The following is a 109,668-nucleotide window of genomic DNA, read 5'->3' on the forward strand; positions in this document are numbered from 1 at the left end:
TCCACAGACCCGCTAATGCTAACGACACAGAAGCACTCACACAAACAGTGTGAGAGTGAAGCGCTGTTCTGGTTCGGGGCAAGAAATGATAACAACAACAACAATAATAATAATAATAATAATAATAACTTGAGTTGATGATAAAAGAAAGTTTTTTTGGGTTTTTTAGAGCCACACTAAAATGTCATTTAAAGGGAAAAGGAAACAAGGGATCCAAAATGTGATTTTTAAATATATATTTTAATGTAATGAATTTCTAAAGGTTAAAAGTACGTTAAAAGGTTATTTATAGTAAATTGTCTTTTCGTACTCTAAAACTACACATTGCGCCTTAATGATGCAATACTTTGATTGGATTTGCGTATTCACAAAACGATTATTTTATCACCGATTGCGTGTCAAGTGGCACCGTATCATTAAATATGTATTTATCATTTTAAAACATATTTATTATTTAGTTGAGAACAATATCGGTTTAGGTGGTCTAGGACAATAAACCTTCACAACAAACACATACTACCAAATATTTCTGAGGGGAGCTTGACAAGTTTTTAGGGGGCTGAAGCCCGCCTCAAATAGCCCTAGCGACGCCACTGCCTGTACCAATTATCACGGTATCAAATATGGCTGTGCTGCAAGATTACTATTACTGAAAATGTTAAATAAATGGACAAGACGGGCATCAAACCTTTAAATGAATGTCAATGGCGGCCACTGTTAGCATTTTAGCTTAGAACCAAGAAGCCAAAAGAAAATCATGTTGAACTTGTCTTTTGACTCCAGAATGCTGCTGTTTTTTAAAGAAAACAAAGATGCATTAAAAAAAAAAAAAAAAAAAAGAAGCTAACACATTATAGTGGCTGCGAATCAAGACGGTTAGCACTTTTAGCATTGCTAGCGAGAGAACAGACTGGCCATAAACTCAACGTTTCAGCTGAAGGATGTTTAATTAAGTGGACAAGAGAGGAATAAAACTGTCAAATAAATGTAACAAGCAGCTGCTGTTAGCATTTTAGCTTAGAACCAAGAAGCCCAAAGAAAATCATATTGAACTTGTCTCTTGACACCAGAATGCTGCTGTTTTTAAAAGAAAAGCTACACATTATAGGGGCTGCGAATCAAGACGGTAAGCACTTTTTTTTTTAGCACCCCCTACTGTTCTGGAGTGTCTGCAAAATGTCAAAACTGATCAGTCAGAAATCTTGCGCGAATTTTTGATACAACATGAATACAAAGAAGACCACACGCAAAGTTGTCTCAATTCATTTTTATTATTATTGCTTTTTTATTTTTTGGCCTTCGCCAACGGATATCCTTACACCCGCAACTACGCAACTTCAATCCATCACGGCTCTCGCGCTCACACCAGAATAAATCCGTCCAATTAGTCGCAATGTTGTCATTTTTTCCCAGGGAAAAAAAAGTCTGAATATTACGTGAAAAGTCTCAAGCTTACAATAAAAAGGTCAAGTATATTCGAGAAAAAGTCGCAAAGTGGGAATTTTGTCATTCAAAAATATTATGGCTACCTCAAGATTACAATTTTTTATTAAAAAAAAAAAAAAAAACATTTGACATTTTGAGTTTATTCTAACTTTAAAAATTTCCTTGAAATCTAAACATCATTCTTACATTACAAATTTCTTCATACAACAGTACGATGCGAGTATTCTTGTAATAGTACAATTTTATGCTCATAAACTTGCTTAAATTTGTTCATAACATTTACCATGTAGAATGAGTTCTTGCTTGTTTAATTATTGCTGCAATATTTTGACTTTATCAACTAAGACTTTTTGCATTTGAAATTATTGGCGTAATAATTTCACTTTATCCTTTAACTTGATAATTAAAAATATATATATTTCCGTAACACAGCTCTTTTCCCCGATTTTATTTTCATAGCATTTGCTTTTTCTCGTAACATCATAACTGTATTCCTTTTCGGGACGTTACGACTTTACTCCTACAACTTCCCATTTTTTCCCCCTCACGATTTTACGACTATTCTCGTAACTTTCCGACCTTTTTCACCTGCAATTACGCTGTCAAATTTCGACTTTGTTGTTTTATCTTTATGACTGTTCTGGTAATCTTGCAACTTTATTCTAACACAACAACCTTTTCCCACGTAACATTGACTTTTTTTCTCATAATAGTACGATTTTATGCTAACAGTACGTCACTAATAGTTCGACTTTATTCTCATACCTTTACATATACAGTATTTTCGTAATTTTATTGTTTCCCCGATAACGCTACAACCGTATTCTTCTTGTAACATTACATTTTTTGTAGCATTACTTTTTCCCCGTAGCATCACGACTTTTTTTCTCATAACATTTTGACTTTATGCTTGAAAAATGTGACTTTTTCTTGTACCAAATGTTAATATTCTTAAACTTACATTTTTCTTTTTCTCTTTTCAGTTTTTACAATTGAACGTTGAACTGTTTTTTTTTTTTGTAGTCCCCCCCCCACCCCCCTTTGTCTGACTTCCTTAGTCCTTCTATCCCATCATCCAATCAGGTGCTTGGCAGGCGTTGAGGCTCTTCCCAAATTTGAACGATCGCTAAATGAGAGATTTAATGTTGACTATCTATATTAAAAAAAAAAAAACGTTTGTGATGTTTCGGAATACAGTCAACTGTCGCCGATTTTGGAACGGGCGAATTGTAGTGCAAAACATCTGCTAGGTGTGTTTCTCCTAATCACTAAAAAGTACACTGAACGGTGATGATTTCCCTTATAAAAATACTAAATCTGTCCACGGCTAATGGTTTGTCCGATAGACGGCTGTCTGGGTTGCGGAACAAACAAGAGGAATAAGTAAGAAATGCGTAAAAGCAGTTCCCTTAACTCCGCTGCGGGACGGCGAGGTCTTCCTGGCAGTTTTCCAGAAGCTCGTCCTCGGAGAAGCTGATGTGAAGGCAGGTTTCGTTCACGGGGGACGAGGCGGGCGGGCGGCGGTCGTCCGAGCCCGGACTCTCCTCGCGCCCGCCGAGGGCCCGAGTCCGAAAAGTCCCGCGCTCCCCGAACACGTCCCCGCCCTCGTCGTTGTCCCCCCCCCCCCGCAGAGGCGACAGCAGCGACTTGGTCTCGGAACGCACGCCCGAGTCGTCGCTGGCCGAGCACGAGCTGCTGAGCGAGTGGAAGTCGGCCGACGACAGCGAGCCGGGCGTGGCGTCCGGGAAGGAGAAGAGGAGGAGGCCGGCGGCGACGGAGCCCGGAGACAAGGTCCGGCTGGCTCGCTTGCGGTTCGTGGAGGGAGGGGGAGGGTCCAGCTTCGGGATGGGCGCTTGAAACCTGCCAAAGAGAGATTACGTTACCTTTCATAATCCCTCTTTAAAACAATGGAAATTCGCAACTTTATCTGTCCTGACATGACTTTCTCCTTTATGACTAACAAAAGCCCCTTTACTACCGCAGGAACTATTTCAGGACCTTTCCTCGTTACGCTGCTAAATTCAAAACAAAATCAAACCTAAACACAGGAAAAGCATTGTTTTGGAATAAGAACAACTTGGAAGTCAAGAGATTGTGTTTTTGCGCCGCTACTGGACTGCAGTTGCCTCTTTCCCTTCCAGATCTTAAGTCTTAACATAAACTTGCGTCAGCACTCTCGTTCCCTTAACAGCGCCTCGTGGTCAAAGCCTCTTCATCATCTCCTGCGCTTTTGTATCCCTCCAACCTCTTGATTTCAAAAGGGCCGACCGCTTGCCACGCGTCCGCAGTGCGCTCCTTGTATTTTATCACCAGCTTGCAATTGTACGCTATTTTGTTTTCGTTCGTCACGGAAATACAGTTATGAGTAGGGATGTTATTACCGGCCGGCCAGGATATGAAATGAGTATAAATGAGTATTTTAATATCTTGGCCGCCGGTTCAACGCGTGACTGTGTGCGCGCGAGGGTCTCTGATACGCCGAGGCTGCAAAGTGTGCCTATTATGACTTCTTATGTCGGGGAAAAGTGGAAAAGCTGAACATGCAGATGACAAAAGGAAAACAAAACACTTACACTATTATTGTACAGTGAACCCCGACTATGTTGCAGATTTGTAAGCGATTCGATGGGTTTTTACAGTATCCAATTTTCGAGTTGCGCACCTTTAGTGTAGTACCACTTTTTGCCACAACGTGCCAGGCAGCACTGAACTCTACCGGAAATGATGCAGCGTAATTAACGGCAAGAAGAAGAGGCGGCGCTGGATGCTCTGTTTGTGTGTGTTGCTGCTCTGTGTAGCATCTATGCTAATGTTTCACATTCTACTGTATGTTAGCATTACGCTAGCGGACTTTGGTTCGACTAAATGATATTTTTGGATGGAACATTTAGGCCTTGAAATATACATTTAATTCTCCTCTGTTGTGTGTGCAAAGTTGCAGTTGTTTGAAGGTTTAGAATAACCGTTAAATCCATGCTATTTCCTTTTGTTCATCTATCTTGATAATGCGTTTCGCATTATAAAGTGGCTATAAAAAGTCTGCACACCCCTGTTTAAATGCCATTTTTTTATATAGAAAAATGACACCAGGATAAATTATTTTAGCACTTTGTCAACCATTAATGGGATCTATAACCTGTACAAGTCAATTCAATTCTAGAGGGGCAGTAAAAATAAACAACTGAAACAATGTGGTTTCATATTTTCCCACGTCTTTGGGAGATTTTGTTACAAAACTGCTCATCACCAAAAGAATGCCATACCGACAGTGCCGAACGGTGGCGGCAGTATCGTACTTTGGGGCCTCAAGATGAAGCGAATTATGAACAGTTCCAAATAGCAGTCATTGTTAGCTAAAAAAAAAAAAAAAAAAGAAAACCCTTCAGTCTTCTGCTGGAAAGCAAAAAAGTCAGGAAAAAAAACCCTACCATTTAGTTTGAAGGCGATTGGTTCATTGTGAACACAGCCACATCCCCAATTATAAGAGGGTGTGCACACTTGTGCAAGCACATTATTCAATTTTTTGTCCCTTCTCTATATCCCGGGTGGGTCTGGAAACTGGTAGACAGGGGTTCACTCTACTACGCGGTCTAACTATTTCCTGCTCGGTGAACACGCCGCCGCGCGATTGGCCGATTGGCTCCGTCTGAAACGCGATTGTGACTTTGCATGCTGCACGTGCTCATGATACTCACATAAACGAGGAGGAGGAGGGAGGAGGAGGAGGAGGAAAAGAGGAAGAGGAGCAAGGCTCTCCAGGCTTTTCTGGGATGAAGCAAATGAAAAAAAGCAAAAGGAGGGCAGGTGCAGTTTTTGGGTGTTTTTTTTTTTTTTGGTTGTTTTTCTTTTGTTTTGAGTGTTTTGGATTTGATTAGAGGAGCAAAAGGACCAGCAGGACGGGATCCTCACACCTGACAAAAAGAGGCGACAGTTAGACCACAGCCAGCGATCAACTTCAACCTCCTGGCCGACAACAACAATAAATAAAATATGAGCAACCCAATCAAAAAAACCAGGAAGATACATGTTAAAGTTGGCCTGGACTGAGTCTTCTCCGCATTGGTTTCAATAAAGGTAACCGCCACCAAACCTTATTGAAAGGTCAATGTCGCTAAATATAAAAGCTCGAAGACCTTTGGAAAAGAACCTGAAAAGATGATGTACTATTGAAGTATTTAAAGGTCGTGTGCTGTCATTTATAATCAATGACAGCATCATAAATGATCCATTTTTTTAGCGTATTAAATTAGCGATTGAACATGATTTTTGCGGGTGGTGTTGTTTTGAAGTTGATCTGCAACGGAGTATGAAAGCAATACAAGTTCAATAATGCGCTGTTTGGTAACTCAAGCAAGAGGATGTTTTTATTGTTTGTTTTTTAATGAAAAGTAGTCATTTTGGAAACGCGAGGATTCTGCCCAAGAGCGATGATGTGTCCTTTTTTTTAATGTTCTGTACACCCTTAATGTACACTATTTACATTGTTTTTAAATGTCCGTATACTGCCAACGTTCCCTATCTACATCGTTTTTACTGTCCATGTGTACGCCGCATACACGTAACGTAGAATATTTGCATGATTTTGGAGGTTGTACACCCCTTTAAAGCAAAGCAAAGCAAATGTTTGCAACGCGTCCCGAGAGCTCCCCTTGTGAAGTGGTCACGTCACTCTCCGATTTGAGTCCCAATTGCAAGTTGGGAACGCCACAAAGTTAGATCCTCCTTTCATTTATTTTTGGACATATTTTGTGTGTGTTTTTGATCAAGGTGTGCATCTAAGGCGGGGCTGTCATCCGTGAACCCAGAAGTGAAGAATTTCATCCTTTTCCCCCTTTTGCTCGCTGCGTCAAAGTCAAACAAACTCCACTCGCCGGACACTTCATTAGCTACACGATCGGATGCGATCCAATACAAGTCGCATCGCAAAAGAGGACAGTAATGCTCCCTTCTGATTGGCTCTTGCAATACGTGAATAAGTGTGGTATGTCGCACGCACAGCTGCTTCTAATATTGCGCTTTCCTTATTTAGCCGTATGAGGAGGAGGAGAGTTGTCACATAACCACGAACGAAACGAAAAAGAGGATGTTTCAGTTTGGCTTTAAAGGGTGGTATACAAAATATCCACATCAGTATCATCTTTTATGATACAATGTCAGTACAAAAGCACACGAGTCATATTTTATGGACACGTTTTTACAGCATTTGAATTTCGAGTTGTGCGCCTTCAGTGTAGTACCACGTTCTGCCACAACATGTCAGGCAGCACTGAGCACGACAGGAAGAGACGGAAGGAGTGGCAAAGAAGGCCCCAAGTAGTTACAGGCGTCGCTCCCACACAGCAGAGAGACAAAAAATACCTGTGAGTGTTGTTGTATACTCTCTTTGTATGGGTTGCTGCTCCATATGTGGAAAGTAGCAAAAATTAAAGAGACAATAATTCATCATAATCATCATTTTATATTCAATGACCTCAAAGTGCTACAGAGAATAATTTTAAAAAGTAAATAAATGAAATTGGATACAATTATAAAATGAACAGAAACGATGAGTGATATGCTGATTTCCGTTAACCCATTTGTATTATTTGTTTCTATGACGGTCCTTCGAAATAGGTCTTTACGTGGGACCGCTCCGTGGCCCAAAAAAAGGTTGGGGACCGCTATACAGCGCTGCAAAAAATTAAAAAAAACATCAACAATCGACTGCGACTGGACTTTCATCGCATTACAGTCGACCAGACAAAAATTTGGACTGACAACACAAAGGGAAAAAGCGACGAAGTCTAGGGACCGCTGTAAGTTCCTGTTGCACTTCTCACCACCGCCTCGCGTATGAAATTAATGCCAGGCGAGAAAGACGAGGACAAAAGTTCCCGAATAGAGGGACACTTTTTTTCTTGCTTTTCATGTGTGCCTTTGTTTTTGTGATGGCAGCCGAGAGGAAACCGCAACGTTTTGAGTGGAAGCAGACGCTTCAGTAGACACAATCGCATTGGCTTCTCCTGGTGTTGCAATCTGCTTTATCGTGCTGGGATTTCACACTTGTGAGGGGAAAAACTAAATATTAGGCAAGGGAAAAAGGCAGGCTTGTAGTGAGGGAACGTTTTCCCTCATTGGTGCTTTCGGCTTTAAGGGGATTAAAAGCTCATTAAAAAGTAATTACCTACTTTATGTTTGTGTCGCGGCGGAAAAAAACAGTCTAACGTCGAGGGGCAATTTATGGAGATTAAATGTCGACTCAAAGCTTTTTTTAATGGAAACATTTATGTTTGCATCCGTCCATTTATTTCCCACGGACCATTTCAGAATGTTTGTAAACAAAACGATACTGCCAACCATTAGTGCTGACCCTGCATTTTCAACTTTTTGTTTTAACAAAAACAAAAAAACAAACATCTGAATTCAAGGAATTAACAGGCCCATCAAACTTCCACACATCAAGACCAACGGAGATTCGAACCCGGAACTTGTTTTATGTGTATCAATATGTGGGGACTTTAAATGTGAAATTAACGGCCGTAGTGGATCCAGAAGTTGGGCGTCGCCGGCGAGACGTGCGCGCCGCTCATCTAACAGGCTACTTTGAAGCAGCATGTTTTTGGGTGCCCTATTAAGTAAATACTGTACAAGAGATGTAATTGAATCAGAATACAGCGCTAATGAGTGAACGCATGTTTGGACGACCAGCAATAAGAAAGCGAGCGAGCCAGCTGCTGAAAGCGGACGGCAGAATGGGCGCAGACGGGAGGCCGTTAGCCTAGCAGTTAGCGCGCCCAACCGCTGAGAACGGTGGTGTCGAGGTTGGCTGCACCGTGCGCAGAGCAACATCGTTACACGGACGCTTTTATTAAATTGTCACAAACCAAGGATGTTGAAGCGAGCAGGTGAAGACCTTGTGGATAATGTTGCACCCTTATTGTTTCTCTCAGGTTTGTGTGCTTATTTTGGAAATGTGTCAGCAAGGGTAAATTAAAAGGGGAGAAATGCTTTTCATAATTTGACGGTCATGAAATAACTATTTTTCTGTTTTTAAATAAGGTCTCTCTCTCTGGATGTCCAGTCCAACTATCACAGTTGGGTCTGCTGGAACGTATCCCCGGCGATCAACGGGTTCACTGGAAGTGGCTTTTAGTCCTCTTACTTTTCCTCGACGCCGGACGCTCTCCTCGACGTGACGGGGACCACCTCGACGGACGTCGCGCCCTCCCCGCCGTCGAGGAAGGGCTCGCGGCCGTCCTCCGGGCCGAGCGGGAAGGACTCGGAGTCGCCCACGCGCGAGAGGGCGGAGGCGGGGGCGGTGTGCGGACGCCGTCCGGGTGTGGACGCGACGAGCTGCTCCGAGGTGTCGTCGCTGTGCTCCTTCAGATTGAGAGGCAGCGACAGAGGCCTCGTCGCTGCAGGACCACATTTTACAGTCCAACAGTTAGCGTTTGGCAAAGACAAAGCAAATTCCCAATTTCCCTGGAAATTATTTCATTTCACATAACTGGTCCAAATTTCTTGATTTATTTCCTACAAATAATGCAACTATTTATGCCCGCGACATATAGTGGCAGGCAGAACAATTAAAAGCACTTCCACTCACTAGAAGAGATGCATAACTAACATGTGGATCCGCTTTTTGTGGGATTTTTTATTTTATTGTTTTAATATTGTAAAATGTGCCTTGGCTCAACTGGTCGGGACCCAAAAGTGGGTCACGGACCCAATTTGGATGGGTCCCGGACAGTTACAAAACAATTCTGTGTATTTTTATTCCGATTTTTCCGCTACAGTACGTAGGTGTACAAAGTTCCCAGCAAGTGTAGCTTCCTTGCACTTTAGCCACGAGTTGTGACACTGTAAACAAATACAGCGCAGCTCAGCCTCTGGCTAGCGGACATCATGACGACTCATATGCTTTTGAAGGTACATCAAACTCATTTGAGACAGCTTTTGAAAAGCTAATATTTCATACGTGCCTTGTTAGAGGCTATTTTTTGAACAAAACGTTCTTTAGTGTTCTTAACTGCTATAAAAGTGGGTCGCGACTTTGCAACAAAAGGAAAATGCTGGTTTAAAGATTATCCTTCTGTTATGTTGTGGGGCAAATTGATCCATTTTAAAGTTTTACCACCCCCATACAAGTTTGAATAAATTTACCAACTCAAATTCTCATTTTATCATCAAAATCCTCCTCTTATGTTGTGAGTCAAATTGAACCCGTATTTTTGTTCTTTTTACTATAGATTTGATTTGAATATACATTTTAAAATGATCACTCACATACATCTTGAATCAAATATATTGACTCAAATTTTCATTTTAATCTAAAAATCGTCCAGTTCTGTTGCGGGTGAAATTGTCTCCTTATAAACTTTTGAAAAGGTATTTAAACATTTTTATTTTACTCTTAAACTGACCCACAAAACAAAAGAGAATTAAATCGGCAATTATAACCCTTCTTGGAGGGGCTTGAATTACTCGCAAATATTTTATTTCGATATTATTATATTTCATTTATTGACGACATATAAATTTAATCGAAGAGACACTTTACGTGTTTCAGTCAGTGCTGCTGCTTTGGTTAGCAAATGGGCTGGGAATTTAACCACATAACAGTTATTGCCATTTTTACCTCAACGGGAAAAGGGAGACATTTGCTCACCGCATCCGTTGAGCGGCGCCTCCCGGGGCTGAAGCTCCGCCTCCCGGCCGTCGGGTCCGGCCTCCAGCTGCCGGAGCTGCTGCACCAGCAGGCCCAGGTGCTGCAGCAGGTCGCGGTTCTGCATGAGCAGCTGGTGCGAGCGCGCTTGCGCCTCCATGCGGGCGGCGCTCTCGGCCGCCATCTGATCCTTCAGCAGCTGCACCTGCCGCGCGCACAAACAAAATCATCATAAACAATAAGAAGAAGAATGAAAATGAATAACCCATTTTTGTGTTATCTTTGTAGTAAGTAATTTAGACTAATAATTCCCAACAAAGAGATCATCATCCTGTTATTTGCTGAAAAAGTTGCAGCTTTTTTTTTTTTTTTTTTTCGGTGCTCAGGCCAAAGCCCTGTCTAAGATAAAAGTAGTGGTTTGGTGCCATCTTGGTGTCAAGGAACGATATTGACGTGAGGGGAGGAGCTTCATTTCGACACGACACAGTGTATATATTTGCTGATATTTTTGTCGGGTGGCGTGCCTCGGCTCAATAAAGGCTGGGAATAACGGATTTCAAGTCGACGACGACTGTCTTCGATTCAGGCCTCTAGCTCGTTTACAACGTGCCGCTTTCCAAACTGAGCGAGTGCTGCCCCCTACTGCTACAACACAGGCCTGTCAGCAACAATGTCAAAAGTACAGTGAACCCCCGTTTTCCCTCGGAGACAAGTTCCTGACCCACCTGCCATAGGTGAAAATCTGTGATATAGAGAGACCATATAAAATAGAAATAAAACATTTCTTAAATACACCTCACATGTGCGTCAAACACATTTACCGTAATTTCTCGTGTATAATGTACATTTTTGTCCCCCCAAAAATTGTCAAAAGTCAATAGTGCGCATTACACATAGGTATGGAAAAAACTTTCACGTCATATAAATGTATGCCGCCATCTAGTGGTTATGAAAAAGCGGTACACTTTCATTCCAAAATGCCACCGCCACCTAGTGGTTATAAAAAAAAGTGTAACCTACACTTTCATTCCGATACGACGGGGTAAGTATAACTGCGTATATGTACAGTTGTGCTCATAAGTTTACATACCCTGGCAGAATTTGTAAAATATAGTTGTTGTTTTTTAATATGATTGATGAATGAACAACAACCATCATTAATTTCTTTATGGTTATGTTTTGTTTTATGATAATGCTTTTCTGAACCGACTTGACCGTTTAATTTGAATCCCATTAAAATAAAATTAAATGTGTTTCGCCTGGTCCTTTATCTTTTCTTTAAAGAATTGTACCCATCTTACAAATTCTGCCTGGGTAATCAAACATATGAGCACGACTGTGTGTTTTCTCACTTACTAAATAAAAGTAGGGCTGTGAATTTCAAAATAAGAGCAAGTAAATTAAAAAAAAGGATTACATGTTCCAATAAAGTGCTTAACTTTAGAGTAATTCTTTAAAAAAAAACGAACAAAATACAGATAATACTTCATGTTTTGATCATATGGGTAGAAGCAAAATCATGCATTGTAAAAATGCACTATACATAGGGAGAAGGGTTTTCCAGAATTTTGAGGTCAACTTTGGGGGTGCGTATTTTACATGGGTGCGCATTACACACGAGAAATTGCAGTAAGCTCTACATTTGTCCACATGAAGTTCCTCAACTCACTTCAACATAGGTTCTTTGTATCAAGATGTCACAAGGAGGCACCGAAGCACTACTTTTGTCTTAATGAAGCTCTGACCTCACTTCAACATAGGTCCTGGGTACCAAGATGCCACAAAATTGTTGCCAAATGAATAATTTCATTGCTTAATTATTCCGCTGCATGTCTTCCAGTGGCGCTCAGTGCTGCCTAGCATGTCGTGGCACAACATGGTACTACACTGAAGGTGTTTAACTTTGAAAGTCGGACTTGCCTCTGTACTGCAAAAAAAACCAAAACAAACAAACAACAAAAAAGACAGATGGCTTCAACATCAGCGATCGACTCACCTGAGCGACGGCCACCTGCGTGTGCTGCTCCTGCTGCTGCAGCTGCTGCTGAAGGAGCTGCAAGTAGTGGCGTGACGCCAGCGAGCCAGCGGCCGAGCTCGGGCTGCAGGGAGCCACGCCCTGGCAAGTCACCGTGAACAAGGACCTTCCGGAAAAGTCCTGACCACAAAAACACACACGCACACAAACCCCCCCCCCCCTCCACATATTATTGTTTCATTTTCATGTTCTGTTTACATCCACGATTACATGTAAATAAATGACGACATTAAACAAGCTTGTGTCATGTGAAATGGCCTTCGTTGCTGCAACTCCATTGGCTTGCCTCAAGAGGGCAGCAGAAGGCACATGATCATTTTTGGGGAACATTCCTGTTGCAACTTTTGCCTCTGTACACTTAATGACAAATGTAGTAGCACAACGTACAAAATGAAACATTTTAAATCAAGATAGAAATTAAAAAAAAGTTTGTAAAACATGTCCATGTAAAAAACATTTTAAAGTACAAAAATGCAAAATAACAAAAACAAAAGGAAAATATAATAGTTGAAAAGCACTTTTTAAAGTAAAACATAGATAGATAAATAAGTAAAATAAGTACATGGAAAAAAATAATAAATAAACATGTAAAACATGCACATTGAAAATTGTTTTAAGAATACAGTCAAAAATGTAAAAATTCTAAACATATAAACAATTTACGTGTAGAAAAAGACATAAGTACCCCCAAAAATGTTTTTGGAACATGTAAATGTAAACAAGAACATGGAAAAAACTAAAGAAAAAAAATCCTCCAAAAAAAGTAAAACATTTAAAATTAAATTGTAGACCAAAACAAAGACAGGAAAATAAATGTACATGGAAAACAAGTCAATTGTAAACTAAATGAATAATGTAGTAAAACAAAAATGAACATGCAGAAAAAGAAAGTTTAAATAGTAAAACAATGCTCCAAAAAATGTAATTTAAAAATGCACAAAATTAAATAACATTTTTAAAACAAAATGAATGAAAAGAAACAAAAAAGTGAAACATGTCAAGAGATTTATGTAATGTGTTATGGCTTCAATACAAAACAATCCACAGACGACGCCCAAACCGAGTCAAAATATTAGACACGCCTCTTGGTTTGATGAACTACAACCGCTGCAGGTGCAGCTAATAACGTGTCCAGTAAGCGTGTGGCCCACTGGGCTCATATAGAATGTTTAACAGTAACCGTGAAGCTGCTTAGCGTAACACATGCATCATTCATATGGCAAGCTGCTATATATAGATACCATATATTTGTGTGTGTGTGCATCTCACCATGATGGTGTGCCCCGGTTTAACCACGCGAAGCTCAGCCAGACTGTGTAGGATGTCATCGACCGTCTTTTCGCATAGCGACGTGCCGGCTGCAGCATCCTCCTCCTCCTCGTCCTCGTCCTCCACTCGTCCTCCTTTACCGTCCTCCTCCCCTCGCTTGGCCCCCGTCGAAGTCTGGCCTGGGGTGGGCGCAAAGCGCCAAAGTGGAAATGAAACCACTAAATGTGCGCTACTCACATGAGCAATAAAGTTGATTACAGCGACGCGCTATACGGTGCAGTCTAGACGTCGGACGATTTTTTTGCTTTGACTTGCGATCAAAAATTTAACATACATGCGCGATATGGCACCAGTGACTCCCACTTGAAGTTTACTGTCAAACTATACATAAAACAAAGACAATTACACCTTGTCTATTTAAAACAACCACATGGCTTTGCTTTAATAAAGTCTGATCAGATTCATGCTAACAAACAATGCAAAACGCCATAGACGGGCTAACGAATAACATCGGTAGTCAGGGTGTTATAACCCTTTAAGAAACGGATATGTGAACACGAACGGTGGCACAACACATGCGGACAGATAATATAATAATACTCAAAAGCATATATGCTTTATCCTGTGTGAAGAACAACTAATATGACTGGAAGTTACTGAGGAGCTGAGACCAGTTCCATGTAGTTCTGTCTTGTACTGCCCCCAGGTGGCCAAGAAGCACACACCAGAAGCAGCACAATGCCCACTGAATTGGAAGTGAAAAGTGCCACAAAAACAGTTTAATTCTTTGCATTCTATTTAATTATGTCATTACTGTATGTATTATAGTGTTATTTTTCCATACGCAATAAATGTCCGTGTGAAACATTGGTTCTTTTTTTTCTGAAATTCTTTAATTGAATTCTGCGTCAACATATTTTGGAAGTCGACTTAGCCGAATTATTTGATCCCCCCCCACCCCCTCGGCCCTAAATTAAGCTATGCAGCTGTCAACTTGAAACGCACACCGGCCCACATAGTGTACGTCAGATCGGCCCGCCTCACCGGCACGTCCGGACTCCTCGGCCGACTTGTCGCTCTGCCCGTCGGCGTCCTGCTCGGCGTGCTGCAGACTCAGCTTGTGGCAAACCTCGAAAGCCTGACCGACGGTTCTCACAATGCGGATGGCCTGCGTCTGGACGGAAAGGAAGACGGCTTTCGATCCGGACCCAGCCACGTTCACCGAAGGTTCGTTTCGGGGCTTCGACTGTACCTTCTTCTTGGATTTGAAGACGTTGCAGCGGAAGGAATTGCCGGAGCCGTCTCTGGCGATGTAACTGAAGATCTTCAAGTCTTGCGAGTCGTGCGACACGTAGAAAATCCTGGAAAAGAAAAGGGGATCGGTAAACTTTCAACGGCCAATAACCGCAGTACGAACTTGAAAATGTGTATAAAAAAAAATAATAAATACAGAAAATAAATAAATAAATAATTTTAAACTGAATGAAAAAGTAGTAAAAGTAAAAAGTACAAAAAATATCTAACAAAAATAAATGTACAACCTTTTAAATGGAAATATGAAAAATAAATAACAGCAATAAATAAAACAAAGTGCAAAAAATGATAAGCTACATTTAAGAAAAAAAAAAAATGGAGAAACTTAAGAATTTAAGTTGAAAATGTGAATGGAAATGTGTAAATAAATAAATAAATAAATAAATACAAATAAAAAGGACATTTCAAAGCAGTTGTACACGTACAGAACAGACTGTAGCGCTTACAGCTTGTTAATCGTGCCGCCTATCGAGGGCACCGACTGTATGCGTCTAATATAGAATACATGCCCGTTAAGCTTCGCTCGCCGGGTGACATGACAACGAATGACATGACATGAACGACATCCATCAATTAACGGCGGGGGACGAACCTGTAAATGGGGTCGTGCATGATGAGCATCTTGCTCTCGTCCCACGTCCACTCTTTCCTCTGCGGGCGGAAACGGCGTTAGCACGTTAGCATTAGCCATCTGAATGAGCGCGGGCGCCTCACCTTCTGTTTCTTGCGCAGCAGCACCTTGACGCCGTCCACGGAGACCACCATGCTGACCTTCTTCTTCTTGATGTTCTTGGCCTTGAACTCGTACTGGTTGAGCAGACGGGGCACAAACGCTTCAGTTAAAAAAGCTAATGACGCTTTGTAGCATTTATACGAAATATATGGAAATTGCCTACAGATGGCGGCAAAGCACTACGTTTATGGAGAAGCAACATACATGTTTTTGGGGTGTGGGAGGAAACCAGAGTACCCGGAGAAAACCCACGCAGGCACAGGGAGAACATGCAAACTCCACACAGGCGGGGCCGGGATTTGAACCCCGGTCCTCAGAACTGTGAGGCAGATGTGCTCGGCCGCCGTGCCGGTCCGATCATACAACAAAAGATAATTAAATACAATATAGTTAAACACCAAAATGTTCAACCTACCATATTATTTTATCTTTGCGGAAGTCCGCTATCTTAATGCTAACATATAACGCGACCCACCATAGACTAAAATAAATTCGCTTTCTCAAAATATTATCACTTTGTCTTAATAAAAATGAAACGTTTTCTTCCGTCAATGAACTTTATTTTCATAATATTTTTTTTTCTAATATGGATTGTTCTTGACCACATTATGACTCCATTCTCAAAAAATATATTTTTTTCTTGTAACACTATGACAATAGTTTGGAATTACTATATTATTTTTCTCATATTTCATTTTAATCAAAGTACTTATTTTTTATCGTGACACGAAGGTGTTATTATTCTGATATTATTAGGATGTTTTTCTCATAAAATTCCAATTTTTTATCGTAAGCTTAAACTGAGGTTATTCTAAAAAAATGCACTTTTTCTCAGTAAAGTAGCAAAATTTTTCTCATAATATTTTAACTTTATTTTCATAAAATTATTTTTTTCCTGCATACTACTATCCCACGATTCTGGTATTATGTTTTTCTCATAAAGTTGCACATTTTTTCCCCTCACAAAATTATGACAATTTTGACAAAAAAAGAGAGCTTTTTTTCCCTGTAAATTTTAAAACTCTTTTTTCTACAATATTTTTAACTTTAACACTCTTGTACCTCGAGACAACTTCAGAAATGAAAGATGACACATCGCCCTCCACCTCAAGTAACGACAAAAACAGCCACACTGCTGAATTTAAAAACAACAACGCCGGAAGCTTCCAGGTCGTATTTGGCGCCAGCACATCTGTCTGGCGCTCCGAGGGACTCGAACACGAACGTCAGCCTGTCGAGGTTCTTGGCTGAAAAGCTCGACTCGGGTGAGGGCCACTTTTTTTTTTTTTTTTTTTTTCTCTCGGTGCAACGTTCTGCTCTGGAAACTTCATCATCAAAAGTTGATACTCTTGACTCACGCATGAACTTAGTGGTGCATTTTTTTGCGCTTTGAGAGAACATCAAGTGAAACAAGGGAGCAATTAATTGACAATTACGACCTTTCCCAGCAAACAAAAGAAAGAAAAAAACTTCAGGATCTCAAAATCTCTCGCTGAATACTAACGTCTATGATCGATTCCCGTGCCCCTCCCCCCCCAAAAAAAATCCCACTGTACCACCTGATTTAGAGTGTCAGCAGGGTTTGTTAAATTCTCAATTTCTCGCATGCGTCGACACAAAGTGACCCGCTTTGCCAGCACCCCGGATCCGCAGCGATTAAAGTTTCAGCCCTCTAATTATTCGGAAGCCAGTCCCCGGGAGAGCTGATTAAATAGAGAACGGATTTGCAGAGGGACGACAGGAAATACATGAGCCCGTATCGCACACACACACACACACACACACACGTTAATACACTGGAACCTCCAATTTGTACAATACGGAAATTTGACCCTGATTTTTGAGACTGTGAAACCCGGCTACTGTATATCGGTTCATCTTTTGCAAACCAAATATTCGTTTTGATGGGTTTTTACAATACAGAGGCAAGTCCCAATTTATAGTTGCACGCTTTCTGTGTCGTACCGGGTTGCGCAAGAACATGCCGGCCAGCAATGAACTCTTCTGGAAGGGATGCAGTGAAAAGAATGAAAAATAAGTGACAACTTTATGGAGAAAAAGTGCTATTTTTGTTTTAGTATAAACTTGGAATTTTGCGAAGAAGTCATTTTTTTTTTAATGTGGAAGAAAATGGCCTTTTATGAGAAACAGTCATGATAATATCTGAATAAGTCATAGTATTATAAGGAAACATTTTTACATTTTATGAAAATAAAATTATAAAAGAATATAATTTTTTTTTTTTTTTTAAATCAAGTGACGATTTTGCGAGGAAAAAAACCTTAATTTTCCTACATTTTTTTGAATAAAACATCACAACAATACCAGATCATTCAATGTCATTAACATAAAACAGTCACATTTAATTTCATGAAAAAAGTTTTTTTTTTTATAAAGTAGTAATTTTGTGAGTAAAAAGTCAGAATTCTGTTAGTTAAAAAAAAAATAAAAATGTTTTTTTAAATAAATAAAGTTGCCCAAGTACACGCCGTGACGACGGCCACACCGAGCTCCTTTATAATTCACACTCCATGGCAGCAAAGTGGGATTTTGCAACTTCACATCCAAAGTATGAAATATTCATCTCTGCTTTCTTTCTCCCCCCCCCCCCCCCTCGCCCCACACCGCTCAGTGAGTGCTTTGAAATATTGAAGCTTTTCACGCATCGCCGTCAAGGACGCCGCAACAAACAATTGGGAGCTTGAGACGTTAGCGTGTCAAGCTGGAACGGCGGCGAAGATGATGAGGCACTTCCTTTCCTTGGCTCTGATGCCCCGTTCGGGGAGAAGTAAGCGAGTAGTAAACCCGTGTGAGACGATTGATGCCGAGTGAGCCGGCGTGCGAAGGATGCGCCGTCGTGCGAGATTTGCAGCGTCCTATTTCTGATTGCAGTAAATGTCGTCGTTCCCACAGAGCAGAGAGAATGTTTTGCCTGAGAGTGTCGTTGAACGTGAGTGTTAAAGTAGCAGTTGCTCGAATGTTTACAATTAGCGTAACATCTCTGCTAATTAATGTTAGCCCGTCAATGGGGTTTCACATTACATGTGAAAAATGTGGAATTTGATGAGAAAAATGTCAATAAAATCAGAATAAAGTCATGTTATTGTGAGGAAAAAATGGTTTCATGAAAATGAAGTCAAAATAATAAAGTAGCAAAATATGCCACTTCATAAAGAAAAAAAATATTTTGTGAGGAAAAAGTTCATTTCTATGAGCAAAAAACACGCAGTTTTATGAGAAAAACATTGTAATGAAAAGTATTACAAGAAAATATTGCAACTTTTGCTCCATGTGTGTTAAAGTAGCAACAGCTTCAATGATTATAATTAGTGTAACATCTATGCTAATTTGTATTAGCCCATCAATAGGTTTATGCATTACATGTTAGCATTTAGCTAGCAGACTTTTGTTGGAAGAAATGACAAGGTTTGGTTGGACATTTTGCTGTTTAAATGTACTGTACAATGTTGAATTATTTCTTGTTTTACAGTAAACTTCAACTGGGAGTGAAAAATAAATGCGCGGCGCCTCTTATTTGGACTTCTTTCCTTTCCTCAAAGGGATGTTATATACTCGTCTCCCCTTTCTGTCTTTAAGATGTTTAAATCTCTTTAACGCGAGTGGGTTCACTGTACAGACATTCCGGGGTTCCCAACGTGGGCGGAGTAATGTGGCGCAACCCCCGTTCTGCTTCCTTGGTAAATCTACGAGAGGCAGAGTGCATTGCGGGTCCTTCCACGCTCCCGCTGGCGCCATTGACACCGTACTGGAGCCCACAATAGGCCCTATAGATTGCGGCAACCTAGCAACTGATTCATTACAACTCTCAGGATTTGGGGACATCCCTGGAATTTCTCTCCTATTTTTTTGGGGGGGGGGTGTTAACAAAGAAAGGACTGTTGGGAGACGGAATGAGCCAAGACACCTGCTCCCCCCCCCCAAAGACAGGCTTCTTGGAATAAACAGCCCCCAAATTTGTGTCTATTTTTTTTCTTATAAAATCAGCCGCTGAAGCTAGTTTCACTGAACAACATGAAATGTGGTGGGCATGTCTATTAGGAGTAGACCCACAAAAAAGTCTCAAGAAGCCAGGCCCAAAAGACAGAAAGTTCGCCATTTTGCTTTGAAGCGGACATTTCGGACTGATTTTGGCCAAAACTGAACTAATCTTAGATTTTGACCAATTTCTACCAAATTTGAGATACAAATGCTAGACAGACGGACGACGGTAAATTGCAAGACGTTTTTTGTTGGTGGAGCATGGCAGCAAAGTTTGCCGACTCACCATCGTTGGAACATAAAACTCAAGGGTGCTCATTGGCGACCAACCTTTTTTTAATTCAGCCCTTGAAGCTGGTTTCACTTAGCAACATGGCATTGGGTGGGCATGTCTATCAGGAGTAGACCCACAAAAGAGTCGCAAGAAGCCACGCCAAAAAGACCATTTTGTTTTGACGAGGAGATTTTAGTTTCATTTTGAATATTTCCAATAACCCTTCAAAAGTGAACATATTTTGTCCAATTTCTGACTAATTTGCACCATGTAATTACACAGATAGTTGTAGTTTTGGTCATTTTGTGTGGGCGGCGCAAGGTGGTGAAATTTCATAGCTCGCCAAAAGCATTTTTATTTATTTATTTTTTTCCATCAAGTCCACCCCAGTTCCGAGATCGAGCAAACGTCTCCCGATTTTAATTTGATCCCGAGTGCCAACATAAAAAGCTTTGCCTTGTCTTTTCAAAGTATTTTCTATTTTCTTTTCAAAGGCTACATCCATTTTTTGGCCTCACATCCGCCCGCACAACCAGAAATTTCCGGGATAATCCTCTTCAGACAAGCGCAGCAGGCAACGACTCCACGCGGGCTGCGCCGCCGTGACAGGGCGAGATAAACGACTTTCATTAGCCTGCAACGTGGCTTCAAAGCCGGCCAGACGAAAGAAAAAAATTCTTCACCTCTACTCCAGGATGTGATTTAATGTGATTTATATTTTGATATATAAAAAGGGGGTGGTCGGTTTATGTCGAGACCGTTATAAACAGAGGACCCTTTTTATCAATATTGTTGTATCAATATTGCGGTGTAGCGCTCTATTGTGGGGCATCGTTTGCGCGCCTGCTATACCACCGATTTTTTTTTTTTTTTTTTTTTTTGGTGGTATCTTTTAATAGGTTTAGTCCGAATTTAGAGTTGCGCGCCTTCAGCGTAGTTCAGTGTTGCGCTGCACGATGCCGGGCACGACTGTGCTCTACTGGAAGAGATGCAGCAAGTCATTTTATGAAAATGAAGCTTAAAAATTCAGACAGAAAAAAAAATTATTCAATTCTGGGTCAATAAAGTCATCATTTTATGAGGAAAAAGGCATATCTATGAGGGAGAGAGTGCAATTTTATGAGAACAACAAATACCAGAATAAAGCCATAGCATTATGAGAAAAAATATAGTTTTATGAAAGTAAAGTTAAAATATCACAAGGAACAAAATTGAAACTTTTTAGGGAGTCAGTTTTTTAGAATAAAGATGTATTGTAATGTGAGTAAAAAGTCATAATCTATGGGGAAGAAAGTGAAATTTTATGAGAAAAATGCCAATGAAAATAAAGTTACACTATTCCAAGAAAAACTTTTGTTGCTGCTCCGTGTGTATTAAAGAAGCAGCTGTTTTAAGTTTTATAATTACCATAACACCCATGCTAATTTCCTTCAGCCTGTCTATGGCGTTACCCATTACTTGTTAGCATGAGGCTAGCATACTTTCATTAACCGAAAACCGAAATGGTTTGGTTGAACATGTTAGTGTTTAAACGTACAATGTTTATTCCCCGTGTTTCATGCGTCAGTATTACAGTAAAGTCCAACCGAGTGACAAACAAACAGCTTGAAGCAAGCACGCGTTACCTCTTATTTGGAGAACTTTACAAGCAAGTCTTATTTTCGTTTCCTTAAAGTCACGTTATACGAAAGTGTCCCATTTCTTGACTACAGGCACTAAGAAATACGTTAGAAAGTGTCTTTTAATAAGTTCAATTTTAATAGTTTTTTTCTCCACTGTAATGTGCTTATTTTACTCCGGCTGGCCCACCTGCATACTGTCTGCACAAATCCCAAAGATATTGCATTTAGAATGACGTCAATAACCAAAAGGGTGCGTACACACAAGCGCAGGGATTCGTAGGGAGGCACGGCTTTTAGTTTTGGGGGCTGCTGAGGGATTTGGGGGCTTGTGACGTGCCCAGGTTACTGCCAGTAATCCGATTATCGCGTCTCCAGTTGGCGGGTCCTCCACGTTCTTTACCCTCCAGCTCGCCGCAGACAGTTTGACCTGTCATTGATCCGTCGGGATAAATGTACCGGAAACTAAACGACGGTCAACAATGTCACGCTGGTACACAGACAAGGGACAACATCAGTGACGGCAAAATTAGCAATTCAACTAAACAACGCTACGTACAAAACAGTAGGGTTCTGAATGGCCACACTCACAGCAGATGTTAGTACATTTCCTGCTTCTATTAGAAAATCAGTCCCCGGAGCTAGTTTCACTTGCAAGCTTTTTTTTTGGGAGGGGAATTAGCCACTTTAAAATACTCTAAAACAGCTGGCAACTCTGCTCTGAAAACTACTTCGAGTGATTGAGTTTAATAATACAACTAATGGCGCAAATGTTAGCATGCTAACAGTTGCTGTGGTAACATATAGCAAGATAGCAACCAGAGTAACGAAAGGAAATTCATTTCACATTCAAGATTGCAAGCAGAAAATTGATGCTGCCCCGAAGCGTTTATGCATTATTAACCATGCTGGTATTTAGCAACAAATGCATGCAAATAGGAAAGCTTTCATTGCAGCGGAAGGCTTCCCAATTTGACACATTTTGTCGCATGGTGGGCGCGCCCGCGGCTACGAAGCGTCCATTCTGGGCCACTAAATCTGCGCTTCCGAGAGTGCACTTTAAATCCTCCGTGTGCAGAGGCTGCACTGAGATTAAGTGTTTGGGATGCTAAGGTTGCTCCTTTGTTTTGCCCCCGTACCCCCACCCGCCTTCACCGTCTCCCCCTCCCGGTGCCCGAGGGACGGCCTGTCCTTTCACGGCGCCTGTCGGGGAGCCGCTGAGGCGTGCGGCCATTCTCCGTGCAAAAAGTCCTGTGTTGAGACGGCGCCGGTCCAGAGTGGACACAGTGCCCAGTATTTAGTTTACAGGGGCGCCGGCCCACTTATTTGGCCCGCCCCATTCTGCAGTAGCAAAGTCGATGTAAATGGAAAATGAATATGTCTTGTAAATTTCACACATGGCACTCGTGCGCTCACTGGGCACCGTTTTTGCTACGACCCCCAAAAACAGTTTGGGGGGGGCGTGAAAAACAGTTTAATGGTACTACAAAGTTCTCAGTCTTAACACGTTTTCAGCATTTATCATTCCAATATGTAAAATGTGTTTAGAAACAATTCTCTGATTTCAAGTTACAGGGTCCTAAAAGATGATTGCTACGTAGTACATTTTTTAATTTGCGTTGCAAACCAGGAGGAGACAATCAAGCAAGGAGTTAGAAGGTTTAACATTACTGTGACATCTATGCTAACTTCCGTTAGCCCATCTGTGGTGTTTTGCATTATTAGCATTAAGCTAGCAGACTTGGTTGAGGAAATGATATGGTTTGGTGAAACATTTTGGTGTTTAAATATAAAATGTTTATTTCTGTTTTGTTTTATGCGTCAGTTTTACAGTAAACTGGGAGCTTGAAGCAAGCACACCGTGCCTCTTATTTGGTAAACTGTGACCAAGCGTCTTCTTTTTGTTTCTTCAAAGTGATGTTATACAAAAGTTTCCCATCTCTTGACAGTCAGAGAGTGACAACAGGCGCCAAGGAATACTTTAAAAAGGGTATTTTAATACATGTGAGTGTGTTTTAATAAGTTAACGTATAAGAGAGGGGTAAAAATTGTTTTCATGGTCACATAAGTTCAGGCTTGCTGCGCAAACACGGACTAAATGATTGATTGTGCTGATCTCGTCGAAAATGTCCACGCCGATCAGTTGCTCTGACCGCGACCGTTCTGTCAAAAGCAGCTGAGTCACGCTAACTTGAGTTAGATGAAAGAGATTTAAGACTGGGTGGAAAAGTGTTTTTGGGCCAGAAATGTCTGGCATGTGCTGGCTGTGTCTTCGCCATAACAACAATCTCTCATAATGTTCATACATACGTCTGGGCTGTGCGGTAGCATGTATAACTTTCAAGGCCGGCTACATTTTGCAAACCAATCGGAAACCTGGCAGAAAATATTTCTGGCAAATTATTGGTTGTGTCCTACATGTGACAACAATCTCCCGTATTCCACATATGTCCGGGCTGTTGGGGTAGGGAGAAAAACATTCTCTTTGGCTAAATTGAGCAAAAACATCAGTGAACTTGTACCAGCAGTATTTTCTTGCAAGTAATGGCTGTATCCTACATGTGATAACAATCTCCCATATTCTACATATGTCTAGGTTGTTTGGGTAGGCTGAAAAACATCACAGATGGCAACATTTTGCAAAAACATTCCAAGAGTTGTGGCTGCAGTAGTTTCTCACAAGTACTGGCCGTGTCCGACACGTTACTACAGTCTCCAATATTCTACACGTTCGGGCTGTGAGGGAAGAGTGAAAAACATCACAGCTAAATTTATGAATGACTGAGAAGATGTAGCTGCGGGAAATTCTGGCTGCGTCTGACCATCTTTCATATTCTAAACATGTCTGGGCTGGGGAGAAGAGGGTGAAAAACATCCAGCCAGTAAATTTGACCAAAACATCCGTGACCTCATACTTGGGCAAATTTCCGGCAAGTACTGGCTGTTTCCTATATGTGACAACAATCTCCCGTAGAGGGAGGTGACAATGTGTCCTAATGGGATGCCGTTAATGCTAATATTTCTTTACAGTTACATTGCCAACTACTGGCCTGGCATGCACATTACATTACTCAACCCGAGGCTGCGGCGAGCAACAGTGCAAGAATGTCGTGATGATGAAACTCTGACTTGAGGCTCTTGCGGCTCAGCACTTTTGAGGAAAATCTTTGGTTTTGGCTGGCGCATGTGCGTCGACTAACGGTGGCACGGCACGGCCTCGGGGGCGGATGATGCGAGCGTGTTTGTGTATGCGTGTGACATGATGCTGCGAGCGTTTGGCACCTGCTTGTCCATCCATGTGAGAGAGGACCAGCTGTCTGCGCGCTGCATTTAAGGCCACGGATTTATTTTTCACATTTCCGTCACCCACCGCGATGTGTTATTAGTTATGTAAACGTCACTTTGTCAGGTATAAATGAGCTTTTTCGGACCTTGGAGCTGGAGGAATTACTGGGCAGTACTGGCTCTGTACTACACGACAACAATCTCACTTATTTTTCATATGTATGTGTGGGCTGCGAGGGATAGTGGGGTTACTCCAAGGCAGGTCTTATTTTGCACAAAAAACAAAAACAAAACAAACATTGGAGACCACAGGGGCGATAATTAGTGCATGCTAGTACTGGGTATGTCCTACAACTGACAACAATCTTCTGTATTGTTCATATGTCTGGGCTGTGGGGTTAGGGTGGAAAAACATCTGAGCTGACAAAACGTAGCAAAAATATCAGAAACCTCATGGCTGGGAGAATTTTAGGCGAATTACTGGCGGTTTCCTACATACGACAAGCAATCTCCCATATTCGACATATGTCTGGGCTGTGAAGGATGGCATGAAAAAGAACCAAGCTGGCTACATACAAGACGTGTAGGAATTTCAGGTAATTATTAGCTGTGTCCTACACATGACAACAATCTCCCGTATTCTTCTCCCGTATCCTGCGCCTGGGTGGAAATGGTAGAAAAAAACAAACATCCAAACTGGCTACATTTTGCAAAATAATGGGAAAGCTTCGAGCTGCAGACATTTCTGGCAAGTATTGGCTATGTCCTACACGTGACAACAATCTCCCTTACTCTTTGTTTGGCGTGCGATGGAAGGGTGTAAAACATCCAAGCCGCATACATGAAGTGACACATTTATGCATTTATGTAGGGCTCCATTCCGCATGTGTGGCACAGACAAAAGGGTTCTCAACAATTTGAGGTGATCCACGACAAATATAGGTCAGCCACTATGCTCATGTACATCTGCCATTAAAGCCAGCACCAGTGAAAACAATGACCCCCATTATGGAAAGCCCCCCCCCCCAAAAAAAAACATGCATATCCGGTGTGCGCAATGTTTGAGTGCACATAGAACAAAAGTGGCGAGCCGCATGCCCCCACCCCTCCTTGTTGTCGCGGACATACTGCATGCTGGGCTATCATGTGGTGGCTTGTTGATAGGATTGTCCTACATTTTGTCAATGACACCCCCGACCCGCGTTGTTGCTGTTCAGCCCCGACACACAATGGGGTGGATGAAGTCGATCAGTCTTCTAAGGAACTATATTTTATCCTATGGTATTTCCGCTCCTGTGTGTTGCCGGGGGGAAAGAATATCAAAAGGAAAAGCAATACTGTGTTCCACCACTGCATTGCCATTCATTGTTCAAGCTCACGACGTATCGCTGATTTTTTTTTTTTTTTTTGGGAGCGACAGATTTTATGGCTATTACAGAACTTAAGAGTTGCGCACCTTCAGTGTAATACCACAACATACCGGGCGACACTGTGGTCTACTGGCGTAGATGCAGCGCAATGAAGAGGAAGAGCAAATATATGCCTGTGACTGTGGTTGTATGCTGTATGTGTTGCTGCTCTGTGTGTGTTAAAGTAGCCGTCGTTTGAAGTTTTGTAGTTACTTGTAAAATCTATGCTAATTTCCATGAGCCCGTCTATGGTGTTTTGCATATGTTAGCTTTAAGCTAACAGACTTTCCTTATCTGGTTATAGCAAACATTCTCGTGTTTAAATGTATAATGTTGAATTCTCTTTTGTTGTTGGTTTTGAACGTAACCTATGGAATGACCTCCCAGTGCACATCAGACAAGCACCCTCTCTATCTATTTTGAAACACTGCCTCAAAACACATTTTTATTCCTTGGGTTGAGACTCTGCCCTTGTTGTGTCTTATTTATTTGACTGCTTAAACTTTGTTTTGTTTCTAAATTGTTATGTAAAATTGTTTTGTGTTTGAGTGGTAGTTAGGTACGGCACTTTGCTGGCGCTGCGGTTGTTCTTAAAGCGCTATGTAAATAGAATTGAGTTAAGTGTTGCGTTTGTAATTACAGCAAAATCTATGCTAATTTCCAATAGCCCGTCTATGGTGTTTTGTGTTATACAGTACGTTAGCATTAAGCTAGAGGACTTTCGTCAACTTAAGTTTGTGTTTTAATAAGTGTGAATGTGTTTAAAGAGTGTGTAAGGGGTAAAGCTCGCAAATGTTTTTTTAAATGCTCTCTCTACAGTGCAGATTTTCACCCTATCGCGGTTGGGTACGGAAACGTCTCCCCCGCAGTAAATGGGGATTCGCTGTAATTAATTATTCATCTTGCACATCTGTTTGTTCTTAAGTCAATATTGTCTCTTTATGGGGTGTGTTGCTTTTTATCCCCCAGCAAACACAGCAGACCGAACGCATCCCCGCTGCCCCAATGCTGCATGTGCTCGCAACAAACGGTGATCCAGGCGGACAGAAGGGTTATTAAAAAAAAATACAAAATAAAAAAATAAAAAAAGAGTTTCCCGGGAGACTCTTTGCAGTCAGAAAAAGAAGGCCTTAAAAAAATCCCATTAGGGGCCGATCGGAATTCAAAGGGGGAAGCGCCTTTTTGGCCCGCAGCCTCGGATCTATTCCTGTCCGCACTGAGGAGCTAGCCAGCGATGGGCTAAATGGAGGTGCGCTATTTTGGTGGGAGAAGAGCGAGGGGATGGGGAGGGTTTTCCATTTGCGATCTTCCTGTAAGTCCACCCCAACCCCACCCCACCCCCACCCCCACCCCCACCCACTGATCCAAAAGAAAAGTGGCCGGAGACACAGGCACGAGGCATTCAAAGGCGCTTTCTGCGCCGCCAGGCAAACTGAAAGCAACAAAAATCCAAGCGGAGAAAAGCTGCCGAGCGGGCCACAATGGAGAGCGGCCTCACACGCGTCTCAAAGGAGCGGCGGGGGGGCGACAGACATTGTGTCTCGCCGTGGGAACGGCAGGTGCGCGGCCACGCTGACCAATCACAATCAAGAGATTAACTAAAAAGGAAAAAAAAGACAGCGGCTTTGGCAGCTAGGAGGCAGCCTGACTGTAAGACTTAATTTCTTGCTCGCTTTTATAACGCGTTTTGGATCATCAAAAGAGTTGCCACACCCCCTGTCCTCTGCGCACCCCCTAAACGTGGATATTCGAGCGGCTACCTCTGTAGAAATCTTTAAATCTTCACTTGAGACTTATTTTCACACTCGCGCATTGGCTAAGTCATACCTTGTATGCAAATTGTCTCTCGCCCCGCCTTAGTCCCTGACATCTGGATTTTGGCCTGTTTTACTGCCGCTCCCTCCCACCCCTGACGTCAAGATGTCCCTTTCAAGAGTCCGTGCATGTTTTGTCATACCGACAGAGCTGGTACACGCCCTCAATAGTGTGCATGACATCACGCAAGACCTCAAGGATTGAGGTGATCATTTGTCATCCCAAAGGAGTTGGTGCACCCCTTCTCATCCACACAAAATGCTACGTATGAAAAATGCCGACATTTACCCCCTAATCTTTATCTCCTTCCTAAAACGATCGCATGGATTTGAAAATGAAATGTTCATATGTTTACACTTTGTATCTAATGGACAGCACAGTTTGGGAATCCCTGTTCTCGGCCTACTGAGCTTGTGATTCATTCATGTGTCCTCCAGACACCCGAATGTAATTTGTGGGTTAGCACCTCCTCTGACTGCACACTCAAACCTGCCAAAAAGAACCCGAATGAGTTGTGAGGATTCCCCACATAAGTTGGGAAACGATGCGGCACTCATGCACGTTTCAGAGGATAAACGCACATTTTGCCGTTTCCGCCATCTCTGAGAAACGAAACGGCACATTTGGCGCAGGCTCGCTCAGCCGTGCTTAAGTGCCTTGCCTTGTCGTGTCGGAGCCTCGCGAGGCTCACTTAGATTACGCCGTCGACCCGCTCGCCTCGCGCAGCTGCGCGCGGCGTCTCCGGGGGCCGGGAAGGAGCGGCGGCCTGCTGGGACACGGCGAGCGGGAAAACAATTCCGGCAACTGCTGAGATCCCGTAATAATCGCATGCAGTGGGAGCCTCGTGTGCACCCGAACACTCGTAAACAAAAAGGCAGTGCTGTTGCAATTGCTTCCTTGTTATACTCATTTGCCGGTGAGCATTGTTGTTTGCTCCGTTTGTAATGTAGGTGTTGCTGCGCCGTTAAGAGTGTTAAAAGAGCAGTTGTTTTAGGAATTATCATTACTGTAACATCCGTGTTAATTTCTGTAAGCCCGTCTATGCTGTCTTGCATTATAGGTTAGCATCAAGCTAGCAGAGCTTTCATGGATTTTTGCATATTGCGAATGTGCATCCATGGGTTCCCTATAGCATCCCCCGGGGATTTTTTCCAAAATTCAGCCCCTGAGGACACTTTCACTTATGGATATGGAATTTGGTAGGTTATTGTGTGTCGACCCACAAAAAGTCTCAAGAAGCTGTGGCCAAAAAGACAGGAAGGCTGCCATTTTGCTTTGAAGCTGCCATTCCATGGTCACAGCAGCCCTTGGAATGTTTTGAAAAATTCAGCCTTCAAAGCCAGTTTTACTTAGCAACAAAAAATGTGGTCGACGTGTCTATCGAGAGTCGACCCTCAAGAAAGTCCCAAGAAGCCATGCCCGAACAGACACGGCGAGTCGGCCATTTCGGCATGTTGACATCTCCATTGAGTGCATAAAAAATAAAGTCAGCCATGCAACACTTTGCTACACGGGCAAAAGCGTGCATCGCTACGTCATCCGCGCAAACTTCATCTGACAGCAACACACTCTCGCTATTGTGGACTCAATTAGTGTGTTTGTGCGTGAGCGTGAGCGTGTGTGGTATCTTTAGCACGATGCTGTTGTCTCATTACCCGGATCCTCCTCATGGCCGCCACGATCTCCATGCGACTGTTGGGCCGCGGCACATCCAGACTCCCCACATACTGCAACATGCACACAATATTCTTGAATTAAAAGGAGCAATGTTTGACAAAGTACCACATTACTGTATATCAACTTGTTATTATCCCCCCCCCCCAAAAAAAAGGTCACTCAGTAGCGCCTACTGCAAGGCGAGCTCCTGCCTGAGATGATTTTCTTGAAGTTCTGGGTTCGAATCTCTGTTCCTATGTGGAGTTTGCATATTCTCTCCGTGCCTCAGGGCTCCCTTCTAGGGCCCTCACAATGTACACGGCCATTGCCAAACATTAAAGCACATGCCCATTTGTTACAATGTCAAACTTTTGTTATTTACTTGCATTTTTTTTTTTTTTTTTTTACAGAATCACGATTGGTAGTGTTTGATTGTTATTTTTCAGCACACATTTTGGTATTAAAAAGTTTAAAATTCTTAATTTGCATGTAGAAAATTGTCAAATATATTAAAAGAGTCTGCATTAAAGCACTTCACGATGACAGATGTTCTAAGCGCTCTAAATAAATGAGTGAGACAACCAATCCAATTGAATATTGAAGGTAATTACAAGCGATCCTCCGGTCCTCTAAAAGCTGAATTCTGTTTTCCTGACAGCTTAATAATTGATGGCAGAAACACAGTTAGTTGAAGGCGAAGTGGGGTGCGTTTCCAAGTGCTCGTTCGCCCCAAAGTCTTCAAAAGACCAACTTGAATGCAAGTACGTCCACCATGTAGATTATGAGCAGACGGGTAGTAAAGGCGTTACATTTATGAGAGTAACTTTTTGAATAAATCCTACTTGTCCGAGTAGTTTTAATGCAACAGACTTCCATCCAGTCGATTTTCTTTTTTCTTTTTTCTTTCCTACTCTAGCCACCTGTGCTCACCAGTTACTTGGTACTTGTGAAGTTTTGGAGGACAACTTTTGTGTGTGTGCATAATCTAGTACAGTGTAGTATTTAAGCGCGTTGTGTCACGTGCGTGGAGGTACCTTGGCTTGGAAGGAGATGCCGTGCTGGTACGCCTCGTCGTTGTGCAGCGGCAGCCTGGCGTCGGCCACGTCGTCCACCAGGTTGTAGCGGTTCCTCCTGGCCGGCATGGCGGGGATCCCGCGGCGCCGACCTCACGACCGGGCTCCGCCGGGTGCGTCCTCCTCCTCCTCCTCCTCCTCCTCGCTACGGCGCATCGTCGTCGCTCCGAACCGGAAGGAGAGGAAAAGCAGAAGCGTCAATGCGTCGCTCGTGATGGCGTCCGTTGTTGTGGCGGTGGCGGGTGCTGCGAGGTTGTACTTGTCTTGTCTCCTTCCCGCACAATGCAAAGCTCTCACTGGGGCAAAGTTCCACCAAATCCCGGCGGGCGGGCGCCATTGTGCGTCAGTTATGCGCGCGTGCTGGCCACACTCGCGCTCCCCCTGGAGACCAAAAACGGAGACGCTCGCGGCACTTTATTAGGTACACTAATACATTGACGAAGTGAGTTTATTTAAATTACCGAATCATTATTCCTCATTTTTAGATGATATTTGAAGTAAGCGCAGTCATAATTAATGATTCTAAAATGTAGTTGTATGTATGTAATGCAATCATTTCCGTAAATTAATAATATTTTTACCAGACAATTTAAAAAAAAAAAAAACTAAACAGGTTATTGTGACTATGTAATATTTTGCAATTTCTTCGTATTATTAAAATGTAATGATAATTAATGAACCAATCATGTTAGTATTTAATACTTTTTTACTTTTTTAAATAAACCAACTAACATTTTTTCGTCTAACCAACCACTTTGAGAAAACGGCTAAATGAATGCAAGTGATAAAACACCTAAACGCCCGCTATTGGAATTAGCTAAGCAGGGTCCAGCCTGATTAATACTTGGATGGGAGACTCCGTGGGAATACCAGGTGCTCGAAGCTTGTGTAAGGGAAGGAAAACCCTCACAGAAAAAACAAAAAACTGGTCCACCAGGTTGGGGGTTGAGCAGTAGGCCAATCACCTCCTCCCGTTAAAAAAAAAAAAATAATTTAAAAAAAAAATACAGATTACAGAAACCGCGGCTTTATGTGCCTCATGTTTTTAGCATTTATTTCATTTATTTATAATGTGTGAACCATTTTCAAACTAATGTTCACATAAACTTGGGTGTTTTACTAATATATATTTTTTTGCAGTAATTAAATAAATCACTGAATAAGCTAAAGGAATGAAAACGAAATCATTATAAAATGGCACATTATCATAAGCAATTTTGGGGAAAAACAGCTATGATATAAGAGTTCATCTGAGACAACAAAAACATACATTTCTATTAGTGATAATACCTGGAGATGGGTATTTTCCACTTATAGTGCTTTTTGAAATACTCAACAACGAGAAGAAATAAAATGGTAAAAGAAATAAAATTTCAAAATGTTGAAGGAAGCCATATAATTGAATGGCATATTATGTCATTTTTTTTACATTAAAATAGAATAGAATTGATTAGTCTATGCATTATATAACGTGAGAATTACACGTTGTCGCATTAACATTTTGTTGAAACTCTCAAATGTGGTGAAATATTAATAATCAAGGTCAATTAACGAAAGACACTGACATGAAATGAGGCAGCTGCGCCCCCTGTCGACCACATTGTGTCAATGACGGTGAATCTAAAAACACCAAATGAAATGCGCACAGTTCACAAAAAAAGGAGGCGAATATTGGAATGTTTTGATTCTCCATACATATTTGTAAGCAAACGCTTTTGATCGTGTTGATCAAATAAGATGGAGAAAATCTCATCTCATCTCATCTCAGACGTGTTACCATAGCTACAAGACACCCAGAAAAACAAAGGAGGCCTATATTATTATCCATTATTGAAATAGTTTCGTTACTTTGGAGGACTGCGTTTCACTTTCTCTTGAGTCATATTTAAAGTTACAGTATTCTTACTGGAGAGCAACATGACAGAGTGAAGTGACAAGGCCAAACTAGTCATGGCTCAACTAATTGCTGTGGCCTAAAAACCGAGCACGTCACGGCCGGAGAGGGAACCGTCGTCGGTGTAGTGAAGACCCACAGCGGAAAAACTAGAGTCGCAGGTTTGTTTAATTGATCGATAAGAGCATTCATGTCACAGCGCACAAAACACCCACACGGCAAGATTCCAAAACGACAACAAAAAAGCTCTCTCGTGACCTTGTTACAACTGTAGTTAACATGGCTTAACAATGGCTGTGTGTGTGTGTTTACGAGTGCTCGCGTACCTGAGAGCCGTTCAGCTGATCAAACTGCAAATACGTTGTAAACATTTTCTCCCAAACTTTCGTTAATATTCGGGACAACAACAAACAATACAAATAGCACATTGCCCAAAAAAAAAAAAAAAAAAAAACCACAATCAACCAATTAATAGTCCCTTTTTAATTGAATCTTGACTGGATTTTGAAAGAGGTCAGTAACAGGTTGTTGAATAGTGTATTTCCTCAAATAGTGGCACCTGCCCCACCCAAATAAATGTTTTTCTGTTTTACAGCAAAGCAAATTTTGACCTATTGGGATAGGAATGGAACATCTCGGCAATAAACGAGGGTTCGCCGTATGATCGCAGGCATAACAGCGTGCAGGTAGAGCGGCTGCTGTCACCACGTGCCTCGTCACCCGAATGCGCAAAAAGCCGCGACGGCCGTGTGAAGACTCAGTTCAATGGACAAATGTGAATAATCAAGAAATGTGTAACAATAAGTACACTCATACAGGAGCTTCCAATGGCCACAAGTCACACAACAGCCAGCAAACTCTCCACACACATTGGCTGACGCCCACGGCGCTCACCGGGCCGGGCCCCGCCTTTTAAAGCCATTCACACACAAAATCACAGATACTACACTAGACTGATAATGGCAACCCCAGGTGGACAAAAATAACACCTTCTCCTCATATGCACGTTATTGTGGCTATTAATGCAAAATGAATTTCTAACCAATTAGTCGATTCATCGATGTCACTCCGAAACAGGCGTTTGGTACTCTCTATACACGAGTCAAGAAATGTCCCCTGGCCACTATAAGAGGAAATTGGGTCAATTGCTACTCATTTTTCGTTCTGCTAAAACTGCCAGTGAGCATAAGTTGTAATGGACTACAGTAATATAGCAAAAATAAAACCATTTTTATTATTCATTTTTTACTTAAAAAATACATTCCAAGGTGTGGATCAGGAAAGGCAAAGGCTCAGGCTTTTTTAAGGGGGAATAAACCAAAAATAAATCTCAAGTCATATAAGCACATAATACAATCAATAAGACGGTTAAGGTCCTGGAAGGGAGCGATCACAAAATGGACGCCCTAGTTTGGAGTCCAAGGCTTCACGCGCAACAAGCAAGCAGCAAAAACAAAACAAAACAAAAATGCAGACCGTAAAAGGAATATTTTTTTAAATTACACACGTTCACACAACTTACATGAAGTCCCACAAGAGAATAAATAAATAAATTAAGCAGGACACCTGGAGAGCGTCGACAGCGTTGAGGAACGAGGACGGGAAGAAGGCGGCGGGGTCTCACTCGGCGGGGCCGCTCATCCTCTCCTCGTCGGCCTGCTTGTGATGCTGCAGCCGGGCGTACGTGACCGCGTCCCCCCTGAGAGGCGAGCGGCCGTTAGCGGGTTAGCGCCGGGACGGGGCGGGGGGTTCGTTAAAGCCACGCTTAAAATGGCGCCCGTCAGGAATGTTAGGACGCCACAACATGAGGTAAGAACTGGCGCTGATTTTTAGGCTACTTTTTATATGGTGGACCTAGACAATTCACCTAACTGTATATGTATGTGCGTGTATACACAGAGAGAGAGAGAGAGAGAGAGAGAGAGAGAGAGAGAGAGAGAGAGATATATATATATATATATATATATATATATATATATATATATATATATATATATATATGAGATTCAGAACACAGTGCTGATATTTTTGCGATGTTCTTTGAAATATAATGCCGCAGCCAAATAGTCACTTAGTGGTTCAAGAAAGAAAACCGGACCCTTATTCAAATGTTAATACTGTAGCTATAAAGGACCGAGCCTGACCGCATTTAGCAAACATTTGTGACCGGAGCGGGACACCCAAAAACATCTCCGCGAATTGCAAGGGGCTCGACCTATTCGTGCTATTTTCTTTTAAGACCGACGAAGGCCTTCCTATTTAAAAATGTAAGCCTTTTTAAGGACATTGCCTTTAAAAGAATGATAATAGAATTCAAAATTTTGTATCAATTAAAATAATGTAGGTTACAATATACAACAATTGGATGCAGTTATTGCAGTGGTGAGACCTGTTTGTAATATTTGGCAAAGTCGGTAACCACGAATTTTACAGCTTTCTGTATGATGATCAACATATTTGTAAACATATTGTTGAGCATTATCATCTTTGTGAAGAATTTGGGATGCTGCTCCTCTCATTAGATTAGATCAAGTGTACCTGATGTTGTGACGGCAATGTAAACAAAACAAAAGCTTGAATTAACAAACAACAAAATGTTAAATAAAAACTCATGTCAGTGGATATTTGATGAAGCAAATGATAATTAGTCCATATAAAAGGAGAGTCTACTGCTTGTTAGTGGATGTTTGACAGCCAGGAAGACAGTGAGAATCATCTTTTGACAGAGAAAAAGTGCAGTTTTTTGAGCGCTCTTACTTTTTGCCTAAAGACGCCAGGCCGTACAGGACCCCGGTGGCGAAGGCGATGGCGTTCCCGAACAGCGTGGTGAAGGAGAAACTCAACAATATGGGAAAAAGCGCCATCCTGCGCCCAACACAAGTCAGCCAGCAAGTCCAGGACATCGTCCCCCCCCATACACAGTACAGCGGCAACGTGTTTTTGATGTAATGAAGACGGCGTGGACAATGTCTCACCCGCAGTAGAAGAAGGACTTCTGCCAGGCTCGGAAGCGATCGGCGCGGGCCGCCACGGCGTTGGCGAACTCGATGAATTGGCAGCAGAAGGGCACCTCGCACAGGAACAACACGAAGGCGTTCAACCTGGACGAGGCGGTTCATCATCATCGTCACCATCATCATCCATTTGACACTTCAGTCATTGTAGGACTCCAGCTAACAAATATCTGTGAGAATCGATTATTCTGCCGATTACCTGGTGGCCCGGGGCCAGATCCGACTCGCCCCATCATTTTATGTGGCCCGCGAAAGCAAATCAAAATTGCTCATTGTGTTCTGGTGTAATACCATTGAGATATTTCCAAGCAGTTTTTTGGGAACAATCCCCCTTTCAAAAGAAATGTAATAGGTGAAAAACGTGTTTTTATAGGCTTCTGATTTCAAAACTGGTTATTCATCAATGTGTTGTGTATACTGTATATAATTAGAATATATGTGGTAATCTTTCATTTATATGGGTTCACAGTCGTAGCGGCCCTCCGAGGAAAGTCATAACTACGACGTGGCCCGTGAGAAAAATGAGTTTGACACCCCTGACCTAAAGGATTCCATTGGTTATGTTAACATAAACGTGTGATGAAACACGGCATTTTCAACGGAATCATTTTTGTCGCTAGGAACAAATGTGCCACTAGGCTAATTTGTGGCACAGATTTAACAAATTTAGAAAATATTCTTGAGAAAATTAGACCTATGTTCATTCAACACAGCCAAAATGGTTGAAGCTGAATGGCATAAAACATCCTTAGAGAGTGCTCACAGGTTCAACTAAACTGCAAAAACACATTCTAATCAGTCAATGTGTGCCAAGTCGGCGACTTACACCATCCACACTCCAGCGGCGATGTTTAAAGGGTTCACAGTGACACAGTTCCACACCCCTGCGATGGCACACGCTGCAGAAAACACAGGAACTAACCAGGTAAGAGCAATACAATAATGTCATTAAACAGGCTAATACATTTCCCCACTCGCGCGTGTACAGTATTAGATTTCATGGGTGGTGTCAGATGAAATGGTCAAGCAAGGAGCTCTTCTTGTGTCTTATTTCCGTCCAAAGCTCATGGAATATGCAACAATCTCTGGTGTCAAGTGTTGCTGATGGTGCTTTTTGTTTTGACGACGACCAGGCTCTGCAGTCGCGCAGGCGGGGCCCAAACAATGGGCGACGGCTGATCTTTTTGTCCGACGACGCCGAACCACTCACTACGTTTATTTTGTGTAGAAATAAAACAAAACAACAACCTGGCGATATTTTAATCTGTGAGCAACATTAAAATGTGCAGTACGTGAGTGGACATTTTGAATTAAAGCACAAAAATCTGAAAACTTTTATTTATTTTGCGCCTGGGCAGGTAAATAAACGCCTCAACCGTGACCATCCGGGTACTTATGGTGACGTCACTCGGAAGCATTCCATTTTAAAAATGCCATCCATCCATCATCTACCGCTTATCTGAGGTCGGGTCACCGGCGTGTCCTGGGTCGTCCCCGGTCCAATAACAGAACACCGCTCGGGTTCTGATCTGGGGGGGGCCGTTGCTCCCAATCACGCCCTTCCAGGTCTCACTGTCATTGCCCACGTGAGCATTGAAGTCCCCCAGTAGAACGAGGGAGTCCCCAGCGGGAGCGCCCCCTCCAAGAACTCCAAAAAGGGTGGGTACTCTGAACTGCTATTTGGTGCATAGGCACAAACAACAGTCAGGACCCGTCGAGAGGGAGGCTCCCCTCTCGTCCATCGGGGTGAACCCCAATGTACGGGTGCCGAGCCGGGGGGGGGGGGCAATAAGTATACCAGCACCTGCTCGGCGCCTATCACCATGGGCAACTCCAGAGTGGAAGAGAGTCCAACCCCTCTCGAGAGGACTGGTACGAGCGCCCAAGCCGTGTGTGGAGGCGGGTCCGACTATATCTAGTCGGAACTTCTCGACCTCACACACCAGCTCGGGCTCCTTCCCTGCCAGAGGGGTGACGTTCCACGTGCCGAGAGCCAGCTTCTGTAGCCGGGGATCGGATCGGCAACCGCCCAGCTCGCACTGCACCCGACCCCTATGGCCCCTCCCGCAGGTGGTGAGCCCACGGGAAGGGGGACCCCCATGGGTGCAGATTCCCATCGGGCGCTCGCCATCCGAGCCCCACCTCCGGGCCTGGCTCCAGAGGGGGGCCCCGGTGACCCACGTCCGGGCAAGGGAAACCTAGATCCATTAATAGTTTTCAAGATAGGGTTCTTTTAGCCGTGCTTCGTCTGGTCCCTCACCTAGGACCTGCTTGCCATGGGTGACCCTACCAGGGGCGTGAAGCCCCAGACAACTTAGCTCCTAGGATCATTGGGACACACAAACCCCTCCACCACGATAAGGTGACGGCTTCCAGGAGCCACATTTTAAAAAATCTTTTAAAAAAATGAAACCAATAAATGAAAATTCAAAAGCAATTGACTTACATATTCCTCCCAGCACACCGGCTATTTTACACAGCCACCGGTACCACCAGGTCATGCCATCGTCCTCCGGCGGGGAGGCTTTGCTGGACGCTGCGGTCTCCTCGGAGCTCATGGTCTTGGCAGAAAGCTCGTAGCCCAAAGCTCGATTTCTACGACGAAGCTGCCGGTGGCGTTGGGGCGGCTCCGGACGCCGACGCCAGCCGTACCGTGGAGCCGAAATGGAACCTGTCGCGGTTGTTCTTGTTCGGTGTTCGACAGTAGCTTACCGCTAGCAGCTAATGCTAATAATCGTCGACCAAAGATGTCCAAAACATCAACGCCGCAGCTGTTCTCCTCTTAATATACTGTAAACTGTGTTAGGACTTAACAGTGACACAATAATTATGATAATATAAGATAAAATAAAAAAAGACACGGAACCATCCGATATGGTTCTTTCGGCGGAGGCTACTGTTTCCTACTTCCTGGTTGCTGCAACCGTGGTGCATTGTGGGAAGAAGCCGTGCTCGTTGTTTACGTTTCACAAGCAACAGATTCGGGGTTTTTTTAAACAAACGTACTGATAATAAAATCACATAACTAAAGACGCCACTTAATTCATGAAGTAAAATTAATACTTCAAATGTATTTACATTTCAACCAATCAAACTGACACATCAAGTTAGGTGGGCGGGATTTGTGCCCTGTTAACCACTCAGATCACTTTGCAGACACTATTTTGTCTTTATTTTGGTTAATAGCTCAATTTAGTAGTTCTCACAATTTTTACACTATGTACCACCTAAAAAAATGACTGCGTTTTCCAAGTACTACTGTTGTGACTACTGAACATTAAACTACAGTCGCGTAGTAAGCCAAAGTATTCATAAAAAAACAAGACAGAAGTTTTATTCATAAATAGTATATGTAATATGACTGGAAGCAACAGAATCCTTCTGCAGGTTGAGCATTAAAAGAGAGCTGAGAAAAAAACTGTTCTTGAATAATGTTACAATTAAAAATAAATTACACGAGTTGAATAAGAATTGACCTGAAAATTAACTAAGGAAAAAAAACAGTTCTTAAAGATTAAGTTCGAATGTACTATAAAAGTTAAATACAGCTGAACTGTACCTAAGCAGTTATTTTTTTCACATACCACTAGAGGGAGCCAGCATGGCACCTGTGGTCCCAGTAACACTTTGAGAATCACTGGTATAATGTATCAAAATAATCTAAAATGTCAATCTATACCAAATTATTTTTATCATATTATTGCAATCATCACAATTTTGTTGAACACTATTGCATTGACTGTACATCCTAAAAAAAAAAAAAAAAAAAAAAAAAAAAAAGAACAGTATATTAATTATAATACGCAACCAAGAGGCCCATATTTTCAGACGTTTCTTTTTCCAATTCACCATATTTTGAATATGCAACACAGCACGGTGACTGATGTCCAGCATTAAGCGGAGAACGTCACTCCGACAGCAGCGTGGAGTGAAGCGGCTTCAGGGTCCTCCTGCTGGTCCGCCTCTGCTCCACGATGGGGGCCGCTCTCCTCTTGGGGGAGGGCGCGTGGCACAGCATGTCGTCCAGGGTCCGCCGCGTCACCCGACCGGCGCGCTCCAGCTGCGAAAGCACCCGCTCGGCTTCGGCCGCTCGCTCGCCGCCCTCGGCCCGCAGGCGCAGCTGATCCAACTGGGAGCGAATGAAGGAAACGTCGAGGACGCTCGACTGGTGGCGTATCAAATGTGTGCGACGAGTTCTTCGCACTCACCACCTCTTGAGAAAATTCCGGCTTCCTGACAAACGACGGGCCTTTCGAGAGTTTGGCCGCAGAAAAAAGGATCGTGACGGCCTCTTGTGTCGCTCCGGACATCGCCAGTAACAAAACCTAATTCACGTGGTGAGGGGGGGGGGGGGGGGGGGCAAAAAGTGTTAAACAGGAAATAACGTGAACTTTCGCGCTTTATTTTGAAGCAGACTCACCTTTAGGTTTTGGCACAGTCGACTGTCTGTGCTCATGATTTGCGAAAACAGTAGTTGTGCCTTTTCAATGTCATTCTAAGGAGAAACAAGAGTTATTATTATCAGAATTACACTGAGCCCGCGCTATATCAAGGTTCATAATGGTCCCCCATTATATTGCAGGTGGTTTTTTTTATGATTATATTTGGGATTTTCACCTTGAACACATCAGCTGCGATTAAAAGGGTTTCACTGTATACTCATTTTCAAGCACAATTACAGACTCACCTGTTTGAGTGCTAAAGCCACAGCAAAGCAGTAAGCGTGCCTGGGGACAAAATGCCCTTTGACCTGAGCCTCCTCAATGAGCGACGTGCAGATTGCGTGCGACTCGGTCGAGTTCTGATGTCAAAAAAACAAAGATAAACAGAACAGCACATGGGCGGGGCCTTCGCAAAAGGTGAAAGGAATGTGTAATTCCATTGGAGCAACGGGACTGTTTTTTTTTTTTTTTTTTTTTTTTTAAACCAATCAGATTTTATATTCATCGTCATGGGGCCAAAGCGCTGGCCCTAGATGATGTCAGCATTTTTCTGACCTCTGACTGATGGGTCAGAGCAAAATTTGTTACACAGGCCGCGGCTGAAGGTTTTTTGTTGTTGTTGTTGGTTTTAACGCACCGTAAACAATTTATACATTTGCAGTTACCAGTTTATAGCAGACAGCAGACGCCAGCATCAGCGTGTCTTTGTTGAACGGCACACTTTGGCTCCTCATGGACCGCAACACCTCCAGGGCATCTGTAAAGCATTTGCCATTTTGAAACCCAGCAGTCGATAGGAGGAGGGTCCGTGCATATTGATTGACTTACCTTCATGACAGCCTTTCACGAATAACATGTCTATGGCGATGTTGAAGGAAGTGGGGTCGCCGAAAAAGCCTCTCATTTCCTGTTCGTGACGGCAAAACGTCAACAATACACAGTAAAGACTTCTTTTTGCTGTGCAAAGTTATCAAAGCGGGTATTGGCTGTAAGTGAGAGTAAAGATTCACTTTGACATTTTGCCAACAAACAACAAATCTTACTGCAGCTTACTGAGCAGTTGTGACCGTATATTATATTATATAATATAAATATACACACACGTGTGTACAGTGGAGCCCCAGCACCCGCAGATTCAGACTTCTTTCCAAAAAATTTTCCTCCTTTTTTATTTATTTATTTATTTATTTATTTTTTAGGGGGAGCCAACCCCAAAAATTATTTTTGGTGGTTTATCCCCTCATATTCAACAATTTTGGGGGGGTTTAAAAAAAGACTAATAAAATAAATGTCCAATTATCCTTGGATTTTGACCATTTGTGGTCCTTACCACCCCGCAAATAGCGGAGTCTACTGTATATTGACTATAATTCTACTTTTGCCAGTCTTCTTACACACGTATCTGCACTTCTACTTAAGTACAGCGCGCGAGCACTTTTGCCACCTCTGATACGCACCTTATCGGTAAGCGTAGCAGCGGCCATCTTCTCCAGTCCCAGCTCGTAGCACAGTCTCATGAAGACGGGGCCAAACTTGAACTCCCCGTGCGCCACGTTCCTGTTTTCTGCATGGTACCTGGGAACACGCCGTGTCGTGGCCTCAGCGGCAGCCCTGCGGAATATGACGCGAAACGTACCGTACCTATAAATGGCGTCTCGGGCCGTCATCATGTCCTCCGCAGACTGACACAAGTGGAGCAGCAGCTTGAGCTCGTCTCGCAAAACCAGGCTGTTCCTCCGCAGCTGGCGGCCGAACAATTCGATAAAATTCCCTGCGAACACCACGGAAAAAAATGGCTAAGACCAAACCCCTTTCGGTGCGGCAGCGATTGTCAAAATGTGCTATGCTGACTCCTTCTAGTGGTCCGCAAAAGACTAATTGTTTAACGTTCGATTTTTTGTCCCCCTGACTTTTCATATAGCTTTTTTTTTTTTTTTTTTTTTTTTTTACTTTAAGTACAGTTCAGTTGTATTTAACCTTGAAGTCAAATACATTTGCATGATCTTTAGGAAATATTCAAAAAAAAAAATATTCTGTGAACTTTTATTCACAATACATTTTAATGGAATGATTATTTAAGCTTTCCCCCCGATATTTAAAAGCAGTGTTAATGCTTGACGAGAAGTACGGAACGGAGTAAGTTTAGCTAGCGGCTAACAAACAAACAATGGCCGAGTTCATGTTTGACAGGTGAAATGTCACTGGCCCTAAATATGAGGAAAGTTTTAAAAACCTTTTGTGAACAAAGGGCTTTGTGCATTTGAGCCCATGAGTTATTGACAGCAAAAAAATATATATTAAAAATAAATAAATAAATAAATTGTATTCAAGTGCATTTCATTGAACACTATGTACACGAGTTGAATCATCAGAATATGAGTACTTTTGCCTCTGTGCCAGTGTTTTCTAATTCAAACCAGTGCACTTGTTTTTGTGTACTGCACCATCTGTTCCAGTGAGAAGGTGAGCCACTGCCAGCTTCCTTCGCTGGAAATCTTCAAGTCTGACGACATCCTCAGACAGCAGATGCCTTCTCGCTGCACATTTGGACAAATACATTCGTGTCTTGTCAGATGCAAAAGAAGTATTGCAAGTACATGTGTGACCTCTGATCACACAGCCACCGAGATGTCTCCAATCTCATCCACAAATGACTCGAAATGTGTTGGGCTCACCTCCTAAACGCCACCCAACCCAGCCTGCTTGTAGTGACGCTGCAAGTGAAGTTGGTTGGCGCAGAAACGAGCGACAACATGAAGACGAAAACCTCTGCAGCGCCATATTGCTGATTTTCCGGCGGTGGACTGGACCGTACCACCGACGCTAAACAAAAGGGGAGGCCGATGCCAGCGCCAGAGCCTTTGAACACTCTGTATGTCACCACGTCACATTTATCGGATTGCATAACGCTTAAATCACACATATACGGAATGTATATGTTAATTCTATGTGATAACTCTGTTGAGCGTTTTTTTTTAATTCTCGATAATAATTTGGCACATTCTTATACGGCAACGCTGCCCGCTGATTGACGTGCCTATGTGACGACCATCTTGGTGGGGGCAAGGTTCCCTCGTGTACATTCATCCACCCATTTTCCGTACTGCTTCTCCTCACGGGGGTCGCGGGCGTACTGGAGCCTATCCCAGCTATCTTCGGGCGAGAGGCGGGGTACACCCCCGAACTGGTCGCCAGCCAAGTAATTTTCAAAATTAATTATTTATTAATTATGTAATTATATCATATCATTAACCGACCAAGCATGTTTTGGGGATGTGGGAGGAAACCGGAGTATCCCGTAGTCGTAGTAGCAGTACACAGGCACGGGGAGAACTTGCAAACTCCACACAGACGAGGCCGGATTTCGACCTGCAACCTCAGAATTGTGAGGCAGATGTGCTAATTATAACTTGGTCATTTCTCAACCAATTTTCAGGAGGTTTACTTCCTAGTCATAATAATAATTCATAGTGAATTATTATTATTATTATTAATAATAATAATAATATTTGATTATTTAAATTTTACACGTTTTTACAGTGGTTTTATTATATGTATTTTATAATTTTAACATTTTAATTGTTGTGTGGTTTTTACACTGTGGTTATTTTTAAATCTTTTAATGTTGCCATTTCTTTTTTATTTTTGCAGTGTTTTTCCTTCATTTCATTTCATTTTACACATTTAATTATTCAAGAGACCGCCCCTCTCCCCAAAAAATCAACCAGCTGGTGGTGCTGTTGCAGTAAACTGCAGTAATATTAGCCGTTCGTCATAGAGGATAAAGAATACACGCCTGTAAGTATTGTTATATAGACGGTCTACACGTGTTGCTGCACAGTTGACGGCTCGTTTCTCGAAGAAGACGCTTTTTTGTTTTGTTTTGTACTTTTTCTTCTACAGGGGACTGATAATCGGGGGTTTGTTTTGTTACCGTACTTGTACTTGACGTACAGAACGTTTGTACTTTTGCCAACTCAACTCATCATCGTCATGATAAAGTCATCCCCATTCACAAACACCCACGCTTTGATTTCCCCGCAACAAGAAGCCACACGTTCGCTTCTTCCATTTTCTTTTGAGTTTATCCCGCCGTGAACTTGGCTTTCGGTTCTGGTTCCGGAAAGTGCCCGAGGTGCCGCGTAGAGAGAAAGCGGCCGTTGATCACAAAGCGGAGCACACGGCTAACAGAGCAAGGCTGAAAAAAGATTTAAAAAAAAAAAAAAGGGGTGCGTTAATGTGCCCAAACATTTAAAGCTGCAATATACTGATTATTAATACGCATGTTTTGTACAAATACCACATTTCCGTGAGTAGATGCCAAGTCCCTGAATAATCTACTTGATGAAATAAACTCCACACCCCAATTAGAACTCGCCTGAACAGGTACGTTGTGCCATTGACAAAATTGAAAAGACTAAAAAAAGACAATAGGGAACACTTGTTTGTGTTTTCTTCAACATACTTCATTTTTATTGTTATGTTTTGCAATTTGGAATCATTCAGCAGTGGTGGTTGTTACACATCGCACACAAACAGTCGGAAAGCGCTAACGGATACTTTGACTGGGAACAAATGGCGAGAGCTCACGTACAATATGAGTTTGAAGAAGGTGCGAGGGCGGTGGTGAGAGCACAAGAAACATACAGTACAGTATATACCGCACGGCCGCGGCAGACAAACATCGTCCACGCGAGGAAAAAGGCAGATTATTAGAGAGAGTTGAACAAGAAGAAGAAGAAGAAGAAGAAGTGAGAGTTTTGCTGTATTGTCATTGAAAGTTGGTGTTTGGTCGCAATCGTCGAGCCCGGGCTTTTATTTAAGACATATCCGGTGAGTTGCAATAGCCCAGCGGTTGGTAATATTCATCCGGTACAGTGAAGCCCCGCCCGCACTCTATCGCAGATTTTCACCTATCGTGGGTGTTTTACGAACATATTTACCGCGATGAACGTGGGCTCACTGTATGGTTGTTCCCGTTTTGTTTTACGTGTCCATTTTTGGTGTTGCAAATTATCATTCGCTCTCATTCACCTTGAAACTGGTTGCATTTAGGCTAAATCATTGAGCGTTGAAGCGCTAATCCCGAGCATTTCTCAAGAAATGCCTCGTTAATTGACATACTGTGCTGAGTCTGCCTTAAATTAATCAATGTTTGGATGGAAAGGAGTAGGCCGAAGGTAATCGCACGCAGCTAGCCTGTTAGCTTAGCTGGAAAAGTTTGCTAGCGCCGCAGATCATAACGAGGCCTCACATGAGTAGCGTAGCTGTAGCATTTTTGATGAATGATCTAAGTAGCTAGCCTGCCTGGTTAGCTTTGCTGGTCCGAGCTCACTACCGCAACGCGTCGTAACCGGGCCCCATGTTAATAGTGTAGAGTTTGCATTTTGGTTAACGAGCAAAGTAGCTACGCTTGTTAGCTTTAATAGCCCAAGTTCGCTGGTCCCACGCATTGCAACCAAGCCCCACCCGAGGAGGCTAGCATTTTTGTTAACGAGCTAACTAACGATGGCGTCGCATTAGTGCATGGATAATACAAGAACATTACTAAGATCATTGCAGACAAAATTTATTTTTGAGGGATTCAAATGAGTATGCAGACGACCGCATAGCGTTATGTGATTGGCCGGTCTGCATTTCGAGGGTGTGGCTATGCGGAAGGTCAATTAGCGCTAAATCTGCACCCAAAATTACGACTGGCTCAACTCTGCACATTCTTTGATCAAGCCCCCCTAAGCCCCAAAGCCCTGTATTTCTTCATGGAAGTCTGAGGAATAAAGCTAATGCTAATTCATGCGCACAGCTATTCATCACTATTTTACAACACCTTAGCGCAGGATTTTGGCCTCCGTGTTCCCAAAAGTGCGACCATTCGAGGATGTTTGTCCGTTAGCGTGTCGTTAGTGTTCTATTTGTCGGATACATTCATTACTCAACATCCCAGTAAGGCAAAGATCTTGAAGATCTTGTTGTTTCTTGAACCATCCGGTAAGACTGAAACTCATTGTGTTGTACTGAAAAGATGGGTGGACACAGTGAAAATCAATACATGTATTTTTGCATTTCTTTCACCTAAAATGTGATCGTCTCAGGGTGTTGTAGCAGTTCCTCGGAAAAGTCGTGAGTTGAGATTTATTCGTGCATTGTGGGTGTTTTATTTGATGTCTGTGAAAGTAGGTGTGACTGTTTCGGTTTTCAGGCTCCACCGCTCGGTGACGTTCGCGCATCGTTAAGGCGACAGGCTCCCAAAATCAACGACCTTGTCCTACATTTCTATCTTACACGCCGGGAAAGACTCGTCCTGCATGACCACCGTGCTGCTGCTGGCCAGGACCATAATGTTCAGCTCCTGCTGCTTGTCGTGGCTCTCCTGGTACCACTCCCTCATCACGTCCGTGTCGTGGGTCGGTATCAGCGTGACCTGACGGCCGGAAGAAAGCAGGAGTTAACCGTTTAGAACCGACACCATCGACATTTTCACTGCTAGTTTGTTCTCTGGATGTTCAAAATTTTGGAAGATTTGTTTTTAGAACCCAACACACTTATATGAGCTCATCGCCTGTAATCACCCGCTGTAACAGAAAGTCAGAGCGAAGGCATACGGGCATAAGTAAGACACTTTTGGTGTTATTGTCCCCATTATCCTAAGATGGGACCGGCTCGTTGAAGAGACTCAGGGCTGCGACTAATTGCTATTTAGCATAATGATGAGTTGTATTTTAATAACTCGTTTTTAACTGTTTCTTTGACAGTCCAACTCTGTATTGCTTTATTTGAAACTGGAATTAAAAAGGGTAGGCACCAGTGCTATATAGCTGTTAAAAATAAAGAACCAGAAATACCTGCATATTGTTTTCCCAGCGGGCTTTCCCTTCAAGCAGAGCGTCGAGGACGGCCCGACTGGGCTCCTGAGACGTCTGGTCATTGCCGCTGACCACATAGTATGAGGAGCGCACCCGCTGGAAGAATTCGGCATCCACGTTCTTGGCATTGCAGTGATTGGGGATGTAAACCAAATCCATGTACATGGGCGGACAGTTGGGTAAGGATGCCACACTCGATGCTTTCCCGCCGGTACCTCGAGATGCCGACGTATTGGTTGCATTTTTGGCGTCTTTCCCCTCCCCGACACTCTTCTTAGGAGAGGCGTTCTTTGAGTCCTTCGCTTTTGACAGACCGGTTTTCCGAGCTGGAGAGGAAGCCTTTTTTGTGAGCTTTTTCTTCTTGGGCTTTTCCGCAGCTTCCGTGTTAGCATTGTGGCAATTTTCTTCAGCTTTGAGGGCCTCCGGATCGACCATGCAGACATCATGGGGCCCCGCAGATGGAGCCGAGTCCCTGAGTGCCACTGGAGGAGGATCCGCGTGCCTGTATGTGAGGGTTCTATCGGTGGGCAGAGTCTCTGAGTCGTCCTCTGAATCAATGTTAGCATCTGCCGTGATCGAGGGGCACTCCTCGGTCCCTGGCGGAACATCAGAATCGGTCTGCGAGGGGGCAGATTCACTGATAGATGTGGGAGGAGTTTCCTCACATTGCTTGACGGGAAGCCTCCCCCCTGGAGGCGGAGGCCCTCCTCCCACCATCTCAAGAGGCTTCTCTTCCTCCAGGGCGCTCTCCTCGTTGATAAAATATTCAAGGGGATTGGGGTTGATGAAAGACGGTGAGAGTTCTGTCTTGGGATGACGGTATTCACACGACGTGACTAAACAGAGGTCGACATCTGTCTTCGACATGCCAGATGGACTGATCTTGGAGGAATCTGGCTCTCTGAAGCTGCAGGCTGCATTGTAAGTGCACGCATATGACGACAGAGGTAGATGTGACTGGGAATGGTCTTTTGGTTTTATGGGAGATTTCGTTTCAAATGTTGAATCTTCACATATAAATGGGTTGGTCTCCTTTTCTGGCAAAGGTTTCCCTTCGTCTGAATACCATAATGATGATGATGACAGGGAAGTCGTTGCAGAGGGTTTGTCATGTTTCTCCTGTGTGACAGACTTGTGCTCCGCTGATGGTGAAATGGAGCTGATGTCTCTCTCCACGGGACCTCCTGAGACTGGGGATGCCTCACTGGAATGGGGAGAATGGGGGGGAGAGAGGGTGAAAGAGGCTGCCTTCGGCATTTCAGAGGGTTTGTCAAGCTTTTCCTGTGTGTCAGACTTGTGCTCCGCAGACGGCGAAGTGGGGCTGATGTCTCTTTCCACGGGACCTCCTGAAACTGGGGAGGCTTCACTTGAATGGGGAGAATGGGGGGGGGGGAGGGTGAAAGAGGCTGCCTTCGTCATTTCACAGGGTTTGTCAACTTTCTCCTGTGTGACAGACTTGTGCTCCGCTGATGGTGAAATGGAGCTGATGTCTCTCTCCACGGGACCTCCTGAGACTGGGGATGCCTCACTGGAATGGGGAGAATGGGGGGGAGAGAGGGTGAAAGAGGCTGCCTTCGGCATTTCAGAGGGTTTGTCAAGCTTTTCCTGTGTGTCAGACTTGTGCTCCGCAGACGGCAAAGTGGGGCTGATGTCTCTTTCCACGGGACCTCCTGAAACTGGGGAGGCTTCACTTGAATGGGGAGATTGGGGGGGAGAGAGGGTGAAAGAGGCGGCCTTTGGGGTGACTGGAGACCCGTCCGTCTGCTCAACCATCAGGGGCAACTCTGTCATTTGGCATGGGGTTGTGACTGAGGGAGTGGACTGGGATGCGTCTGACGGGGTCACAGACGCAGCATGAGCCGAATCAGCGTCGTCAAAAAGCAAATGCTTCTCGGCTGTTGAGATTTGCTCCTCGGATGGTCTCACGACATCTGAAGGACTGTCGTTAATCTCAGTCGGACCGTTCTCGGTAGCGCGCGAGTTGCTTCCTGCAGATGGGTGCTCTGGAGATTGCTTGCTAAAGTCAAGGGCTAAGGAGTGGTCGGGAGACTCCTGGCCAAACTCCATTGACATGGTAGAATGTTCAGGCGACTTTGTGTCATGCATCTGTGTGTTGGCTTTTGTCTTTGGTGAGGTGTCTGGGGAGATGGACATGGGCCGAGGGCAGTCCTCCTTGGATGGAGATGCCGCCTCCGCCTCATGGAAGGTAGTCGGCGTCTGACCGACGGAAACGGACAAAGAATCATCGACTTCTGTTGAGTGAGGAGAGCCGACCTCAGCGTGAAGGGAAGGGGAGTCAGTGGTGGGCTCTGGCAGAGAGCTGGTGGCGAGCGAGGCAGTGGAAGCTGAGGCTAAATGCGAAAACACGTCCTCTGCTACCACTTCCTCCAGAGGTGTGCCTGACCTGTCTGATGCACTGCCTTCGGAAATGGACATTTTGCTCTCTTCTTTGAAAGCTGTGACGGAATAAATATCCGATTCCTGTCTCGCCAATGTTGTTGAGGAAAAGACTGATCGGCCGATGTCATCCATTTCCTTCTTTATGGGGGAGTCGAGTTCAGTTGAAGGCGGGCCTTTTGGAGAGGAGGCAACCTTCTCCGTCGGGGAGAAAAACTCTCTCTCATCAGGCTCAGGTGTATCCCTGTTGGAGGAGACCTCTTTGTCACTTGTAACTTCGACAATAATCGGACCCTGATCTTCGTTTTCCGACATGGGTGGCAGAGCTCCTGCTTTTTCTTCTACAGGGGACTGATAATAGGGTGTGTGACCGGAGGACTGGGGGGAGCTTGCCCCTTCCAATGTTTTGTCTTCTGGGCTGAGGGTGGAATCACCTGTTGCTCTGGTGCATCCTGCTAAGGTGGTGGACAGTTCAATAGGGGTGGCAAACATTGACGGGGAATCAAAGTTGTATTTTTGGTCACTTGTGGGCGAATGCACAAAAGGTGATGTTGAGGCCAGCCTTGCCGATTTTGTGTCCTGCTTTTCAAATGTTTCTTGAAGTGTGGTAAAGCCTTCTGCTCTCCCTTCACCAAGAAATTTGTCCTCTTCTAATAATGATGGTGGCGATATTGTCGAAGCGGTGTGGTTGTAGTCTTGGCCCTCCGTTGCATCGCTCTTGGAGTAGTCCGAACCAGGTTTACTCTGAAGTAAAGGTAGTTTGTTCTTCTCACCCTCTCCAGATTGCGATATGCCAAATCTGCCAACCTCCGGCGACGGCGAGTCAGTCCCGTCATTGCCCATTTCGTCGCTCAAGCCGTCCCTCGGAGTCAGCATCTCATCCATGGGAGTCGGCACACTGGAGATCTCAATGGTGGACTGCGTGAGGCCAGAGGTGACTGTAAACTCTTCAGGCGCTTCGTCTGAGGCAGTTGAACTCTCAATGGCGGCCGGAAGCATTTCATCGTGGATGGACGCGGCGGGGCAAACGGGCGATGACTCTTTGGGTGATGCTGAAGAAGTCAGTTCCTTTTTCTCCGCTATGCTTTCGCCCGTGTGCTGATCATCTACACGTTCGCGAACATCAAGACGTTCACAGGGCTCGTTTTGATTTGATGCCACTTTCTGTGGCTCGTGAACCTTCTCGGTTTCCCCTTTCTCTTCGTAATCTGCTCCGTCGGACGCTTCTTCCGTCATGCCCTCGTCTTCAAACTTCTCACTCCCGCTGCCATTGAGTTTTCCCTTGAGAGCTTGTTCATCTGGAGTCGCTCCACTGTCTCCTTCGGCCTCTGTTGTGGCGATACCCTCATCGACAGACTCCAGTGCCTCGGGGGACTCTTTGGTCTGCATCGGCTCTTTACGGTGGGTCATCGCAGCCTCTTCTTCGACGGTGTCTTGTACAGCCGCTGCGTCTTCCACCAGATCTTCTGCTCGGAGCTCTTCAAAGTCCTTCGTGAGGTCTTCAGGGGAAGACATAGCAGCCCTCTCTGCCTCCGGGTCCACCGTAAGAACAACTTCGGCAGTGGCATCTTTGGCAGCATCCGCCTTTGGCGCTTTTGAAGCTCCTTTGGCTTTCAGCTTTGAGGGTGTGCCTGCGTCTTTCCTTGACACATCTTTTTTCAGGAACTTTGGTTTGGGGGACAGGCCTTTGTCTTCACCAGAAGCAGATACCTTTTTGGTGTCTTTTGACAGCTTTTTAACATCCTTCTTCGGCTCCCTCTTTTCATCCTTTTTCTCCTTCATGGGAGAATCTCTCCTGACGTCCCTTTTGACGTCCCTCTTCTTCGCTTCCTCTCTCTTCACCCTTTCATCTTTCTTAATCTCTCTTTTAGGCGTGTCCTCTTTTTTGGCTAGGTCTTTTTTAAGCTCCTTTTTCTTCTCCGGAGATATTTTAATGTCTTTTTTGGCAATCCTCTCCCTTTCAGGTTTCACTTTGATGAGAGACGTCTTTTTTTCTGGTGTTTCTCTCTGGGACGTTTGGTCTGGTTTTACCTTGGCTTCTTTCTCGGGGGCCTGTGCCCGTTCCTTCCTCAGGGGGGTCTTTTCTTTCTTCTCTGTCTTTTGTTGCTTTTCATGAGACAGCTCATCGGCATCTGCCTTGGCTTTCTCTGCCACCTCCTCCTTGGATTCCTTCCTGATACCTTTGCTTGGTGACTGCTTCGGGGTGGACTTCAGGCTCTCTTTGCTGTCTGTTCGGTTTTTCATCTTGGCTTGCTTCAGTGTCGGCGTCGCCGGCAGGTCGACAGGCATTGCTTTTTGAGTGACGACGGCCTGCTTCAAGAAATCGAGGTGCTTCAGCTTTTCTAAACCTTCAAAGATGTGCCGCTGGCTGGCATTTCCCGGAAAGAGAACGCGCACCACTTTCTCCGAGGGGGTCGCGGGGTGCCACACGATGAGTGAGCTTACAGAAGTCAAGTAAGATATGGGGAACTCCGCCTCTTTCCCGTTCGGCAGCAGCATAGAAGCGGTGTCCTTTCCGCTTCCTGTCCACTGCTTCATGAAATGCTGCATCTCTTTGCTGTTCTTCGCCGGATTGAGCACGTACATCTCGAGCTTCCCCACGCCCATCTTCTGAAAAAGGATAATGGGTTCAATCGTGTTTCCGACAGGCCGCTGCAGTGGCTCCGTTCTCAGATTCAGCTTAGTGAGGAATCGCTGAGTAGCCGCCGCCTCCTCGAGATTCCTGCGCACTCTGTAATTAGGTTCGGGGCTTTCCAAATTTTCCGGAAGATTCACAAACACAACGCCGATATCCGGCGAGATCATGTTCTTCACCCAGTCGCTGTTCGCCGTCGATCCCTGTGACTGCTCCTCCTCCAGCTCCGCAATCTTTCTTTGCAGCACGCTGTTGATGCCCGGCAAGTTGTCATCGCCGATGTGGGTTAGCAGGATGGAGTCCACGCGGTCTAGGTGCCTCACCAGCTTCCAGAAGCACGACTTCCTGTCGGAGCCGCCGTTGACGAGCATGTTGAAGCCGTTGACGGCAAAGAGAGCGGAGTCGCCGTGGCCGCCGGGGAAGATGTAGCAGCACGGCTTGGAGAGCTTGAGGAACCCACCGGAGGCCGGAGGTTCCAGCATGTCAAAAGGCGTCTGGATCTCGACGGATTCGGACAGGTACTCGGTGAACTCGGAGAGGCCCTCCATTTCAGGGAGGATGAGCGTCGGGTTCAGCTTCATGTTGATGAAGTCTTGGAGGTTGTGTTTGTCTAGGTTGGAGTTTTTCCAGTCGCCTTGATCGGGGCAGAAGAGCGTCAAGTTGGCTTTGTTTTCCGGGTGAACGGTGCTCAGCAGTTCGCCGATCTGAAACAACGGAGAATCGGTTTGCTATTTTAGTCAGTAAGTTTTGCGACAGGGAAGAAACGGTGAACTCACCTCTTGGTCCGTGAATATGTCGATGAATTTGGAGAAGGAAAACGATCCGGACTGAAGTATGAGCTCGCCGGTGCTTTCGGTGCATTGGCCCGACAGGACGAGAAGCTTGCGCCTGGCGGAGTCGGAGATCATCAATCGAACCTACAAAGAAAACACCACGGGGCTAAGTGTCGTTCCGTTTGCAAGTGGGATAAATCTTTCCCACTTAGGGGTTGTGAGAAGGCATGTAGGGTTGGAACATTTTCAAAGCTGCTTTAGATCCAAAAAACATGGACCAATTTAAGTCGTGTCATGCCATCGCCACGGCAATTTTGCACGGATGTGTGCTTCTGCTTGAATTTGATCAATTACCTCTCATCCCCATTTCACTCCCACACATTCGAAGAATTTTACAAGTTGGAATATTTCTATGATTCCCCATATTGACCCCCGGTGGGAATTTACCGGGAATCTTCCGCAAATGTACGAATTGTAAGCAATTGGTACCCCCTTCGCGAACCCTACATCTGACTTGGATTCGAAAATCAACCGTGCAAAATAACAACGTTACTGGCTAAAGAGACGCGGGGAATAGAAACACTTAGCTGAGGCTCAAGCCAATTTATATTCTAACGAGCTTAGCGACACCGCTAGCTAATTGGCCACGCCGTGTTGTGACCTTGTTAAGGGGCAAACTTCGACTGGTGACGTGACCAGCGGCTCGGCATCTCTGACGTTGCCTGTCAAAAGGAGACGTTGAGGATCACTCTCATCTCCAAGGCTGCAAACTCGGAAGCGCTTGAGGAACGTGACGCGGGACAGGTAGGCTACAAGCTCGCTCGCTGCGTTTTACCTCGGTGCTGACGGTTTCGTCTGAAGGGTTGATGAGCACCACTGTCTCCAGCACGTTGCTCTTATGATGAAGAATGCGCTGCCCTGCAAAAAGAAAAGGGAAAACAAAAATGTCACTTGTCCCGTGCCCTCCCAATCCGCCGTGTCAATGCTGAAAATGTCCACGTTGCACCAAATTCCACATTTCCCACACACAAAACCCATTCAAGTCAACAACAAAACAGCTTTTGCCGTCTTTGCCGTTACGAATTCAGAGTGTCGCGCTCGTTTGGAACACCTTGGCCACGATTTTCCACACGACAATAATTCTCACATCCTCCAAGTTTCACACTTTCACAATCAAATCCCCGACTTGAAGAGCGTTTACATTTCTTGACAGGCTCAGACCATTTGAACTTCCAAATGTTCAGGACAACATCGTGGGAATTATTCAGGACATTTTCCGACTTGCCAAATTGTCGGCGTATCTGAAGCTTGCTCCTAGCGCAAAGAAGAAGAAAAAAACAACAACAACAAACTCAGCACTGTACAAATATCAGTCATAATTTCAATGATGATTCTGAACAGATGAATTTCATTTTTTGTGTGTGTCGTCTGTATGTAGGGGACAATATTGCACGTGTGATTTATGCACGCGTGTGTGCGCAGCAGACACGCCCCAACGAGCTTGATCTTAAAGCGGCAGCGTCCTCACAGGCAACACGTTTTCTCTTCCTTTGTCTCGTGTGAGCGGGCGTCGGCCTCAAGCCGCCGTTAGCGACAGACCGTCGCAGCGGGCGTGACCCCGGCGATTAACCGTCGATATTCTGCCCGGATGCAGACTGTCCCGCAATGAAGCGCACGGGAGGAAATCAATGTGGAAGGCACCCGACCAAAAATAGATCAGTGGAACAACTGCAGAGCAGAGCGTCCCTCCTTTTGTTTTCAATTTAAAAACAAACAAACAAAAACAAAAACGCTTACGTAAGGAAAATAAAGCGGTGTGCCGCCGAACACTCAGGTGGACAACAAAGGGAAGACGCTGCAGTGAAATCCCGTTTATCGGGGGGCTATACTGTACGCTAGATAACAAAAACCTATTTAAATTATTCCTACTATTCCTCGCTCCAAATAAGAGGCAAAGCGTGCTTGCTTCAAGCTGCTGTTCATCTAAAACTGACACACAAAAAAAACAAAAGAGAAGTAAACATTGTACATTTCAACACCAAAATGTTCAACCAAACCACACGCACGAACACACGCGCGCGATGTTGTACATGTGCGTTTCCGCACCTGCAGACATTCTCACAGGTCTTTGGGAATAACACCTACGGAAGATTTCATACTTGATATTGTATAAAGGCTTTCAGTGTGTTTTTGTACCTTTCTGTCGGTTTAACTAGAAGACACAAGAGGTGAGTCCAGTCTGTCTCCTTGAGAACAATAGCGAGAGGTGGAGAGGCACACATTCCCGCGAGAGGAAGGAAAGTTCACCGTTGGGAAAAAAAATACAAAATTGTGGGGGGGATCGCTTGTTGCTAGGCGGAATTCAGAGGTCTTAGACAGTCATTTGCGCACCAGGATCCAGACGTGAGGCAGTTTACGCGCAGAAATGAATTTCACTATTGAATCGTGGCTCTGCATTGATTACGAATGACGCAGAGAGAAGGAAACAATCAGCAGATCGATTGACAGATGAGCAACGATCGACATGCAAGTATCGTTTACAGGTCTTGAAGCGTTCAATTTCCCACAGGACGACAAAAAATAAACACAATTGAACGTGAAACCTGCGTGGGATTATTTTGTCTCATGAAAGTCAACACAAGCCTTAATTACGTTTTATTGATCGCAAAAAAGGTTTTGTGGTCTGAAGATTTGAAATCGGCATCAAAAATGGATCAAAACCAGATATGTTCCATAGTGAATATAAAAACTGATGATAGTATCTTATGATTTGAATATATTTTGAGGGATAAAAGTGATGAGAAGTCGTGTTTATCCTTATTTTAAAAAAATGTAAACTGACGAGATAAAGTTGCTCTTTTACAACACTGAAGTGTTGCGTTTGGGTCCATTTGGGAATTTGGGCATTCCTTTGTTAAAATGGCGTTGATGGGTTTTTTTCCCAATTCAATTGGGGAAAATAGTACATCGAGATTAAGATCATGATAAATTTGTTTATTCTTGTAGGATTACAAACATATTATTGGGGGGGGGGGGGGGGGGGGGACTTTATTTCTCAGCAAGGAAAATCTGAGAAATATACGACTTTCTTTGGAAAACAAAGTTGAAAAAAAAAACAATTGAAATTAAGATGATGATAATGACGGACTTACTCTCGTAGGAGTAAAAACTAATTACTTGACCCCCCAAAAAAACTACTTCTCGGAAGAATACAACTTTTTCTTTGGAAAAAAAAAATATTTTTCCTTGAAAAAAACCCAACATCTTTTTTCCTCCTGGAATAATAGCATTTTTTTCTTTTTTCCTCTGAAAAAGTAAGATTTTTTTTCTCATAAAAATATATATTTTTTTCCCTTGGAAAAAAACCTATCCTGTTTTCACTTGTTAAGTAAGAATTCTCCTGGGAAAAATGATATATTTCTTTTTCTAAAAAAAATAATCTGTTTGATCTTTTTGGAAAAAAAAATAAAATCTGCAAAAAAACAAAACAGATTTTTTTCAAGGAAAAAAAAATCCCCAGTAAAATCAGATTCCAAAAATATATATCGACTTTTATTTTCTTAATGCTCCTGCATATTGGCAACCAACTTACTGTACATTCTAGATGTATTTGCAGCAACACATCTCCTCGTTATTTCCGCCCACGCGACCTCCAAGTGCTGCGATGCATCGAGAAAGGATAATCACATCTGTCCTCCTCCCCACCAAAACACAAAAAACAAAACAACTACTGCTTTGTAGAAAAAAGAAAAAGAAAAAAGATGTTATCTGTCAGAGTTCCTCAATTAGTATCTTGTCCCAATACTTTTTGTCCGGACTCAATGCGCAAAACATCAACGAGCCGGACACGGATGCCGCATCGCTCACTGCGACCGGCACGCCGTTAATTACAAGCTCCCAAATTAGCCGCGCGCCCGCGCCGCTGCTGCTGTGTGGCAGAGCTCCGGCACGCGAGCGGGGAAGGTTGCTAGCGACAAGGACGGCGCGGAGGAGACCAAAGGACGGAAAGGCGAGAGAGAGTCTTTTGATGTTATTGTTCAAAATTACAGCACGCGACCTCTGAAGCACTTCACAATCAAAATGGATCTAATAACACGACCAGAACCAAATAAAAACCATATTCGCCACAGATGCTGATTTGGCTTCGCTGTTTGTGTTCAAATATGTTACGGGAAGAGTTGTAACACCGCAACACCGATGCTATTCGTTCGCCTGTCTATGGCATTTTGCATTGTTTGTTAGCATTGAGCTAAATGGACTTTGCGGTTGTTTTACATACATCGACAAAGTGCAATTTTGGGAGTTTCCCAGTAAACTTCAACTGGGAGTGGCAACGAACATCTTGAATTTGGGGCGAATTTGTCACTTTTGCTGCTTGTTGGGAAGTGAGTTGAGTTGCCACCATACACTTTTGTCTTCAATTTGGGCTTGCAAGACAAAGCAAAAAAAAACCAAACAAAAAACTGGCCACATGACGACTTGTACGTTGGGTGACTTGTATCACAAGGCATCAGAATTCAGGTCGTACATGTAGGTTAGTGTTCACGATGGCGCTGAAGGCGGCCTTTGAAGGCCTCGCCGACCCCGACCACTCCCGACTGATTGTGACGCAGTGGATTTTGTGGGCGCGCGCGGGCGGCATGCCAAGCAGACGGCGGAGGCCCACCGACATCCGCCTCCGCCATCTTGGACCCGTTCTATTTGGACGTGGCCCCTGCCTTTAGCTTGGAAGACGTGACGGCATAGGAGAGAAAAAAGAAAAAAAAAAAGGATTTTCATGTGCTACCGCATGGTTTTCACTTTCATTTATGCCACGCGATACGCCGCAGCTCCTCCAATTGTGCCCGCCACTTCAACAAATAAACGCCTCACCCGAAGAGTGCGCCAAGCGAACCGACGTCATTGCAGATACAATAGGGAAAGGGGAGGCGTTTATTCTCCCTAAGTGGACCACGGCGACTCATTTGGACAATGCCTCTGATGGAGTCATGACCACGATTTGAGGAAACACGCTAATATTGACATAAAAATGGATTTGCACAAATAAAGGCCTCCCCTCAAATACAAACCAAACCCCTGGTACGCAGGGAGCACTTTCTGCAGTTGAGTAAAATGACCGTACCCGGTCACTGTAGGAGGAAATACGTTTAGAAAAAAAACACATTTGTAAAAATAAAGGCCTCCCCTCTAAGAAAGCTTACAGCCTGGCGGAAGGCCGATACTCTCTGCAGTTGAGTAACAGCCACCACTGTATGTAGAAGGCGATTAACGGGGTAATCGGATTACCTTTGATGTCTGCGGAGAAACGCGCCGAGTGTCGGGAGACAAAAAGTTTGAGTTCCTGGTCCAGGTTGCAGTCCATCAGATTCGCGTCCCACGAGCGAATGCCTGCAAAAATCAAACCACAAAATATGCCTGATATTCACGTTTTTTATCCAGATATTACAAGCATTGTTCCAACGCAACCCGCATTCCCCTCTCTGTAAAAAAAAAAAACTTCACAAAAGAAAAAGTACAATTGTGTGGGGGTGGGGGGGTGGGGGGTGGGGGGGGCGGATTAATGTCATTTGAATTCATGTCAGTTGGGGAAATTGATTTCTCATAAATCAAGGTACAAATCACTGAATAAAAATGTTTAAAGTCTGCATCATGTACATTACATTTCTTAATTACTGTTCACTTGTATTTAACTTTTAAAATAATGATCAAATCTCATTCACTGCCAGCCCTCCCAGTTTGACTTCTAAAGCCGTCAATGGCAGTGCACGTCGTAAGGTTTTAGCTTTCATATGTTTAAGCACGGTGTCAATGTTTTTACTCCAACAAAGAACAAAATCAGAGAAATCGCTCATTTTTGCAGTACAATCTCTTCGAATGTTTTTTTTTTTCCAAGCTGAAAAATGAAATGCAGGGGCAATAATATGGTGCGCAGATGACGCATTGATCTGATTTCCGCAGTCCTAACGGCCCTCTGGGGGAAAGCAGGAGGTGAAAATGATCCGGTCAGATCCGGTCAGACGGCGGGTCAGACTCGGGCCGGGCTGAGTCACCGCTCGACGTCCGTCGCGGTCGCCGGGCAGGATTTCGCCTCGTCGGAACAACAATCGGGGCGGGGCGCTCCATCAACGCAAATTGCGCTTTGATGCCGAGGTGGGAAATGAAACTAATAAGAAGAAGAAGAAGAAGAAGAGAAAAAAAAAGCTCTTTCTGTAGCTCAAAATGCACTAGTCGTCAAGAAATATAATGACACAATGCAGTTAAAAATATATATAAATATATATGCAAAAATAAGGCCAGAAAAAGGAGTTCATTTTTTGAACTTTACACAATAGGAGGGTTTAGAAAAAAAGAAAAAGTTGAATTACTGCGTGTCACTTTTGACTCCTGAAAATGGAGATGTACTCTCTCGACATAAAAAGCCGACAATGACTGCAAAACAATTTTAATATTATTTATACTAAATGTTTAATCCTAATGTTTCAGTTCAAACAATTCGAATATGTTTGTCTGACCCGTTACAGAACAGAAAGAAAATGCTTACACATTATGTCCCTTTTGGAGATATGCTCTTCACAATGTAAATAGAGTGCAATTATTCAAACAATATTTTCACATTACGTATGGAAGATGTTTAATCCTATTTATTATTATTCTTTAAACCTTGATTTTCAAACGAGTCAGCTTGACCTGCAACATAACGGGTGTTATCAAAACATTTGGATGACATTTAATGAGTGGACGGCGGGCCGCAAATGGCTCCTGGGCCGTGGGTTGCACACCCTGTCATGGGAAAACAACGGCGTCATCTATTAGGCTTCGAAACTCTTTCCAAAAGTATTGGGTCACACCGTATCGTTCGTTTGTCATCCAATAGCGATCGCCGCCTTCACAAAGTGCTCCTCGTGGCTTCCCGTAGGGACCGCAGTGCGGCCCGCGCCACGCCCACCGGCCGGTGTGGGATGAGAGGGCTGGATGCAGGATGAGGATGAGGAGGAGGAAGAGGAAGGAGGGAGGGAGGGAGGGAGGGATGCTCCCACGGGAAGGAGCCTCAAAAGCAGGTGAATTCTCGAGAATGCCGCAAATCATAAATGATAACAAGAGTGTTTCTTGTTATCATTTTATGTTATCAACGTGCGTTCGTGCGTGCCGGCCGCGCCCCGTTGCGTCCTCGCCCTGCCGGCTTACCCCTCTCGATGTCGGCCACGGCGCACTTGAGGTGGTCCTCCGCGACCACCTCGCCGAGGACCACCAGCAGGTAGAATTTACAGTCGACGAAGTGGCGCGCGGGGCTGCCCGGAGCGCCCGCGGCCGGCCCGGGCGTCACCGCCGCCGGCTCCGTCATCGGCGGCGTCGCGTCGGTCGCCGCCGCCGCCGCGCTGTGCACCAGTGCGGACATCCTCGCGGTGCTCTCGCTCTCGCCTTTTCTTCTTCTTCTTCTTCTTCTTCTTTTTCTTCTTCTGTGTTGCGATGCTGCTTGCGCTGCAGTCGGTGCGCGAGTGAGGAGGACAAGGAGTGGCTCCGGCTGCCCGCAAGACCCCCAACCCCCCCCCCCCCCCCCCCACCCCCACCCGACCGCCCTTCTTTTTCTGCACACTCACCGCTCAGCTGATGTCACTGGCAACGAATCAAACGCACCCTCCCGATGAGGAAGAGGATGATGATGACAACAAACAATTCCCCATCGATCCATCTACTGTATCTCTGATCTTTCTTTCTTTCTATCCATCTACCTACCAATGAAGCAGCCATCTCTACCTCCATCATCTCTCTCTCTGTCTATCCATCTCTGTGTTTCTCTCCATCATCCATCTATCTGTCAATCATTCACCCATCTCTCTCTCTCTTTGAGGTGTGCCTTTTATTGGTGTTTACGGTTTCTTGACTGTTCATCTCTCTCTCTCTCTCATCCATCCATCCAGCTATCTATCGTTCTCTCTATCCATCCATTTGACCTTGTCGTGTGTGTCGTCGTCGTCCCCCCCCCCCCCAAAAAAAGGTGTGTCTCTTTTGAGGTGTGCCTTTTATTGGTGATCCAGGTGCCTGCAAAATGTTATGATGGTTGATGTATTACAATAATAACAAATGGAAACAGAAATGACAGCCATTGTGAACTGAAGAAACATTATATCACCTTTAATCCTTTCTCGTTCTAAAGGGAAGACATTTTTGGCGATTAATGCCAAATACCCTTTTTTTTGTTTTTAATTTTAAATGATATGAAGTCATATTGTGTGACTATAAAGTGGCGCCTTGAGATACGAGTTCTATTTGTCCCGTGAGCACGCTCATAACTCTCCCCCCTCAGAAAAAAAACATTAAAAAATGTATCGTGTTTTTTCTTTTTTTTCAATAAGGAAAATAATGCTCTCTAACAGTACTTTATAAAAAAAAAAAAAAAAACGTAGTAATAAGAAAATGAAATGAAGTGTAAAGAATGAAACAGTGCAACTTTGCTCGCATTTACGTAAGTTGCCCCAACAAAAGCGACCAAACGACCGTCTCGGAAAAAAAAGTAGCAAAGCGCGCTGACATACAATGCGAAACGTCACGGATGGGCGAACGGAAATTAGCACGAGCACCACAAACCGCTACTTGAACACACACGGAGCAGCAACGCATACAAACAGAAATCACAACAATCATATATTATTATTATTTATTATTATTATTATTATTATTTTACATCAGCTGTTATCTTTTTCCCGGTGGGAATAACTCGGTGTCTATTTGCGTCTATTTGCTCAGCACAATACACCTAAAAGGGATTTCCCTTTGCAAAAGCCGCGCCTGCGGACGGCTTGAAAGAAAAGTGAGAAAAGAAGAAACCCACATGAAACGCGGCCACATCAGACAGGAAGTGCGGCGGCGTGCGGACGCTAAGCTAGCTTGACAGCCAGCGTCCAAACCGCTTGAAAAGAACTTCAAATAAGCCAATTAGGGGACGGCTGCGCCGCGGCGATGTGCCCCCCCCCTCCCCCCCCAAAAAAACGCGTTGCATTGTGGGATTGAAGTCATTCGGCCATGTTTTCGGAGCGACAAACATGTCGCATCGCTAATCAAAGTCTTCGGTCAAGGTCAAATTCGACGCTTTGAAGGCCAAAAAATGAACGGGCATTTTCGCGTATTTCATTAGCCGCTTACAGTGTGATACGGAAAGTATTCAGACCCCCTTCAATTTTTCAATCTTTGTGAAATTGCGGCCATTCGCTCAAATCATTTACGCACGACGACGAACGTAAGTCAAATAAAATGCTTTGAATCGCAAAATTGAGCATTTTTTTTAGACCGAATCTCGCACTTTTGCAAAAGCATGTCGGCCATCTTTATGGAATGAGAAAATAGACATATTAGATTTAAAAAAAAAATGTACTACCCGTGTTCATAAGCAACTGATGGGTTTGCAAATGTAGCCAAAAGTAGTGCTTACGTGTGGAACAATGAAGCATTTTCAGAATTGCGTGTCAGCCATATTTGTGGAATGGAAAAAATGAAAAGGAAAGTTTTGCGGTTGATTCGGTTAAAAAAATAATAAATACAAGAAAATAGTGGCACTCAGCAAAATTGATATCGAATCATGACAAAATATAATGTTTTGAGTATAATTTATTGAAACAGCATTTCCAGGCTCGTGTGTCAGCCATGTTTGTGGAGTTTCAATTCCTAACCGACACATTTTAGTTATTAGTTACTTAAAAATATGTGAGTGCGAAAATGCTTTGAATGGTATAATATAGCATTTTTGTGCATTTAATTAGCATCTTACATATTACGGGGATTTACATTGGCGGGGGGGGGGGGGGGGGGGGGAATGCAGGCAACATAAAATTCTTTACATGGCAAAAAAAGAACATTTCTGTGACCCAATTGAGCACTTTTGCAGCGGCGTGTCGGCCATCTTGATGGAATGAGAAAGCTGACTTATTTCGGGGGTTGATTCGCTTTTTAAAAAATTCATTGACTGGCGCAAATATGCAAAGTCTCTTCCTTCGTGCCTCGACCGTCATGGCAAAACTGGATGTTGAGAAGTCTGCCGGCGCCGTCTACCGGCGGGGAGAATTATAATACGTTATGAAACTGTGTGTATTCATAATAGTTCTGCTGCACATTGAAACTTGAAAGAATTTTACAGCCATTAAAATAAAACGCAATTGTGCTAATCCCGTATTCTGTATCAGGGATTATCTTATTAAAGAAGCTTTCTTTTCAATCCAATGTTAAAATAAGAAGTTGCCTTTCAAAAGGAAATATTACTGCTACACTATAAATGTAAATAATATGCAATAATAATAAGTCATGATCAGCTGTGGATTCCTGGGCCAACAGCACCACCTAGAGGCGATAATTATAAAAGGCTGCAGAGTTTGTGCATTTTCTTGTGCAACGCCTGCTGCTCTTCGGCGGCACGGGATATTTAGTAATTTATCGGGAAAAAAATCAATAAAATATTCTACCTGTGCTCCGAATTATTATTATTATTATTATGAAGTGCTATGAAAAGCACAGGAAAAACAACCAAAGTAGACTTTCGATCAGACTTAAGTACAGTTGGGGAGTAACTCATTACACGTAACTACATTACGTCATTGAATTACGAAATGGATGTAATTGTAATCCATTACATTGCTGGGAGAAAAGGTGTAGTTGAATTACAGTTCCTTTTGGAACTTTCCATCATTACAATGTTAGTTACATCAGATGACTAAAAAAAAAAAGCCGACGCTTGCGATTGGCTCACTCTGCTCACGTGCCATTCGCCCGTAGTCTCAAACATGATCTATTTTTCCAAATATGACCTTGAAGCGCCGCCTTGTGGTGCAATTGATGACTGTGTCTACATTTTTGAAAGGTTTAGACTCATGGTTACACCTTTGAACCCATAAACTTGACTTTTGAACAGTTTCATCTTGATCACTTTTTGACTTTTTTTTCCCCCCCAGTTATCTGGCGTGTCATGTGAAGCTATGTTGAAATTGTCATGAACACTGAATTCCATCGTAAGAAAAGTCTTCAAAAGGTCTTCAAATGTAATGAGTTATGTTACTTTGAGCAAGCCAGTGAAATGGCTGCATGGAGCCCCAGATTGCTTCACTTGCACACGCGGAGCAGCAACGCATACGAACAGAGAAGACAACAACACTCCCAGGCAAATATTGTCCGCCGCGCTGCGAGATCAACGGCAATTCAAATGGCAAAACGTGGCGCAGTATTACACCGAAGGCGTGCAAGTCCAAATTCGGACTTGCCTGTATACTGTACAAAAGAGAAGGACGTGTTCAAAATGTGCAAGAAAGCAGGGGGGGGGGGGGGGGGGGGGGGTGAATGGTGAACTGCCGTGCGCAACATAGAAAGAAGGATGGAGAGGATTTCCCATGCGGGGGAAAAAAAAGGTCACCAAACTCCCAACCGGGTACGTTCTGTTCCGGAATGTTCCGATCTGAGGCCTCAGCGACTTATCGTGCTCCTCACATGCGCCTCGAGACCACCCCCCCAAAACACTGACACGAGCTTGACCCGCAGCTCGTCGTCTCTTTGTATCGATTGAAGCCCCGACCGGACCCGAGCAATGGAGCAAATCCTTATCGCCGCATTCCCGCTGCAGAGGCTTAAGTGCAAACACATGGGAAGAAAGCTAACCTTTTTTTTTTGGTGCACCCCAGATTGTTTTTTTTTAAGGAACGCGTTGCAGGCATCAAATTCGAGAGAAGAAAATATTTGCACCCAAAAAAACAAAGTTGATCAGCGTAAACGTTGAATATCCTCCTGTCATTGAATCGAGGATGAAAAGGATTTGCGAATCACTGCATTCTGTTTTTATTTGTTTTACACAATGTCCCAACCTCATTGGAATTGGGGTTTGTGAATAGAAATGCTCACATTAAAAGTCTTATTATTTACAGAGACATTTGAAATAATACTAAAACGTTAGAGAGTGAAAAGTGAAAAAAAAGAAATCATGGATTCAGACAAAATTTCAACAAAGGGAATCTGTGTGGACCGTCAACATGGGTGTCCCTCATGTCTCCCTTTTAGGGCCCTTGCAATTTCCATGGCCATGTATAAGTCTGTCATGCAACAAATGATTTTGATTGTGTTGTTATGGGGGGGGGGGGGGGGTCAGCATGGTGGACAATGGTCAGCTTCTGAACATCCATCATGATAAATTCCAGTTGGGTCCGCTCTGGTTTTTGTCCTCCTCTTCCTCCCACAGTCCTCTTTGGGTCCGCAGTACTTCCAAAACCAAGTAAGGCAAACGGGGCATCTTTGGGAATGTTTTGGGAGTTCTTCGGGTACACTTGAAAATGCAACTCCCATCGGCATGTGGGACTTTAGCGCTCACTTTGTCTTCATCGAGTATCACAAAATCTACGATCCAAGAGTAAAAAAAAAAAAAAAAAAAACCAAACAAACAAAGCTCTGCTGCATAAAAAGCCAGAAAAAAGGAAAAAAAGCTTGCTGGCCACAAATATTCCGACCCCCAGTGGAATTGCACTTTAAAACGGCTCCCCATTCCCTGGGAATGCAGTTATCTTGGATCTCACGGCCGCCGTTCCCGTTGTCGTTCAATCACGACTTCCCGACACAGCGGAGCTATGGGGGGGGGGGGGGGGTCAACCCGAGTGCGTGGAACCTCCTCCCACCGCGGCTGCAGTGATGTCACAATTGAAACTTCATTGGAATTACCGGTGACGAAAACATCCCGTAGCGTTTGGCCGAGCGTAGCAGTCGGTTTCCACCCGCAGGATTTTGAGGCTGACCTGAAAATCTGGAATACGGCAGGTCAAAATGTCCGCGTTCGAAGTCCTTCGATATGTTGCGAATCTGCTTCAAATACAGCAACCTTCATCTGAGCCACCGAAAGCTCGCATGGACTTACTCGAGTTCATGTTCCGGTTTTATGGCTGCCACTCAAAGTTCCACGCAATAGTGGTCCGAGTCCTAATATCCATCAAATCGATCCTTATTTCAAGAAAGTTGAAACCGAATATTCACTTCGACCAACACGCAGATGCACTGGCAACCGAGCTTTAAAAAACCAAAAGTGCTGAGTGCAATTATGTCAACCTCGATGTCGATAAGCGTATGCCTTTTACTCCGTTCATTCCACTATGACATTGAGGAAGAGCAGAGCAACGTGTTTGGATTAGGGCAGTTCATTTAGCTTTTCTTTTGCAGACCTAATTATTCTTTTTTTTTTCACCCTGTTTCAGGTAACTCTGTTCAGTTATTGAAAATTTTATAAACCGGAGACCACAGCAAAACTGTCCGTTTCTCCAATTTTGCCACTTCCAGCTATGAGCCATTTTATTGTATAAACTACTGACAACGTAACTTTCCAAGTTGCGAAACCTTTTTTTATTTTTTAGCATTTATTTGCAGAAAATAAAATCGTCGAAATGCTCCCAAGAAATACATTTTTTCATCGACATTTGCTTCCAGAGCTGTAGTTGTTTGGCACCAAGATGCCACCGGATGGCGTCAAAGCAATATTTTTATATTGAACACGACTTTGGCCTGAGCGCAAAAAAAAAACAAACAAACAAAAAAAAGGCGAATCGGTGCGTTTTCAATGGATGATGGCGGAAAGTTCTGCCCCGAAAATCTGCCAATAGGTGAATGTCGAATAAGTGCAATGTATACCGGTTCATTCATTTTCGTCGGCTTGGATGATGTCCAGCGTGTCACTTTGTGCTTTATTACTTGGAAGGTTCTGTCAACCAAACCCAGTCCGCTCTTGCATTTGGAATGCATTCTGCCATCGTTGTTATAATCCCTCAAGGGGAAATGAAATGATGACCGATGATCAATAATCAATTGGGAGAAATAGAGGGCCCAAACTCAAAAAGGGGGCAAAATGTCGCCGTTTTACAGGCCGCAATCGAACGCCCGTCGTCACATAAACGACATACGTGACCCGCCGGGGCAAAACGCGGCAGGCGGGCGTATCCTGCGCACACACACGAACGGCGACGGGCCCGATATTTGCTATTGACAAATGGATGCCGCTAAATTCGGAAATTTCGGTCATTGTTTGTGGGCGGAGCTTTGCGGCAAAGTTTGATGATTAGCCATAAAATAGGCAAGTCTCTTAAGTCGGCGGCGCTCGGTCGTGGCCGCCAATGTTTGATTTGAAAATTCAGCCCCTGAATCCAGTTTCACTGAGCAACCTGAAATTGGGTGGAAATGTCTATCATGAGTCGCCGCACAAAAACGTCTCATGAAGCTATGCTATAGAGTACACAGGAAATCTGCCATTTTGGTTCGAAGCGGCCAACTTTCCAGAGGACGATGCTAAATCGCAAAACATTTACAACATCTAACGTCATTGCCCGTGTTTGGCACATGGCTTTAAATAAACAAAACGTCGTTCAAGGGGCGATAAGAGGCAATTCGTAGACATTTCACGCAGTCCATTTTTTTGTTTTTTTTGTCTTTTGGGAATTTTTGACCCCCCCCACCCACACACACACACACACACACGCTGGCATAAGTCACCGTTCCTCATTCGCTCGTCAAAGCGAGCGCAGCGGAAAAACAAAACCGCTTCAGAAACCTGAAGCAACAAGCAAGGCCCGGCCGGCTTTTATGTTCAGGCGAAGACGGGGTACGATTTTCGGTCTTTTCACGCCGACTCGTGCGTAAAAAGACGAGCGCCTGGAGGAAGCGGCTGCGGAATTAAAGTGATTATGTCGCTGGAATCTGCACAACCTTTTGGATAAAAGGCTCCATTGTATCCCTGCAGGTCGCTGCACCGCTTCGCGCTTTGTTTTGAGAGCCGCGGAACACCCGCGGGGCAAAATGATGGAAAGCACCATTAAAAAAAAAGAAACGAATGGAAACAATTTGAAATGAAAACATAATAATCACATGGTGCGCAGGGACAGGCGGGCACATGCACATACACTACGCTGATAACCAAATTATCAGTAGAAATTGGAATGATCATCGTAAATTCGAAATGCGAAAGGAAGTGCACCAGTGTATTTAGAATGTTTGTTTTCAATTGAAAAACGTACAGGGGTATCAAAAGTGTACATCAATTGCCACGTTTTTTGGGATATAAAAAAATGAGCCAGAATAAATCATGGAAAACTTTTTCGAGCAGTAATATGGCCTGTCTACTGTACAACTCAATTGAATCGAAAAAAAAAAAAAGACAAATTCGAGAAGTAAAAATGAAATGAACATTCCAGCTCATGTTAAACGAGAGTCAGCACTCACCTGCCACCTTTTGAAGTGCTTCTTACTGTACGGACCCCAAATCAAGTGCAAATGTCCGAGTGGGCTTTTCCTGATATTTTGGGCATTTCTAGCAGACAGCAGAAGGATGGACGCTGACACCGACTGCTATCTACGAACTTTACGAACAAAATCTCCCACGACACACGTGGGAAATGTCTCCAAGGGTCCGACGAAAACCAGGGTCGAACGTTTTGGCCCAAATTCCAAAAGGTGCGTTTGGCGCCGACGCAAAAGCGCTCATCAGCAAAACAACAGCATACTTGCAGTGAAGCGTGGCGGTGGCAGCATTATGAATTATGAACACTTCCAAATAGCAGTCAGAGTTAGCATAAAACCTTCACTTCAGGCTTCTGCGAGCAAAAAAAAAAACGGAAAGCCTACTAGAACATCCGAAGTTCATTTGGTGTTAATCAGAGGCACTTTACATGGTGGCAGGTGTGACTCTCATTTAACGAGTTTGAGTGTTGATTCCACGTTAGAAGAGGGTGTGCACACTTGTGCTACCACATTATTTCAGTGGTTTGTTTTTACTTATCCTCTCGAAACTAAAATGATTGCTCAAGAAAGGTTACAGGTCGCATTAAGGATGCAAAAAGTCTTCAAATGTTTTTTTTCGTCAAAGTCCTTTTCATGACAAGAACCCGGCAGGGGTGTGTACACTTGTTATATCCACTGTACATGTTTATGCACCGGCGCACTTCCTTTCAACTCTTTAATGTACTTTATAGAAGTGAACCAGTGTACAAAAATAGTGTATTTATTTAAAAAAAAAATAATAATAAATAAATTAAAAAAAAAATGGTATAAGTAAGTGTGTTAAACAAATATATAGATGCGATTAAGACTTGAATTCATCTAACAGACTGTTTACGTGCCACCTGCTGTTTTGGTTCGCAACAAAAGGTACTCAGCAGTTCAACGTCTGCTTTTTTAATCTCCCCCAAAAAAAAAAAAAATCCAATCAAGAGTTTACACGACAAAGATGCTTTAGTGTAAACAGAGCCGTTGAAGAAGAACGGGCATGTTTGCTCCGTGGGCATTCCAAACGTTCGACACGTGTCATAATTCGCACTTTATATAAAGAAATTTTTTTTTTTTTTTTTTTTTTTTTTTTAAAAGTCACCTCACCCTCACTCTTCTGCGTACGCGCGCACAGGCTGCGGGACGTTCGGTATGCGATGTTCGCTCTCCCGGAGGGGAAATAGTTTGCAAGTGTCGAGACTTGTTCCCTTCAAGTTTGCGCTCCGAACTGCACCCGAATGTGCGCCGACCTCTCGAAAGTCACCCCCGCGACAATTTGCCGGAATTTCCATATTTCCCAAATGACAATATATGATGAAATAAGATCAAAAGGAATTCTGCATGCTGTTCAATTGCGCAACATAATCGTGACTCAATCATTGTACATTTTGGGGGGGGGGAAACAAACAAAAACGGAATCTATGAAATCGGACCTTTAAAGTCAAATGAAAACTCAGCGCTCTCTTTTGCAAGCAAGCAAATGAGGTTGCCGCTCGATTCGAGTGGCAAGTTCATGCAAGGGCGATCGTTTCTATTCTGTGCTTCTCTTTTTCGCTCATCTTCTGTTCCGTCTATCCCCCAAACTGCTGAAAGCGTGCACATTTCCACGTGGTGGGACTAATAAAGGTTATCTTACATGATCAATGTGTGTTATTCGTGAGGGCCGCAACTATTCTTTAGTTATTTATTATATACGTATAATAATTTATTAATCTGTAATTCATTTTCCAATGGATCGATGAATAGGATTGAAGACATTTCAGAGTCTGTACTTTTATACTTTGAATGAATGAACGGAGTTGAATCAGTCACTATCTGCCCTTCTACTTTAGTACACAGCGCGAGTACTTTTTCCACCTTATCGATGTTGGTAAACAACAAACTGAGGCCAAGTTCCAAGAAGTCGTCACGTGTACTTCGCAAAGAGCCCCCCCGAAATACAAAAATGTCAAATGTGAGCGAAGCGCTCCCAAACGCCAGTGGACACTGCAGCAGGCCGCGGTACGCTTTCCATTTCAAGCTCATGTGTTCCACATAGCACAGCACGGGCCGCAAGTTCCATCGACAGGCGCTGAGTCAGCGCTCAGAAATGCTACAGGCCCTCCGGGGATTCGGATAACGGTTATATGCAATCCTGCTCGGCGAGCGCAGTTCGCGGAGGACGGAGGTGGAGGTTAACTTCACCTCGAAAGAGTTATTCATCACTTACGGACAGACGAAACTGCGAAAATCCCCACTTGGCTCCGCCATAGAAGGAAGCGGGCGTCGTCGTTGGAAAGCTCGCCCCTAAAAACGCAGGGATACATGTTCATGTTATCCCTATGTGGCACAGGTGTCAAACTGGTGGCGCAGGGGCCAGATCTGGCCTGCCACATCATCGTACGTGGCCCACGAAAGCACATCATGCTTCGTTACTTGCAAGAGTGTCAAAATTGCGATAAGTTACAACGTTGTGACAGTGCGAGCATTTTCGGTTAGCAATTCCCTTTTGAAAAGAAACATAAAACTTCGCGCTTTCAGAGGGTTCTGATTTCAAAACTAGTTTTCCACCAATTTGTTGCGTCTATGTAATTATATAAGGCGACCATTCATTCGCAGGGGTTCCCAGTCATAACGGCCCTCCGATGTGGCCCGTGACACCAACGAGTTCGTGCACCCCCTGCTGTACGAGTTTCTGTTGGTCGACAACGATCGCTGAGCCGAGACTCGAACCCTGGACCTCTCGACTGAGAGCCAACCACTCGCGCGCCGTGCTGACCTCTTACCGTAAAAATGCAGTCAAAATCAAGTGCTGAAAAGGAAGGACGCGAGACCCCGTGGCCATGGAAACGGCGGCTGTGCGGATGTGAGGGAGTGGAAACCGTTCGGATTAGTAATTAGTGGAGATACGCCACGGTTGGAGTCCAACTTCGGCGAGTGAAACGTGAATCCATTCGTACGAGTCCGGCAACGGGGAACTGCCATTTAGACGAGAGCGGGACATGTTGTTTTGCAATATTTCCAAAATTCGCCACCTTACATTTTGATGGAAACGTACCGGAAGAATAATTATCAGAAAATAGCGCAATCTACTTTTAGACAAGCAGGGCAAGTCATATGAAGTTAAGGAGGAGGGAAGTTGTTTCATTCATCTCTGTCGTGTGATTTGACGACGCACTTCCGTTCTGGGGCGCCAGTCAAGTCAAGTCAAGTTTATTAAAAAAAAAAAAAAAAAAAGGGCTTACTTACAAAAAAACAAAAAAATACAAGCTAACCGACGAGACAACGAGGCACACCCGGACACGAGTGGCCGGGGGGAGCCGATCGGTAGACACCGCGACAGGACGCGCGGAAACAAGACGCAGCACAGATCAGGACACCTACAATAAGTCAGGTCTGTTTTCGAATGTGGGGAGCAAAAGCGAAAAATAAATACTGCAACAAATTGCAGAAACCTGAACGACTTCACTTCCCGCAACTGAAAAGTCGAAGCGGTCGTCCGGTTCTTCCGAGTTAGCCGTCCCGCTGCTGGGATGACTTTTACAAGGTTTATTGGGGTTAGATCCAGGGCGCATCCTCTTCCTCGGAGCTTCACCTTTAACCCATCGCCGGGGGAGTAACCTGCCTCCGCAGGGACAGAAGGGGGGCGGGGGGGCTCACCCTATCCTAGCAACATGGGAAACTTGTGTGGGATGATTAAGTGACAAGCTGGAAATTCTCTGCCATTCACGGCAGCCATCTTGTTCGACTCGGCAAGCGGTGCCGACACGTCGGGACTTGCCTTTCTCATAGAAGGTTGTCATATTTAGAACAGACTGGGGGGGGGGGGGGGGGGGGGGGCTTGGTTGTTCACGCACTTCTGCAGCCGTCGTCGCCAACTCTGCGCAGCAAAAACAAACAACCACTTGTGGAACGCAAAGACGGCGAGAAACCCGGCTCTGAGACGTCCCTACGTCGTCTGACCCGCACATATGTGGGGGTGGGCGTTCATTTCATCCGCTTCCAAACGCATTTCCAATCAAACCCCGGCTCGCCGACTTTCACCGCGAAAAACGTGGCGCCGGCCGGACGTTAGAGTCGTCCAAGTAGGACTTTGATGAGTTATGATTTCCGCTGCCTCGAATTTACCGCGAATGCATGAAGTGCACGCATCGGTAATGTACACAGTTTTTTTGGGGGGGGGTCTGCAAATATTTTCTGTTGTCCCTTGAAGCAGCATGAAAACTGATCTCAGCCGACTTCCCGTGAGAGGCAGGGAAGTCGCTTAAAAAAAATACAAATCCACTTCAGAGACTCCGAACCGGGGGCACGTACACAAACAAACGACTTTCTCAGGGAACGGCGAAAGCCATCGCGCGGGACGGAGGTGCAAGTGCGCTTCGAGAGGCAGTAAATTTCAATCAGGCTGTTTCGATTGGCTCCCCGGGGAGGGCTTGACGTCACGTGGGCCGATTCCGCCGAGCGCGACCGGAGATCTTCGGCGTTCCCAGGGCGGGCCGGGAGTCCGCGCGGTGTTTTCCGCAGCGCCAGAGCTCGTCGATTCGGGTCGCGCTTCGCCAACTGTTGGCGATCTACGTCAACGTACCCGCAGGAGATCAAGCTAAGCTCAACTACCGGGGCCGACGAGACCCCGGGGCGTTACGGCATTCACGCGCGCCGCCAAGACGTTCCGACAGCTTTTAGTCGACGAAGGGGCAACTTTTGTTCCATGAAAAGATGTCCGCATAAAGCCTCCGTTAGCTGGAATACAAGCGGGGCTTTGACGCTAGCTCGCGTGCTTCGGGAGGGGGGGGGGGGGGGGGGGGGCTTAGCTCACCCGGCGACGGGCTCGTCCGCGGCATCGCCTCCTCGCTTGGGAATTTGAATCGCGACACCGAGCTGTCGTAGTAAATTGCGGCACCCAGTGAAGACGCATTTTTTAGCGAGCTAGCTCGCTAAATGTACGCTAACTAAGAAACTCGCAATCGCGCCGGATAACCGCCGATGCGGAGGAAGACGCTCAAGTTTTTATATCACCCGGACTGTCGTCGTTCTCTTGGACTCGTCACCGGCCGGTTCAAGAAGATGAACGACTGGTTTGAGAATGATTGACAGGCGAAGTTTTTGCGGACCCAAAACGTTCTGAAAAGTTTCTGGAAGATGGCGCCAAAAGAAACGTCGCGGGGACGCCCGAGCGCGGGAGTGCGGCATTATTGCGGATGTCGTTGATTGTCTTTACTCACGATGCGGGAGGTTTTCGGTATTCGGCGGGCAGGGCGACACATGGTGCGATAGGGCGGAAAAAACAACTGTCAAATCAAATAAAAACGAACACGACTGAGAGCGACGTGCGCGTGTTGCCGTTGCACTGCGAAATAAAGTACGACTGCAAATCGCTCAACGGTCCCGAGTCCCTGAGAAGCGAGCTGCGAATTTGGTAGACTGGTCTATCGCGAGGAGACCCGCCCAAAAAGTACTCGGCCATTCGTAGGGTCCAGAGGTTCCGCCCGACGACAGCCGCGACAACGACTTGCGCCACACGTGGCCATCCTCCTTTTGCAATCGAAAAGCTGTCGCTCGATCCTCGCAGGAGGAGCCGAGCTCGCGGAACAAACTCCCCTCGCGCTCCTCCCTCGCCGTCACAAGCGCACGAGCGACTCCTGCGCGCGGCCGCACGTGATGGCCGTCGGAGCTTGAGGAGAGCATGAACGCCAGCGCCCCGCACGCGGCGCAGCCGTCCTCCTTCCAGCCGCCCACCATCCCGGTGATCATGTTCCTCTTCGGCGTGGTGGGGAACGTGACGGCCATCGCGGTGCTGCGCATCTCGCGCAAGGAGCAGAAGGAGACCACGTTCTACACGCTGGTGTGCGGCCTGGCCGTCACCGACCTGCTGGGCACGCTGCTGGCCAGCCCGGTCACCATCGCCACGTACGTGCGCGGCGCCTGGCCCGGCGCCCGGCCGCTGTGCCAGTACTCGGGCTTCGTCCTGCTCTTCTTCTTCATGGCGCAGCTGTGCATCCTGTGCGCCATGTCGGTGGAGCGCTACCTGGCCATCAACCACGCCTACTTCTACAACGAGTACGTCAGCCAGCGGCCGGCGGCGCTGGCGCTGCTCGCCATCTACGTAGGCAACGCGGGGCTGTGCGCGCTGCCGGGCGCGGGCTGGGGGGAGGTCAAGCTGCAGCGGCCCGGCAGCTGGTGCTTCATCGACTGGCACGGCGGCGGCAACCGCACGTCGGTGGCCGCCTTCAACCTGATGTACGCCGGCGTCAACGCGGCCGTCGTGCTGGCCACGGTGGCCTGCAACGTCATGGTGTGCGGCGCGCTCATCCTCATGCGCCGCCGCTTCGTGCGCCGCACGTCGCGGCGGCGGCGCCCGGCCGAGACGCGGCCCGGGCGCCGCCGGAGCTTGGGGCGCCTGGCCGCAGCCGAGATCCAGATGGTCATCCTGCTCGTCGCCACTTCCGCCGTGGTGCTCGTCTGCTCCATCCCCTTGCTGGTCGGTCGCCATCACACCGCGCGGGCCCTCGTCGTCGCGCGAACGCATTTGAGCGCCCGTTCGAGCGATTCAATTCACGGCGGAAGTCACTTTCGTACGCGCTGCAAATCGGTTCGCTTGGCCTGAGCATGCGCAGTCCGCTTTTTGGGCTCCGTTCGTACTTCTGATGCGTTTGACTTCTCGCCACTTTGATGACATTTCCAGTTCCACGCAGACTTTTCGAAACCATTTACGGTTCGGTACGTTCCGTGTCATATTTATGTCACTTTGAACAATTTTATGATCGAAAAATGACTACAAGCTTTCAACTGCCTTCACACAAAAACAAAAACAACACTTTTTCTCATTCGTATTGGACTTCTTTCTGACCCAAAAGTCATAGAAATCATCCAAAATGCTATAACGCAAGCGATCCTTGCGTTATAGCATTTTGGATGAATTGGAGCGACCTAACTCAATTAACCTTTTGACATTTTCCTAATTCATCGAGATCCAATGCGGAATCGCAACATTTTACAGTTCGTACAAGGAAAAAAATAAACTACAACAATTACATCTTGGTTTTTTTCCCCCACTCAATTGCACGTTGAAGAGAGAGAGAGAGAGAAGAAAAAAAAAAAGAAAAAAGAAAACCTACACGTTGAAAATGCAAGCCCTACTCGTGCCAACGAGATTCTTTTTCCGCTACCAATTCATGCCAGTCCTATCAATCCAGCATGCGCAGTGCTTTTATTGTTCCCAAATATAACATCCGGACATCTTGGGGATTTGAGACGAGGACCGCACTGTTTTTTTTTTGGGTTGTAAAAACTAAACCAAAGAAAACCGCCTGAGTCAATATATAATAAGGTCTGTTAGAAGTGAAGAGCAATTGCAAATTTGGTACAGATGAAACTAATCTTCTGCGGTCGTAGAGCTTCCGATTGCCTTTTATTTGTTTGAATGAGGAACACTGACTACTGCCGCCCGGTGGTATGGAGGGGTATTACTTCTCACGCATGCGCAGAAGATACACGCCAGACCGGCGTCGGGTGCAGTCGCTGCGGTGCGTCTGCAATCTTTCGAACCGGCCCGAGTGTCGGATTGGTGCGCCACGACCGTCGGTTTCCCTCGCGGCGAGAAAACTGCCAAAACCACGCGGCATCAGTAGACAGATTCCGTATCAGGCGGCGGCTCGTAACGCCAAAAACTCTTGTAATTCGGCGTACTGCTGCAAAACTGGACCTCAGACTCGAATTCCGTTTGGCTGTTTGACTGATCCAGACACTTTTTGTCTCCCCTCCTTTGGTCTCCAGCTGAGGATCTTCGTGAACCAGCTGTACAGCAACCAAAAGGAAGAGTCCACGGGGCTCAACAAAGACCTGCTGGCCATCCGCATGGCCTCCGTCAACCCCATCCTGGACCCGTGGGTGTACATCCTGCTCCGGAAGACGGTGGTCCTCACGCTCATGGAGAAGATCAAGTGTCTGTTCTGCAAGATGGGAAGAGGCCGGCGAGGGGGCGGGGGTCGGTTCCGCTGCGGCGGCGCCCGCCCGTCGTCGTCGTCGTCGTCGTCCATCGTGTCGCGGGACTCGCCGTCTTTGGTGTCGCGGGGGCGGCAGGGGACGGCGTGCACCTCGCTGACTTTTCTGTACCCGGCCGAGGGCGGGACGGCGTCCTTTCGAGAGGGGGCGGACGGGGAACGCGGCTCGTCACCGGCCCCGAGGGAGGTCGGGGGGACTCGCACGGAGCCCCGGGGGTGGCCCGCGGAGGCTCTGCCGCCGGAGAGCTCCAAGCCGGCTTTGCAAGTGTCGCTTACGGACAGGACGGCAAGCGCCCAGGAGAGATGCATCTGAGCCGAGACCGAAGCTCGCGGTTCATCTCGTCGGCTGTAAATATTGGCGCTGGCCTCGTTGGCCACCGAGACGGAACGAAATCACGCCACGGGGCTCGACGCTCAATCCCGATTCTCTTGACTGGATTTACACCGAACCCCCGTTTTAGCTCCGATTCGTTCCACGACCACCCGCAGTAAGTGAAAATCAATTTAAAAAAAATAAAAACATGTTAAGAAATAGCACCCCCCTTATCACTTGAAACACATTTGAACTTCTCAAAATGTACACTGAACCGCCGTGTCAAAGCAGATTTAAAAAAAGAAAGAAAAATGATCCTCCATTATTTGGCGCATCTATGTGGCATACTAGTGCCAAAGAACTACGTCGAAGTCACTGGAGGAGTTTCACTTCGACAAAAGTCCTGCTTTGGCGCCATCTGTTGGCATCTTTGAACTATGTTAAAGTGAGTTGTGTGATTGAGACAGAAGTAGTGTTCTGTCACCATATCTAGCGTCTATATATTTGGGGGTGAGCTCATTTCGCTGCTCAGGGGAAGGCTAGGTCTCAAGCGGGGGTTCCCTGTAAAAATACAAGCCCGTCCCATTTTTCAAATATTCCCAATATCGCACTTTTTCAAGAGTGTTCGCCAAATGACAAGTAAGCTGTTCAAATGTGAATGTTTTTGTCGCAAGACGCTAATTTATTTTGGCGTGCGAAAATGTGTACGTTCCGGTTTTCTCCGTGAGAAAATGCCGATACGACGAGACGACGGCCTCAACTGCGTGAGAGCAAAAGCCCTGAAAGAGCTCAGACGTGATTCTCTTTACTGCAAATTGTTAATCTTGTCACGAATGTGATCCCATTTATCGTCACATTGTCTTGATGCATCTGAATATTGTTTTTTTTTTGGGGGGGGGGGGGGGGGGGGGCTATGTTTAACACCATTATCGTTGTAGAAAATGGACATTTAAAAAAAAAAAAACATGAAAACACAACCACTCTTGACCTTGTACAAAAATAGAGCAACAATAAAGTTGGAAAACAAGCTTTTTTCCTCACGTAGTTTTTGTCTGATCTTCCGAGACCCACAGAATATTTATTGCGTTGTGTCGCAATCGAAGCACTGCGACCGACGCTACCAAAGGAACGAGTGATGCTCCCTTCTGTCACCTGAAAAAGTTTCTTTCGATTGCTTTTCTCTTCTTTATTAATCAGCAGTAGATCGCGGGCTGTTTTCATCCGCCTAAAAAAAACGGTTTCAGACCGAGAAACATGTCAAGCAGAGCAGTGACGCCGACGCTAATATTTTTGTTTTTGTGACACTTCAAAGCATAAAACAATAAAAAAAAAAAGACTGCGAACGGGCCGCGGACGGCAAAATAATCGTCGATGCGCGGCTCTACGACTAAGACGCACGCTGACTCAGCGCGCAGCTCGAGTGGATCGGCAGTGGGTTTTTTTTACATGACGTTCCTCATTCCCCCTATGAACCGCGTCATCGTTTCTCACGATCGCCACACACGCCCGGCGCGACACATGCTCTGTTGATACTGTACATATTCATACTCCGCTCAAGTGTCAGGTGCCGAAACTTGTCCGCCTTCCGACGCTGTCGGCATTTGTCTCCCTTATAATCGACGGGACGAGCCGAGATTCGCCGCCTAATCTTCATCTTCAACGCAAAAGCTGTGCTGATCTCGAATCCAAAGTGATGCAACGCCGCCATCTTCAGGGATCTGCCAGTCATGCCAAATCTGGTTTCGCACACAAGGTGGGCGCGACCGTCTTTTATGCGTATACCGCTGAAAAACGTACTTGAGCGATATCCGGTGGACCCCGCTATTGGTGGGCCAAAGGGACTTGGCCGGACCGCGAATTGCGAAAATCCACGCATAATTCACGCCCGATAGAATTGCATTGAGGGGGGGAAAAAAAGAACGACCTTTTTTTTAAACCAAAAAATTCGACAATAATCGGAGATGAAACGCCCACAAGTGTTTTCAGGATTGGTCGTCCCCTAAAAAGACAAAAACAAAACAAAAAGCAAAAAAAATAATAATAATAAATAAATATATACTATTTGAATAGTGCTAAACGCTTCATCGAGTTAGGGTAGTGCAACTCAAAACGTGAGATGCGTTTTCAAAAACATGTATAAATCTGGATGATTATAGCGTACAGCAAAAAAAAATATAATAATAATAATTCGCCATCTCCAGAAATGAGAATATGACATGACGAACAATAAAGTCAACAATGACAAGTGTGGAGACTTATTGGGCGAACCTGCGACTTTGGGTATTGAATTTGGTGCCGCATATCGTCTGTAAATGTGCGTTGATATGACAAATAAACTCCTTGAATCAAGAAACAATGACAATAACTTGTCATGTAGAAATTAGGCAGGAATTTGCAGGAATTTTCCCCAGTGTTTATTCAATCTATATCATGTATGACTATTGAAATATACGGGCTTTTCTACCACATTCAAATGCTATTGAGATTTACCTGCGAACATCCACGGCAGTGAATGACTTTACGTAAGCAGTCAAGTGATTTGATCGTGTTTGTCGGTCAGCGTAAATAACCCCGATGACTCTTCGGCCTTGAGGAGCGATTTTGACCGTCACGGGTGATGGCAATTATTGATCCAAGACAAGCTGGAGAGTGGCTTCAAATGGATTGATCCTCGCTCAAATGCGATCGCTTGGGCGCTGTACCGTGGACAAAGGGGAGAAATCAATCAGTCAATCAATCAAATAAAAATCACCCTGCATCTCACTGCTCTCGTCTTGACCTGACTGAGAGCTTCACGGGGAACGTCGGCTTGTTTTTACGACGTTTTTGTACACCTGGCGTTTTCTATCGACATCCTGGTCAAGGTGGCCCTCGTCCAGAAGCTGGAGAACAATGCGCCCTTAATTTAAAAAAAAAAAAGCCCCAAAAAAAGCAAAGGGGCAGCATTGATTTTCCCTTCTGAAATCTCTTTGGGGAGGCAGTTAAAGAGGCGATCGGTTAGCCCAAACAAACAAACAAAAAAGGTTTTCGGCAAAACAAAACGACGCAATTCCTTCCTTCCCGTTCGGGTCGCTGGCGAACCCACTGAATGTACGCGCGTCTTCTTTTTTTGTCTTATGAATCAAAGTTACAGCTGCAAAAATCACGTTAAAACATGACATTGACATGCTACTGAATTGTAGCGGCAGCAATACGCTTCTGTACAATTTAGGACAAATGTTAGCACATTGCTCAAAACTAGCTTAGCTCACGAAGCCCCGCCCACCTCTCCGACAAAACCGGTCGATCTTACGAAAACCTTAAAATTTCTGCAGAAACTACGCCGACGATGTCTGTTGGGTTGCTGAGCAGCGGATTTACGGTTTTTAAGGTTAATTGAGGCCTTCATTTCGGACAACGGAATTCGACATTTTGAAACGATCGCAACGGAATGATTCTCCTCGTTACGATGTCTGTGGTGCTACGGGAACTTGTATAAAACTCGATTATCATTTCATCAAATCCTTTGCAAAGATTTCGAAATCAACTGAAGGGCGGATTTAAAGGTTAAATGTCATTGTTAATACGTTTTTTTTTTTTGAATATTCGAAAGGGATCATGGATACCCTGCAATTATGAGATCGATTGTCGTCTTCATTTTATGATCAATTGTATTCGATACTTTTGATTTGCAAGTTACCGCGCCTTTATTTCTTTGTGTGCATTTAAGGACGAAGTGCCATTTCTTCAACAATTCAATGATCCAAATCTCATTTTCTCCGTTGCACGTCGGCACCGAAATTTGGATTGGACGCACGACTCGTTTGTGGATTACTGCCAGTCTATCGCATTTTTGTTTTTTTTTAAATGATAAAACAACAACAATTTAATACAGCCCAAACCCATTTCATCGTGTTAACCTTAAATTGTCTATGTGTCAATTTTAAAACCTGTAAATGGTGCATTTTAGGGTAAATGTCATTTTTATGACAAATAAGGCTGTATACAACTTTTTGAGCGTAATTTATGCATTATTTGAAAATATACCACAAGTCCGTTGGTATATTTGCAGCGTACACGCAGCTGCTGCTCTAGCCACACCAATCAGTCGTCGCTTCCTCTTTGCACACAAAAGCCGATTCCCATTCTTCTTCTTCTTATGCAATTGGGGGCGGGGGGAAGAAAGAGGAAGAAAAAAAAAAAAAAAAGAAACCGAGATGGCGCGTCTCAGATGAGGGCCTGAGCAGCTTTCTTTGCCTTAAACACGGAAGAAAAAGGAAATGCTACCTTTGTACTTGAGTGCATTTATTTCACATTCATTTGCAAGTTCTGCAATGATGTAAAAGTGTGCTAAGAACCGTTCCATTTGACACACCACAGAGGAGAGTGGCAAATTTGAATGTCGTCAAGTTTCTAAAACGAGGCTATAAAATCCCGAAAAATCAATCCGCTCTCAAACGCTGCGGGAGTGAAACCACGCCTGCTCAACTGTCAACCGAGTACCGACACCTAGCACCTGGAAAATGGAAAATGGATGCGCCTCCGGTGGATGGAATATATTCCAGCACGACTTCACGCTACTTTTCCACGCTGCGACAACGAGGCGCTCTAAGGCGGCCGCACCATCCTGAAGCCCCTTCGGCAATTATCTTCAAACATGTTTCGTGTATTTAGAACCAAAACTCCGAATGCACTCGACAGGGTCGTCGTTCCTCTATCTACGCCAGCGACGTACAGTGACAGGCAGAGCAATGCAATGCGCTTCCACTAGGTGGCAGAAGGTACAATCAACCTGTGTGCATTCGCCTTTGTCGTTCATGCGACAGAATCATTGTTTTCTGAGCAAGAATATCTTTGAGTAAAGTGAGACGACATCATCATTACAGTATCTGCACTTTTGTTGTTTCCCCTCCAATTTTGTTTGCCTTCAAATTCAATGCGTTGGTTGAATAAAAGTTGTGGAACACCGTTCTAGCGGACGGTTTGGTGATTGTGCACTTGTGCCACAAAGTCAACGATCCTCACGCATACCTGTTCACAGTCTTCTCACTTTGACAACATTTTCCAGCGAGGGCTCCGCCGCGTCGCCCGACGCTCCCTCCCCGGATGCCAGCACGTTCCCCGCGGCCGGCGGCGCCAGGCGCCGAGCGACGGCCTCGCACGCCGCCACCACCTCGTCCGACTCGAAGTCGAAGTCCCCGCGGAGCTCCGGGACGTCCGAGAGCCGCGGCCGATCGTCCTCCTCCCTGCGGCGGAGGTTCTCTCCCGCGGCCTCCTTCTGCCGGCGCAGCGCGCGCGCCCACGCCAGGTCGTCCTGCCGCAGGGCGCGCTCCCACGGGCGCAAGTGGACGGCCACCTGGAAGGACCTCAGCGCCTGTACGCAAACACGCGGGCTGTGCTCAGAGTCATTTGAACGAAGCATAACACCAAAAGAACGCACGGGTTGCCTATTTAAAACAAGCACATCATTTGCATGAGGAAAGTCGGCTAGCTTCATGCTCACACACAATGTACAATGCCATTGACGGGCTAACAACATTAGCATCTATGTCTCAATGTTGTAACCACTTAAGTAACGCACATTTGAACACAAATAGTGGAGCAACATTGAGCTCGACAAAATAACTCTACTCACAAGTACATATTCTTGATCCTCTGCAAAAAATGACGAATATTACTGCAGCTTAGTTGCGACCGCGAGAGCTATTTTTCGGATCTAAAAATAAACTTTTTGGTTGGTGTTCTGTGGTAGGCGGGAACGGATGCATTTTTTTTCTCCTCATCGTCCTTCTCTTTCACTCTCTCCTCCTTTTTTGCTCTCTCTATCACTCCCTCCTTTGCCCCTTACCTCTTTCACACTCTCTTCCTTTTCTCTCTCTCCCTCAACCTGTCCTCCTTTTCACTCTTTCATTCCTTTGCTCCCATGCTCATCCTTCACTCCCTCCTTCGACGCCTTCTCCTTCTCTCACACCGTCTCCTTCTCCTTTGTCCACTCTTCCTCCTCCGCTCTCTCCATCTTCTTGCTCTCCGGTTCGCACAGCAGACGGGAGAACGTGACAGACGACCACTACTCTCAGAGGTGCTAGGAAAGCGCCGTCAAACACCAAAACAAACAACAGACAAAAATGTTTTTTTTTTTAATTCCAGGTACTGCCTTTAAATGTGATTTTTTTTTAAATCATGCCTGCGAAGTTAGTGCAGTGAACTTCAGAACTTTTTTACGATGTGCTGCCCGCATCCAAATATTTTGCACGATTGTCACCATTGGCTGACTTCAATATTGACGAAGCGGCCTCGCCGTGATATGACGACGACTGCTTCTAACGTTTCCTAAACGGAAAACTGCATAAAAGTCAAACATTAGGGGGGGGAAGATGATGAAAATCGACGGAGAGCGAGCGGAATGATTCCACTCGAACATGTCGGAGGCTACAAAATCCTCGAACTCGACCGGACAAGCCTGGGTTAAAAATAGATGTTCTAGCAACGCTGTGCGTGGAGGTGTGTGTGTGTGTTTGACTTTCAACACTCCCCATTGCCTTGGCCGCCAAACAGGTCGCACAAGAAGAACAGAGGCGAGACGCGACTCTCTTTTCCGAGCGTTTCCCTCGGCGCCGATGACGTGAGGCGCAACTTTCGAAGCGGCGGTGCCAATTCACAAGTGCAAACACAGCGGGGCCTTGAGATGAGAGTCGGTTCTTTCTGTGACCACGCTCGCAACACAAAGCAATCGCTGCGCAAATCCTCTTTCCCCATTGCAATCAATGGCGATGCCATTTAGCCGTTCCAGCCCAAAAACATCTTGGCCGCCGGGAGGCAGTCTAATATATTCGCGAAGACACAAACCAAGAATACTTTCAAGACTACTTACTGCAAGTTACACGGTAACTCTACCTGAGTTTACATAACCCTTGTGTAGTTCTATAAAAAGACCACCTGCGGCTCTAAAAGCGCTGACATCGTGAAAACTGCGAATTAATTTTTTAAATTCAATTGGAGCATTACGCATGGGAAACAGTTGGAAGTGACCCCTAAGACCATCGACACCTTCTTTTTCCATCCCGCCGACGCACTGGACAATTTGGCGGTTTCGCTTGTAACCGAACGCGTCCGATTTAACGGAAAAGAAGGGATTACTTTTCAAGGAGAATCTTTTCGTGTCGTGTTGTGTTTTACCGAACAGACGACTTTGGCCATAACGTATAATAATGACAACAAGCGCAAGGCGGGTACACCGTGTTCATTTTGACGGCCAGCCTTCCCTTTTTTTGGGAATCGAGCGCTTCTCACTCACCAGGTCGACCTCGCCCATGCTCAGCTGGGCGCGGCCCAGAGTCTGCCAGCCCTCCCACCACACGCTCCGCAGCTTCACCGCCGTCTCGGCCGCCTCGACGGCGGGGAAGACCTCCTGCAGCGTCGTCAGCACCTGCGGCCCGACAGGAAGCGGGAGAAAATTCAGGCCGTGGGAAAATTCGGGGTGGCGGGATGCGGGCGACTAGCGCAGGCCCGAAGAGGTCAAAAACACGTCCGTGCCATTCATCCGACAAACAGAAAACTCGAGCAATCATAGCCTTCTCGGTAAGATAAAGTAGAAATAAAAACTCCCAGGTTATAAGTCGCACAGAAGAACCACTCATCGCAAGGCGAGGTTCTTTTATGAGCTGTGCTAGTGTGCTGGCCTTTGGCCTACATCTACCACGACCAGGTTAAAGCATTTCATTGATTGCTGTCTCCTCAATGAATTAGCCAGTCCCTCCACGATCATGTCAACTTAGTTTGAAATTCCACCAACTGTTGAAACGCAAATGACAAAACGAGGGCCGCTGCAGTTTACCATCTTTGACACTTTACACGCTCGAGCTACGGCGGTACAGAAGAAGGCCGGCCAATCAGAGACGAGTTCCCTTGGGAGCATGAGCCCACCCCGCGAGAAGAAAATCTTCCGTTCAAGCCATTTCCTCCGTTTTCTCAATCGCTCTGCCTCGGCCGAATGACAAAGAAGGTTTTGTTTACTCGCGGTGCCGTCAGAGACGCTTTGTTTTTTTTCCCACCTGGAAGAACAAGAGTGTTGTGACGTGACGGTAAATTGGGACCGTACACTGCGGCTTCCGGCAAGGTCTCCAGTTTACCTGGGCCTTCATCTCGTGCAGCAGCGGGTCGTCCGGAGTCAGCTGAATGGCCTCATCCCACTTCTTAACGGCCTCCCTGTGCCTGAAGACAAACACGATCATTTCCTTTCACGTTACTTTTTGCTTTTATAAACCGTGAACGCAATAAAGGATTTAGAATGTCAAATAAAAGCCGTCCGTCTTTACCCGCGTGTTTGACTTGTGTTATGTAAGCTAACGAAAGGGCCGCGTGTTGACTCAGTGCAGCCCTTGCGTGATAGCGCTTGTTATTGACAGGTCAGTCTCGCATAAGGTTGTCATATACACTTAGCGAGATGCACTCGCAAAACGCTTATCCGGCTCGCGTACGGGGGTGACATTTGCTTGCAATCTGGACAAAATCTCAAGGATGAGTTTGTCTTTGAAGGAATGAGCAAAAGGACCCCAAAATGGCTGCGTCAAACCAAAACGGAAGACTTCCTGTGTCTTTTTGGGATCGTGTTCTTGAGACTTTTCTGTGGGTCAATTCATGAGAGACAAGCTTACCAAATTTCACGTCACTAGGTCAAACTAGCTTCAGGGTTGGAAATGGCCAAAATGGCCGCTCCAAACAAACAAAAACAAAGAAAACGGCTTGGTCTTCTTACAGTCTTCTACTGCTTTCTTGTGTCATTCACTCAAGTGAAACTCCAAGATGTGAATCATTGTGAGTTCGGAGTTGTTTGCGTCAAGAAACCGCAGCGTACATTCATTGGAACCCGTTAGCCGACCCGTTGCGGGAAAGACGTTCCATAGAAAAAACAAAAAAAACAAAAACAAGAAACAAGGCAACGAGGAAGGAAATGGAAGTGTCGAAACGGTCAGCAAACCGCCAGCGCACCGTGTGAGGAATTGAAGCAACACGCGCGGGTGCTCGGCATTGCCTGTGTGAAAACTATGCGCTAAAACAGGTTACTGTGTACACAGTTCACAGCGAAGACAAGTCAAATGTCCACGAGTGGAGGTTAAACAGGAGGTCGTCGCCCCTTGTTCGACACCCGCAAATGGACCTTGTACCGCTTTCCCATCAGGGGCCGTTTGAGTTTGCAGCTGTCTCGCTGAATAATAACCATCAGCTTCACGCTTGCCAAGAAAACAAGAATTTGGCCCTTTCAAAACAGGAAGTGGAACAGTCAAAATTAGAGCCGCACAGTATATCGTTTGAGCATCGTCATCGCAACGTACGTGTGCGCAATGGTCGCATCGCGGGCTCTTGCGCAATGTCGGGCTATTGACATGCAGTCAATCAACATAATACGTGACCAGCACGGGGCCCTGGTTGCACATGCTAATAAGATTAGCGCTGATGTTCGGTAAATTTATAACGCATCAAACAACACACACACAGAAGCCCTGAGTGTTACATACTTCTTTTTTTTTTTTTTTCTATGATAACAATTATTGAGGACACAGGAAATAAATAACACGCCTGCATTGACTGAATCTCTTTTCAAAATGTGACAAACAAATGGCACATGTCCCAACAGATTACACTTGGGGGGGAAGGGGGACAGCCACGACAACGTGTTTTGCTTAAACTAATGCACTCAAATATCGTCATGTTAATGCATGTGTTAAAAAAATGAGCGTAAACTAACAGACTGATTAAGAACGAATAATTAGTGTTCGGAATGTGCCAATGACTCTGCAGTACAAGTGGCCATGAAAAGAAATGATTTGAACTTCATGTCCGGCTGGACTATTACTCAATACAACAGCGCATTTAAATACAGGTGGGCTTCATACAAATGTCTCCGTATAGTTTTGTGCTCGACTGAGCATAGTTATTCTAGAGAGGGACAAAGAGAAAAGTGCGCTGGGTTTCTGTTATCCTGTATTTTTGTTTTTTTTTTCCAACGCTGAACCGCGACGGTTCACAGCAGGAGACACCGGCGGGTCAAAGTAGTTCAAAGAGATGAAAACCGTCCATTTACATCTGAAGCCCCGCGAGCGCCATCAACGGGCGTCATTTCCGGGCAAATGCGATTACGAGGCATCACCCGTGGCGACGGACGGCATTAGATGTCGCGGCGTGCGGGCGGCGCTATCGGTCGAGTAATTGGAATTGGGCCGGAAGGGTCAGCTACCCGGCGGGAAAGATCAGATAACATCTCCGAAAAAGAGACCGGACAAAATCTTTTGGAGGAGGTCGTTCGAGGACACTGGGAAATGGGCAAAATAACCACTTCCTGTGTCGTGCGGGCCAAGGATTCTTGAGACTTTTTGGTGGCTCAACTCACGATAGACAATGTTTACCAAACTTCCAAGTTACAAGGTCAAACTGGATTTGGGGGGTGAATTTAATCAAGAAATCTATTAATAAACAGATGCTTCCAAGAGTCAGCGAATGCTAAAGTGAGCAAAACTTAAATAATTCTTCATTTAGTCAACTGGTCGATTTTTTATGTTTTTTTTTGCTTTGTGCTATGAGACAAACGTTTACTTGCGAGCATGAAACTCAAATTTGGGGTGAAGTGAGCCAGTTTCCTAATGCGCTGTCAGCCTTTTATCGAACTGGACAAGCAGTCAAACACACAAATACGAAATGAAACCGAGTCATGTTCTACTGCTGACTATTAAAGAACGAAAAAAAGTTAGAAACAAACTTTTTGGGGGGTGAAGGAAGAGGGTCTACTCTTTCTTTTGGTAAATTTACTCTTTATATTGTCACAGAACACAATATTCTGTGGGTCTTGAAAATCAGTCAAAACGCTCTAAAACAGGTGGCAATATGGGGAACTCGAAAAGGGAGCTCGCAAAACGGCTGACAGCGAATGAGTTCATTGATTTGGGTCAGACAGAAATAAATGAACAATGGAAACGAAGACGAATCAATCAATGAAAGGCTTTCTGTGCAATGGCGCCCCCTGTCGAACGACGCCCGTCAGTGCGCGCGAGGACAACAAGACCTGTTTTGCTCGGCCAGCGCGGTGCCCTCCTCCTTCAGCCGCTGGCTCTCGGCGGCGCAGTCCCCCAGCAGGGTCTCCCGGCGGCGTTTGACGGCCTGCTGCCAGTCCACCTGCCCGTCGGCGTCGTTCCGCTCCCGGTCGGCCTCCTCGAAGTGCCGCGCCGCCGACTTGGACACCCTCTCGCCCGCTTTCCTCTTCCAGCCAAAGGACGCCATATCCCCGGTCGGTGTGGTCGGCTTAACACTCAAGTCTACAGAAAATAGACGCGTATTAATGATTTAGCCAGCCGAATGTGGTGTGAGGATATTATTGGATACATATGAACACATACTAGATAATATCTTGTGTAACAAGTGTACAAATAATCATAATAGCTAGTTAAAAAAAAACAAAAACAAAAAACGAAGTTGGATGCAGCAGCGGGCGCGTGTTGATTACGTCATCATCCTGTTTTTCGGAGACCTTTATTTAACAACATGACATGACATCACAAAGACGCTTATCGATTCAGTCTGGATACGGCCTTAAGAAATATTAAACGTATCAAAATAAGAACAAGAACAACGTTAGAGAGTGGGAGGAGGGCTTGACACATAAGGTTACGAAAATAAAGTGGGTAAAAATGACAAAAACTACAATGCGTATTGACACGCCCAACGACCCGGATATGGGTTTTGGCAGCGCCATCTTGGTAGAGTCATTGCGCGTGCGCAAAGGTTCGCTTCCGCTTCTGATTGTAATCCGAGGACTACACGGCCACTGTTCTTTTTGTCGTGGTTCTGTTTTATTTTTATTTTTGTTCTATTTAAAAAAAAAAAAAAAATTCCTACCACTTTAATGTGGTAGGAAAAAAAACGGTCTTAGCAGAGGTATGTAACGTTGAATCGCATGTAGTCTTCTCGCTGCGTAGATGGAATTGAGAAAACTTCGACAAAGATGAAAGAAAACGACTTGTTTTTGTTAGCAAGCTAGCAGTCTTTTCTATATTTCTGTGTCTTACAGGGGCTGCTTAAAAGGCGACATTTTGCTGTTGTTCCGTGAGAACGAAAACATGGGGAAAAGATACTACTGCGACTACTGTGAGCGCTCCTTCCAGGACAACATGCACAACAGGAAAAAACATCTGTTCGGTGTGCAGCACCAGAGAGCTAAAAAGGCCTGGTTCGATCACTTTAGAGGTGAAACTAAATCATCAACTTTTACCCTTCGACGCGTTTTTTTTCTTCTCACCCTTTTGGCTTGTTCGTTGCAATTTTGTTTTTACGATTCTAGTCCTAAATAAATGTACGGAGCCCCAGACATGACATGTAAATTAAAAAAAATAATAATAATAATACTAGTTCGTGCACACAAAGTAGTTGTTCGTGCGCACGAAATAGTTTCCCCCCCCCCCTCATGCCATGTCTGGGACTCTGCATAAATGGGTTTTATTTAAGCAGTGCATCTTTTTAAATACAGTAAATAATTTTATATACTGTACACAGTTGACATTTTTAATTTTTTTTGCAGGCTATGCAGATATTTTAAAAGACGAGCAAGCAAAGAAACCCTGCAGGAAGTTCCTCCAAAGAGGTGACACAACAAAACGCCGTTCGTGCACTCAGCTGCAGCAGAGCTGCAAAGTCCAAACGTGTTTTTGCCTCCCCGAGTGATCACATGCGTCATTTGCGTTTCAGGCATTTGTGATTTTGGCCCCAGCTGCAGGTTTTCTCACATGTCCGAAGCAGAGCTGTTCCATTTGCAAAGAAGGGTGCAAGGTAAGCGGCTCGCCACTCGAGGGCGCTGTTGGATTTCTAACAGACTGACGATAACACTTTTTAAGCACACAGTGTAATATTTGTTCATACTATTAATATAAAAAGAAACATCTGTGAGTCGTCTCTTATTAAAGCGCCGTCCTTTCTGTCGAGCGATTGCCAGTGTTGCGAGTAAATATTTGCGCGAGTAGACAGAAGTGCTTGACGCTGTAGTGACGCTTCTTCTTGTTCCCTGGCGGGCCGCCGCAGTGAATTTGACAGCGCGGCGCATTTGTCTCTTGATGTATTTCGACCATAAAAGGAGACGTGTGGGGATTTGTTCCTTGATTAGAAAAATATGAGGAGACCCGGAGACCACGCGCCGCTTGTCAAATAAAAAAAGGACGTGTGACAAATACCGTCTAGATGTCTGTAAATAAGTCATGTCGCTGGCTTGTTGCCTTTCTGGTCGCTTAATGCAGCGTTTTCCCAAACTTTTTCGAGGTAAGGCGCGTGAAATAATGCTGACTCAAATGTGTGAAATGCGGGCTTGTTTAGTTGAACACTTTGCTATTATTCTGTTGTGTAAATAGCAAAAGGTCGATACACAGGTGAGTTGGATCATTATACGTCACTGGCATAGATGTTTCCCCCCAGTTGCAGGCAAAACTTTGGGTTAGCTGGTGCTTGATGGTGCCAGCGAACTTCACAACAAGCAGCAGATAAAAAAACAAAATGTTTCAAGCTGCCACCCCCAGTAGACGTTAACTGTAACACAAAACATAACATAACACACGAATTACATATTGTGTATTTAACCAACTTTGCCTTACGAAAGACTGCTAGCTTAATGCTAACACAATGCAAAACTCCGTGACGGTAGTTGTGTATTTAACCATGCCAAATACTTATGAAAGTCCGCTAGCTTAATGCTAATATGCAATGGAAAATTCCAATGTTGGGCTCATGAAACTAACATCGACGTTGTGTTAGTTGTCACCGTTTAAGCAACTTGTTTGAACACAAACAGGAAGGCAACAGATTTACACAATATAACAATACTCACAGGCATATATTCTTTATCTTCCGCAATCAACGACAGTCACTCGTGAAGCGCTTCTTTTTTTGTCTGTATGGCTTGTATTATTCTGCCCCCCCGGTGGCCAAGGGGCACACACCAGAAGGAGCAGCACAATGTCAATGGCAAAGCATGAAATCATGATGTACAAACGGTTTAATTCATTACAATCCAATAACTTATTACTGTACATTTTTACAAAGTTTTTCTGACGAAAAAACATGACAAAAATTGTTGTTCTGGCGACTTGAACAGATAAGACATTTCGAGTCAAGGTACCGCTGTACGTTATTTGTCGTAAATAATCGGAATCGGATCATTCCCCGCCGCTGAGCGCTCGGGAGTCGCGTGTCCAGACGTCTTTGAATAAGTCATGACCGCCTTTCTCCCGCAGATGAAAGACATCGCTCGGACGGCTCCGAGGACCCCGGCCGCCCCGAGCCCAACGTGGACGTCTGGTTGGCCGTGCGGGAAAAGCGGAGAAGCGGCGGGGCCGGCAAAGGGTACGATTAACGCGCGCGTCTGATGGCCGACGGTTGAATTATTCATCCGCGCAGTGCGGCAGACGCCCGGGAGGAGGAACGGATGCCGAGCGACGTCCCGCCGCAGATTTTCTCCATTCCGGACCTGCCGCCCTCGCTGGTGCCGCCGCCTCCGGGCGGCTGGAAAGTCAACGGCGACGCGGAATGGGGGTGACGCGCGGACGCACACCCCGAAAGGTTCATACTGTACTATAGATGGCGACAAAGGACTACTCTCGTCAAAACGAAGCTCCTCAACTCACATCAACGTTTCCTTGGCACCAAGATAATGGAGCTGGAATGTTACCACTGTACTTTTTTTATTGTTGGATTTCAAATAAAAAAATGACCCCACTGGGGAAAAAAGGTTGTGGGTGTGGCCTCTAAAGCCCATCTTGCAATTGTTATTTTTAAGCATTCTATTGGGGGGGAAAACAAAAAATAGAAATGTTTTCAGAAATATTTTCATTTTAATATTTGATGAGGATTTTTGTGTGCAAGAACTGACAACTAACCGAAATTGAAGTGTAAAAAATTCACATGGCGTAATCTACGTTGTTTTTTTTAAAAAAATGTATTTATTATTGGACGTCATGCATTCGGACAGCATTTACGTTACATTAATGGACACTTGATACAGTCAACGTTACACAAATAAGTGAACACGCGCGCGCGCACACACATTGAACATGTTCATATATTGCTGACAATATGGAAATAGATGCAGCCTTAAAACGACATTTTTCAAAGTGCTCATCACTTTTCACATTAAATACGACATTTTGTGACAAAAGGCACCTGACAGAAATTATACAGACATATTTCGGGGGAACAATTTAAGACAAAATGCACGTCGACATTCACAATAATAATAATGACGCTTATTATTATTGAATCATCTTGAGTTACAATCACTATTCTACTGTACATTCACATCAAATCTGGTACTTTACATGATATGTTCTCATGAGGAGGTAATGTCACATAACGCCCACAATCTACTACGTATCGTAATATAGACGATATTTGTTTTATTGCAAGTTCAAAGACGAAAAAAAAATATATTCAACTCTGAAAAAGTGCATGATCGTTGTCACGAGACGACGTTTGTATCTGAAGGTCCAGTTAACCTGGAAAAAACAAACATCTGGAAAAGCTTTTCAGCATTTGTTCCATTTCCCTCATATCCAGCTTGAAGGTCCATCTACTAGTACACTCGTCCATGTACTAGTACACTCTGTCCTCATTAGTGAGACAAATCATGGCACGAGTAAAATCAATGTGTGGAATCGCTAGTAAGGTTTTTCCACTACTTCCTTCCTGTGCGCTAGTTGGCATCTGCGTGCGACTAGTACTACCAGTGAAGCACTAGTTGTTAACGAAGGGAATTTTACTGTATGTCACTAGTCAACTGGTGCAATTTTGTCCCACTTGTAACGTAGTTGTCCTAACAGTGGGCCAAAGTTGTCTTACTAGTGAGGACAAAGCAAGTACTAGTACAAGGACTTTAAGGTTGTACTAGTAGGCCAAAAGGGGCTCTAGTAGAAGCAAAACCTTTACTAATAAGACAGTCATTCTACACGTGAAAAACTGCACTAGTTGACAACCGCTAGTACTACTCGTGACATAAAATTCTACTGGTTAACACCAGTGCTTCACCAGTAGTACTAGCTGTCAACTAGTACCACAGTTTTGCCTCACAAGTAACAATGTTGCCCTACTAGTATGCCAAAGTTGTCCTACTAGTGTGACGAGATTACATATAGTAGTGGGGAAAAAAACCTTAGTAGTAAGAAAGTTGTTATACTAGTGTGCTGAATCATCTTACTAGTGATGACAAAGACTACTAGTAAATGAACATTAAGTTGGATCTCAAGGATATGCAACTAGAGGGTGCGCTAGTAGGTCAAAAGTAGTGGGGAAAAAAACCTAGTACGCTCTTTGTCCTTACTCCTAGGACAATTTTAGCATACTAGAAGGGAAACTACATGTTACTAGTGACGTAAAATTGAAAATTAGTTGACAGCTAATACTACTAGTAACATTATATCTTTTTCCAGCGCTTCACTAGTACCGGCAGTACTAGTATTGCGCAGAAAGACAAAACAACGCTGAGCTGAGATTCAACTAGTGTGGTGAATTGCCTTACTAGTGATAACAAAGAGCGTACTAGTACATGGACCTTTAGTGGGATAATTCAGTGCACTAGTAGAATGGCTGTTTTACTAGCAAGTTTTTTTCCCCACAACTAGTGCCACTTTTGGCCTACTAGTACTGCCTTGGTAAGAAATAAATGCTCAAAAGGTTTTCCATATACATCATCTCAATGTTTGTTTTCGTTATTTTTTTAAATACACATATATATATATATATATTTTCAAATTTTTATTATGAAATAATCCGGCTCGGAGCTACTCTCCAGTAAGAAAATATAAACGCGGCGTACGTGAAATACTTTCATCACGATATGTCACTCAATCATGCTTCACCACTTCAAGTGACCCTTGTGGAGAAATGAGACCCACCCCAAAAAAAAAAATGTAAATAAAAAATCACGTTTGTCTTTAATGTTGTTGCATAATTGTGTTACACACACACACGCGTAGATTTTATTTGCTCAATGACGTGTCGATCGACACAAGTCACACACGACGCTTTTCATTGCGAGACACTTTTGTTGCCTTCTCCTCGAATTTCCATTGTGTCGGATTTTGCACAGCAAAAAAAAAAAAAAAAACCCCAAAAGAATAAATGTGTCCGTTTTCCCCTCAGGACAAACGGCATTTGCACAATGACTTTGCTTTTTGTACAATTTCGTGTTCCGTTTCCAGGATGTTTGTTCAGATGATGTCATGATTTCAAAAATGAGCGAAAGTGCACCCGATGCGAAAAATGTTGTATTCCCATCGCGTCCCGCCCGCCACGTCGTCGGTTCTATTGCTGAAGCCGGCGAAAAGCGAGGAGGAGGAAGGACGAATTTGCTTTTGGGGCGAGTTACTTCATTCCTCTGCGCAGCATCTGATTGGCGGCGATGAGCATGACGCTGATGATGAACGCGATGGCGAAGGCACAGATCAGGCTTTTGCGCACACACGTGTGCTTCTCCTGTTGCGTGGGGCTCGCTGTGGGAACATTCAGACACTTTCAGGCACTTTGACAAACGCAAAGGTGTGGTAGCAGGAGTAGTTGTGTGTTTGTTCATAGTCGTAGTGTGTGCGGTGGTCGCAGTTGTAGTACTCACTGTCGATGTCGACGTGGGACTCGGCGCTGTTGAGGTGTTTTTCCTCGGTCATGATGATGTTCTCGATGTCCTTCATGGTGAGGTGGTCCCGGAAGGTGTCGTACAAAAGACGCTTGAGCTCGTCCACCGTCAGCTTCTGCATGTCGCACTGACGGCCACATTTCGGTTGACAAAACGAAAAAAAAAAAAAGTCTTATTCTCATTGTTGTTACTGTGTTGAGATGAGATGAGAACTTTTGAGGGCAAGGAAACGTATTTGCTTAAGAGGGCGTACAGAATGGAGCCTTCGTTATTTTTCCACGTGAAAATATACTGAATTTAATTGACAGCGTATCGTAAGACACGCACAAAAGAAGCGGCGGCGGTGTTCTGTTTTTGTACTGCGTCTCGTATCGCGCACTTGACTGACCTTCCAGAAGACGGAATCGAAGTCCGCTCCGTGGAACTTATCGGGCATTCCGGCCGCAGACAGTTTGGGACCGAGCAACGTGACAAACTCGTCGAAGTCCACCTGACCGTCACCTGAGACCACACACACGCGTACACGTGGATGCCCCGTGACTACAAGTGATCCCGTTTTCGGGAGCCTCACCATCCATGTCCAGCCTCTGGATGATGACTTCCAGCTCCACCTCGTTGGGCATGTACCCCAGGGAACGCATGGCCATGCCCAGCTCCTGTTTGGAGATGAAACCGTTCCCGTCGCGGTCGAACACTTTGAACGCCTCTCGGATTTCTGACGGACAAGACAGACAACGCCGCGTGTGTGCGTAAACAATACGGAACAATACATCACGTGTAAACAAGTCAACATCTGTGTAAACAATGTGTAAAGATACCACACGTGCAAACAATTCAACATCTGTAGAAACTGTCATGTGTGTTTACAATGGGAGATGTGTGTAAACAATAACACCTGAATCCAAAATATCACATGCAAAAACAATTTTACGCCTGTGTCATCAAGATGTCACGTGTAAACAATACATTATATGCAAACAATTCCACGTGTGTAAACAAATGTCACGTTAACAATATCACATGTAAACAAGACGCGTGCGAACAATACAACGCGTGTGTAAGCAATACAACACGCGTGTAAACAATACGCAACCCGAAACGGCTTCCCATTGTGTTCAGGGACTCTTTGAGGCCGCTATCACGTACAGACTTGATTGATTTTTCTCCCGGTTTGTAAAAGAAGCTTATGTTTGATCTCAAGCTGGCGCAACAAGAGCACGGATCGCGGCCGAAACGGCAAAAAGCTGCCAGACGACGACGCTCTAAGCACAATTGCTTGTGACAGAACGGCGCGCCACCGTGCGTGCGTGCGCGCGCGTTTCATGAAGTGCTTTTTGGCAAGCGCTTCTATTGGCTGCTCCGCTCCAACTTGCATCCCGATATTCTGTTTGAAGTGATAAAGCTTCGAGCGCGAAAAGGCGGCCAGCCACTCTTTGTCATTTACAGTACGTGACGTATTTGTTGGCTTCTGACAAGAAGGAGCATCGAGGTGAAGATGTAGACCGCTTTGTTAGCTTTTTGCGCTGGCTATTTGTGATCAAAAGTTAACGTTTGTGCAAAAGAAGAAGAAAGTGGACCACCACTTTGTGAGCAAAGAACTGATTTGGATCTTGGATCCTGAAGAAGCACTGAGTTAAGAAGATGGACTGCTAGGTTAGATTCCCGAGCTAGCCATCAGCTAGCATTTGTGCTTACGCTAACTTTCTCACTGTCGCGCCTACATGGACGGGTGTTGTTTGCGTACGTTTGGCTTTTCCTTTGTTTATTGTTTTTTTTTCCTCACGCTGCGTTGCTCGAACGCGACACGCTCCTCCTCGTCTACATTCTTCACGTGACCGATCAAATTTGTGTCGAAGCATTTCGATGACGTCGTTCCCCACGACGTACTTCAGTTGTGCGCAGACTGCAAATAATGTACGTGTTGTTCGTCTGAGACACCGCAAAATAGTCCCAGACCGATGACGCATTTTTTAACCGACTTGATTGAACAAAACTTTATTTGGCCGTCAGATAGTTACAGTACTGCGCCACAAGACACGTGACGAGGCTAAAAAGAAACCAGCTTTCGGATTCATACGCAACGGCGACGCGGAGTTAAATGTCTTGTGCGGAGCCGATCGACGGCGAATGACGACATGAAAGCCGATCAGCATAAAATGCTAATTATCGGCCGATACCGATCACGCCGATCAGGTCGGCGTAAAGTCTATGTAAAAGCAGACAAAAGCTGACCACCTTTTGTGAGCAAAAGACTGATTTGGATCATCTGTTTATGCTGTTTGACAATAAGGATCACTCAGGAAAGATGTACACCGCTACGGTACGTTAGTTTCTCTCGTTGGCTGCCAGCTAGCTATTTGGGATCAAAAGGTAGAGATGAAAGACAACCACTTTTTTTGTGAACAAAAGACTGATTTGGCTCATCTATTTTTTGCTGTTTTACAAGAATGATCACTGAGTGAACATGTACACCGCAACATTAGCTTATTGTGCTAGCTGCTAACCTGGGTATTTGTGATCAAAAGGTTGAGTGTTGTATCTTTGTGTGAAAAGAGAGAAAAGTTGATCCGCTTTTTGTGAACAGATTTGGATCTTCTGTGACAGTTTTTGTGCTTTTTGACAAGAACGAACTGAGTTAAACCATAACATAAACCGCTACGTTAGCTTGTCGCAATAGTCGCCAGCCAGTTATTTCTGGGCAAAAGGAATATTGTTCTATTTTTGCATTATGTGTATGGTTTACATTCAATTAGAATAAAAAATTGTACATTCAAACTAGCTTATCGCTAACATATAATGGGCAATGACATTGACAGGCTAATGGAATTTAGCATAGATGTTATGGTAATTCTAAACCTTCAAACAACTGCTACTTTAACACACACACACAGCAACACATACAAACAGAGCGTACAAAAATACACATGGGCATATGTTCTCTCTGCTCTGTCTCACACACACACACACACACACACACGCGCACACACACACACACACACACGCGCACACAGACGCACAAAGTGCATCGGCCTACATTACAGCTGGCGGCGTGGCTGGAGTGTTTTTATCTCCTTTGAGCACCGAACTTGATTCAATGTCATGACCCGGTGCCAATAAGTCAAGAATGAATTCACTCAGCCTGCTCGCTGGCGGCCGCCGGATTGCCGATTGGTTTTTGCTGTTGTTGTTGGTTTTTTTGGGGTTTTTTTTCCACCGACAGACGTGAACATTCAAGAAAACAGCTGAAACCACAACGTAGCGCCGTGATACGCTTTGATAGACGCTAATGCTCAGTTTTCATTAAGTTCCGAGCCACTTGCGGTCGTTCTCCCCTTGAAGCTGTAAATGCTAATGCTAAGCTAGCAGGAAGGCGGAGGCAAGTGACAAAAGAACAGCAGAAGGACAAAAGGCTTAAAAACAAGGAGAGCAAACACACTCGGAGTAATTGCGAGGCACAGCTGGTTAGGACACAAGGGCAACGACTGGGAAGAGTTTCAGGCGGAACCGCAGACGGACGGACGAACGGGATTGGACCGCTCGCATTCAGACTGATTACGAGACAGCTGGGTCCGACGCAAGGGCGGAGGGACATCACTGATGACAAAAAAAACCCCGAAAGAATCAGTAGACTGAAGATAGAAGCTAATTAACTAAGATTATAACCACCCCCCCCGCCCCCCCAAAAAAAAAAAAAAACACGATAGAGGACAAAACCAGGTCAACATTAGGGAATGTAAGTTGGAGCAATTAAATACATTCCCACGCTAGCCTGATTTAGGGTACAAAGCACTTATTTAGACCCAAATATAACGAGCACTGAGGTTACAATTAACTAAATGTACACGACGCAAGACAACATAATTCAAAAAACGAACCCAAGACGGCACAAAAGAAGGTTAACCATAAGGAATGTGAGCCAAAAACACACTTGGAAACAAAGATGACGAACAGGTTGTAATTCCACTTGTCTTTGTTTGATGTTTACTTTGACAGTAAAGGTGCGGCAATAAACGGGTTTTTGAAAAACCACTATCTCTCGGGCAGGGTCATTAAAAATCAAGCGGTATTATGTCTGCGAGAGCAATTTTGGCTTTGGTTTCGTTTGAAGACATTTTCCATTTTGTCATGTGTTTACATTTGATTTATGGCTCAGTTTTAGTTTGTGCAAAGCTAAATATTTAAAGTCACCCCACCCTCCCAAAGCAGCATCAGCATCATTTATCACACTTTGTCATTCATAAGAAACTCAAATATTTGCTGCCAATGTCCCAGCGGATTGATGGCGTTGAAAACGGCCTGCAAAGCCAACACGCCTCCTTGTTTGTTTTAGCTTATTTGTCGCGCTGACTTCCCGTGCGAGCGCTTTTATTTCTCATCTGCACGGCGCAGAGAAGCCGAGCGGTGACTTCTGAAGCGGGACTTGAAAGAGTTTTGACCTTCCGCGTGGCATCCAAATAAAACCCTTGGTGACATTTGGGACCAGGGGACACGTACGACCTCCGGGAAGCGTCACGTCAACGCCTGCCAAGACGAAAGTATTTCCTCAAATAGTTGTCATCCCTCTGGTACACTGTTTCCTAAACTTTACAAATGAGAAAAATGTGACCGCACGGCACCGAACAAAAATGTCACAAGTTACAGTGTGGCTTTTTTTTTTTATTTGAGGGTTGATGACGAGTACTGGTGAGTTCTGGCGCCGGTCGTATACGTGGGCGACCATCTGCTCCGACGCGCTGGATCGCAGCCATCCATTCAGAGCTTTAAGGGCTGATTAATCATTGTTGACTTGTTGCACCAGGAGGCTTTGGCATCATTTCTTTAGCTGACATCCATATTAACATCTTTACCGGTTTGTTGTTGTTGTTGTTTTTGTTTTTTTTTTAAATGTGTGAGAGCCCACACATGACAAGGAAAAAATGGGCACGTTGACTGGTCTTATTTGTAATGCAGAGCCACAATAATAATAACAATAATAATAATAATTTAAAAAAATCATCGTATCAAATAATGGAGTGAGATTATGGAACAGACTGAAGCTGGAGCTGAAACAATCAGAATGTCCAAACATCAACCGGTTCAAAAACAAATACAAACAAACGATCTTTACCAAATGTAACTTAGTTATAATAATTATATGGGATTATAAGGACGTAGAGCTAGGGGTCGGAGTAAATAAGTTTGACTCCTTTTTTGAAGATATATCAATTTAACTAGATTTTTATTTTATTTTAGTTGAAATCTTGTCTGTTTTGTTGTATTTCTGTCACTTTCTTACATGTTCAAAATAAATAATTCAATCAAGCAATCGTGTGTGTGTGTGTGTGTGTCTGTTCTTGTAATACCAACATCAACCTGTGGGAGGCAGCACAGTGCAACACAGCAATCTGACTGCCGGAAAGTATAAAAAAGAAGAAGTTTTTTTTTTGTTTTGTTGTGTTTTAAAGAAAAATATGTACTTTTGAGAAAAGAAACTACATTACATTGAAAAAAAATGTGCATTTATCTGGAAAAGAATACTTTATATTTGCGAACAAAAATTGTAACCCTTTGGGAATAAAGTCACATTTTTCCCCTAGAAAATCCGGTAATTGCAACATTGTAATTGCAAACTTTTCCTGGTGACTAGCCCTCCTATTTTTTTAAAAACTAAAGTTCATTAAAGTCTTCGTAAAGGAGGTTGAATTCTGCAATTCATTTTCCGTGTCACATTAACGTTGGCGGACAGAGGCTGCGCTCAAGTGCATTTTAGCGCAGTTGCATAGTCGGGAGCTCATTAAAATAGTTTTGCGTATCGCCCATCTGGGCGCGGCGGCCGTATGCGCGTATACAAGCATAAATATGATTAGCGGGAGTCATCAAAACCAGTCGAGCAACTTTGAAACCAAGCCGCGATGAGAAGACAGTGGACAAGCCTTTTCATTGGGTACAGCACTGTGCAGTCATTCACTCAGCGCTAACGGAAAATTGAGCCACTGAGAACGAGAGTGGGCTAACTCCAGTCAGGTCATTTTGGAGAAAGGCAGACCTTTTAGATGAATACTGATCTACTGTAAGTCAAGGTTTGGTTTCAACGTTGACAGAGAGTCCACGAATGCACTCAGCACTTGTTCCATCAACGCAGCAGTGGGCCAACATCCCAGAAAGTCAAGTTCGGAGTTTGATAGTTGAGAAGATGAGAAGTTGAGATGATGCTGGCATCAGTGAGCATTTTTTTAATCCACAAAAGTTCTTGAAGAAGCACAGAAAAACCTCCAATAAACGTTTTCAGAATTGCTTCCCTCCACTCAAAAAACAGCTGCTTTCGGAGTTTAGCGCTAGCGCAGTTAAGTTTAACATGGGTGAACAAACTATCAATAATCAACCTTTTGCAGCAAATTTATGTTGCGACTGCAGCTAGCAGATGTCAAAGTCGAAGTCCACGCAAGAAGAAAAAGAAATGCGAAAGCCCTTCACATCAAACGGGAACAAATCTGATTTCAGGTCCCTCACTTTCCTTTTTATCAAATGAACTCCAAAATGTCAAACCAAACTGAAAAAATGGATATAATGAAAGTCCGTTAGCTTAAGGCTAACATTGACTGGACAATGCCATCGAAAGGCTGATGGAAACTAGCATAACTTTTACGATCATTATAAACCCGCAGACAAATGCTAACTCACGGAGCAGCAATACGTATGAGCGGAGCGTCCCAAAAAGTCGAATAATTCATGTTTAATAAAACGCCAGGATGTTCACCCGACCCATATGCAGTCATTTCATCCAACAGAAGTCTGCGAGTTACACGCCGGAGACGGGCTTAGCCGAAATTAGCATTGACGTGACGCTAATTGTAAACCTTCAAACAACTGCTACTGGAAGAAATGTGCCGCCTCTTCTTCTGACTCTTAATTACGTTGCACCTCTTCCAGTAAAGCTCAGTGCTGCCCGACATTCTGTGGCACAACGCGGTACTGCGCTGGCGGCGCGCAACTCTAAATTTGGACCCGGCTGTACGGTACACAGCAAAAATCCATTAAAAAAAAAAAAGAACATCATCGTAACACAATCGTAATTTTGCGTGTTTGTAACAGTACTTGAAATGTCAACTCACGCCAAAATCGGTTATCTTCACATGCAGTTTTGACGACGTAGGGACATATTGTTTAAGAGTATGCGAGAGTGAGGCGTACGTGTGAATGGGAACGCTTGTTGGCCAGTTTGTGCCCTGCGATTGGCTGGTGACCAGTCCAGGATGAATCCCGCTTCTCTCGCCAAAACGTCAGCTGGGATAGACACTCTCGCTCTGACGCCGTCAATGAGGTCAACCGCTGGAAAAAAACACATGGCTACAAATGCGCAGATGTACCTAATCTTGTGACCATTTCGCGTCACTATGATTTCTATTGAGCCCATTTACAAAATAACTTATTTCTAGGTATTTTAAAATCATCAAGCCTATGATTATATAATTCATATTTGAGGAAAGTTACCGTTTTTCGGGACTGGTGTCGACTCGTCGACTTTTACCAGGGTGTTATTTATTTATTTCGTATATGTACTTTTGCCACTTGTGATTCCGAGTCCGAATGTTTTCGAAATGTTAACATTTCAATTTTTGGACTCACCCTCCAGCTCGTCTTCGGGCAGACTGACGGGGGCCCGGTAGGCGAGGACGTCCGGGATGGTGCACAGCCCCTTGTACATGAACCTGGTGGTGACGGCGCGCACCGGCATCTCTGCGTCGAGGAGAGCGAGCCGACCGCCGGGCGAAGATCCTCATGCAGCCCCGCGCCCCCAAAAGCTCTTCTCCCCCCTCCGCAAAATAATCCTCCTTTTTTGTCCTCTTCTCCTCCCGGTGCAACTTCAGCGCTCCTCCTGCATGATTTCCTGGCCGCAGTATTTGAAGACGCAACACGGCGGCCGAGTCGAATGTCTGCGAGAAGACGACGACGCGCAGTAAGAGGGGCAAACACCCCCCCCCCCCCAAAAAAAAAAACCCAGAATCAGCTCACATTGTGTTGCATGTGCCAACTACTTTGAGGCTCCTCGGTGCGGCACTAAAGCGCCTTTAAATGGTCACCGCGAGCAGGGAAGCATCCGGAAGACAGCGAGGGAGGAAGGAGCATCGTGAGACGTTTCCAGGGATTCCTGGGTGACCCCCTTCCCTTCCCTTCCCTTCCCTTCCCTTGTCTCAGTCACTCCACTACTGAGTGCGGTACTCACCCACACACCCACTCTATCTCTCTCTCTATAGCGCGCGCACACACACACACGCACGCACGTACACACACACACACACACACACATGCACACACAGACTTATCCGTGGACACACACACACGTCCACAAACTAGGGGGTTTGGGGACTAACTATACATGTAACAAGATGACGTAATTTAATTATAAAATGTATGCAATTGTAATCCGTTACATTACCGGGAGAAAACGTGTCATTAAATTACATTTGCTTTCGGAAATTTCCATGATTGCAATTTTAGTTACATTTAAAAAATATCCCCCAAAATTCAGATAATCATTTCCCCCCCCCATCATCTCACGTCCTCCTTTTAAAGCCGACGCTTGTGATTGGCTGTCTCTGGTCACGTGCCGTTCCGCCGCGGTAGTCTCAAACATGACGTATTTTTCCAAATATGACCTCCAAGCGCCACCTTGTGGTGCAATCTATCAGTTTGTCTGAAAATCCCTTTTTTCGAGGAAACTGTGTTAGTGCCAATGGCATGGGTAACTTCCACGTCTGTGAAGGCACCGTTAATGCTGAAAGGTACAAACGGGTTTTGGAGAAACATACGCTGCCATCCAAGCGACGTCTTTTTCACGGACGCCCCTGCTTATTTCAACAAGACAATGCCAAACCACATGCTGCACGTGTGACAACTTGCGTGGCGCATTATGAAGCGTCAAATACGACAACGGAGACCCCGGACTGTTGAACGGCTGAAGCTGTACATGGAGCGAGACTGGGAAAGAATTCCACCTGCAAAGCTTCAACAATTAGTGTCCTCCGTGGCCAAACCTTTATTGAATGTTGTTCAAAGAAAAGGTGAAGTAACACCGTGGTCAACACGACCCTGTCCCAGCTTTTTTGGGACCTGCTGCAGCCATAAAATTCCAAGTTCATGATTATTTGCTAAAAGCAATCAAGTTTATCAGTTTGAACATTAAATAAATATCTACACCACCAAACCAACCAACCAACCAAGTAGCCAATCTATTTCACAAATTAGCTAACGAATGAATTGCTTTCATGCAAATCTTGTTAATTTTTAATTGGTAACATTTTTAATTGATGTCTGTTTACCCCTCCACTGTTGATTTGTGTTCCCATCACTTTTTATTATTATTGTTATTATTCCCATTTTACGAGCCGAGTCTTTGTTTGCATCCACTGATGATGATGATGATGAGATTATGCAAAGCACTTTCATCTTGTTTCGAATTGGACTTCATGTCCATTCTTTTGATGAATGGACAGTTTATAGAGATAAATTGCAAGAAAGATAATATAGCCGCGACAATAAGAATGATTTCAGTGTATTTATGTGTTGTCGTCTTGTCTCAGGGGGAAAAAAATGACATTTAAACCTTATGTGTGTGTTGCTGTGTAACTCGTTTCCGCAACACCTGCAAGCGACTGCGGCACAAAAGCAAATTTACATTTTGATTTAAGAACAAACAAATCTCTCCTTGCCTGCTCCCCGATGGACTTTGTCGTTTCTGGAGATTTTCTTTCAGGGCACTTCAGATTCAATCTGCTCAAAAGTTCGGAGCGCAATGTGCGAAAAGAAGCGAGTCAGAACATCAACGGCAGCTGACGCTATCGTCCGAGCTCAAAGGAAAACGCGCACGCACGTGTGTAATTGTATTCCATTATATTACTGGCAGAAAATGTGTAATTCAATTACATTTGCTTTCGGAAATTTCCATGATTGCAATTTTAGTTACATTTTAAAAATACCCACGCAATTTCACCCCCCCATCATCTCACTTTGTCCTTTTAAAGCCGCCACTTGTGATTGGCTCTCTTTGGTCACGTGCCATTCTGCCGCGGTAGTCTCAAACATGACGTATTTTCCCAAATATGACCTCAACGCGAATCGATTAGTTTGTGTGACATTTTCAAACGGTTTGACCCATAGTTAACATTTGAACACAAAAGAACATTTGACTTTTGAACAGTTTTCTCTCTAGAATTTGGGACTTTTTTTTTGTTGTTGTTTTTTTTAAACGCAACATTCCATCAGCGATATTTCATCATGTTTTGCCGTCAGTTTAATATTTGTTTGAAGAGCAAATATGCAGTTAATTCCAAAATAATGATCTATGGTTGTAATCCTCTTTTTTTTTTTATTGAGGGGACATCCAAGGGTCATTCAAAATGAACAGAAATCATTAAAATGTCAGCAAATGTAATTATAATACATTGACAAAGTCATTGAAATCGTGACACTTTTATTACACGTTCAACTGGGTAACTGTTAAATGTAGCCTACTACATTTCCAAAGTAATCTTCCCAGCACTGGTCATATATCAGTTTATTAAATGTGTTATTAACCATATCATCTTACTGAAGGCCTCCACGAGCACAGTAAGCTTTGGACTTTTACGAGTCGGCAGCGTTAATGTCTGCGCCGACCTGGACTTTCTCCGCAGTCGTTACGGTAAAGTTAATTAAGACTCCAGCAGTAAGAAAGGTGAACACCCCCCACAGGGCAGAAATCGAGTAGGAATGCGGGGGGGGGGGGGCGCCCCCGCCGCCGCCGCCGTGCGACATCCATCAAGCATCCGATCAAAATCAAATGAAGCCCGAGTGCCGCAATGTTGCACCGACGCCACAGGGGGCAGCGGACCTGAACGCTATTCACGCACACACACAGATTGAGAATACCCGTAGATTTTTTATTTTTTTTCTAACTCCAAAGAAGCGGATGATGTCCAACGAACGAAAGCACGAAATCATAGAAATGTATGCGCGAGCATGGTGTGGGGGGGAAAAAAAAAAAAAAAAAAAAGCAACAAAAGAGGGAAGACTAAGTTCCGCGAAAAATGTTGCAAAAGTGTTGTTTGTTTTTACACGGTGCAACGCTGTACAGTGAGAGATTTCTTACAAGGAATAATGGCATTTCCATTCATTTCCATGGGCCAAGTTGATTTACGATATGTAAAAAGGAGAACATGACATTGATACTTAATGGCTTCTTCCTTTGCTCATGCGTATTACGTTAACGAGCTCATAATGGACCTCAGTGGACACTGACTGTTTCACTTAATGAGCGTGCAGCACGAACGCAATGCGCAGCCTGTCACTGTGAGATACTCGAATTGACATTCATATACGGTTACATACGTTCATTATTCACGCCACGGAGGAGGAGGAGGAGCGCGCGGTGGGCAGAGTCGATCTCCCGGGATCAGGCGGGTCATTTTGAAAACAAACAATTTGCGACAGCCGCAAATGCAATCGAATCCTTCAAGCTAACGGTGCAGAAACAAGTTAGAGGCGGGATGGAAAAGACAAAGAGAAAAAAAAAAAATCCCATCAGCGCTACCAACATCTAAACATTGTAGCGTCGAGGATTCATTTGCGATTATTGATTGCGTTTGTAATTGACTGAAGGACCTTTTAGTTACAGAAAGTATGAGGTCGCCCCTACAGGCAACGTAGGCGTGAGTAGAATGCTAATAGCGTAGCGACAAGAGCTACAGAATGCAGTCACACTCGCTTCACTTACTAAGCTGCGCATTTAACGGGAATAAATGTGGTTCCTTTTCATGAGGAAAAAAAAGGTGCAATATATGACAAGAAATAGTTGTCATGTAGCAAAAAAATAGTCATACGTTTACAAAAATAAAATCGAAACGATAAGAAAAAAAAAAAACACACACACTGAACCCACAAATGCGCATCGTACACAATAATGCAGCGGACCGCCGTTTATCGCAGGCAATACGAGAGAACTTGGATAAAAATTTAGATTTACCCCTCTCTCACACACACACACATTAAACGTAAACAAACATTTGAAAGTATTCCTCTGCACCTGTTCTAACTCTCTCGCTGTCAAGGAATGAGAAACTATCGTATAACATCACTTTCGGGAACCGAAAAGAAGACTCTCCAAATCAGAGGCAAAGCGTGCTTGTTCAACCCCATTTGTTACTTTCAGTTTACAGTGAAACTCTCACACAAAACAAGAGACAAACCGACATGTTCAAATAAAAAAATATATCTTTTAATCTATATCATAGATCATGTAGGGCTTTTTTATTATTTCTTTAGGTTCGTACAGTATACAGGCAAGTCCCAATTTAGAGTTGTGTGCCTTCAGTGTAGTACCACCTTAGGCCACAATTTTCCAGGCAGCACTGAGCTCCACTGGAAAAGATGCAGCGCAATTAAGAGCGAGAAGAAGAGGCAGCAAAGTTCCTCAACTAAGCTCCGGTAATGGCGGTCGTAACGAAGAGAAAATATGACCGTCGGTATTGTTGTATGTTAAAGCGGCAGCTTGAAGGTTTAGAATTACCGTAACATCGATGCTAATTCTCGTTAGACCGCCTGTGCTGTTTCGCATGATCTCTTATCATTAAGCTCGGAGGCTTTCGCCAGGCAGAGTGAAAGTCTGGCAAACGTCGGCTAGCTTAATGCTGACCGTTTGTTTATGAGGTCTCTCTTATATCGTGGATTTTCACCTACGGTGGGTAACCCTGAATGGTATCCCAAGAACAAGCGGCAGTTGCTTGAAGGTTGACAATTACAGTACCATCCATGTGAATTTCTTTTAGCCTGTCTCTGGCGTTTCACCTTATATGTTAGCATTAAGGTAGCCGACTTTCATTATACAAAATTGGTCTGGTCGAACCTTTTGGTGCTTTCAATATACAATGTTTACAGGGAACATCAACAGGGTGTGACAAATACTTTACACAGCCCAAGCAAGCTCTAATCTGGAGACCTTTACGAGCGAGTCTCTTCATTCCCTCAAAACGATGTCATACGATAGTTACCATTTCTTGACAGCATGAGGGAAAATGTTGCTAAGGAATACTTTTATAAAAAAAAAAAAAAAAAAAAAAAAAAAAGCGTCTTTGAATTAGTTTGTGTTTCAAGTACATGGGAGGGGTAAAACTGTAATGTTAACTTAAGGTTGGGTGGAATTTACTCGAACCTTCACAAGTGAACCTAATTTGAATGGAGTTAATTTATTTATCACAAACACATTGGGATGAACATATTGTACAGTGCCCGAGTGAGGAAAAAGCGCTACAGAAAATGGATGGATATTGGACAGTATATATTTTCATTTTATTGTATCTGTTCAAGTTGTGATGAAAAATGCAGCTGTCAGATGTTTTATTCATGGATCAAATTTCATTTTGGGGCAGACTTGATCGCACAATCGATTATTCCCGGACACACTTTTGAGGAAGGGGGGCGGGATTGTGCACTGTTACTGTCTTGGGTGTACATGTGTAATAACAAGCCATTATGACGGATCTCCTGCATTACCTGCGGCTCTGGCAGATGGCACGCTTTGTCATTAACGCCGCGCCCCGATGAATTATTCATCCCTGATCTGGCCGACCAATAGCGACGCAATCTCCCCGCGCCTCTTTGTTGAACGTTGAAACATCACGCCGCATCCGAGTGATGTATTAAAACATAACGAGGACGCCGGTCGGCGCTTCCCCGGTGCGCCGGAGGACAGAAGAGTTACTGAGAGGGGAGGAATAATTGATGACGCAACGCCACGGAAAATCCAGAAGCTTCATCAGCTGATGGCTGTTTCGGACGGAGGGGGAGGCGGCCTCCGCTGGCACCTCTGCCAGGGGCGGAAACTTAAAAAAAAGATATCAAACTGTCAACACCTCCGCTCACTCCCAAACATAAACGTGACAAGCCAATCGATAGAAAAGATGGAGACTTGTTGTTGAAGGTCTCACGGAGCAGAGAGAATACAAGCCTCAGGTATTGTCGGCTCTGTTTGTATGTGTTGCTGCTCCCGATGTGTTCAAGTAGCAAAATATGCTTATTTGCATTAGCCCGTCTATGCTGTTTTGCATTATACGTTAGCATTAAGCTGGCACGCTTTCATTATTACAGCGGTTAGGGTTAGCTCACCCTAACCCTGCCATCCAATTAAAACAAATATATTTACAAAAAAAACTCCATAATGTTGTACTTTATACAAGCTGTTTTGCCACATTTTTTTGCTTTCATTCTATGGACATTATGCCGCTCCTTCAGGTGTGCACACCTTGGCCACCGGAGGCAGTATACTACAGACACGCAGAGTTCCATGGAGACGGTCATCAGTTAGTTATAGTTTAGTTTAGTTTATAATCACCATAATCATAATATAACTAATGGATGATTTACTACAATACATGCCTGTGATTATTGCTATATTGTCGGTCTACATGTGTTGCTCCACTGTTTGTGTACAACTACCCTTCGTGTGAAGCATTATGACGCCCTGACATCGATTCTATTTGTTAGCCCATCTATGGCATTTTGCATTGTTTGTAAGTATTAAGCTAAACTGACTTCATTAAGGCAAAGCTATGTGGTTTATTGAAAGGTGTAATTCTTGTTTCTTGTTTTTAGTTTGACAATAAACGTCAGCAGGGAGTGGCAATGAAAAGCTTGAAGCATCTCAAGTCACCACTGCAAAAACTTTGTGCTAAGCAAGTTATAGCTCACGTCCCCAAGATGCTGCGGTAAAAAGCCGACAAGTCGAATCGCCACAAAATCCCAGCGGGTGAAATTCGGACCTTTTGTGAACGTGTGACGCTATCTCCAGCCTGATGTCCTTTGACTTTGTCTGTTTAATCCCACCATCAGGAGAGCATGGCAGCCACCTGCACCCCCTCTAGCAGATCCACCCCCCCAAAAAAAAAAGATCCCGGCTTTCAATCGACACGATGCCGCAAAGTGAGGGACGAGGCGGAGGTTTACAACACGTCTCGGACTCAGCTATTTTCAACACTAAATTGGTTAACGATGAGTAAAAATAAGACGACGTGGTGACAGACCACGTCGTCTTTGCTTTTTTTTTTTTTTTTTTTTTTTTTTAAATTGACCATTTTTGGACATATGATGTTTCTGTTCAGTTCATTAAAGACAGAAAAACTACCAAAACCAAGATTCAGTACCACTGTGAAGCGAGCTGAAATAAAGGGAATTATTACACTGAAACTCTCAACATGTGCATAAATTAAAAGGTGTGAGAAATCCAAAATCAAGCATTCAAATGTATGATCAGTGCACCAGGAAGTTGGAGAAGCTCCGCGGGTCCTCGCGGGCCGGACCGGCGAGCCGGCGGTTTCCGTATTGCCGATTTTTGTTGTTGTTGTTGTTGTTGTTGTCTTTCTGCGCGCTAATTGAAAGTGTGCAGGTGTGATGCTCGGCGCTCGGGGACTTCATTAGTACAGAGAGAGCGTTCACCTGACCCATTTTGGGAGATCGCTTTCTGACATCCCAACTTCGCCTGAGACACCGCAAGCGTATGATTCGTTTATCGCTTTGCCACGTGGATCCACGGAGAGGCCGGCTGGCGGGCCCGGAGACTCCGATCAGGTCTTGCGGGGTCCACCCTCACCCTAGTGGTGATCCGCCCCTACTCGTGAAGCTAATGAATGACTAATTACAGCGGCGGGGTCTCTGGGGGGGCTAAGGGAAGGATGCATTTATTGCTTTAACTTGCTTGTTTGTTACGATGAGGCTCCCTGTCTCATTTCAATTCGCTTGCCGCAGAGTTGCTCTTAATGAGTCGCACACGTACTCGCACACACACACACACACACACACACATACTGAAACTCATGCTTACACACAGGCGCCTACCGCTCCCACACACACACTGGCGTACACTCCCGTCCACACGTATGCGCGTGC

At 44.6% G+C, this 109,668-nt stretch overlaps 8 protein-coding genes across 16 annotated transcripts; 2 read left to right on the top strand and 6 right to left on the bottom strand.

Annotated features, from left to right (window-relative positions):
- Positions 1-1,252: 1,252 nt before the first annotated feature.
- Positions 1,253-31,057, bottom strand: si:dkey-34e4.1 (carboxyl-terminal PDZ ligand of neuronal nitric oxide synthase protein). Its single transcript, XM_061699321.1, has 11 exons — positions 30,533-31,057; positions 29,498-29,569; positions 15,423-15,515; positions 15,301-15,359; positions 14,647-14,755; positions 14,439-14,568; positions 13,395-13,573; positions 12,087-12,245; positions 10,094-10,295; positions 8,588-8,840; positions 1,253-3,306 (listed from the first exon to the last, which is right to left on the bottom strand). Exons 1-11 carry the CDS (start codon positions 30,638-30,640, stop codon positions 2,856-2,858), a joined length of 1,815 nt encoding a protein of 604 aa, XP_061555305.1. The 5' UTR covers positions 30,641-31,057; the 3' UTR covers positions 1,253-2,855.
- Positions 31,058-32,615: 1,558 nt separating this feature from the next.
- On the bottom strand, positions 32,616-38,391 carry cacfd1 (calcium channel flower domain containing 1). The gene is made up of 5 exons (XM_061699374.1): positions 37,926-38,391; positions 36,306-36,378; positions 35,441-35,566; positions 35,223-35,330; positions 32,616-34,164 (listed from the first exon to the last, which is right to left on the bottom strand). Exons 1-5 carry the CDS (start codon positions 38,035-38,037, stop codon positions 34,086-34,088), a joined length of 498 nt encoding a protein of 165 aa, XP_061555358.1. The 5' UTR covers positions 38,038-38,391; the 3' UTR covers positions 32,616-34,085.
- Positions 38,392-39,242: 851 nt separating this feature from the next.
- On the bottom strand, positions 39,243-42,715 carry ptcd2 (pentatricopeptide repeat domain 2). Of its 3 annotated transcripts, XM_061698718.1 has the most exons (10): positions 42,597-42,715; positions 42,366-42,458; positions 41,563-41,692; positions 41,379-41,496; positions 40,750-40,828; positions 40,587-40,678; positions 40,167-40,280; positions 39,900-39,974; positions 39,688-39,804; positions 39,243-39,608 (listed from the first exon to the last, which is right to left on the bottom strand). In XM_061698718.1, the coding sequence occupies exons 1-10, from the start codon at positions 42,700-42,702 to the stop codon at positions 39,387-39,389; spliced, it is 1,146 nt and encodes a 381-aa protein (XP_061554702.1). In that variant the 5' UTR covers positions 42,703-42,715; the 3' UTR covers positions 39,243-39,386. The 3 variants fall into 3 exon arrangements, with proteins under 3 accessions (XP_061554702.1, XP_061554701.1, XP_061554700.1); XM_061698717.1 differs by having other exon boundaries at positions 39,691-39,804; positions 41,379-41,692; XM_061698716.1 differs by having other exon boundaries at positions 41,379-41,692.
- Positions 42,716-44,386: 1,671 nt separating this feature from the next.
- On the bottom strand, positions 44,387-60,075 carry map1b (microtubule-associated protein 1B). The gene is made up of 6 exons (XM_061699131.1): positions 59,775-60,075; positions 57,876-57,977; positions 53,425-53,507; positions 52,593-52,733; positions 46,764-52,520; positions 44,387-46,342 (listed from the first exon to the last, which is right to left on the bottom strand). The coding sequence occupies exons 1-6, from the start codon at positions 59,983-59,985 to the stop codon at positions 46,187-46,189; spliced, it is 6,450 nt and encodes a 2,149-aa protein (XP_061555115.1). The 5' UTR covers positions 59,986-60,075; the 3' UTR covers positions 44,387-46,186.
- Positions 60,076-73,463: 13,388 nt separating this feature from the next.
- On the top strand, positions 73,464-77,031 carry ptger4b (prostaglandin E receptor 4 (subtype EP4) b). Its single transcript, XM_061699200.1, has 2 exons — positions 73,464-74,307; positions 75,603-77,031. The coding sequence occupies exons 1-2, from the start codon at positions 73,513-73,515 to the stop codon at positions 76,140-76,142; spliced, it is 1,335 nt and encodes a 444-aa protein (XP_061555184.1). The 5' UTR covers positions 73,464-73,512; the 3' UTR covers positions 76,143-77,031.
- A 1,079-nt stretch (positions 77,032-78,110) lies between these two features.
- On the bottom strand, positions 78,111-87,779 carry ttc33 (tetratricopeptide repeat domain 33). 6 transcript variants are annotated; one of them, XR_009769960.1, is made up of 7 exons: positions 87,509-87,779; positions 87,178-87,427; positions 84,173-84,332; positions 83,416-83,547; positions 81,153-81,495; positions 78,633-78,838; positions 78,111-78,141 (listed from the first exon to the last, which is right to left on the bottom strand). XR_009769960.1 is itself a non-coding variant. In XM_061699440.1 (6 exons), exons 2-5 carry the CDS (start codon positions 87,390-87,392, stop codon positions 81,157-81,159), a joined length of 768 nt encoding a protein of 255 aa, XP_061555424.1. In that variant the 5' UTR covers positions 87,393-87,427; positions 87,509-87,779; the 3' UTR covers positions 78,532-78,838; positions 81,153-81,156. The 6 variants fall into 6 exon arrangements, 5 of the variants coding, with proteins under 5 accessions (XP_061555424.1, XP_061555422.1, XP_061555426.1 ...); XM_061699440.1 differs by lacking the exon at positions 78,111-78,141 and having other exon boundaries at positions 78,532-78,838; positions 84,251-84,332; XM_061699438.1 differs by lacking the exon at positions 78,111-78,141 and having other exon boundaries at positions 78,532-78,838.
- On the top strand, positions 87,194-90,881 carry zmat5 (zinc finger, matrin-type 5). Its single transcript, XM_061699443.1, has 6 exons — positions 87,194-87,399; positions 88,180-88,355; positions 88,687-88,749; positions 88,854-88,934; positions 90,386-90,494; positions 90,549-90,881. The coding sequence occupies exons 2-6, from the start codon at positions 88,229-88,231 to the stop codon at positions 90,685-90,687; spliced, it is 519 nt and encodes a 172-aa protein (XP_061555427.1). The 5' UTR covers positions 87,194-87,399; positions 88,180-88,228; the 3' UTR covers positions 90,688-90,881.
- A 2,374-nt stretch (positions 90,882-93,255) lies between these two features.
- cabp7b (calcium binding protein 7b) lies at positions 93,256-101,560 on the bottom strand. 2 transcript variants are annotated; one of them, XM_061698793.1, is made up of 5 exons: positions 101,380-101,560; positions 94,346-94,489; positions 94,163-94,275; positions 93,754-93,901; positions 93,256-93,634 (listed from the first exon to the last, which is right to left on the bottom strand). In XM_061698793.1, exons 1-5 carry the CDS (start codon positions 101,486-101,488, stop codon positions 93,507-93,509), a joined length of 642 nt encoding a protein of 213 aa, XP_061554777.1. In that variant the 5' UTR covers positions 101,489-101,560; the 3' UTR covers positions 93,256-93,506. The 2 variants fall into 2 exon arrangements, with proteins under 2 accessions (XP_061554777.1, XP_061554776.1); XM_061698792.1 differs by lacking the exon at positions 101,380-101,560 and having other exon boundaries at positions 94,346-94,888.
- Positions 101,561-109,668: the final 8,108 nt, after the last annotated feature.

This window comes from Phycodurus eques, chromosome 15 (genome assembly GCF_024500275.1).
Source record: "Phycodurus eques isolate BA_2022a chromosome 15, UOR_Pequ_1.1, whole genome shotgun sequence".
Taxonomy (NCBI): Eukaryota; Metazoa; Chordata; class Actinopteri; order Syngnathiformes; family Syngnathidae; genus Phycodurus; species Phycodurus eques.

Excerpts from the sequence above, each read along its gene's own strand:
- map1b (XM_061699131.1), bottom strand. The coding sequence starts at position 59,985 with ATGTCCGCACTGGTGCACAGCGCGGCGGCGGCGGCGACCGACGCGACG. Across the intron at positions 53,508-57,875 it reads TTTCTCCGCAGACATCAAAG|GGCAGCGCATTCTTCATCAT; the intron begins GTAATCCGATTA and ends TTCTTTTTGCAG. Across the intron at positions 52,734-53,424 it reads ACGAAACCGTCAGCACCGAG|GTTCGATTGATGATCTCCGA; the intron begins GTAAAACGCAGC and ends TTTTCTTTGTAG.
- cabp7b (XM_061698792.1), bottom strand. The coding sequence starts at position 94,631 with ATGACAGTTTCTACAGATGTTGAATTGTTTGCACGTGTGGTATCTTTA. Across the intron at positions 94,276-94,345 it reads CCAGAGGCTGGACATGGATG|GTGACGGTCAGGTGGACTTC; the intron begins GTGAGGCTCCCG and ends GTGTGGTCTCAG. Across the intron at positions 93,902-94,162 it reads TCGATTCCGTCTTCTGGAAG|TGCGACATGCAGAAGCTGAC; the intron begins GTCAGTCAAGTG and ends TGTGGCCGTCAG.
- ptcd2 (XM_061698716.1), bottom strand. The coding sequence starts at position 42,702 with ATGGCGCTGCAGAGGTTTTCGTCTTCATGTTGTCGCTCGTTTCTGCGC. Across the intron at positions 40,281-40,586 it reads CTGCTGTCTGCTATAAACTG|AACTCGACCGAGTCGCACGC; the intron begins GTAACTGCAAAT and ends TTTTGACATCAG. Across the intron at positions 39,609-39,687 it reads CGGAATTTTCTCAAGAGGTG|TTGGATCAGCTGCGCCTGCG; the intron begins GTGAGTGCGAAG and ends ATTCGCTCCCAG.
- ttc33 (XM_061699438.1), bottom strand. The coding sequence starts at position 87,392 with ATGGCGTCCTTTGGCTGGAAGAGGAAAGCGGGCGAGAGGGTGTCCAAG. Across the intron at positions 84,333-87,177 it reads GCGCTGGCCGAGCAAAACAG|GCACAGGGAGGCCGTTAAGA; the intron begins GTCTTGTTGTCC and ends GTTTGTCTTCAG. Across the intron at positions 81,496-83,415 it reads GCATGGGCGAGGTCGACCTG|GCGCTGAGGTCCTTCCAGGT; the intron begins GTGAGTGAGAAG and ends GTTTGCGTACAG.
- zmat5 (XM_061699443.1), top strand. The coding sequence starts at position 88,229 with ATGGGGAAAAGATACTACTGCGACTACTGTGAGCGCTCCTTCCAGGAC. Across the intron at positions 88,356-88,686 it reads CTGGTTCGATCACTTTAGAG|GCTATGCAGATATTTTAAAA; the intron begins GTGAAACTAAAT and ends TTTTTTTTGCAG. Across the intron at positions 90,495-90,548 it reads AGCGGCGGGGCCGGCAAAGG|TGCGGCAGACGCCCGGGAGG; the intron begins GTACGATTAACG and ends TCATCCGCGCAG.
- ptger4b (XM_061699200.1), top strand. The coding sequence starts at position 73,513 with ATGAACGCCAGCGCCCCGCACGCGGCGCAGCCGTCCTCCTTCCAGCCG. Across the intron at positions 74,308-75,602 it reads TCTGCTCCATCCCCTTGCTG|CTGAGGATCTTCGTGAACCA; the intron begins GTCGGTCGCCAT and ends TTTGGTCTCCAG.
- cacfd1 (XM_061699374.1), bottom strand. The coding sequence starts at position 38,037 with ATGAGCTCCGAGGAGACCGCAGCGTCCAGCAAAGCCTCCCCGCCGGAG. Across the intron at positions 35,567-36,305 it reads GCCGCTGGAGTGTGGATGGT|GTTGAACGCCTTCGTGTTGT; the intron begins GTAAGTCGCCGA and ends CGCCTCGTCCAG. Across the intron at positions 34,165-35,222 it reads CTGGCGTCTTTAGGCAAAAA|GGGGGACGCGGTCACGTACG; the intron begins GTAAGAGCGCTC and ends CTCGCCTCTCAG.
- si:dkey-34e4.1 (XM_061699321.1), bottom strand. The coding sequence starts at position 30,640 with ATGCCGGCCAGGAGGAACCGCTACAACCTGGTGGACGACGTGGCCGAC. Across the intron at positions 14,569-14,646 it reads TCTTCAAATCCAAGAAGAAG|ACGCAGGCCATCCGCATTGT; the intron begins GTACAGTCGAAG and ends CTTTCCGTCCAG. Across the intron at positions 12,246-13,394 it reads AACCGGGGCACACCATCATG|GACTTTTCCGGAAGGTCCTT; the intron begins GTGAGATGCACA and ends TTTTGTGGTCAG.